This window comes from Podarcis bocagei, assembly GCF_964188305.1.
Source record: "Podarcis bocagei genome assembly, chromosome: 13".
Taxonomy (NCBI): domain Eukaryota; kingdom Metazoa; phylum Chordata; class Lepidosauria; order Squamata; family Lacertidae; genus Podarcis; species Podarcis bocagei.
Window position 1 is genome coordinate 32,054,214 of NC_138138.1, and position 144,179 is coordinate 32,198,392.

Sequence of the window (144,179 nt, forward strand, 5' to 3'; positions counted from 1 at the left end):
CGGTTTTTGTGGGGAGGGCTAATTTCCAGATGTCTGGCAGGCGGGACGTGTCGTCACGCTTGTTCATGTTGTGAGGGTGTTTCTCTATCTCGATGGCTTCCATGATTATTCTCTTGTGGTGATGTTCCATGTTAAAGAGCAATTTGGAATCTGCAAAATTAATTTCGTGTCCTGTTTCTTTCATGTGTTGGTAAAGAGAGGAAGTTTTTTCTTCTTTTTTGACGGCATTCTTGTGTTCTGCGATACGTGCATTTATTCGTCTGTTTGTTTGTCCAATGTACGTGGCTGGGCAGATAAATTACAGACACCATCCAGTAGCCAAACCATAGTGGCACCTCCGGATGCTGCACCCCCCTGCAATCCCTACACAGATCTGGCTGGCACAGGGCACAAAACCACAGCTCGCCCCTATACACGAAGCCAAGCCAGAGCACAACTAAGTGCAGTACAGCCATCTTCTCAGAAAAACTCTTCACAAGGTCAAGAGGTCAAGACACGAAAGCTTTAGCAACTAATCCACACCTAATGACCCTCCTAAGTGGTACTCAGAATATCACTCAAGTAATCACTCAAGATATCCCTCAAGTAATTAATGAACAAAAGAAGAAAAGGCACATTAACCTAGGAACTTCCTATCTGCCCAGAACGTTGGAGGCTATACACCACACCCCCTCAACAGTATTTATAGGAACTCAAACACTGAGATCCTGCTCTGTTCTAGTAACAAGAAGCCGAAAGCACCAGCCTGAAGATGACGAGTGAGACCTCGTCGAAACGTCGCCTAGACACCCCAACTCTTACACGGGAAGACACCCGAAGACACCAAAACCTACATTCCTGTACCCGTGAAAATCTACGAAAGCAAATATCTCACCTCTACGGGGAGGAAACCTTCCAGCTGACAAGAACCTACGAGAAACTAGAAATCCGAAGAGCCACCATCTTATGTGATCTCTTGTTCCTACGCAACTGCCGAGACAACAACTTAATTCCCACATGCTTCCAACTTAAATTCCACTCTAAAACCCCAGCTACCGAAAGGATCCTGAAACGAACTGAACTATCCCTAATCAGAAACGAACTACATAAGAAAAGATACCTACTAAACCAAACCAACAAAGATCTGCTCACTCTTCACCTCAAACTCTGTAACAAAATCCACCCTGCACTCTGGGACAAATGCAAACAACTAGCCGTTTGGAGAGCTGAAACAGAGTCCTCACATAAGACAGACATACACACCAACAAACTCCACAAACTAGAGAAACGCCAGAAGCCCAGCCACCCTCCACAACAACCCATGAAACAAACAGTACATAACATATCAGACAGGATCCTCACCTCAACTGAAACCAAAGTACTCTCCAAAGGTTTCAACTTTGCAGTCGCCCCGAGACGCATCCCCACGGAAAACATCATATGCGGAGTCGAAGCTAGCCTAACCAAAATCAACCCAGATGAAGCCAATAAAATCAGACTTGAAGTCACCAACATCCTCTGCTCCAGCAAACCACCCAGAAGCAATTTACACAAAGAAGAACAGAAAGCACTCACCAACCTGAGGAAAGACAACAACATAATCATTCTCCCAGCAGACAAAGGTAATGCCACTGTTGTGATGAACACATCGGACTACCAAGCAAAACTATCAAATCTACTCCAAGACCCTACCTACCAACCTATAAAAACAGATCCCACCACCTATCTGGAAAAAACCACCAAATCCAAAATAAAAGCCTCTCCTATCAGTGAAGAAATCCAGCTAAGAATCATCCCCAGAGAAAAATCATCCAGATGCCCCAAACTCTACGGTCTCCCCAAGATACACAAAGAAGGAACACCACTTAGACCAATAGTCAGCTCCATAGGCTCACCTCTACAAAATCTCGCTAAATTTCTCGCTAAGCAACTTCAGCCCTATGCAGAATCTATCGCTTCACACGTTACAAACTCCTTCCAGTTCATAGAAACAATAAAGAAGCAAAACCTACATCCCGATGACCTACTTGTGAGCTTCGATGTTGTATCTCTCTTCACACAAGTGCCCATTAATGAAGCCTTGACAGCCATTCAAAACAAATACAATCCCCCCGAATACATCCTGGACCTGACCAACCACTGCCTAACCAACACGTACTTCATCCACAATGGACAAAGATACAAACAGATAGAAGGAGCACCTATGGGATCACCCCTCTCACCGGTCATCGCAAATCTGTACATGGAACACTTTGAAACCAATGCTTTAGACAAGTCAGAACACAAACCCAAACTTTGGCTCAGATATGTTGACGACACCTTTGTAATTTGGCCACACGGGAAGGAAAAACTAGATAGCTTCCTCACACATCTCAACAGCCTACACCCCAAAATACAATTCACTATGGAAATAGAAGCCAACAACCAACTTCCCTTCCTTGACGTCCTAATCTACAAAAAACCTGATGGCTCCCTAGGACACACTATCTACCGGAAAAAAACACACACCAACCGCTACTTACATGCACAATCACACCACCACCCTGCACAAATAAACTCCGTAGCCAAGACTCTCATCTCCAGAACCAAACGCCTGGCTGACAAAGACCACTTGACAACTGAGTTACAGAATCTCTCAAATGTGTTAATCGCCAACGGATACCAGCAAAACAGGGTTACGAAGCTAATCCAAAAAGAAACACCCCCCAAAAACCAAGACACAGAAGAAAACAATGGCATGGCCCTCCTTCCTTATATCAAGGGCACTACAGATAAAATTAGCAAAATCCTCCATAAACACAATATCAAAACAGCCTTTTGCACCAACCAAAAAAATAGCCAATATCCTCAGAAACCCAAAAGATAAAATCCAGTTAGAAAACCAAGGGGTCTATGAAATACCCTGCAAAGTCTGCCCAGCCACGTACATTGGACAAACAAACAGACGAATAAATGCACGTATCGCAGAACACAAGAATGCCGTCAAAAAAGAAGAAAAAACTTCCTCTCTTTACCAACACATGAAAGAAACAGGACACGAAATTAATTTTGCAGATTCCAAATTGCTCTTTAACATGGAACATCACCACAAGAGAATAATCATGGAAGCCATCGAGATAGAGAAACACCCTCACAACATGAACAAGCGTGACGACACGTCCCGCCTGCCAGACATCTGGAAATTAGCCCTCCCCACAAAAACCGACACCAGAACCAGAGGCACACAGAACGCCATCTCCAATCAACCACACCAGACCCAAACCCAGACCCTCTCCACAGATAAATTACAGACACCATCCAGTAGCCAAACCATAGTGGCACCTCCGGATGCTGCACCCCCCTGCAATCCCTACACAGATCTGGCTGGCACAGGGCACAAAACCACAGCTCGCCCCTATACACGAAGCCAAGCCAGAGCACAACTAAGTGCAGTACAGCCATCTTCTCAGAAAAACTCTTCACAAGGTCAAGAGGTCAAGACACGAAAGCTTTAGCAACTAATCCACACCTAATGACCCTCCTAAGTGGTACTCAGAATATCACTCAAGTAATCACTCAAGATATCCCTCAAGTAATTAATGAACAAAAGAAGAAAAGGCACATTAACCTAGGAACTTCCTATCTGCCCAGAACGTTGGAGGCTATACACCACACCCCCTCAACAGTATTTATAGGAACTCAAACACTGAGATCCTGCTCTGTTCTAGTAACAAGAAGCCGAAAGCACCAGCCTGAAGATGACGAGTGAGACCTCGTCGAAACGTCGCCTAGACACCCCAACTCTTACACGGGAAGACACCCGAAGACACCAAAACCTACATATATATATATATATATATATATATATATAACCTCATAATCTTGTCAAGGTGAGATACTGTTAGTTGCTGGTTGCTCTGCAGCGCCTTCTGGTGTCACATTTTAATAATGCATCACGAGCATTAAAAGGGAAACGTCATGTGGCCATATGATTATCAAACCATTCCTTAACCCTTCCTTAACGTTAACAGCCATGAGTGTAGATCTGTCCTAGATCTGCTTGGTTGAGTGAGTTATGATACAGCGGATTTTTGGCTCAGATAGATGTTTCTCCACTCAGCCAGGCCACACCAGAGTAAGTCCAGCATAATTTACACTGGTTTATTTCCCCAACACAAGTGACTGTAAGTGATGGAAGATAATGCAACTACTGTGTGGGTTTTTGCATAGTCATTGTGACCTTGACTTAATCTTGCATCAGTCACTTGGAGCGGGTAGTAAGATGAACCACATCAATACAGTGGCGGAGGAACCCTCTCCGGCACCCGGGGCAATACACTGAGGGGCGGGGCAAACCACCCGATGGCGTACACGCAACATCCGTACGGATCCCCATATGGACGGCATGCGAGAGCGGCAGCCCGTACGGTCGCCATGCAAAAGGCAGCCTGTATGAATGCCCATATGGATGGTGCACGCGAGTGGCACCCATACTGACTGCACATGCCCTTGGCTGCTCTACAGCTGAGGGGAGGCAGGGGCCATCTTGTCACACACACACCAGAGTGGTACCCGGGGTGGACCGCCCTCTCCACCTCCAACTTCATACATCAATAGAATATTTCTTTCTCAGGAACATTAAACCCAGAATCCTAAGTGAAATGCAATTTTAAAATGAGCGGTAGAAATGGGAATTTGGGAGAAAGTTTAAGAAAGAGCTCACAACATTAGTCTCATTTTGTTTTTTATTTGCTATAGATTTTATAAATTGTTACTGATAGTTTTAAATGTTATGGTTCAATTTTAAGGGGATACAATGTGGTTTCAATTGGATTAATATTAGTCATATTTTTATCTCCATTGCTGTATTTTCTTAAATGTTCTACACAGCCATAAATGAACAATCACATCCTTAAAGGGTGGTCTAAAAATCAGTCAATCATTAAAAGTATTCTTGGGCTTATGCTACTTGGTCAAGTGGGTGGCACTAAATAAACACTTCAATAATATGAATTGTTCACCTTGTGTGAAAAAGGTCCACAGCGCAGGCCAGCCCATTGCAGTATTCCAACTTATACTGCCACTCTGTAGAATAATTGAGGTTGTAGTCCACGACATTTTCTCTGCATAGACAGGATGACATACCACCCACATTTACACAAGAAAACTAAAGAATGAGTTCTTAGAGTGTCTCAAACCCAATAGTTTTAACAGGGAAAGTTTTATCTCCTTGTTTCTCATGCTGTAGATTACTGGATTCATCAGTGGCGGAAACATGGAATACATAATGGTAAGTGCCAAGTCCAGATGTGAGGGGGTATTAGAGGTTGGCTTGAGATAAGCAAAGCAGCCAGTGAACACAAATATGGAGAAAACAATGAGGTGTGGAAGGCATGTTGAGAAGGCCTTTTGCCTCCCTTCAATAGAAGGGATTTTCAACACTGCAGAGAAGATGTGCACATAGGTGATGATGATGAAGATAAAACAACCTAACCCAATGACAGCACTTACCACAACAATTCCAATTTCAAGTAGGTACAAATCAGAGCAGGTGAGTTTAAGTAACTGTGGGATTTCACAGAAAAACTGATTGACAATATTGGAGCAAAAGGTGGGTGCAAAGGTGCCTCCCGTGTGTAACACTCCATAGAAAAAACTGCTGATCCATACACTAGTAACCATTTGGATGCAGGCCTGCTTATTCATCAACACTTCATATTGCAATGGGTTGCAGATGGCAATGTACCTATCATATGCCATGACTGTGAGAAGGGAGAAATCAGATGCTAAGAAAAAGAGAAAGAAGAGGACCTGAGCAACACACCCAGAATAGGAAATGTGCCTGGTGTTCATGAGGGAATTGGACATGAATTTAGGGATGATGACTGAAACTTGTCCCAGGTCTTGCATAGCCAAGTTCATGAGGAAGAAGTACATGGGGGTGTGCAGATGGTGGTCAAAGGCTACTGCAGAGATGATGAGAAGATTTCCTGTGACAGTTGCCAAGTATAATACTAGGAACAGAAGGAAGTGTAGAATCTGTAGTTCCCGAACCTCAGAGAATTCCAAAAGGAGAAATTCTGAGATAGATGTTTGATTAATTCTGCTTTGCTCTTTAAGATGCATGTTGACTGTTGAAGGAAGCACAAGGAGAGTTGTTAAAATGAGAGCCTAATGTAACCATCGAAGCTACAGTACTTGGACTTAATTTCAAATTACTACTACTACCACTGCTTCATCATCATCATCATTATTTCAGAATATAGCACTTTCCAAAGAACAACTATGCTAGTTCTAGTGTATGATCTAAAATATACACAGGGAAGCAAGAGAAAAATGTGACTTTTGAATCATGGGTAGGCAGGGGAAGAATACAACATTGTTTCAATTAATTATATTTGTATTAGGTAATTCAATACATTATTATTATTATTATTATTATTATTATTATTATTATTATTAATCACCTTTATCTTCCAAGGAGGTCAAGTGTGGTGTAGTGGTTAAGAGTGGTAGTCACGTAATCTGGGGAACCGGGTTCGTGTCTCCGCTCCTCCACATGCAGCTGCTGGGTGACCTTGGGCCAGTCACACTTCTTTGAAGTCTCTCAGCCCCACTCACCTCACAGAGTGTTTGTTGTGGGGGAGGAAGGGAAAGGAGAATGTTAGCCGCTTTGAGACTCCTGAAGGGGAGTGAAAGGCGGGATATCAAATCCAAACTCTTCTTCTTCTTCAAGGTGGGGGTACATAGTCCTCCTCTCCATTTGATCCTCACAACAAACATGTGAGGTAGGGTAGGCTGAGAGATGGTGACTGGCCTATAGTCACCCAGTGAGCTTCATGGCTGTGTGGGGGATTCATCCTTACTCTCCCAGGTAATGGTCCAGCTCTCTAACCATTATGCCACACTGGCTCTCAATTATTGAGCATTCATCCTGATATGTTTCCTCAATTTTGCAGGGAGGCTTTATAATATCCCTTGTTTATTTAATATTCATTCTGATTTTCTTGTTCAGAGGTTACTCAACACCATGACAGGCAATTGTTATTTCAAACTTTCCAATGCATTTCCTCATTACGTTCTTTACTACAGAAGTATTGTGCATGTTTGAACTTAGAAGTGGCTTTTGTTTTGCCACAGCCCAAAATCTAATTTAATTGTGCCACCTGAATTTCTGGCATGTGCCAAAAACCAAAAGAACAGCCCAGCTGGATAAAGTCAAAGCAAATCTAGTCTAGCACCATATTCTCACAGTGGCCAACCAGAAACCTATGGGAATCCTATACTAGGACCTGAATGGAGCTGCACTCTTCTCACTTGTGATTCCCAGCAAATGGTATTTTTGAGGCATACTGACTCCGACAGTCAGAGGGTATATGTCTATGTATGGTGCAAAGAAAATGAATAGCCCTGGAAAGGAAATAACATCCCAACAAAAAGGGAATGGTTAAGTAAACTATGTGAGTATCTGGAGTTAGCAAAATTGACGGATATAATAAGGCATAAATCTAAAACTATGGTACAGAAACAATGGGAATGCTTAAATTAATATTTACACAAACAGGGATCAAACACGAAAGTTTGGTTGTGCTTAGACTAACCTTGTGAAGAATACAGAGAATACAGGAAGTGACTGAAGAACAGATGTAAAAGTTAACTAGATAACCAAGAGACGTGTGGTGAATGCGGTGGGAGTCTTTTATATTATTTTAACTAGGATTTAAATATTGTAATGTTTGAAGTATGAATTTGGAATAATTGATTATGAAAAATATTTTTTCTTTTCATTTTTTTTCTTGTTTCTTTCTTTTATCTTTTGTCTTTCTTCTTTTCTAGTTTGCATTCTGGAAAATTGTGTAGATAAAATGTTTCTATGTATAGTTATGTATTGTTTCTATTTCTTCTTTTCTATTCATTTTTTTGTAACATTTAATAAAATTTAAAAATTTTAAATTAAAAAAGAAAGAAAGAAAGAAAATGAATAGCTCTAGAAAAAACCTAGCCCTATGCCCTATGAATTTAGAAGTCATCCAAGGTGGCCATAACATTGTATGGGAGTGGAAGACATTTCAAAGGAGAGTGAGAGATGAAAGGAGAGAGGGTTAAACATTCTAAGGCTCAAAGACTCAGTTATTCAACAATATCAAAACACCAAGTAACATTTAACATACACTTTCTTCACTAAGTTAGTCTATAATTTCAGAGAACGATATTCTTTGTGTGATTGACACTCACTGTTATGCATCCACTAGAAATTTGAGAAATCTTACCAAAGTAGGCTTCCTTTAAAATCATGTCCCTTAAAATTCCTCAAGTGTCTTTGTTAAGGTGATTTTTACAGATTATGACCAAATTTAATTTTAATACAGCTCTTGTTGTTTGTGGATCTATATTACAGTTTAGGGAGGGGGGATGTTCATACCTAATAGACACTACCTGAACCGATATAGAAAATGAAATGTGACCATACATTTCTATGAATTTTGCAACACTGTTCACTAGCCAGCCAAAAACAAGCCATAAAAATTATGTATAGTATGGTAAAGGGCAACCAAAAATACATCAGTGATTAATGGAAATGTACAAAAATACATTATATTTGGGAAAATTTCTTGTAAAAGGCATGTAAGGCATAATTGTGTTAAAATGCATATTTTAGGAGGAAGGTGCCTGGAAATATGTATGGATTTTCATCTAGGCTGTTTATTGGGGGAGGGAAACTGATGTGAAACTCCCGCAAACTGAATTTAAGATTTCAGGGAGGGGGGATTAAAACTGAGAGCTCCACCATCTTTACTAGAGATTACACAACAGATTGTGTTGCTCTGTGATGGGATTATGTCTTTATGTGAAAACAATTCACAGTACTCTGATTTGTGTGAGATTCATTGGCATAGAGAGTGTTGAGAAAAAGAGTAATTGTAAGTGGAAGGAGAGAGAGGGGGGGAGAGAAAGAGAGAGAGAGAGAGAGAGAGAGAGAGAGAGAGAGAGAGAGAGAGAGAGAGAGAGAGAGAGAGAGATGCACGTGGAAGAAACAAATGAATGTACAGTGGTACCTTGGGTTACAGACACTTCAGGTAACAGACGCTTCAGGTTACAGACCCCGCTAACCCAGAAATAGTACCTCAGATTAAGAACTTTGCTTCAGGATGAGAACAGAAATTGTGTGGTGGCAGCGCAGAGGCAGTAGGAGGCCCCATTAGCTAAAGTGGTACCTCAGGTTAAGAACAGTTTCAGGTTAAGAACAGACCTCCAGAACGAATTAAGTTCTTAACCCGAGGTACCACTGTAAGACGAAGGGCAAGGGTATATATTCAAAGTGAGTGAGTGTTCATAGTGAGAGCAACTAAGCAACTCTAAGATGAAAAGGGGAAAAAATTAAGGATATAGCAGCTTACTATTTTTTCTTTCCAGATTTCTCTCAGCTTCAAATTGTTGTTCTCCTCCAACTAAGTCAGATGACAGTGTACTTCTCCAGCCATACAGTACATGCCATTTTATAAAAGTCATTCTATGCACAGCTCTATGGTGATAATAAGAAGCTGTCAATTATGATGTATTAATTTATCTTTTGTGTTGCAGGAGATTTACTGTCATGGGAATCCACCACTTCTCAGTAGTTGGAGTTTACAGAAACAAAAATAGCTTGTTCTTTTTGATAATATACTTTTTACAGACTGTGGAAAATTGGGTTCCTGAGAGTTTTATTTATTTATTTATTGATAAAACTTCTGTACTGCCCTTTATCCAAGATTCACAGGGTGGTTTACAATATAAAGAAACAAAAATGCACATAATTGACCACATGGCATGGCACACACACACACCATTTGAATGGCAATGCCCATTAACTTGGGGTTGGTGGGTCCCTCAAATATTTTTTTTTGGGGGGGGCGGCAAAGACCCCTTGGTCCCTATACATTGGCTCCTATGGTAGAATCAGTCCCTATTTTCATCTGAGGAATGTTGGAGGGTACACCACACAGTTTACAATTGGTTTCAGAGTAAGTATTATAACATGGGATCAGGGAAGGAAGGAAGGAAGGAAGGAAGGAAGGAAGGAAGGAAGGAAGGAAGGAAGGAAGGTTCAGCATGCTGGCACTTCTTTCAAACTTTTAGAAGTCAGGATCTGGACTTTGTTCCCATGGAACTTGCACAATGGCAATATGCATGACCTGCTTTGTGCCACACAATGTTTGGGGGCTTTGGAGGAGAACCTTTACCACAAAACCTTGATATTTTTTTCTCATAAAGAAGCCACAGATAGCATGGTATTTGATATTTGATATTTTTTTCTCATAAAGAAGCCACAGATAGCAAATCTTTCCTGCCCTGCACCCCTCATCTTTAGAGGTTTTCCCTATCATAACCACAATCTAGACCATTAGGGCTTTGTATGAGATCAAAACTAGCACTTTAAATTCAGTCTGGGAGTTGCTGGTTTTTTTTTAGCAAATAAAGCCTCTTCAGGATATGTGAAGTAGTGATGAATGGATTGCTGCTCTTCAGAAGGTAGGGCACCACATTCTGTACTTGAAGTTTCTCAAAGCACCATATAAAATGTACTGCCATTCTCCTCTCTTTGGATCTGTCCCAGAAGGCCATTAGGATAACTCCTATCTCACCTCCCTCTTTCTTTCTTTCTTTCTTTCTTTCTTTCTTTCTTTCTTTCTTTCTTTCTTTCTTTCTTTCTTTCTTTCTTTCTTTCTTTTTTAATATAATTTTTATTAAAAAATTTCATTATATCAATTCCAACATCAAACAAATTTTCACAAATTTCAGGTTTTTTTGGACTTCCATCAGCTACTCTGTCAATCATCCATATTTTCCCATTTTTACACATTTTCTAAGTTTAGTATTGCATTTTAATATTACTTTATCAATCCTCTTTCTGTTTAACAAATATTCCTCTACCTTTCACAAAGCCTCTTTAAATCCCACTAGCGTTGTTTGTTCATCACATGTACTTTTCAGATATTCAGTAATTTTCCCCCAGTCCTCGATGAACTTGTGTTCCCGTTGATATCTAATCTTCCCAGTTAATTTGTCCAGTTAAGCATAGTCCATAAGTTCACCTCCCCATTTCTATTTTATTCCAAAGAAGTAGGAAGTGACAAGACTGTCCAATGCAACAGGCTGTTGTGGAGAATGGGTTTGTATCATCGCACATACTAGTGACATCTTCCTTCACCATTTTAATACTGATGATGAGGAAGAGTTATTTGAAATGGGGTTGTACTCCCTTGGAGGAGTGCACCTGGATCCATTTTGGTCATTGAAAGACCAATGACTTCCATGGCTAGGAGTGCCCTTATACCAACTTTAGGTGTTAAGTCAGCTGTGGTAACTTCTGGACTGGGATAGCTTGACCACTGGTGTCCATGCCTTCATATTGGATTACTGCAATGTGCTCTATGTGAGGTTGCCCATGAGGTTGACTCAGAAGCTTCAGCATAATTTCTGAACTTGACGGCTCACTGAAGCAGAAATGTACAGCTGCTAAAAGAATTGTGCTTACTGCAAATTATCTACCAGGCTAAGGTTCTGCTACAGATAAGGAGAGACAAAGCCTATTCAGCTGTGGGACACAATGTCTTATTTCCTGATGGGTCACTGTGCTCTTTAGAAGAGGGTATCCTGAAGATACCAGCTCATTAGGATATCCATTTCCTATACAATATAGGAAATGGGTCTCTACTGTGAAGACACCTACCTTTTGGAAGTTATTTCTTTTATATATTAGGTGCCACTTCTATTGTTCTTCAGGACCTGTTCATCCTTCAACAAGCCTTTGGAATTATTATTATTATTTATGAAATTTGTATACCGGTCTTCATTCAAAGCTCTCAGGGTGGTTCACAGGATAAAAATACAAGATAGAAACACAAAATACGTAATAAAAACAAGAAGGAAAACAAAACACACCAATACCCTCCCACAAACACATATAAAAGTATATAGGATGTTAATCAGCCAAAGACTTGGTTGAAGAGGAACGTGTTCCTGCATTGCATTTCAAATTGTTTTTATATATGGAATCATTTTGTCAATGGAGTGGCTGGTTATGCTAAGCCTGTCCGTTCCCAGATAGGGAGCTTCTTGAATGAAAACGCAACTAAGGAATATTCAAAGCAAGCCAAGCCAAAATTGGCTCTGTTCTTTATTTCTGCTGCACATCAGGTGACAACCTAAAGGTACTGCCCCAAACAAGGAAAGTAGAAAGTATTTTATACATTTCTGTAATTAGCATATAATTAACAAATTATGCCAAAGCCTGGTACATCCTAACACATGGATACATAGTATTTGTTATAACTGTTTAGCCATTGCCAACTTTACACAAACACAAGGTTCATATTTGCGTACAAGGCAAGTTGACAGGGCAAGTCAGCAACCATCAGCCAATACAGTAAACAGAGCTGGCAAACTTTGGTACATTTAAAATCAATCAATCAATCAATCAATCAACAGCAAAACTTCCCATCATTCTATTGCAGGCTTGGGTCCCAAAATTTTGCAGTGCAAAGGCATTTCCTTCACAAGTCTGTGATGCACTTTATTCCTGCATTTTATATATGTGTTTTGTTGTATGGTGAAGTAGATTTGAAATCCTTTTAGGAAACATTTTTTAAAATAATAAATAAATAAATGCATACAGACTTACATACAAATGTGATGCTTTTTTGCTTTGCAATCAGTTTATTTTAAACTTCAATTTTCATACATGTCTATGTAAAGATTGATTGGCGCAGCTGAGCTAGTGTAACAGAATGAGCCTGTTTTCATGTAACAAAGGGAATTTTGATTCTGCATTGGTGTGCATCAAGGAATCAGGGCAAGGAGTGACTTGAAAGGTTATCTTGCTCAATATCTTGCTGTAGCAGGAAACCAGTTACTACACATCCCTGATGGATGAACATTTAGTCTATACATAAAAACGTCTAAGACTCTTGTTCATCACCTTCTGAAAAACATCTGTGTGACTTTTGAACAGTTGATACTATTAGGAACATTCATAATGCTTAATAATAAAAAGTGCTCTTCTAATTTGAATATGTTAGTTCAGTTTTGTCTTGTAAAGCAGCCCTGAGCTGAATATATGTAACTCACACAAACTTTCCTCATCAGACTTACAGTTTCCAATCATTAGAGTTATATACAGAATTTACATTTACATAATTGGCTGGGAAAGGTATTCGTAGAGGAGTGCCTTAAACCCAACAGCTTTGACAGAGCATTTTTAATTTCTTTATTTCTCATGCTGTAGATTACTGGATTCATCAGAGGTGGAACCATGGAATATATCACTGTAAATGCCAAATCCAGGTGTGGTGGGCTATTAAATATGGGCTTAAGGTAAGCAAAGTATCCAGTGAATACAAATAGGGAGCAAACAATGAGATGCGGAAGGCAAGTTGAAAAGGCCTTTTGCCTCCCTGCATCAGAGGGGATTTTCAACACTGAGCTGAATATGTACACATAAGTTACAACGATGAAGATGAAGCAGCCTAACGCAATGACTAAACTGAATGCAAGAACTCCAATTTCAAGTAGGTACAAATCAGAGCAAGTCAGTTTAAGTAACTCTGGGACTTCACAGAAAAACTGATTGACCAGATTGGAACAAAAAGGGGGTGCAAACGTGCCCCCAGTATGTAACACTCCGTAGAAAAAGCTGATGATCCATACACTAACGATCATTTGGGTACAGGCCTGCCTATTCATCAACATCTCATACTGTAACGGTTTGCAAATGGCAATGTACCGATCATATGCCATGACTGTAAGGAGAAAGAAATCTGATGCTATGAAGAAGAGAAAAAAGAGTACTTGAGCAACACATCCCAGATTTGAAATGTACCTTGTATTTAAGATGGTATTGGCCATGGATTTCGGCATAATGACTGAAACTGAGCCAAGGTCTTGTAAGGCCAAGTTCATCAGAAAGAAGTACATGGGGGTGTGCAGGTGATGGTCAAAGGCTACTGCAGAGATGATGAGAAGATTTCCTGTAAGTGCTGCCAGGTAAAAAGCAAGGAACACAACAAAGTATAAAATCTGTAGCTCTCGAAGCTCTGAGAATTCTAGAAGAAGAAATCCTGACAGAGAGGACTGATTAACTATGCTTTGCTCCATCACAATCATGTTGCTGTGGAAGAAAGCGGAACAAAGTGATTAAAGGGAATTTGAAAAAAGAAAAGTATGTCAAGAAAGAGTCCTGCACTGTCTGCAAAAGAAGATGGTATTGTTCCTGACTTGATTTGCAGTGTCCCTTCTAACTAGTCAACCTATTGCAGCGATAATTTGTGACAACATAGATCAGAACAGATTGTATCATATGATTTTCCTAAAGACTAAAATAATTTTAAAAATCCAAGAATTTCTCTTATGCACTGCATGAGCAGTGAATACCTGTGCTGTCTGTAAGTTTTTCAGCAATAGATAAATGATAGATAGATAGATAGATAGATAGATAGATAGATAGATAGATGATAGATAGATAGATAGATAGATAGATAGATAGATGATAGATAGATAGATAGATAGATAGATAGATAGATAGATAGATAGATGATATAGATAGATAGATGGTGCACCAACCCTGCAAGAAGCGGGTTTAAAACACTGGAAGAACAATGGAGCAATTCACATTAGAGGAATCCCAACCATGCCAACAATATTAACAAGCAACAAAAATTAGGCTTTGGTCAGAGTTATTGGAATTTTGTGGTACACTGCTATCAAATGATTTTATTTTTTTTGAAATTTGTAGAGTATCTAGAATAAAAATACAAAATGAGAACATAAAATTATATGAACATAGGGAAGTTTGGACTTGTGACCAGCACAAAGAAAAAAAGTAGCTTGGGACTGGCATGAATGAAAAGTACAGAAACACAAAAACAGACAAAACACATGTTGATGTACTTTGTGTTGTACTAGTCATGAAAAGAGAAAGAGGGTTGCACAAAGAGAGAGTTACAAAGTGACTATATGTGGAAGAGAGAATATGGCAGAGAAATAGAGAGGAGGAGAGCAGGCAGAGAATTGAAGGGATTTATTATTTTCATTGCAAGCGCAATTGAGAAAATGAGTATAAGCAGCTTACTATTATTCTTCATAGATTTCTCTCCACTTCAGATTCTGTTTCATTCCATTGAAATGAAATGACTGCATATCTATGCAGCCATACATGCAATTTTATAAGAATCTTCCTACGCTTGGATCTACTGTGAAAATAAACATTTGTCAACATGGGGAGGAGATTTCTTAATAACTCTTCTGTCTTTCTGGAGATTTGCTCCCACAGGAATTAAACACATATTAGAAATAAAGCTTGTTTGCAAAATGCATGTATTAGGCATAATTGTGAGAAAATAATTTTTTTTAGGAAAAATATTCATATATCAATCATGTACCAGCTCCATCTGCTACGCAGGCTTAGACTCTAGCTGCCTATAGACTGTTTCACCAGAGTGGTGCATGCTATAGTTATCTCCCGCTTGAGCTACTGCAATGTGCTCTACATGGGGTTACCTTTGAAGGTGACCTGGAAAAATACAATTAATGTAGAATGCAGCAGCTAGACTGGTGATTGGGAATGGCCACTGAAACCATATAAAACCGGTCCTGAAAGACCTACATTAGCTCCCAGTACAAAATGCAAAGTGTTGGTGCTGACCTTTAAAGCCCCAAATGGCCTCGGCCCTTTATACCTGAAGGAACGTCTTCACTCCCATCATTCAGCCTGGACACTGAGGTCCAGCACCGAGGGCCTTCTGGCAGTTCCCTCACTGCGAGAACTGGGGTTGCAGGGAACCAGGCAGAGGGCCTTCTTGGTAGTGGCGCCTGCCCTGTGGAATGCCCTCCCATCAGATGTCAAGGAAATAAAAAATTATCTGACCTTTAGAAGACATCTGAAGGCAGCCCTGTTTAGGGAAGTTTTTAATGTTTGATGTTTTTTCGTGTTTTTAATATTCTGTTGGGAGCTACCCAGAATGGTTCGGGCAACCCAGTCAGATGGCCAGGGTATAAATAATTAATTATTGTTATTTCTGTTTGTCTGGAAGTTCCTGATGCAATGCACCTAGATGGATTTTCTTCACATTTTATAATCTTTTTTGTAAAAAGAACTTTCTGTGCCTATAATAGGTTAAAGTGAGAATGAAACTATCAAAGCAAGTCTCACCTGCATGTCAACTCCACACGAGTAGTTCTGCAAGGAATTTTGAGTATAGACATAAATGTGCCTTGTTTTTAGGTGTATATTGTAAGCCCTTGTATAAAATAAAGAACTCACACCTAGAAAGATTTGTTTATTCAAGGATGAGATGCATAACTTTAGACAGTACATTGCAAAGTCAGCAGGTGCAGGCTGCAACCAATCACTGATACACCCATTCTCTCTCTTTTAGAGATGAAAGTGATTCTAACCCACTAGAATGGTATTATTATTATTATTATTATTATTATTATTATTATTATTATTATTATTATTTAGATTGGAACCATTTCTAGTCTATATAAAAAGTTATTTTCCCATATGTGAAGATCACAGCAGGGTTTGAAGTGTAAGAAAACAGCAGAATATATGTACAAACATGTTAGAGAGAATTAAATTAGATAAGACAGAACCTTAAAATGCAATCGTATGTAATCTGAATCATAAACATTGATGTTGAGTAAGCAGGAAGTCACTAGTTTTGTTGAATTAGAATATAATTGCTGAGCAACAAATGTAACTTTGGATATGGAAAAAAGAACAAAATACTGTTACAAAAAAGAGGAAGACTGTTGCTTTCCATTCCAATGGAAAAGAAAGATGTTATATCAAGAGCTATACATAGTTCACCAGGGGCTGATTCTTGTATCAAAGGTGCAAGCAGGACAAACACACTGAACCATTAACATGAGCCAGGCAAAAGTCAAGGAAAACACATACACCCCAACATTCCTCTGATGAAAATAGGGACTTTTTTATCTGAGGACTTTTGGAGGGTATGCAACGACAGTCAGGTACAGTGGTGTAAGTGTGGGTTAAAATGTTTCCCATTGCTTTACCTTTCTATGGAAAATTCATTGATTCAACTTACGTATTATAGTCAATGTACCATAACTGAAATACAATAAAATTCAGATTAAGCAGAACAACAACCATAACAATTCTATACCACCCTTCATCCGCGGATCACAGGGCAGTTTGCAATATAAAAACACAAAAATACATAATACAATAACAGACAAAAACAATAACCCCATTCACTTTAAAAGGCCATAAATTGTTTAATTAGCAAAGCCCAAAGTCACTATGATGGTAGCCAGAGACAAAAGCATGTGGAGAGCTGCCGAGCAAATAAGGAAATTTTAACCACTACACTAATTCTCACAATTTGCAATATAAGCAATATAACCCTTCTAGAACAAAGTTTCCTCATAGAATTTCCAGTTTCCTATCATTAGTATTATACCACATACAGAATTTTCCTTCACAAAATAAGACTGGAAATGTTTTTCATAGAGGAGTGACGCAAACGCAATAGCTTTGATAGTGCATTTTTAATCTCCCTATTTCTCATGCTATAGATTACTGGATTCATCAAGGGTGGAACCATGGAATACATCACTGTAAATGCCAAATCCAGATGTAATGAGGCAGGCTTGAAGAAAGCAAAGTATGAAGTAAATACAAATAGGCAGTATACAATGAGATGGGGAAGGCAAGTTGAGAAAGCCTTTTGCCTTCCTTCAGTTGAGGGGATTTTCAGCACCGCAGTGAAAATGTACACATAGGTTATAATGTTGAAGATAAAGCAGCCAATCCCAAAGACAGCACTTATAGCAATAGCTCCTATTTCCACTAGATACAAATCCGTGCAGGCCAGCTTAAGTACTTGTGGGATTTCACAAAAAAATTGATTGACTACATTGGAACAAAAGGGGGATGCAAAGGTTCCTCCCGTGTGTAACACTCCATAGAAAAAGCTGCCGATCCATACACTGCTAATCATTTGAATATAGGCTTGCCTATTCATCAGCATCCCATACTGTAATGGTTTGCAAATGGCAACATACCGATCATATGCCATCACTGTGAGAAGAAAGAAGTCAGATCCCACAAAGAAGACAAAGAAGAATAGTTGTGCAACACACCCAGAGTAGGAAATGTATCTGGTGTTCATGAGGGAATTGAGCATGGACTTGGGAACAATGACTGAAGTTTGTCCCAGGTCCTGCATGGCCAAGTTCATCAGGAAGAAGTACATGGGGGTGTGCAGGTGGTGGTCAAAGGCTACTGCAGAGATGATGAGAAGATTCCCTGTGACAGTTGCCAAGTACAATACCAGGAATATAATGAAATGTAGAATTTGTAGTTCCCGAACATCTGAGAATTCTAGGAGGAGAAATTCTGAGAAAGATGATTGATTATCCATGCTCTGCTTCTTCACATTCATGTTGCTATGGAAGGAAGCAGAAACCAGCTGTTAAAAGGGGAGCCCATTTTATTTAGGATTGTTATAATTGTTATTATTTTTCATCCACTTTACTGTTGCCAACTGTAGACCACTGTGTTAAAAAATTATAGCAAATTCATGTAATCCAAGTTACATTTTGCTTCCTAGTGTGAAAGTATCTGAAAATATCCAGAAAATAGATGCAACACATGCTGAGGTACTTTGTGTTATGCAAGATTTGTGAACAAAGGTAGATAGTTGCTGGAGAGAGTGACTATCTGTGTAGGAGAGAATATGACAGTTAGGGAGAAAGAAGAAAGGAAGGATGACCAATACATTACTTTCATTGTAAGTGCAAGTGAAAAATATAGAATGGTATCTTACTTTTTTCTTCTTCATAGGGTTCTCTCCAGTATGCTTCTCCAGTGAAATTAAATGGCTGCATATTTCTCCACCCATACCTGAAATTTTATAGCAATCCTCCAGCAGTTGGATTTATGATGACAATAAACATGAATCAACATGGGGAAGACACTTATTAATAATTCTCCTGTCTTTCTAGAGATTTACTCTCACAGGAATTCAACACACCTCAGCATTAGGGCTGTATAGAAACAATACTGCATTTTGTTTAGTTTTGCTAATTTGTTTGTTTTGCTTATCATAATAATAACAAAACTATGAAGGGAACTAATCATTCCACAACAGCTATATCAGATATACCCATCTGTATGAAATTCTTCTGACATGGATAGCTCTAACTATCAATGTTAATAATAAGTGTAATGAGTCCAGGCAGCTGGCTTGATAACACAGTACACCAGAGTAATTAACTTGAAGATTTATTGCAAACAAAGCAATTATCCTCAGGGCCCTCTCGCCGAGCGTCCATTAGTACACCCAAGTTGACCCTTCTGAGGAATGCTTCCAGTGTCTGCAGAATATACTGAACCTATGAACCTTGTGTTTCTTGGTTTGTTTTCTGTCTAAAACCCTTCCCATTCATCAGCTTCTTGGGCTCACTGTGTCAGCCAACTCCTCTTCTAGTGAAGAAAAGCTCTCTGTTTTGCTTTTTTTGCCCACCTGTGGGATAAGTAGTAACTGTATGTCTGAATGTTCCTGATGCTTTTGCACTGCACCCAGATGGAGTTTCTTCACATTTTATAAACCTTTTTGTAAAGCCTCTTCTTCTTACAGAGGGGAGGAGTTGTGAGTGGGAGCCATTTCCCACATTGGCAGGGGGCGTTCTGGCCCCTGCCTAGCTGTCCTGGCTGCCACGCCATGCCCCCTGGCAGCCAACCAATCAGGTGGATGCTTGGGGGCGGGGTTTAGCTGCTCAAATGCCGCCACAGCAGCATTTCCCCTTCATTGCGTTGCTGGTTTTCGTCGGATCACCCACCCATCCTCCCTTCAGTTCATTCCTTGTTTCTTGACATTGCTATGGACCTTTGGTTGGTCGCCTTGGTTGTCCAAGGGGCCTGGTAGGAATTTTCATCCAACTGTCAAAATGGCACCGGCCACTTGGTTTTTCGTCTACCTTGTAGCAAATCGTCACAACTTTTTAGGTATTGGAGGTTAGGCACTGGAATATGTTTGTGTATTTGGAGGGCAGGGTATGGCCACCGCCTACCCCTCCACTTTATGGGTATTCCAGTAAAGGAATCTGGTAGTCGTGGATCCTGTCTGATACCCCTGCTGGTGGCTAGGTCCATGGCATGACCCCCGGTGACATCAGGGGGTGCTTTCAGTTGTATTTGCATCAACAGGCTCCTCTACTGGTGGTTAACCCTTGTTAGACTCACACCTCCCTGAGGGGGAGGGGAGTCACGCTCTGTTGTTTGATGCAATGCCTAAGCCAATACATCTCACATGCTGTAATCAATAAAGTTGTGGTCTTTTTTAGCCCATTAACCTAATATACTGTGTCCCTGTGTCTTTCTTATCCTCAAGTGGGTGGCGGGTCCTTGAATCACAAAAGGAGCTACCTGAGCCTATAATAGGTTAAAGTGAGAATGAAACTATCAAAGCAAGTCCCACCTGCATGTCAACTCCAAATGAGTAGTTCTGCAAGGAACTTTGAGTAGAGACATAAATGTGCCTTATTTTGTTGATTGTAAACCCTTGTATCCACTAAAGAACTCACACCTAGAAATAACCAAAGAGTTGTTTATTCAAGAAAGATATGTTTAACTTTAGACAGTCTGTTGCAAAGTCAGCAAGTGCAGGCCACAACCAATCACTGATACATCCATCCTCTCTAATATAGAGATGAAAGTGATCCTAGCTCCTTGGAATGTTAAGGGATGAACATAACCAGTAGATGGTAGAGGAAAGGTTATGCCTTATTCTGCAGACAGGCAAGATTCAGAGGATGAAGATTGTATACAGATTGTGTGTATATCACTGCCCTTCTGTTTCTCCTTCGAGCTGTCAGCCAATAAACAAATCTAAGGAGAAAAGTGTTTTTTGAAATATGCAATTTATTCTGCTGCTTCTATGGGATAAAGCTGGGATGAAGATGAGAACTTCTGAAATGCTGGGCACAGGGAGTCTTATCTTCCTGGTTTCTAAGTCATAAATTTAAGCAAAATGCAATCCTCAGTGTTCATGTGCAGCAGAGTACCTCTACAGGTTAATGGTGACTCTAATTTTTCCTGTCGGTTTGCAATGTGTTCATCTGATCCTCCCTGCACATTTGGAGTTAGGAAGTCTGTTGCCTTTTCAAAGGCTTTTGGGGACATAATGAAATTAAGGGGGGGGCAGGAATCCTTTCTGTTGGGGATATTAGACAATGAAATCCCAAGGAATCCCTCAATGATATTTATATATGTGACTATAGCAGCAGAAATGAAATGAAGGAAGAATGGTTGATGAAAATCTTGGAATATGCAGAGATGGCAGAATTGATCACCCTGAAGTGTAAGATAACAGCAGAATATATGTACAAACATGTTAGAGGGAATTAAATTAGATAAGACAAAACCTTAAAATGCAATTGTATGTAATCTGAGTTATAAACATCGATGTTGGGTGAGCGGGAAGTCACTAGTTTTGCTGGATTGGAATATAATTGTTGAGTAACAAATGTAACTTTGGATATGGAAAAAAGAACAAAATACTATTACAAAAAAGAGAAAGACTGTTGCCTTCCATTGCAACGAACAAGAAAGATGTTATAAGAGCTATACATAGTTCACCAGGAGCTGATTCTTGTATCAAAGGTGCAAGCAGGACAAACACTCTGAACCATTAACATGAGCCAGGCAAAAGTCAGGGAAAACACATACCCTCCAACATTCCTCTGATGAAAATAGGGACATTTTGGAGGGTAAAGGTAAAGGTAGCCCTGACCGTTATGTCCAGTTGTGGATAGGCAACCACAATTAGGTGTAGTGGTGTAAGTGTGGGTTAAAATGTTTCCTATTGCTTTACTCTAAAGACCGACTGGGAGGAAGGTCAGTTGGAGCCCTTCTTACCTGGCTCTTGCTCCACCCCCTAGCCTGCAGCTGATTGGCTAGCCAGGGAGGGAGTAGAACGATGGCCTGCATGCAGAGGGGCATCACCCTGGCACAGGAAGCCTGAGCTGGGTTGCAAACCCCGCCCACTGCTAAAGGTGTGAGCGGTAATTCCCATTGCTTTACTTTTCCATAGAAAATTCATTCATTCAACTTATTACAGTTATTACACCTTAAGTGAAATACAATAAAATTCAGATTAAGCAAAACAACAACCACAGCAATTCTATGCCACCTTTCATCTGCGGATCACAGGGCAGTTTACAATATAAAAACACAAAAATACACAATAGAGTAACAGACAAAAACAACAACCCCACCCACTTTTAAAGGCCATAGATTATTGAATTAGCCCAAGGCCTGGGCAGCATAGCCCAAAGTCACTTATGATGGGAGCTAGAGAAAAAGCATGCAGAGGGCCTTAAACTTTACTATGAGGCTGCCTGTATAACATGGTTGGGTGATTGGATAAAATTGGATAACACCGATTTACTAGTTTTAGAAGGGTTTGGAAATAGACACTCGCGGGACTGAAATAAACCGCATGTTTATTAAAAATCATTCATTTTGGATTTAAGAACATTGAACAAATATATTACAACAATTGAAGGATGTATATTTAATTAAATTTTGAATAGTATTATTCCATAGTACACAGAATGTAAACATGACAAATGCGTAAATATACAGAAAATATAGAGAAACCAGAAGAAGGAAGGAGGGAAGTACAAACTTGTTTAGAGTTAAAGTATTAAGGTTAAAAGGAATAAGGTATTTATTATGTATTATGATGGTGAAATTTGTAAAATCTCTAAAACCAATAAAGATCATAAAAAGCATGCAGAGGGCTGCAGGGCAAAGACGGATATTTTAACCACTACACCAATTTTCACAATTTGCTATATAAGCAATGTACCCCTTCTAGATCAATTGAGAAAACAAAGCTAAATCTATTTAGCTGCTTCAAAGTTTCCTCATAGTGTTATACTCTATACAGATATTATCCTTCACAAAATAAGACTGGAAAAGTTTTTCATAGAGGAGTGAGGCAAACGCAGTAGCTTTGATAGAGCGTTTTTAATCTCCTTATTTCTCATGCTATAGATTACTGGATTCATCAAGGGTGGAACCATGGAATACATCACTGTAAATGCCAAATCTAGATATGGTGAGGTATTAGAGGTAGGCTTGAAGTACGCAAAGTATCCAGTAAATACAAATAGGGCATAAACTATGAGATGGGGAAGGCAGGTTGAGAAAGCCTTTCGCCTTCCTTCAGTTGAGGGGATTTTCAGCACGGCATTGAAGATGTACACATAGGTTATGATGATGAAGATAAAACAGCCAACTCCAATGACACCGCTTAACACAAGAACTCCTATTTCCATTAGATACAAATCAGTGCAGGCCAGCTTAAGTAACTGCGGGATTTCACAAAAAAATTGATTGACTTCATTGGAACAAAAGGGGGGTGCAAAGGTACCTCCAGTGTGTAACACTCCATAGAAAAAGCTGCTGATCCATACACTGCTAATCATTTGAATATAGGCTTGCCTATTCATCAGCATCCCATACTGTAATGGTTTGCAAATGGCAACATACCGATCATATGCCATGACTGTGAGAAGAAAGAAATCAGATGCCATAAATGACATGAACAATAGTACTTGTGCAACACACCCAGAGTAGGAAATGTACCTGGTATTCATGAGGGAATTGAGCATGGATTTGGGATTAATGACTGAAACTTGTCCCAGGTCCTGCATGGCCAAGTTCATCAGGAAGAAGTACATGGGGGTGTGCAGGTGGTGGTCAAAGGCTACTGCAGAGATGATGAGAAGATTCCCTGTGACAGTTGCCAAGTACAATACCAGGAATATAATGGAATGCAGAATTTGCAGTTCCCGAACTTCTGAGAATTCTAGGAGGAGAAATTCTGAAAAAGATGATTGATTATCCATGCTCTGCTTCTTCACATTCATGTTGCTGTGGAAGGAAGCAGAAATACCGCTGTTGAGACGGTTACCCCTCTCATTTAAGTTTTTGTTGCTGATGATGATGTTTAGTTATTGTAGCAGGCAGCAACGTTCTGAAGGAGGCAGTAATTTTTTTTTGGGGGGGGGGAATGAGCCTGAAAATGATAATGATGGCTGTGAATACTAGTGCTATTATTATTAGCAACGCAATTATGTTTGCAAGGTCATTATTGTTTGTTCATACCACTGATTCCCTATTTCCCTTAAGAGCTTGACTATTTAAAGCAGTTAGGTGCCAAATATCCCACTTTCTGCTGACGGAATCTTTTGAATGTGGATCAGATACATGCACAATAACGTTGTCAAATTCCAGTCAATACTAGCCTGATATTCTGGCCCCCCTAATATAATGCCATAGCTCAATTTTAGAAGGCAAAAGGCCATTTCATAATTTATTATAAACCATGATGACAGGGTGAATCTGACATGAGCTCACTCATCACAGTCAATAGTCATCATCTTTAACATCTGGCTAATTACTAAGGAGGGCTTTTACTATTCCTTTGTTTCTCTTGATTTCTCATCAGGGACAGATGCTTGGTAAAACTACAGTAAACTTCTAATTTAATGGGAAAGGTCCCAGCTTAGGGAAAGAGCACACGTTTCCACAGGTCAGCATCTGGGATCCCCAAGGAGGACTAAGAAAGACCACTGCCTGACATCCTGTGGAGCTGCTGCCAATCACGGTAGCCCACCTTTCCCCAGCCTGGTGCCCTTCAGATATTTTGGACTAGAACTTTGTAAGCACTGGCTGTGCTGCCTGGGTCAAAGGAATTGTAGTCCAAAACCTAAGGAGGGCAGCAGGTTCAGGGAGGCTGGTGTACATAACAACATAGGTAGCCAGTATATACTGGGTCAAAACCAGTGGTCCATGTAGCTCGGTTTTGACTACAATGAAAGACATTCAGACATTATTTCCCACCTGCCCTAGCTGAAGATGCTTGGGATCTTCAGTATACAACATGGATGCTCCACCACTGGCAATGCTGAGGTAGAGGTATCAATGGTCTGACTCAGCACGAGGCACTTTCCTATGTGACAATGGTTGCCTCCTTTCCACTGGATGGAAGATTTTGAAAGAATAGGAAAGAAATTGGCGTCCAAGAAATGGCTGCAGATGAACAGTGGTAGAAATATGACGGGTGATATGAGCAGAGGGAAGTTTGGACTTGTAACCAGTCCAAAGAAAAAAATAACGTGTCAGTTACAATTCAAAAGTAAGAGAGAGAAAATATAGTAAAATACACATCATATAAACATCAGCTAGGACGAAATGAAAATAAAGTCCTAAAGAAAAAAAGGAATTTAGGCTTCACAGAGTATAATGTGAAGCTGCGCCACAATTGCCACAAAATCATCCAGACAGTCACAGTATTATTTCAGTTAATATTTGCCCAGGATATACAAAACCTTTGCCCTAAGCATTTGACCGGGCTCAACATCACCAGGGTTTTAAGAAATAAAAAAAGTAAAAATCCTGTTTTTAAAACTCCTCAGATATTTTCCCAGATGAGAAAAATGGATATTCAATTTAAATGTGAATTTACATTCAATATCAGTGACTAGTCCCATTGCCGACTGTAGACCTCTGCATTAGAAATCTACAGCAAATTAATTCAATTAAAGTTGCAATTCACTTCCTAGTATGAAAACATCTGAAAATATCCAGAAAATAGATGCAGCACATGTTGATGTACCTTGTATTATGCCAGATTCGTGAACAGAGGTAGAGAGTTCCAGGAGAGAGTGACTATTGGTGCAGGAGAGAATATGACAGATAGAGATGATGAAGGGAGGGTGACCAGTTCATTTCTTTCATTCAGAAAATTCAAAGAAAGTATCTTACTATTTTTCTTCATATTCTTTTACTTCTCCAGTGCAATTAAATGACTAAATGCCACTCCAGCCAAACGTGCTATTTTATAAGAATGCACTTACATCGGTATCTAATAGGACAATAAACATTTATCAACATGGGGAAGAAATTTATTAATATATCTTCTGTCTTCCTAGAGATTAGTTCTCATGGGAATTCAACACATCTCAGCATTAGGGTTGTACAGAAACAATAATATATTTTGGTCAGTTTTGCTAACTGAAAGCCTGTTTGTTTAGGGTAGCATGAGAATAACGAAACTAAGAGGGGAACTAATCATTCCACTACAGTTTTAGCAAATGTACTCATTTGTATGCAATTCTTCTGGCATGGAAACCTCTAATTGCCAGTGTTAATGATGAGCAGCACCACATAAAGCCTTGGGTCGCAAGGCAAGCTGGTCAATAAATCACACAGTTCAAGCTGGCGTTAACTCTTTATTAGTGAGACAGATCTGAGTTTCATGCCTAATGACCACAGCAGCTCATGACTGACTCCATGAAATCAGTAGTACTGACTACATGAAATCTGTTGCCCACACTGAAAGTTCCTGCCTCCCCACAGCTGTCTGTGTCTTCTTCTCTCCAGGGCTTTTTGAAAACAATTGGAGGCTGCACCTGCATGTGGCCTGCCTTTGCTCCCCCTCTCCTGGTTCTGGGAGTATGTGGGGAGGGGAGCCTGCTGCCCAGCTGATGTCAGTCATGCATATCACAACTTCTCTTAATTTCTAATCAAGCACAGATACTTGGTAAAATCCCAGCAAGCCTCTATTAATCAGGAAGGGCCCCTCCCCCATTACACATCAGAGAACTACCATCTCTATAATGTTTCTGGTGCCTGTTGAAAACTTTAATATTTCAAGAATCCTTCTGAGTGCAGATTTTTATCCCAGTAGGTATCTATATTGGATTTGGAATTATTTTTATATCTGGGTAGTAATTAACATTGTGATATTGTGAATGTCCCATCAGTAAAGAAGCTTACTGATGAAACAATTTCCCCTTCTCTCCCACATACTATTTGGAGGGTTCTTCTAACCCAACCGAGAGTCAAATTTGGAGGGCTTGGGAGGGGCAGGTGGAAGGAGAAAGAGCCCAAGTGTGTGTGCTAGCAGGAATCACACAGGATATATATAGTGTATGAGTTATATATATGGTATCTATATGGCATGTGTATGGTGTGTGTGTGTGTGTGTGTGTGTGTGTGTGTGTGTGTGTGTGTGATGATACTCATAGACTACCTTTTTCAATCTCCAGTTTCCCATACATTTTTCTTTAGATCCTCCCTTGAATATTATCTGCATAGCTTTACAAGATCTGGTAAAAGTTGAGAATTCTCATACACTATTTGATATATCACCATCTAAAGGAAAGTTGCTTGCAGCACATCATCTCCACCCCCAAATTGTCAACTGGTATTTACCTGGGGGAGCGATGCTTCATAAGCACCTTGAAAACCACTTGTAGATCATCACCCACATCTCAGGATCAACCCCTTTGCTCATCACCTGTTGAGCTGAATGGCAATCCTGCAGCATGTGGGTGATGCTATGCAAATGGCTTTTATCCACACCCACACCCCTGCTCAGCTGTTGGGTTAATCCAAAAGGGGGGCTACTTGGTCAATCCTCAGCCTGCCTTACCAATCTTATTTCTATTGCTGCACAGACATAAAGATTTTACCTCACCTTGATCGGGATAGCTAATATTTGTTGTGATTTTTTTCTGTAAGACCGCCAGGTCTAGGGCAGTATAAAAATTCAATGAAGGAGGAGGAGGAGGAGGAGGAGGGGGCCCCCTCCAGCCTTCCAAGGATACATTTTACAGCCAACTTAAGTTTTAGCAAAGGAGACAAATAAAATTAATTTAACCTGTTCATTACTACACTGAATGAACACCAATGCTTTAAACAATGACTTAAGCATTAACTGAGCATTTGCTCTGTTTTATACAGAAGTATGTGAAATATACACTTAGTTGTGGCTAGGGAGAAGTCCCTGTATGACAATTGCATGCTAAGATTAGGTTGCTAGTGGTAAACAAAGCTTGCTGCATCTATTCAAAATGTCTTTGTTATATGCCATGGCAGATGAGAAACACACTTGCTACACTATCCATTGAAAACAACATTGTCCTAAACCTTGGTCTCTCAGCCATTGTGCTACAGTTTGCACAATCCAAAGTTCAAGAAGTCCCATTCTGAGCAGTGACAGTGCACTACGTAACACAATGGAACTATTATTTTGTTTTATTTTGTTGGGATTCCTATCTTTTGGTTAGCGTTCTTTATTTTAGAATATTCATTATATTTATCTTTGAAAAGATAAATAAACATTTATAAATAAAAAAGTACCCAGCTGAATTATTAAAGCTTACAACTTTAATTTGTTATTATTTATATAATATTTATGGTATTTACCTTTTTTGAAATTCTAAGTGCTTGGTAACATGGCCTCAAAGTAAAACTGCATTGTATTGATTCTTTTACCTAGCACTGAAACAGAAGCTTACTTTAAAGCTAACTGAAGGAAGTCTATTTTTTTTAAGTTAGTGCCCATACAATTTACAGAATCTTGGAAAAAAAGGTTATAAATACTTGCTTTTTGCCACCCTAGCTTACTACAGACAGTACTTAATATAAAAAACCCAGCCAGTGAGCTCAGCTTGGTGCCCCCCCTAACCTTGGTGACCTAGATGACTGCCCATCTTGTGCACCCCTAAGTCTGGCCCTGGTTGGCTACTTCAAAGGTTATCTTGTACATGTACAATCTCTTGCCAATGCAGGAAATCCACTATTACCACATCACTGACAAACAGCCACCCAGGCTTCTCAAGAAACCCACTTTTGATAAAGTCTGCTCTACTGCCAAACAACTTGTTCTATCAGGAACTAATTCCAAATCAAAATCTACTTACAAAATATACAAAATCTTATTATTTTAACCTATTTGTGTGGCTCTTGTCCTTCTTGAGCAACAGAGAACACTGCACTAAGCATATCCAATTCCTTTAACCGATCCTTATAAGACATCCAGTTTTCTATCATAAGAGTTATACATAGAAATCACCTTTGCAGCAGCATAAGACTGTAGAAGGTATTCAAAGGAAATAACCTCAAATTCAATAGATCTGACACAGCATTTTTTATCTCCCTGTTTCTCATGCTGTAGATAATTGGATTCATCAAGGGTGGGACTATGGAGTAGACCATGGCAAATGCCAAATCCACATGTGATGGGGTGTCAGAGGCAGGCTTGAGGTAAGCAAAGTATCCGGTGAATATAAATAGGGAGAAAACTAATAGGTGTGGAAGGCAAGTTGCAAAAGCCTTTTGCCTTCCTTCAGTAGAAGGTATTTTCAGAACTGCAGTAAAAATTTGCACATAGGATACAATGATGAAGATAAAGCTTCCTGTCCCAATGACAACACTTAACCCAACAACTCCAATTTCAATGAGGTACAAATCAGAGCAGGCCATCTTAAGTAAATGTGGGATTTCACAGAAAAATTGATTGACCACATTGGAGCAAAATTTAGGTGCAAAGGTACCTCCGGTGTGTAACACTCCATAGAGAAAGCTGATGATCCATACACTAACAATCATTTGGATGCAAGCTTCCTTATTCACCAGGATCTCATAATGTAATGGTTTGCAAATGGCAATGTACCTATCATAAGCCATGACTGTGAGAAGAGAGAAATCTGATGCTACAAAGAAGACATACAAGAGGACTTGAGCAACACAGCCAGAGTAAGAAATGTGTCCGGTACTCATGAGGGAATTTGCCATGGATTTGGGGATAATGACTGAAACTGAGCCAATGTCCTGTATAGCCAAGTTCATCAGAAAGAAATACATAGGAGTGTGCAGGTGGTGGTCAAATGCTACTGCAGAGATGATGAGAAGATTTCCTGTAACTGTAGCAAGATAAAAAGCAAGGAATCCAAAGAAGTGTAGAATCTGCAGTTCCCGAATCTGTGAGAATTCCAGCAGATAAAACTCTGACGGAGCAGATTGATTCATTATTCTTTCCTCCTTGACAACATCCATGCTGCCTCTGGAAAGTAACAGAAGAACAGTTGTTAAAAATGAGATTATTATTATTATTATTATTATTATTATTATTATTATTATTATTATTATATCTAAATTATTTTAGAATAAGGCAATGTTCTGAGGAAGAAAAGCTGATGTTGATAACTGTAATATGTGTAATGTATTATTAGAATTGATGTTTGCAAACTCATTATACTAGTTTGATGTAACTAAAGCACAATGTCATTTAACAGTTTGAAGTTTCCATAAATCAACTGCCAAATATCCCACCTTCCAGTCATCGAGTCCCTGAGTGTGTAAACTCAAGTCACGTTTCATACACCCAAGAATGTTGTCCACATTCACCGCCTAATTAGACGATCTTAATGTTGCCTCTCTAACAGTGTGAAAATAATGTGGTAGCTCAATTATAAAAGGAAAAAGAACTAACTCATACCATCCCAAACTGGTCATCTTTAACATTTAGCAAATTAAGTAGGGGGATTTTACTGATCCATTGTGTTTCTTGATTTCTCATCAGGCACAGTTGCTTAGTAAAATCAGAGTATGCCTCCAACTTACTGATACTTTCCCCCACTCACAGATATGTCCTTCCATTCATGCTTACACAAGTCACTCCCTGGCATCTCCAAGATGGACTGAAAAATGTCACTGTCTGACATCCTGGAGAGCTGCTACCAGACACTGTAGTGTCCTACAGAGGTTTTCTACACTGATTTGCAGTGGCTTTCCAGGATTTCAGACAGGTTTTCTTTCACCCCACCCCCTGAGCTTTACATGAAGATAGGAATGAACCCTTTGACGCCTTGCAAAAAGCTGCAGGAGAGGGACTGTGAGTAATATCATAGAATCATAGAGCAGTAAAGTTGGAAGAGGGAAATCTAGTCCAACCCCCTACAATGCTGGGATTTTTTCCTCCAACATGGGGCTCAAATCCATGACTGAGATTAAGAGTCTCATGCTCTACCGACTGAGCTCTCCCAGCTCATCATGGGAAGGGTGTTTCCAGCTATCCCACCCCTTCCCTTGTTTTTTTTTTTTTTTTATAAAAATTTTTTATTGCGTTTCTTTCCATAGGTGAACAAATTTGTTTGGACAACAATATACAAGAAACATTTTCCATATATATAAAGAAAAACATAGAAAAAAGAAAAGATCATTATGAAATTTTTTCAACATCTTTTTGGACCTCCTCGCATCCTCTCAGCATTGCGTTCATCATTCTAACCAATTCAGCAATTTATTATCTTATTTCCCAACTTATTATACCTTTGTATTTATTATGTTACCAATTTCAAAAATTTGTAATTTAATTTTAACACTCTTAATAAACATAATATTTTGTTTCTAATTTGTCTCATTTTTTTTCCATCAATACTTACTTTATCATTTACTTAAAATAAATTGCAGAAGCATAACGTTTCTTAATCGTGCACAATCTTAACACTCAAACAACTTATAATGTTTTTGCAAGTAGTCCTTAAATTTTTTCCAGTCCTCCTCCATTGTTTCTTCGCTCAGATCTCGAATTCTGCCGGTCATTTCTGCCAACTCCATGTAGTCCATCAACTGCGTCTGCCAGTCCTCCAGTGTGGGTAAATCTGGTGTCTTCCAGAACTTTGCGATAAGAATCCTAGCTGCTGTGGTTGCATACATAAACAAGGTTCTGTCCTTCTTTGGCACCTTCCGGTCCACCATGCCCAGAAGAAAGGCCTCTGGTTTCTTAGAAAAGGTATATCTGAATACCTTTTTCAACTCATTATGTATCATTTCCCAGAAGGCCTTTACTTTCGGGCAGGTCCACCAGAGGTGAAAGAATGTCCCTTCTGCCTCCTTACATTTCCAACACTTATTATCAGAAAGATGGTATATTTTAGCCAACTTGACTGGGGTCATGTACCACCGGTATACCATTTTCATAATGTTCTCTTTCAAGGCACTACATGCCGTGAATTTCATGCCGGTGTTCCATAACCTTTCCCAGTCCTCAGACATAATGTTGTGTCCTACATCCTGTGCCCATTTTATCATAGCAGATTTAACTGTCTCATCCTGTGTGTTCCATTTAAGCAGCAAGTCATACATCCTCGAAAGTACCTTAGTCTTTGGTTCTAGTAACTCCGTCTCCAGTTTCGATTTCTCCAACTGGAAACCCACTTTTTTGTCCATTTTAAATACCTCTTGAATTTGAGCATAATGTAACCAATCTCGCACCTTGCCTTTTAATTTGTCCTGGCTTTGGAGCTTCCAATTGTCTCCAACTCTTTCAATCAGTTCCCAATATTTTGGCCAATGGGCCTCCATATTGGGCTTTTTTTTAGAAATCTTGGCTTCCACAGGTGATAACCACCTCGGGGTCTTGTTTTCTAATAAATCCTTATACTTCACCCAAACGGCAAAAATTGATTTTCTGACAATATGGTTTTTGAACAATTTATGAACCTTCGCCTTGTCATACCACAAGTATGCATGCCAACCATACACATTATCAAACCCCTCCAGATCTAGGACATCGGTGTTTTCCAACAGGAACCAATCCTTCAACCAGCAGAAGGCTGCAGCTTCATAGTACAACCTTAAGTCCGGCAGGGCAAACCCCCCTCTTTCTTTTGAGTCGGTTAGTATTTTAAATTTTATTCGGGGCTTTTTGCCCTGCCAGACAAACTTAGAAATATCCTTCTGCCATTTTCCAAAGCATTCCATTCTGTCCACGACCTGAAGGGTTTGAAATAAGAATAGCATTTTTGGCAAAACACACATCTTTATAGCTGCGATTCGGCCTGACAAGGTAAGTTTCAATCTTGACCAGATATCCAAGTCTTTTTTAATTTCCAACCAACATTTTTCATAGTTATCTTTGAAAAGGTTTAAATTTTTGGTGGACAAGTATACCCCCAGGTATTTCACTTTTTTAACCACACTTAGCTCTGTCTCTTTCTGATACCCCTCTATCTCTGTAGGTGTCAAATTTTTGACCAAAACCTTAGTTTTTTGTTTGTTTAACTTGAATCCCGCCACCCGACCAAACTCCAAAATAAGTTCCAAAACTCTTTTTGTGCTAGATACTGGCTCCTGTACTGTCAAGACTAGGTCATCTGCAAAGGCTTTCAGTTTGTATTGTTTCGCTCCGACCTCTATACCTTGCACCAACTGGTCCTCCCTAATCATATTCAGCAATACCTCCAGAACAGAAATAAATAGCAGGGGGGATAAAGGGCACCCCTGTCGTGTCCCTTTTTCAATTAGAAGTTCATCCGACACCACATTGTTCACTATCAACTTGGCTTTTTGCTCTGAATAAATTGCTTCTAGTCCATTTTCAAACCCCCGTCCCACTCCCATCCCCTTCAGGTTTTTCTTCATAAACATCCAAGAAATGTTGTCAAATGCTTTCTCCGCATCAATAAAGATTAAAGCAGCCCTTGTGTTTCTGATTCGCAACAACTCCAATATATCAATAATATTCCTGGTGTTATCAGACATGTGTCTACCAGGGAGAAAGCCTGCTTGGTCCTTGTGAATTACTTCGTTTAAAACGTTTTTAAGTCTACTTGCTAAAATGTCTGCAAATATTTTGTAATCCACATTCAGGAGTGAGATGGGACGGTAGTTCTTAAGCTGAGTCTTTTCCTTCTCTGACTTGGGAATCAATGTGATGAATGCTTCTTTCCACGTTTCCGGTGCCCTTCTCCCCTCCATAATCTGGTTGCAAACCTCCAACAACGGTTGTATCAAACAATCCTTCAGAGTCTTATAATATTTGGAGGTGAGACCATCTGGGCCTGGAGATTTGCCAAGTTGCATATTTTGGATGGCACCTTCAATTTCCTGTTGAGTTATTTTACTGTTGAGAATTGATCTTTTATCTTGACTTATTTTAGATAGTCCATTTGTCCTCAAGAATTGGTCTATTTCCGATTCTTTCTGAGGCCCCTGTGCATAAAGTTCCTTGAAGTATCTGTGGAAGCACTTTCTTATTTCTTCTGGTTTCTGAACTATTTTTCCTTGAATCTCCAGGTTTGTGACTGTGTTTAGCTTTTGTCTTTTTTTCAATTGCCAAGCTAACAACTTTCCACATTTATTTGCTGATTCAAACGATCTCTGCTTCATTTGTTTAATTTTCCACTCAATCTCTTGATTAATCAATTTCGAATATTGTGCTTGATGGAATTTGATCTCTCTTAGCACCTCTTTTGACTTCGGATTAGTTCTCAGCTTTTTCTCTCCTTCACTTATTTTCTCTAGAATTTTTTCCTTTTTTCCATTCCAAAATTTTTTCTTTATTGTATTCTGTTGTATCAGAAACCCTCTCATTACAGCTTTGCTTGCGTCCCAGATTATTCTTTTCTCCACCGTAGTGTTCAAATTTATTTCAAAGTAGTCCCTTAGCGTTTTTTGGGCCTTCTTAACGATCTCTTGATCTCTTAGCAAGGTGTCATTCATTCTCCATCTGAAGGATCCAGTTGGGAAAAGTCTCAATTCCATTTTTAAGGCATTATGGTCGGAGCAGGTTTTTGGGCAGATTTCCACTTTTCTCGTTTTCGGGGCCAGTCCTCTAGATATCCAAATTTGGTCGATTCGTGTCCATGACAAGTGGGCCTCAGAAAAGAAGGTTCCTTCTTTACCCAAGGGGTTCCTTGTCCTCCAAATGTCAATCAAGTCCATATTGTCTGTCATTTCAAAAAAGGTTTTAGGAAGTCTACCGTCTGTTGTTAAGTTTTGATTTTGGGATTTGTCCATATTTGTAGACACCACCCCATTCATATCTCCCATCACGATAATATTAGAATAATCCAAATAGTCCATCATTGTCTCATGCAGCTTCTTGTAGAATTCTGATTTTCCATCATTTGGCGCATAGATTCCTAATATCAAAATCTTTTCCCCTTGTGTTTGGATTTCAATTGCGAGGATTCTTCCATGATCATCTTTAAATAAAAATTTTGGCGACAGGTTCTCCTTTGCATAAATTACAACACCTCTTTTTTTAACTTTGTCTGATGAGATAAATTCTTGGCCAAGTCTTTTATTGATTAATACTTTCCTGTGGAGCCTAGTCACATGTGTTTCTTGCAAACATATTACATCCAATTGTTCTTTTTTTAGGATATAAAATATCCTTCTCCTTTTTTCCGGAGAATTCCCGCCATTTATGTTCCAACTAAGTAGCTGCAGAGACATCCTGTTCTATTTCAAATGTTCTTAAGATGGGGTGTCTTCCTTTTGTTCAGATCCCGAAGGTATAGGCGTTGGCCCACTTCCGGGCGGTGCTGGTGCTGGTAAAACTGGAAGCCAATCCGCTCCTTTTTGGAGATCTTCTCCGTGGTCGTGAAGGAACCTTTGGTTATCTTCAGGTGTTCTTATTTTAACCTTCCTTTCTTTGTAGGTGAAGGATAATCCCTGTGGAAACTCCCACCTATAGGGGATTGCGTTGTGTCTCAGCAATTTTGCTAATTCTGTATAGGTGGCTCTAAGGTCCAGCAGCTGCCTCGGGATATCTCTGTAAATTTCCACTCTTTTGTCTTGTATTTCAATTGCTTTTTTGAAGTGAAGGCCTAGGATCTTGTCTCTCTCTTCCTTTGTTCTTAAAATTATCAAGCAGTCTCTGGATCTGTCTTTCCTTACCAGTCTTCCCAATCTATATGCCGAGACAATCCTAAAATCCGTGTCTTCCTTTAAACCCCAGAACTTCGAGAATTCCTGTGTTAAGTATCCAATCAAGTCTCCTTGCTCGAGTTCTGGAATACCTCTCAATTTGATGTTGCTCTCACGATTTTTCAGTTCCACCATTGACAGATAGACTTGTTGTTCACCCACCTGTTTGTGCAGGGGCCTAACTTCTCCTTTTATTTCTTCAACCTCTTTTTGTAGGACTCCCACTTTCTGAATTGCTTCTCCAGCTAATTCTCGATTTTCCGCTGTTGCTCCTTGCAATTTCTCTATGGCTTGCGTGTGCTGGGAAACTTGGTCAGTCAGTTTTTGGATCGAGGAAGTTGCTTTATCTATCTTCACAGACTGATCGTCCACCTTCTGATTTAAACTTGATAGTTGCTCCAATATTTGTTTTAATAGTGTGTCTGACCCACCTGCTGCCATATCTTCCTCAGTGGACTTCTCAGTTATTTCCCCTTGTTCTCTATGAGACACCAGTACCGCTGGAACCGACGAACGGCGTCCTTGGGTCAATGTTGTTTGTACAAATTGTGCTGGTCTTCTTTCCTTTTCCTTTTCTTTTTCCTTAGCCTCTTTAGTTTCCTTTGCTTTAGACGCTCTTGTTCTCCCTGCACCACTCATTACACATCTGTCAATGTTCAAGGTCAAATTGTCTATTGTTCCATGGGAAAGACAAATTCAGAAGTAAACAGCCAGTGAGATGGAATTCAAAACAAAAGTCAGTTCCCAGGATTTTGTAATCCGAAAGCCCTGTAGGGGGAGTGCCACCCGATTTCAAAGACAAGGAAGGAAGTAATCCGCCATTAAAGTTCCAAATTGTTTCAAAACAGTAAATTCGTTAATCCAAAAGTCCCTTCATAAATTCAAGATCTCCCAAAGCACCTTTTATAAATCGACAAAGTTTCACGAAAGGTGCTTGTAACAGTATCCCAATCAGTCTTTTCTGCTCAAATGTAACAATTACTTTCTAGCACAGTTTGCAACTGTTTCCGCAGTTTGACACAGTCTCTCTCTCTGGCAGCCCGACAATCTGGCTCTTTAAAAATACAGCCCAAAGAAGAAAAAAGATAGGAGGAAAGTCACCATCTGCTGCTTCTTTTAGTCAATGTCCGTTTCCACCTTCAGCTCAATAAAATAAGCAAATTTTATGGCACGAAAAAGTTTAAGCTTCCCCAAAGTCCCGTTTCAAATGCTTCCGTTTCTAAAAGCTTTGCTTTGATCTTGTCAGCAATGTCGGAAGACGGACTTCCCTTTTCTCGTCTCCCGCTTTCAGCCAAATTAACCGAATTTCTTTGCCAAATTTTAAACCCCTTTACTCACGGGTATGTTGCTTGCAGTTTAGCGTTGATTTTAGGAAGAAGGATCAGCGCTCATCTGTAACAGCCGCGCGGCTTCGCATCCGCGGAAAGAGCGATGAACTCACAGCACCGCTACCCCTCCTTCACTCCGGGTCTCCTTACGGGGTCCCTTCTGTGCTTTCGGAGCAGCTTCTGGTGCCCGCCGAGTCCCACGGCCACGGGCTCACTCTACCCGTGGTTTATCTTGATGGGTCGTCGCTATGCCGCAGCGAACGACCCTTTTCCGCGGAGCCCCTCTTCAGAGCCCGAAGAGGACCGCCATTACAGTTTCGCGCCGCCCCCGGAAGTCCTATCCCACCCCTTCCCTTGGAAGCCCTTTGGTTGCCTCTTTTTGACCAAAGAGAAAAGGGTTTCAAAGAAAGGAAGCATATAGATGGTTGAGGAATGTTTGTAGAACAGCCAAAGGGAAATGAAGAATGAGAATGTGGGCAAGGAGAGGAATTTGGACTTGTTGAACCTGATAGCTGTATGGCAGGCACAAATAAAAAGTAGCCGTCTCAGAAACACAACATTTCTGACATCACAAAATTATATGTGATATAATTATTAGCTGGGTTGAAATGGATTAATGGATTATTATTTTTTAATCCAGGCTTCACATGGTATAATGTGAAGTTATTCAGCAATCTGACACAAAAGAATAATAGAATCATAGTGTTGGAAGGAATGCTAAGGATCATCTAGTCCAAGCCCCTGCAATACAGGGCTATGCAGCCATCCCCTACGGGGATCAACCCTGCAACCATGCTCTAACCAACAGATGTATCCAGGCTTCATTCACAGTATATATCTAATACTTCAGAAAACGTCAACCTGAGATGTACACATCCTTCCTCAGGAACACTGGACTACGTTTAGCAAACTTCCAAGGCTTTTCTTTAATGTAGAAAAGTCCTCTCCTTAAGATACTTCAGGTGAGGAAGAAGAAGAAGAGTTTGAATTGATATCATGCTTTATCACTCCCCTTCAGGAGTCTCAAAGCAGCTAACAATCTCCTTTCCCTTCCTCCCCCACAACAAACACTCTGTGAGGTGAGTGGGGCTGAGAGACTTCAGAGAAGTGTGACTGGCCCAAGGTCACCCAGCAGCTGCATGTGGAGGAGCGGGGATACAGACCCGGTACACCAGATTATGAGTCCACCGCTCTTAACCACAACACCACACTGTCGTAGTGTCCAATTCAATTTTTAGTTGACATTAAATGCTAATATTCAGTCTTGCTATTGATAACCTGTAGCCCTCCAAGATGGAGATTACACAGCAGATTTATTTAATCCACATTGCAATTCACTTGATTGTGTGAAAATATCTGAATATTTCAATAAAATAGACAAACTGCATACACTGAAGTACTTTGTGCAATTCCAGACTCAAGAATACAGCGAAACTTTCAGGACACGGCACCTATACAGTATGTGGAGGAAAGACTGTGATAGAGAGACAGGGACAGGGGGAAGGGAGATTCATTATTTTCATATAGAGTGCAATTGCAAAAAAACAAGAAAAAACACACACACTAAACAGCTTACTATTTTTCTTTGTAGAATTCTTTCCACTTTTTCTCCTCCAGTGAAATTAAATGATTGCATATCATACCAGCTACACATGCAATTATATAAAAATACTCCTACACTTGGAACTATAAGGGCAATAAAATTTGTCAGCATGGGGAGGAGATTTATTAATAACTCATTTCTGTTCCTAGAGATTTGGTTTCAGAGGAATTGAAAGCCTCTCAGTAGTAGAGCTGTACAGAAACAAAATTATTTCAGATATGACAATTCAAAGAAACAACAGCTTAGGATGGACATATGCCCATTTTTAGAAGCACCCACAACAGGAACTGCAGCAAGGTGAATGGCTACAGCCGCATGTTTAATTAGTATCAGGGACATAGATTTATGGAATGAGGTGTTTGGGGGAAAGTCAAGTTAGCTCTACTCCCTTTCTCAAATGAGGAAGGTATCTTTTTTTGATCCATCTATCCCTCTCCTCCATTCATAGGAAGTGAATGGTGATAGCATTTTATTCTGTGAACTGCCCTGAGACCTCCGGGTACAGGGCAGTATATTATTATGAATATACTATATAATATACTATATTAATAATATAGTATATTACTATTATAATAATTCCAAAGAGGTAGCTTTATCTCATCCCACCACAAAACAGCTCCAACTGACCTATATCATTTGCTCCCTCATTTTATCCTCATAGGAACTGTAAGGAAAACACTAGCTAAGGCCAAAGGTCAAACAGTGAACTTTTTGTGTGAGTGGGAATTTGAACCCATTTCAATATGATCAAACAGACTTCCCCGTACTAGTGCCCTTCAGATGTTTTGGACCAACTCCTATCAGCCCCAGCCGGAATAAGCTAATGGTCACTCCAAAACAACACACAGGCACACCAAAATAATACACAGGGATGGGGGGGGGGGAGAGAAGGTTGCTGTAAACAGAGGGTCTCCTGCAGATACCATTTCATCAGCAGATCTGTTCCATTTGGGCCTTTAGTGTGGTGGCATTTACCCTGTGGAAATCCTTCTACTTATATATTAGGTGATGTCTATATTGCCTTTTTGGCATCTGTTGAAGATTTTCATCTTCCAACATGCCTTCTAAGTGGATAGTCTTATCCTAGTTGGTATCTGAATTGGATTTCACAATATTTGTGCTAAACCAGGACTTCTTTTACCCTTGGTTAACCCTCCAGGGGTGAAATGTGGGTGATGGGTGCAGTCACCCCACAATCTAACAGAGAGGCACACATTTCAAAGAACACCTACTTCTCAGTTGATTCATGGAGATGAGCTGAAGAGTAGGGCTATTTCTCCACTTTACTCATCAAACGATCACCATGATGACTAGGGACTGGGTGCTGGTCTCATCCAAACATGGAATCAACATTCTCTTTTGTACTTTTTGTCAAATTCAGAAAAGTCTTGGCTAGGTCTGAAAAAATCGGGGGGGGGGGGCTCCAAATAGTGTGCTGTTAGCCTCCCTACTTCTAAATAACAGAGATTTGTTTTTCAGAGTACAATAAACAAGAGTGATATCAATCCAGTATGGATTACACAGACCATGAGCTTACATTTATAAGAATTAGAATGTCAACAGAGCAAACAGTAAACTAACATATAAAGAGAAAAATAGTATAGATGCCTCTTTACTTATGAACACTTCAGAATAATGTTGAGTTACAGAGTATTTCAAACCTTAACATGTCTAATTTACAGTACTCTCAACTTCTGAAATATATTTCAGGTGCAAAATGTATTATAAATTAAACAGGAAATGTGAGTAATTAGGCAGCATTTAATAATTAAAAAAAAAACTAATACTCTAAACTTTACAGCTTAAATATGTGCACATAGTGTAAACATCACATCAGTTCCCCATTGGGATTTACAAATACTGCACATTTATAGGAAAAGCTTGTGAGATTATAAACACATTAGACACAGAAAAAATATTCTTGTGCCTTGAGCCAGAGCCCTGAACCCAAATTAAATGAATGTCAGGGGTACAATCTTTAGCCATTTAATTACTGAAGTAAACTTAATTGAATTCAGTGGTGACTATGTACAATCTGACATGGACAAAATTGCACTGTAATTTTGTTTAACTGAGGAAGGGCAACTAAAGATAAATCCAGTCAAGACAGAAGCAATGGTGAACACCAGCCAATCTGAGCAGACAACAAGGTGTAAATGGTGCAACTGACCTGGAGGAATGGATGGAGGATGACTTTGTGAACACATAGAGAATTTTGTGTCTACACACCCAAATGTACCCATAAAATAAATGGTGAGTTTCACAGAAATCAGAGTTGAAAGTGACTTAAAATGGCATTTTGCTGATGCAGGAAAACCCCTATCATAGCATCCCTAGCAGATGGCCATCCAGCATTTGCCTTTAAAAAATGACTCATTTTCATCACCCTTGGACATCACTCTATTTTACTGTCAAAGTAATCTTTCATCAAAATATCCTTTGTAGCAAATTCAGCCTATTGGTGCAGGTCTTGGCATCTGGAGCAAAGGGAACACCAAGCTAAACATAGCCAGCCCCTTCACCTTTGACGAAAAAAAATAGAGAAGGCATTCATAGAAGAGAGCCTTGAACCCAGTAGTTTTGACAAAGCATTTTTTACCTCCTTGTTTCTCATGCTGTAGATTATGGGATTCATCAGTGGTGGAACCATGGAATATATCATGGTAAATGCCAAATCCAAGTGTGATGGACTGTTAGAGGTGGGCTTGAGGTAAGCAAAGCAGCCAGTGAACACAAATATAGAGACAACAATGAGGTGGGGAAGGCATGTTGAGAAGGCCCTTTGCCTTCCCTCAACAGAGGGGATTTTCAGCACTTCGGTGAAGATGTGCACATACGTTGCAATGATGAAGATGAAGCAGCCTAACACAGTGACAGATCCTAACACAATAGCTCCAATTTCAAAAAGGTACAAATCAGAGCAGGCCATCTTAAGCAAATGTGGGACTTCACAGAAAAACTGATTGACCACATTGGAGCAAAAGGGGGAAGAAAAGGTGCATCCAGTGTGTAACACTCCACAAAGAAAGCTGCTGATCCATACTCTAATAATCATTTGGATGCAGGCTTGCATATTCATCAACATCTCATACTGTAGCGGTTTGCAAATGGCAACATATCGATCATATGCCATAACCGTGAGGAGAAAGAAATCAGATATTAAAAAGAAGAGAAAGAAGAAGACTTGAGCAACACATCCTGGGTAAGAAATGTATCTAATATTTAAGAGGGTATTGGCCATGGATTTGGGCATAATCACTGAAACTGAACCAAGGTCCTGTATAGCTAAGTTCATGAGAAAGAAGTACATCGGTGTTTGCAGGTGGGAGTCAAAGGCTACTGCAGAGATGATGAGAAGATTTCCTGTAAGTGCTGCCAGATAAAAAGCAAGGAACATAAAGAAGTGTAGAATCTGTAGTTCCCTTACTTCTGAAAATTCCATTAGAAGAAATCCTGACAGAGAGGATTGATTAACTATGCTTTGCTCCTTAGTATCCATGCTGTCTGTGGAAGGAAACAGGACAGGTGTTAAGAGGAAATTGAAACATTGTAAGTAGTGGACCTACTGTACTTGCACTTTTGATTTTAAAATAGCAATAATAGTTACAGCTATACATCATGTATTTTGGAAAAAGAAGTTATGCTAGGTCTGTACACCAAGGTAGTGGTATAATCTAAAATATGCAGATGGAAGCAACTTTAGAATTGGTAATGAGACAGGGTCAGGCAGGGGAAGAATAGGTGATTGCTGTAATTGAGTATACATTGACTTAGATCATTTCTACTTCTTTTTTAAGAATTCATCCCGATTTGTTTGTTCAAATTTTACAAAAAGGTGATATAATAGCCATTGTTTATTGAACATCCATTCTGATTTGGTTGTTGAGAGGTGCACTTTCTCAATACTTTCCTTAGTGCAAAAAAATTGTAGTAGAGCCCCAAATCCACAAAAATATCCATTCACCTGGGGCTGCGGTGGGGGTGGGGTTGCCACACAGCACGGCCATGTCCAGACAGGGGAAATCACCACCTACCTGCATGGCTGGGGGAGGGGACGGTGGCCTAATAGCACCCTCCACCTTGCTGTGCCAGACCTTCAAAATGGGCAGGCCTTACCCACAAACCAATTGGGGAAAGGGCATGGGGGGCTGCTCACCCCTGATATATTTAGGAAGGCAACCTGGAGCAGGCTGCATTCTTGGTTGATTTGCCAGTAAGTAACTAAACACATATGAAGACCTCACCTGGATCAGGCAAAAGACCTCTAGAATCCTGTTCTCACAGTGACCAACCAGATCCCTATGAGAAGCCTGAGTTGAAGAGCAATCACTAGTTTTTACTGATATTTGGAGGCAGACTGCTGTCTTTGACACTAGAGGTGGAACAGAGCCATCATGGCCAGTAGATGTCATTAGCACTTTGTTTCATAAATTAGTCTGATTCTCTTTTAAAGCCACCCAAGTTGGTGACCATCACTACAATTTGTGGAAGTGAATTCCATAGCTAAAGGATACACTATGTGAAGAAGTACAGGTACTTTCTTTTTTCTATCGTAAATTTAACAACCTTAAGGTTCTAGGAAATCTAGGAAATACTTGGAAGTCTCCACTTTTCTGTATTTTGCAGTGCAGTTCTGCAATCTCTCCCCCCCCCCAAAAAAATACATTAAAATGTTTGTATAGTGTATATTAAGGGAAACTGCAATAAAAATGCACACAACAGTGAATGTTAGTGGGGGGGATGTACAAAGATATATTGTGTTTGGGGAAAGTTCTTGCAAAATGTATGTACTGGATATAATTGTGTGAAAATGAATATTTTAAGAAAAAAATGTGCATGGCAATTTGTATGAATATTCATTCAGATTATTCAGCAAGAAACACACACAAACTGATGTGGAAATAGTGCAAAGAGAACTTAAGATTGTAAAAATGAGAAATGGAGAAAAATCTAAATTGAGAGATTCATCCATCCTTATCAAAGACTGCACAACAGACTCTTTACCCATTCTAAGCATCTAAAATGAACTGTAATATTCTGTTCTGTTTGAGTTTCATTGACAATAGAGAGTGCTAGGGGAGGAGCAAATGTATGGGAAAGAAAAGAATGAGAGAGGGGAAAGGAAGGAGAGTGCATTGTTTTATACTGAGAGCAGTTGACTACTAAGATCATAAGAAAAATGTAAGCACCTAATAGCATACCTTTTTTTCTTCACAAATTTCTCTCGGCTTCATATTCTCCCCCCCCCCCCTTCAGTGGAAGTATTGAACATGTATCAGTTGAGCCATACATGACACTTTATAAAACCCTGCGTGTGGATCTATGATGACAATAACAATTTGTTAATGTGGGAAGGGACAATCATGTCCCTTTTGCGTTCTTAGAGATCTGCTCTCTTGGGAATCCAAGACTTCTCATTAGTAAGGCATACTAAGCAACTTTAATTCTGTTTTTTGCTAATATGGTTAGTAAAGACTGACAAAAGTTCATGAGAATTACAGATTACAGGAAGATAGAAAGCTGTCTTGTACTGAATCAGACCATTGGTGTATGTAGCTCAGCATTTTTTACACTGAATGGCATTGGCTCTCCAGAATGCCTGAATGTTCCTGATGCTTTTGCCCTACACCTAGATGCTATCTCACACACTAACTGTCTTGTTAAAAAAGTATCATAGAATCATATAATTGTAAGAGTTGTAAGGGACACCAAGGGTCATCTAGTCCAACCCTTTGCAATGCAGGAATCAAAGACCTCTTTGCCCATACAGAAGCCAAACCCATGACCTTGGTGTTGTTAGCACCAAGTCCTTAAAAAGGACTTCATCACCCTTTGACAAAACCTATTTTACTGCCAATGCAATTGTCAGGGAACTGACATCGGAGCTAGAAGCGGAGGGAAGGCTCTCAAATGATGCTGGAGAAGGGCCCAGCAGGGAGAGAGGCAGCTCTGCAGATGGGGAAGCAAATCAGCGCAACACCAGGGATATAGAGGGGCTGATGGGGGAATCGGCGAGAGTGCTCCAGGACTCTTCACCAGACACCAGCGGGGAGAGCACGGGTCCTCCGCTACCCACGCCCACCCTGCGCAGAAGACTTCCGCGCAGAGAGAGTAGGAAGAGACTGGGTGTCAAACAACTTTTATGTTGGAAAAGATTTAAGAAACGCCCACTGACGGATTCTGCTAGCGACTGAAGCAGCCACGAAGTGAAGGGCTGTCCAGACTGGAAGGTTTAGCAAGGCAACAAAGCCTGGAGAGGTGGCAACTTACGCACGAGCAACCCATACACATTACAGCAATGTTCCATAAAAATGTCCTTTATTGCAAATCCAACCTCTTGATGCAGGTCTTTCCATCTGGAGCAACAGAGAAAACTAAGCAAAACATATCCAGGCCCTTCACATTTGAAGAAAAAAGGTAGAGAGGGCATTCATAGAAGAGTGCCTCAAACCCAGTACTTTTGACAAAGCACCTTTTACTTCCTTGCTTCTCAAGCTGTAAGTTACTGGATTCATCAGTGGTGGAACCATGGTATATATTAGGGTAAGTGACAAACTCAATTGGGAAGCATGTTGGGAATGTTACTGGTCTTCACCAGCAAATCCCTTTCACATTTCTTGGCATATGCTTTGCAAGGAAACCCTCCAGCCCACCCCACCCCCATCATCACTGTCAAACCCATTCTACAAAAGACCACAGGTTGGATACATATGGGCCTTCAATGGCCTCCACAAGATGATCCAGGAAAAAGATTCTCAGCACTGGCCTTTTAGTTAGAACAGAGATTGATGAAGAATTGGGAGGGGAAGGTTTGGGGACACACACACCAAGATTGCCACCACTGTCTTGTTTTCATGAGGAGACAAGTGGGGAAAAAATAGGCAGGACAAAAGATGTGGGTTTAAACTAGGGCAACTTTATTAATAACAACTTGTGAACTGTGCAGGAGACATGGGTCCTAGCCCGAGGGGGGGGGCTGAACTCTTTGTGGCCCTCAAATAATTTTTGAGCTAGGGCTGAGGGCGGGCCCCCCCATGAGGGGGGGTGCCTCTCCGGTGCCTTCCTGGTGACGCGCAGCTTGGGACTTCCATAAATCTCCAGTCCTTTTTTTTTTTATAAAAAATTTTATTTGGTTTTCTGCTTTTATAAAAACAAAACACACACAAAGAAAAAACACAAAACAAAAACATGTATAAAATCAGCAAATCCCCATTTCATAACCTTGTTCCCTGACTTCCCCCCACCCCCCCTCGTGCATCCCAGTTCCCAAGATTATATCAGCAAGTTGGTGTTTCTCCTCTTAACCATCTTATTCATCTTATTACCTCTTTTATAATAAAAATTGATTTTCCTAAGTTGGACTTAAGTTCTCTTCCATCGATTTTCATTTTGTCTTAATTAAGAGTCATATTAACCAAACCTAAAAGTCTTAAGAGTTTTTAAGAGTCTCCTCTTCCCTCCCTCCCATCCCCGGTTTTTGTCCCTTCCCAATAGAAATCCAAATTCGAGATTCTCAGCCTGGGTTCCTCACGTCCGAGGCTTTCAAGTCTATTTCAGTCCCTCTCCGCCTGTCTTGTTGGTAGTCCTTTATGTCAGTCGTCGAGTCTGGAAAAAGTTCTTTCACCATCAAAGTGTATTCTCTTCCCACAAGGAGATTTGAAAGTAACTGCTGAAAAATTTCCACAAAGCCTGTATCTTCAGAATCAAAGTCCAAACTGAGGCCCCAGTCATATTTCTTTATTTTAAGTTCCTGTATTCCATATTGTCCCGGGGCCTCCTCCTTCTTCTTCTGTGTCTTTCGCAGACTTGTGGTAGATAAGTTCCCAGCGTCTCCTTGCTTGTGTTCCACAGATGTCAGCTTTTGGTTGTTACTTCCCAAGGTTACTTCTTCTTTTTCTTGTTGTTTAGTCTCTTCCACCTCTGTAGATATTGTTTCCCATTCAGCTGTGGATTCTTTCTCATTCAGGTCTTCAATACAGAGAGCAGAGTTGCCTGTTCCCAAGGTCATAGTCACAAGTTGTTTATTCATGGCCAAGCTCTGCTCTTGTAAGGTTCCCACCAATTGAAACATCCTTTCGATTTCCACTAGTAACTTTCCTTCCACAGCCATTGTATCCATTGTAGTTTCACAGAATTCCCCCTAGAGGGAATCTGGTTACTTATTAGTCTTTTCTCCAACAGTCCTTTAACAAATTATTATTACTTTGTTTCCAACAATTTTGGCTCAATTATAACTCGTCTTAGTCCAGAGGGATCTTAGATAGCGATTTTTCCACTTTAAACCGCCCGTTTGACAGCTTTGACAGCTGTCAAACTCCGCAGCTCTTACACAGGCACAAAGGCAGGACTTTCCCGAGCCCGGGAGGGGGGGTTGTTTGAAACAAAAAGAAGGTTTCCAAAACTCCACTCTCCAGCCCAAAATTTCCTTTAGCCAAATCTTGAAAGTTAATGTCCTTTTTAACTCACCCCACCAAGGGTAGGCTCTCCAGCTTAGCTCTTATGTCGTTGCGTAGATCGTCTGCAAGGGGGGGGTGCGGACTTCCTTTTAGCACACCCCCCGGTCGTCTCCAATTCAGGGTAAATTTTTTAAAGTCCCAATCCGTCTTACTCACGGGTGATTCTTTCAGTCCAAATTTTCAAGGAAGGAAGTCAGCGCTCTCTGGTCATGGCTCGCGGCTTCGCTCCACCGAGGTAGCGATCAACTCTCAGTGCCACGCCACCCCCGTATCCTCTCCGCAGCCTTTAAAAAGGCTCTTCGTGGATCAGGGGGGGCGCTTAAGGCACCCGCCGAGTCTTCAGTCCGCAGGCATCCGCGCCTGCGGTTTTTAAGGGTCCCCGCGTCGCCGGCGCGGCAAAGACCCGTCCTCGGTAGAGCCGATTCCCTCCGCAGCTCGGAGGGAATCCGCCATTTCCAGATCGCGTCAACCCGGAAGTCCCATAAATCTCCAGTCCTGGCACGCTCCCAGCGATACATATCAGATGATTACGTGCACACTCAATGACTCAACTCAGCAGAGTATAGCAGAAATGAAGTGGAGCTTGGTATGTGCTTTCTAAGTATTTATTAAACAATATATACAGGACAAAGGAATCATGGCGTTTCCTCTCTTCTTTTTCCAAAAGAGAGAGAGAAAGTACAGCAGTACAAAAGAGTGGAAGAGATAAGACTAGCTTCCGTTCTCACAGTTTCCAAGCCTGGAAACTAAACATAGACATGTAATTACACATCCAGCAATGGAGCAGTGAAATGCTAACAGTTCAGGGGGCAGAGGAGACTGAGCGTGGAGCCACGGGTTCTGTGGCTGGCTTCTCCTCAATGCAGTTTCATTCCTGAAGCTCTAGTGATGAAGTAGACCACACACAAGCATTATTTATGCTTATATTTTTAAATACTTTTTATTAATTTTTCATTAATAACAATCCAATGGTAACCACATGAATACATTTCCAAATCATGCCCAATCTCAATACAAGCCAATTAAACAGTCTGAATTAAACATTTTGGCTGACTTCCTGTGTTCCGGCTGTCAGGAGTTGATATTGTTCCCTTGATCTTGCGCCAATTCTTTTAATTAATCCAAGTTCCACTATTCCGATCTAATCCTTTGTTCTTGCAGCCACTGATGTAATGACTTTCAAAGATGTTTCTATAAATCCATATCAGTTACCTTGCAGAGAGAATTTATTCCATGTAGCTGTGTGGAATACAGTGGTACCTCAGGTTACATATGCTTCAGGTTACATACGCTTCAGGTTACAGACTCTGCTAACCCAGAAATAGTACCTCGGGTTAAGAACTTTGCTTCAGCATGAGAACAGAAATCGTGCTCCGGTGGCGTGGCAGCAGCAGGAGGCCCCATTAGCTAAAGTGGTGCTTCAAGTTAATAACAGTTTCATGTTAAGAACAGACCTCCAAATTAAGTACTTAACCCAAGGTACCACTGTATTTGTTTTCCTTCTTCTTTTGTTCATGTTGGAATCAGTTCTCTTTCCTCCGCCAAGAGCTCTTTTGCAAGTATGCCACAACTCTCCATCTTGCTTTGAAATCGAAAGCAGTCCAGGTCCGGCTGTGACTTCTGAACCACTTCCAATATTCATCTCCTTGCTTTTAACAAGCTGGTGTCTCATCAAAACCATAATAAATCAAAGTTGAGCTCTCTTTAATTGGCAATGTGCAAATCCTCATAAAATTCCACACAGTCCATTCTTTCAGGCATTCCATAGATAAATGTCCTTGATATGTGTTTTTTGGAGGAGGCTGTCACTACTATATTAAACATCCTGGATAAGCCTCTCCACCACACCTCCAGGTTGTCAGAAGGAAGGAAGGAAGGAAGGAAGGAAGGAAGGAAGGAAGGAAGGAAGGAAGGAAAAGACTTATTGCACTTCCACCTTTTTGTGCTATTAAAAAAAGAGAGCCACACTTATACCCATTTCCTTTTTGTTCCTTCCTTGTTCTCCATAGCTTCTCAACCCCTTTGTTTTGTTTTCATGCACTTTGAATAGAACTGTACAGTTCTCCACAGAATGTCAATGGAAACAGTGATTGAGGATGACCTTCTAGAGCATATCAAGGCCCCTGAAAAGGAAAGGGGCAAAAAGGCAGTAAACCAGGGAGACCAAAACTATAAGTGGAGCTTTAAAGAAATGAAAATGTTTCATTATTTTGTGTTCTGTTAAGTGGTTATTAGACAGTTGCTTTATCTTCCAAGGTTCTTGTGGTGAGAGCCCTGTAGACATCCACAACACCCTTGTGGGTAAGTCCATGCTACTCAATTTCTGTTTTAATTTCTCCCTTTGGGTCTCTGCTGCTACATATGCAGATTTCTGAAGAACAGATTCTTGAAATCTGAACACGAACAGAGATAGATCAATCGTCTCCAAATAAACACAGTGATTGCATTATTATATCAAAAGGGCATTCTTAAGAGAAATTAACTGGTAAGTTAAGGTTTGGAAATGATTTTCTGGTTTTTGTTTCTCTAGCTAATTCACTGAAATCTAAGTAAATTTGAATAAATTGTGAATTTGAACAATTATAGTAGGAGGCAATTCAATGAGGAACTAAAAAACAAACGTGCAGCTTACTGGTGCCCAAATTTCATCAACTGTTATTGAAAACATGTAGATTGCTTATAAGGATGTATTTACTAGTCATTAGTCACAGTAGTGTGACAGTAATGCTACAGCCTCCCCATTAAATTTTAAACCATTCTAGATTGTGAATGCAGAAGACCTGCAAACTGATAAGAAACTGTGATTCAAAAATTTAAATAAAAAGGAAGGATGTACATTGTAGGAAAGAAATGTGGCAAATGAGATTTGAAAAGCAAAATAATACATTCTTTTAAGACTGACAATATAACCAGCTAATTCAATGAACAAGTTGCAATGTAGAAAAGAAAGACAGTTTTCCTTGTTTCATGATCTCTTCTTTCTTTTCTTCCAATTATATGTATATTCTACTAGTATATAGATGGGAAATTTGTGGCCCTCCAGATTCCGGATTCTGCAACTCCCATCAACCCAGCCACAATGGTAAATGGACAGGGTTTATGGGAGCTGTAATCCACAAACCTCTTAATGGTGCCTGGTTTGCCATCTGTGAACTCCTGGTTTGCTACTTAAAGTATAAGCATAAAATATCTAGGAACTGTTGGAAGAACAACAGCAGGGATCATTCAGCTGGTAACTCAAGGGTTAATTCTGCTGACAGTGGTGGTGGAGGAGGAGATGTTGTGTACCTACCCATCAGAATGGCATGATCCTTGCTGATATAACATGAGTTATTATTGTCTTGTTAGCTTTGAGGGAATTTTCCTCTGTATGTTTGTTGAACATCTGCCTTTTCTGTACAAGGCCTGACATAAAAAAAGACAAAATCCCTCTGTTTCCCCCTCTGCTCAAATTATGCACTGTTTTTGTTTCATTTTATCTCTGGACTCTATTTTAATTATTCAAGTTGTTCTGTTAACAGGGAAGACCCTCCATCTCCCAAGCACAGACAAACTGTGAATTAGGAATCCAGAGTACAGTGGTACCTCTGGTTATGTACTTAATTTGTTCCGGAGGTCCGTTCTTAACCTGAAACCATTCTTAACCTGAAGCACCACTTTGGCTAATGGGGCCTCCCACCACCGCCGCGCAATTTCTGTTCTCATCCTGAAGCAAAGTTCTTAACCCGAGGTACTATTTCTGGGTTAGTGGAGTCTGTAACCTGAAGCATATGTAGCTTGAAGCGAATGTAACCCGAGGTACCACTGTATGTCAAAGCCATTCAGTTAGATAATGTTCTTCTCCCAACCACCTTATATAGCCACGCTTACACATCTTTGCTTTACACTTTGTGTTTTACCAAAAAATAAAAGCTCATAGTGGGTTTGCTAAACACACAATGGTGACAAAGAAACTTGAAAAATCTTTGTTTTCTTGCCAACATTTCCTCCTGTTCTCTCCACAGAATATTTTCCAACCAAAGGAATGGTAAACCAAACATCTGTGACAGAATTCATCCTTCTAGGGTTTTCTGATATTCGAGAGCTCCAGATCTTACATTTTGTGTTGTTTCTCTCTCTTTATTTAGCAGCCTTAATGGGGAACTTCCTCATCATCGTAACCATAACCCGAATCCAACATCTTCATACTCCCATGTATTTTTTCCTGGCTTTTCTATCCTCCATTGATGCCTGCTACATTTCTACCACTGTGCCCAAATCCATGGTCAATTCCTTGATTAATGTCAATGTGATTTCATTCTCTGGCTGTGTCACCCAGGTTTTCTTGGTTGTCACATTTGCAGGGGCTGAGCTGTCCTTTCTCACTGTTATGGCTTATGACCGTTATGTAGCAATCTGCCACCCTCTACAATACATGCTGATTATGAACTGGAATGCCTGTCTTCAAATGGCAGCTGCTTCGTTGCTCAGCAGTGTCCTCAATGGTGTGATTCACACTGTAAACACATTTAGGCTACATTTCTGCCAGTCTAATGTGATTGAACAATATTTCTGTGATATCCCTCAGTTATATAGGATATCTTGTACAAACACGGAAGCCAGTGAGCGCTTCACGCTTGCCAGTGTCTTTTGTGTGGGGTTGTTCTGCTTTTCGCTCGTCTTGGTGTCCTACAGTTATATCTTCTCTGCAGTGTTCAAGATTCAGTCAGCACAGGGAAGGTATAAAGCCTTTTCCACCTGTATCCCACATTTGACCTTATTTTCTTTGTTTGTTTCTACTGTTATGCTATCCTACATGAGACCAAAGGCTTTGTCCTCTCCATCTCTGGATTTGTTGGCTGCTGTTTTGTATGCCATTTTGCCACCTCTGATGAATCCCATAATTTACAGCCTGAGAAACAAAGAGATCCAAGGTGCTTTGCGGAAAATGTCTCAGAAAAAATAGAAATGAATTTTGCCTGGTGACCTCAGATGGAAGACTACTAGGGTTGTGTCCAATATCTTTCACATTTAGAGCAGAGTCATTGACATGAATTGACATAACAAACTTCCAACTATTAATTTCAGTGGGGCTACTTAGAGTAGAACTTTGTTGGAGACAACCTTTTGCTAATAATTATTTCCCTATTTAAAATATTTGTATGCTGCCTTTCTACCTAACCATAGGGGCTCCAAGGTTGCTCATCATTTTATGATAAATGCCAGTTCGCCTAAGCATACGGACATTGTATCCATGAATGGAGGCAAAGATTGTACATGGACACCCCATCTCAACATCCTTGTGCACGAAATCCCACCCACTGCAGTGGGCATCCACATCCATTTATCATAATGTGAATAGAACACCTCACACTATCAAGTATTCTGCTTTATCAGGGGTCTCCATTGTGTGGAGCATTCTATTTGTATATATAAAAAAGCATTAACCTGAGCCCTGAGCTCATGTTTAAAGTGGCTGTGGCTTAGCAGGCTCTCAGCAGCCTCCAATTTCCCCCTTCTCAGTCTTTGTGTGCTTCTTGGACCAATACAAGAAGGAGCCATAGTTTGGCTCCCAACTTGGCAAATACTGCATGTGAAATGAAGAATCTCTCTAAGAAAGGATTTTATAAGCTTTGCAAACTCAAAGACTACATGATCCTTTTTGTAAAGAAACCAAGTACTTTTCTTTTTAAGACGTTTGGAACCTTTCTTCTTCTTTGTTTTACTCCCAATTTGTTTCATGCCACTGCTGGAAACTCTGAGTAAGCCACAGTGGGTGTTACTGGGTTGTTGTTGTTTTTTGTGGTTTTATTTTTTGATTTTATTCTGTAAACCACCCTGAGACCTGTAGGTATATCGTGGTATATAAACAACAACAACTACTACTACAACTACAACTGCAACAATTCACTTATTTGCAAAGCTAAGTGTCTGTGATTCATTCTAGCCTGAGTATTTTCATATGGAATGTTTGTTTAAAGATGGATGGGGGCAGGTATAAATCTAACTATGTACTTGGTAGCAATCACAATTGTACAGTGGTACCTCTAGTTACGAACTTAATTTGTTCCGGAGGTCCATTCTTAACCTGAAACTGTTCTATGATGGCCTTTGTATTTCTATTAACCAGTGAGTTGAGGAAGGCGGTTCAACCCATTTGCCATATGCCACAGAACAACTCCCTTTGTTACCTTAATGGCCCATACCTAAAGGGCCATTATCTCACCAGGAAGATAGCTTTGATATTCCAGGAACTGGATGCGTATTGCATACAGGAATTGTAAAGGGGCTCAAGCATACAGCATACCCCCCTGCCACACCCACAAAAATTCAGTAATAATATATTCATGAGGGCTGCGAAAGTGTTGTTATATCTATGGAAGTTTTTGATGTTTTATAACAGTAGGGATGCACAGCTATTATTTTCACTTCTATTCAAAGCACCACCCCACAATGCCTCTGAAACCAAACTGTAAACTGTGACATGATGAATCCAACCGATTACACAGAACCAACATCACTAGAAGCATTGATCTACAAATACAGTTCAATGAATACATTGCATGAAAGCTAGATAGAAAATGGAGAAGGACTGAAAGTACACAACACACACACACACACACACAATTAAGGTTATAATAAGGATAAATAATTAATTCCCTTTTCCTGTTAGTTGCTTCCTGGTGTTTAGATCAGGTCTTAGAACAATGATATAACATTTGGGGAAGAAAATGCAAGCCAAGAGGCCAGTGCTGGAAGCCAAGATGGCAAACACCTCCACTGCCACAATGTATTTCCCTTTCGTGCTCAGATAACCTGGAATAAAGGAGACCCAGACACTGCAAAACACCAACATGCTGAACGTGATGAACTTGGCTTCATTGAAAGAGTCAGGCAGCTTTCTGGCAAGGAAAGCCACAGTGAAGCTGATGATAGCCAAAAAGCCCAGGTAGCCAAGGACACAGTAGAACATGGTGATTGAACCTTCATTGCATTCAACAATGATGTGCCCAGCCAGAGAGTGCGTGTCAAGATCTGGGAATGGAGGAAAGCTTGACAGCCAAGAGGTACAAATGCCTACTTGGATGAGGGAGCAGGAGAGAACAACAGCATTTGCCACCTTCTGCCCTAGCCATTTCCTCATTGTGTTGCCTGGCTTTGTGGCCAGAAAGGCCAGGATCACAATGATGGTCTTTGCCAGCACAGAAGAAACTGCAACCGAGAATACAATGCCAAAGGCTGTTTGCCGTAGAAGGCAAGTCACCATCCCAGGTTTGCCAATGAAGAGCAAGCAAGAAAGGAAGCAAAGCAGGATGGAGGTGAGAAGAGTGATGGTAATGTTCTGGTTGTTGGCTTTGACAATGGGGGTATTCCAGTTCTTCACAAATGTGTATATCACCATACCGGTCACTACAGCAAAGGAAACAGCAAGAGAAACTAAAACAATCCCCAAGGGCTCCTCATAGGATAGGAAAATTCTAACTTTGTTTATGCATTCATTTTTGTCCGCATTTGAATATTGGTCTTCTGGGCACTTGGCACAATTAATTGCATCTAAAAGGGGCAAACATAACATCATTAAGTCTACCCCATTCATATGTCATTGTTTAGTGTATGAAGATAATGAAGTAATGATAAACATTGTATTTCTCATTATTTTTAATTTTTAAGAATGACATGCTTCCGAGTCTACCTGCGCTATCTCCTCTTGGTACCCAAGCTGCTTGGTATATTTAAAATGATATTGTGTTCTTCATTTAATGACTGTCAATTTTCTCCTTTTTGCCAGGGTGGATGAAATGTGCATGCCTGGATTTCCTTCATTGACTTTTCTTTGTAGGTGTGTGGAATAACAGTTATCCTATGTGGGTGGGTAGGGGAGCCTAGGAGTTAGGGCCATGTGAAGGGATTTATTTTTGCAGAGATTGAAAAATGGAGACTGCTCGTGTCCATGTCTCAGGGTCTGGGCCAGGCCCACTTGCCACTACAGTTCGTGCAATGTGATATCATAATGTCACGGCGCACACATGTGACATCATGACGTCATAGCACCACCCTGGGCACCCATAATCTGGGATCCAAGTTGGCGCCACTTTTGCTAGCTTAATTTACACCAGTTTGCAAGGTCATGTGACCCAGCTGAATGGGCTTTGGATCCTATTCCCCACTGGCCCTGCTAGTTCCTTAGAATTTCCCCTTTGCAGGTGTGATTATCTTTTGCTTTGACTGGTAATCAGATTAGAATCTGTGCAATGTATCTCATTTCATTTTCATTTGTCTTTATCTAACTGTTCTATATGTTGTTACTTTATTCGAAAAAATGAATCTCTCTCTCTCTCTCTCTCTCTCTCTCTCTCTCTCCTCCTCCTCCTCCTCCTCACTCCCCGACACATCCCAATGAAAATTGATGTCTCATACTTGTTTCTTTAGATATCATGTCTTCTGGACATGGGACACAGTCATGACAGCAAACTTGTTTCCCTTCCTGCGCCATCTTTCTATATCCAAGGAGGCAGCTGTCAACACACATTGCTTGAGGTGGTGTCTGTTCAAACAAAAAGTTTTTAAAAATGAAGGTGGCACCAGTCTTTTCAGACCAACTACTACATTTATAATTTCTCTTTTTTTGGGCATGAAATAATGACTTCCAATTCCTGATGGGGCACCTTTTTGTAATGCAAAGCAGTTAAAAATGGCAACATACTGAATTTTAAACAGCATCAAAAATTGATGATACTGTTATGTGTTTGTGGGCATCAGACTCCTGTGAGTTTGCTGTCTGTTCTTGTTAGCATATGTCTGACTCAAGACAATAGAGTGTTCCTCTGGGGATGTAGTCTGAACAACTGCATCGTTTTTGCTGTGTTAGTGGTACTGAAGTGACTTCTCCGGGACGCAAGGCTGGGCAGTGTATATGGAAGTCCTGGGCTTCCCAGATGACAATACATTCCTCTTGCTCTCACTGATGTCGCCCAAAGGGAATCAGAGCCATAAAACTGGGACCAGACACCTGTCATTTCTGGATGCAGTATGTGTTAAGAGTTAATTTTATTTGAGGTGTTAGCCTGGTGTAATGGGTCATTAAGACAACACATGATCAAAGGGCTAAGTGTGAAAAGGCATTTTAATGAGGCCTTTCCTGCTCTGCATATATAAGCCTGGCATTTAGAATAGAGAGTTGGAAATAATGTGTGCAGAAGCATAGTGCAGGAGGTGTTAGGAGGGTAAGTTAGGCATTATGTGACCTAAGAAGGCAAGCTACAGGGCAGAGATCCTGCTGTGCCTATGTATTTATGTGTAAATAAATGATATATAATATAGACACCATCTCATCGTCCAGAAGGAAACACAGCATGCTTGGAACTAAGTGGAATCTCTAACCACTCAGAGGTTATGGGGGACAATGTCAGCTTTAAAATCAGCTTACTCTGTATGTCTCCTAACAGTGTAGATCTAAAGAATCTGGCATTTTTACAAAGCGTGTTCTCCCTAACAGAGAGCACGTGTTGCGGTTGGGAACAGGCCACCCTCCAGTGACTAGGCAAATTTAGTTGAATCCCGACCATTTAAATGGTTAAACTGGGTTGCTGGGGTGTTTTGATTGTTGCCAATTCGGAGGAGGGGTCAGAGTCTATATATACAGGGGCCAGACGTTGGCACGGCCTCTTGGCCGTTTTGCATCGGATCACCCGCCCTCCCTCCCTTGTTTAAGGGGGGTATTGAAGGATTGCTTGACCTTGCTATGCCTGTCATGGGGTCGTTCGCCTTGGAGCGGGGGCCTGGTAGGAATTTTGCCATCTGGCTGATTGGCTGGTGCCATTTGGTTTTTGCCTACTGCGTAGCAAATCGTCACAACTTGTAAGGTTGGCGGTTAGGCATTGGTTAAATTGGTGCTTGGAGGGGTAAGTGCCTACCCCTCCAAATGATGCGAATGGGAATTCCGTTAAAGGAAATCCAGGGGCTTGCCATTCTTTCGTCCTTGTCCCCGGAGTCGGACTTGGGCCGTGCAAGCCCCACAGGAACACGAGGGTGAGAAGTAATGGTCTGGTGCCCAGCTTTATTTCTCACCCAATACTTGTTTCCTACGCTGGCTTCCGCTGGTGTCCGGAAGGCCAGCTCTGTCCCTGAGGGCAAGGACAGATAGTCATAACCAATGCCTAAGCAACCACTCACATTTTTGTATTTGAATAAAGTTGTGGCCAAAATTATGCCAAAAACCTTAAACAAAAATTGATGTGTGAAGTGTGAATTATTGGGGGGCTACTGTGACTCAACACGCAAGTGTCACAAAATGTCCTTCTGCATGAGAGAGGAATTTGTAGTGTTTATGTTTTGAATATCACCTGGGGCATGTTTAATGGCTGTTTCCTGAATATTGTGAAATATATAAATTCCTACCTGTTTGAATTTGTTATTCCACACAATCATATTCCCTCTGATAGTGAAACTATGATTTGCTGAAATTTTTCCAACCTGGAGTTTGAGACCAGTTCGATTGCGGTAAACAACCCAGTTGATGATATCATAGCCAGCTGAAACTTCTCCATTTTCTATCAGGACTTCATGCCCAGCACCATTGTTAAAATGAATATTTTTCAGTGAAGAATGGACCTAAACTGAGAAAGAACATTATTGTGTGTCTGTAAATTTGAGCTTATTATTCTGAATCTGTTTAAGCTACCATTCAGTCAGAGGCAAACATTTTATATTATAAGAAGAGCCTGCTGGATCAGGCCAAAATGTAGAATTTAGGACATTTCCTCCAGCCTTATGAGAGCTTTCTCCCATTCAGCAAAGCTTGCTCTGAGCAAGCTGGGGAGGGTGGGATATAAATAAAATTTCCAGGGGAAGGCATGTCAGTGATTGGGGTGCTCTGGGAAAATATTTCACCATGATTAAAACTTAAATATGTCCATCCAAATGGAAGACACTCCACTTCTCCTATCCCTCTCCACTTGCGCTCAGGACATCTACCTAGTCAGCTTGATTTTCCTCCCTCCCTCCCTCCCTCCCTCCTTCCTTCCTTCCTTCCTTCCTTCCTTCCTTCCTTCCTTCCTTCCTTTAACATATTGGGCAATTTCAGAATCTGTGGCTCAGAGCAATCAGGGAATTGTTGATTGAACTCAAGGAGCTGGTTAATGACAAAATACAATCTGGGAATGTGAAAACCTCACCCTTTCACAGAGCCAAGGTACATCCATTGGATTTAATTCTCCACTAAAAGATCTCTAGAGAATATCATGGCTATAAGAGTGTGCTAAAAATTTAACCATCAGAGTTTATTTCACCTGCAAAATGAAATTCATCAGAATGATAGACTTTACCTGCCATGGCTGAATATTCAAGGGTTTGAATTTGCCTTTATTAGCCAGCATTAGTTTTTGGCTTGGAACATCAATGGCATGTAAAGCATGAGCTATTGCATGGAGAGCATTGTAGATAACATAACTCTCAACAGTCATATCCATCTCAAACCTAGATGCAGTCAATGTTTCCAGTTTCTCCTTTCCTGTACATCTTTCACACATTTGACAACGTGTAAACCCTTCACTAGGAATCGAACAGTCAAAAGCATATTGCCAGAACAAACATAGAAAGTGCATGAGTGATTCATCCGAATTTAAGTTCTTGATAAAATTATGGAATCTGGGAACAGGATGTTTCTGTACTGAGAAATACAGGGTGCCACTGAAAGCCCTTTCAAAACCAGAGGATAAATCTATCTCCTGAGTGAAATCCCACCGAGCTGTTATAATCCAAACCTTCCTAATATCAATTATTTTGAAAAGGTCACAAACGTGTACTCTGAGTTTTAAGTCCCACAGAGAATAATAATTTCCACTGACAATAAACACATTGACTTCAGACTGAAGTGCTGCATCAATCTTTGGCATTTGTGTATTGAAGGCCTCATCACGGTCTTGTGATGCTCTTTCTATCTTCAGCAATAAGGCAACACAAATGCTATTCTGGGCAAGCAGAGGTGTTAAAATCTGCACAAAGTCTTCTCCATCATCATCATCTGAAACAATGATGCCAATCCATGTCCATTCAAAATGAAGGAGTATCTGGACAATCCCAACAGGCTGAATAGTTTCACTTGGTGCCATTCGGTATAAAGAAGGGAAATGTGTTTTGCTGCTCAGTTTTGTGTCATAGGCTCCATAAGTGAGCTACTATAATACAGGAGACAAGGCTTATTAGAGCTTGGAGAAATAACAAGAAATTGCCCATTAGGTATCTAGTAGTACTAAATTTTCTGAATATTCTTTAGAAATAAGATTTTCTATATTACTTCCACACTCACATCCCAGCATGTGATTTCCAACAGAATATTTTAGGCTCTTGCTCTAATTGAATAATTCAGAGACTAAGCTCAACTTAATGAAGTAGATGCTACTTCTGACTAGATGTATATAAAGGTTTGCATTGTTAATTGCATGAGCTACATTGTATGTGTGAATGAGCTAACCATCAGTTTGCACAGAACTTAAGCATAGTCACAAATTCCATTCATGTAAAGGAGCAGATAAGAAGACTGGAGACAAACACACCTGTGGTATCTTGTACTGATTCAAGATGGTGGCCATCTGATAGGCATCTTCTACAGTGAGACCTCCAATGATAGACAACACATCCTTATTCATATCATAATTATTAATTGCATTCATTTGCTTTGAGAACAGTAGGTCCAGGGTGGTCTCATATATAGTTCTTGCATCAAAAAGGTTGTCATAGATGTGGAAACCCAAAGTGACATTGGGCAACAGCCTGGGATTCTTATTGATCTCATGAATGGCAAAAATAAATGTGAGGACATGCTGATAATTTTTATACATTGGACTGCAATAAGATAGATAAGTTGTCATAGCGCCATCTATTACAAAGACTATTATAACCCTCAGTTTCATGTAGAAAGTTTGCTGTTCACCTGATCCACATGAGGATATGAAAGGGATGTTAAGAACAAAAAGAATATGGGAATGTAGCTGTAGGTGTGGAAACGTGAGCAAAAGGGATAATACAGAGTGGCCCAAAAGTAGGTATACTGCTTTAGAGTTCACTTTCTTTGTTGTTGACTCAAGTTCACTGTCATCATTCACAATATCAGTAAGGAAAAATAATCCTTTTTTCTGACTCCACTATTCTTTCCAACTGCCGCACTATTCTTTCCAACTGCCAGCCTGAAATTTAACTGCCACTTTGTTGTGTGTTAGTTATCTGTACCCATATAATTTGTTGTGATGAATTTCTTTTGAGCCACCCTGTATTTGGTGAGGCATGACCCAGTCAAAATTAACCCCCTTTGAGAAAATTTGACATTTTTCTTTACTATCAAGTGGTATATAAATTGTATGAAATATATCTAAAATAAACTTAAGCCTGCCCTTGCCTGTTCCGCATTGAGATTAGTAGCTGAATCGTGCTCTTGTTTTTTTGTTTCTTTATTTGTTTTTCATTGTTTGGAAGGATATCCAGAAAGTACTATTAATAAAACCCAGTATGAAACTTCTACTAAAATTTATGGATGTCTGATCTGTGTGGCAGTATTTCTGTTTGAAATGACTCACTCATTTACAGGAGCAAAAGCTTGCCTTTGTGCATCCCAAAATTTTCACTTTATTGCAAGTTTCATGGAAGCGAATACACCTTACAACCTTGTTTCAAAAGCTTAACAACTGTATCTACACATTTCTCAAACTACTTTTATTAATTATTTGTTGTAGTGTTATTTCCCAGCAATGTGTACAATAATGCAATTGTAAACCTCATGTGACACACACATCCTTTCCTCTCCAAAATAATATTTTCTGCAATTTTGCTGATATCTAGAATTGTTACCAATGAGTTGGGCATTGATGTAATCTGTTATGATAGTCATTGCACTTCTGAGTATCCTAAATCCAAGTTTGTAATACATGAACTGTTGTCATGCTGAAATCCCACCCTTCACTCAGTGAATGGCAACCATAATCATCACTGGGCTAACGGAATTGTACTTCTAATCAATGCAGAAGAACTTACATAAATGCTTTGTGATGTTTTTCTGGAAGATTTGTAAAATTGAGCAAAACAAATTCAGGAAATATGAGAGAGAAGATCCCACCAACTGCAGCATCACCTGGTTGATATAAATTGTCCCGAATGCTTCTATAATAACTGCATCCATCTTTCATATCTTGAGATACAAGAGAAGGTAGAAGCATCAGCAACAGCAGCAGTATTAATAACCACCAAAGCACAACAACATGCCTCCTCAGCCCACAGCAGCATTCTGACATTCTCAATTCCCCTCCAAGCTGCAATAGTTCCCTGCAGTAGGCACACTGGGAGAATTTCTCACAAGAACTACAAATGCAACAACTGTTGAGACAGCAACTAAAGAACAGGAGGGAGATTTTGTCTTATTTCCCTAGGGAGCATATTCCAGAGTAGAGGTGCACACTGTGACTTCTGCACAGTTCAGAACTGAATGACCCATCTTTTCTACTCTGCCTTTAAAAAAACAAACCCTTTGATGTTAATGTTGACTCTACAAGATTGGAAATTAATAACAGTGATTTCAAAAATTTCAGGGTAGTGAAACAGTTCCCTGGTTTCAATAATGGCCTCCCTGTGCTTCTGGAAAAACATGTTTACAAAATTTCTTTGATGGCAAAGGTTTAGGTTCATGATAAGGAAATATGGGGATAGTTTACTTCCACTGCATTGCTTTGAACACATTTCTCCTGTTGTTTGCACTTGGGCCTAACTTCCTAACTTGGGCCTAAAATGCTAGGTTTTTCAATACAAATGGTAGCTTGCATCTGAGAACGGAGGTTCTGTTTTGGCTTAGAGGGGCAAGCCCTGAACTGAACAGAGAAAAACCTCCCTGATTATTCCACCTTCTATGTGAAAACCTCTCTACTTCTAATGAGCTTTTCCTTTTAAATGGTTCATCAAAATCAATGTACTGAATTTATTTACAATCCAGAAACATGTGGAATATTTGGGTAAATATTTTTTCCCCTATTCTACATCAGTATCACAGTCATGGGATGGTGCATATTAAGATTCTTATTTAAGTTTTTCATGATGCAGAAAACCCCTCCCCCTAGAAGCCCACCTAGCTGCAGTGCCAACCGTCGACCATCATAACTTCGTCACCCCACACGCCTCAAACTCCAGCACCCCACAGGTTGATAAAACAAGGGTACAACCACTATGAGCTTTATTTGGAAGAAAGTTGGGGTGGTAAATCTCGCAAATACATGGAAGGACAGACACTGGACAGGAAGAGTTTGAAGAAGAGTTTGGATTTGATATCCCACTTTATCACTACCCGAAGGAGTCTCAAAGTGGCTAACATTCTCCTTTCCCTTCTTCCCCCACAACAAACACTCTGTGAAGTGAGTGAGGCTGAGAGACTTCAAAGAAGTGTGACTAGCCCAAGGTCACCCAGCAGCTGCATGTGGAGGAGCGGAGGCGTGAACCCGGTTCACCAGATTACGAGTCTACTGCTCTTAACCACTACACCACACTGGGAGGTCCTCTTTTGATACCCTTCCCTTCCTCTCTAGGAATGACAGCCCTGTTAATACTGGTAACCCTTTTGTTTCCATGAAATTGGCTTTCTCCATGCACACCAGCTCATCCTCCAGCATTGGAACATTCCCAGATTAAATCAGAAAATGGGGTGGCTTTTTGAATTCCATGAGTGCCATGGGAGAATTGTGACTGCTGGAGCATATGATAATGTCGCAGTGGCATCAGGCGATGCTGTGCTTTGAAACCCTACTTGTTGGCACTTCAAAATTGAGTGCAGCGCTTGTGAAAGCCCTTTGCTGCAAAGGGTGTTCAGACACCTACATTGCTCCTTTAAATCTCAGTTTATGCCTTCCTCAAGGAGGAGAAAGTTGTTTCCATTCCATGAGTATTGCTTATCTGTTCCAGCGGTGCTCTTAGAAGCAGCTTCATACTTCTCTGAAACCAGACGTTTAGAGGAGGAGAATGGCAAAACTGTTTGCAAAAAGCTTCAGACAGCTGCAGGAGCAGTGTAGGGTTGTTTGAAAGCCCTTTGCAAGCAGCTGCACAAAGAAGCAGTGGGAAACGGCTAAGAAAGGGCATTCAAACAACTTCAAACTGCTCCTTTTCACTTCTGATTTTAAAAAATTATATTCAGATGGGCTGGACACCTGTTAAACTATCATATGTTATAACTCTGCCACTATGCTGGAGGGAATGTGATGAAAAAGGTTTGGTCCTTCACATGTGGTGGGATTGCCCTATAGCTCAAAATTTTTGGAAGGTTATTTTTGACCTAGGCAAAATTGCCAGCCAACCAAATCCTCAAACTAGATCTGACTTTGACACTCTTCTGCATTGGAAGTGGTTTTAGTCATTGAGACCATTTCTATTCAAATCAACTGTGGAGTGATTAATCCAACTCAGAACCAACCTCACTGGCCAACATTAATTTACAAATATAGATCAGTGATTACAGTATATTAAAACTGGATAGGTTTAAATTTAAACTACACAATATATATATATAGATTTAGAATAATAATTAACCATTAATTTATTTTTCCTGTTAGTTGCTTCTTGGTGTTTAGATCACGTGTTAGAACAATGAGAGAGAGAGAGAGAGATTACCTGAAATACAGGACAAAACTATATCAACACAGGATGTGGCATTTTCCATTGAAATAAGGGACAATCCTGTTGCATGAACAATCCAACTCACTTCCCAGAAATAAAATCACTAGTTAGTATTACAAATCCATTTCAATGATTACAATGCATAAAAACAGGATTGGAAGAAGGAGAAACAGACCGAATGTACACAACATAGACAACTAAAGGTTTAGAATAAGGATAAATAAAAATTACTTTAAAAAAGATTTAAAATATATAAAAAGGAATTCATATATTCATAGGGCTGCAAGAGTAATCTTATAATTATTGACGTTTGTTAACTGTTCATAAGAGCGCCATCCCATAATGGTTCTAGCTGAAACCAAATGTCAACTGTGATTAAGCCCACCCATTCCCAAAACCAACCTCACTAGCCAGCATTAATTTACAAATATAGCTCAGTGATTAAAGTGCCTTAAAATTGGATTGGACAATGGAGAAATGGACCAAAGGTAAACAGTACGAAAATGCATTTAAAGGTTAGAATAAGAATTGATCATCAATTCCCTTTTCCTGTTAATTGCTTCCTGGTGTTTAGATCAGGTCTTAGAACAATGATATAGCATTTGGGGAAGAAAATGCAAGCCAAGAGGCCAGTGCTGGAAGCCAAGATGGCAAACACCTCCACTGCCACAATGTATTTCCCTTTCGTGCTCAGATAACCTGGAATAAAGGAGACCCAGACACTGCAAAACACCAACATGCTGAACGTGATGAACTTGGCTTCATTGAAAGAATCAGGCAGCTTTCTGGCGAGGAAAGCGACAGTGAAGCTGATGATGGCCAAAAAGCCCAGGTAGCCAAGGACACAGTAGAACATGGTGATTGAACCTTCATTGCATTCAACGATGACGTGTCCAGACAGAGAGTGTGTGTCATGATTTGGGAATGGAGGAGAGACTGACAGCCAAGCAGTACAAATCCCTACTTGGATGAGGGAGCAGGAGAGAACAACAGCATTTGCCACCTTCTGCCCTAGCCATTTCCTCATTGTGTTGCCTGGCTTTGTGGCCAGAAAGGCCAAGATCACAATGATGGTCTTTGCCAGCACAGAAGAAACTGCAACCGAGAATACAATGCCAAAGGCTGTTTGCCGTAGAAGGCAAGTCACCATCCCAGGTTTGCCAATGAAGAGCAAGCAAGAAAGGAAGCAAAGCAGGATGGAGATGAGAAGAGTGATGGTAATGTTCTGGTTGTTGGCTTTGACAATGGAGGTATTCCAGTTCTTCACAAATGTGTATATCACCATACTGGTCACTACAGCAAAGGAAAGAGCTATGAAAATTAAAACAATCCCCAATGGCTCCTCATAGGTTAGGAAGGTGATAGACTTGTAAATACATTCATTTTTGTTCATATTGGAATATTGATCTTCTTGGCACTGGACACACTTATCTGCATCTAAAAGAACCAAAACAGTTTGATATATTCTATTCATCCATACAGCAATGTTTGCCTTTTGTAGAGATGCAACATTATTCATAGTCAAACTTCATTCACTTTTATGGGGTTGCCACTTTAGAAACATATACCAGTAAGCTGCCTTCTTGGTAAATGCATGCAATTTATCTAATTAGAATGATTTTTATGAAGCAATCAGTATCGGTATCAAACTTTAATTTGGTTCCAGACCAGCATAAGATAAAACATACAGATAAACTGAACACATGGGACCCAAAAGGGGTAAGGGATAAAAACTAGGAATTAAAAGGTGATTATATCATATATACTTTAAAATATAGAAACGGACAAACAGTTAAAAGCGACTATACGAAAGGGAGTGTGAAGGAGCACAGGTCTTGCAGTTTATGAAGCAATCTTATATACTGAATGGGTTATATTAGAACATTGATTAATTTATTAATATATTTGACAATTTAGGTACATGTGCATGGTATGGTTATTATTACTATTACTCTTATTACTATTAACATGTTATTTCTTTATTATATGAATACAAATAAAAATAAAATAAAAAACTGAGTTAAAATTAAATAGACAGATCTATGAAGACATCTTGGATATTTATATTCAGAATGCTATATTCAGAATATATTCAGACTACTGAAAAATCGTATTAATGTAAACACACATACTAATCCTGTTGCATTGAATGCAATGTACCCACTTCATCATAAAGATGCATTGACTCTGGGAACTAACGGGGTGGCGCCATCAGCAATGGTGGACTCCCTCTGAACCGGAGGGACCAGCTCCGCGTGAAACGGGTCCTTTCTGCTGCGGCGAAGCGGGGACCCTTTCAGAAATCACAGGCGGATGAAGCCTGTGACCGTGGGACTCGGCGGGCACCCTTAGCGCCCCCCAACCCGCAAAGGAACCCACTAACGGGCTCCGAAGCGAAGAGGGGGAAGTGGCGCAGTGCTGTGAGTCAATTGCTTTTTCCGTGGAGCGAAGCCGCATAGCCGTTGCAGGAGAGTGCTGCCTTTTTCCTGGGACAATTTGGCATCTAAAATAATCACCTGTGAGTACTTAAACATTGAACAATTGGACTTCAAATAAGAACTGGCGATTAGAAAGGAATTGGACTTAAAATTCACCTTAATTTGGTACTGAAACGGGAAGAAGAAGAAGAAGAAGAGTTTAGATTTGATATCCCGCCTTTCACTCCCTTTAAGGAGTCTCAAAGCGGCTAACATTCTCCTTTCCCTTCCTCCCCCACAACAAACACTTTGTGAGGTGAGTGGGGCTGAGAGACTTAGGGAAGGTCTAAACAGGAAGTCAGCCTTCCGTTTCCTTATAGTTAGAAGAAAGCAAAGATAACGTACACTAGAGCTTAGAAAATCACTTTCAAAGGATTGGTTTTCACCATTTAAAATCGTTGAACCCCCCTTTGGTAGCAGGAGAAGAAGGGGGATTTTTCTTGGACTGTTTAAACCTGCAGAAGTGAGTTTAAAGTAAAGTAACTTTCCACTGTCCTGACCCTGGAGTGGGGTGTCAGAATTGACGTTTTGAAGCTCATTGAACAGAGACAAAGGTTTTTGACAGATAGTTAAAAGAAGAGTAACATTGTGATTCCATTTTTTCCTTTCGCATCTTAAAGGAACAAATATTGACAAAATATCTTTAAAAAAGAAACTTTGTTGCTATTGTCCTTAAAAGAAAGAACAACCAGAAGTTTTCCCCCTAGAGGGGGACCGTGAAACTGTAACCAATTCTGGGGAGCTTGCAGCTGCTACAGATTACAACCGTGGGAAAGGACTTGTGACCTTGCAGGACAATGTTTTCAGAAGCACTGTTGGGTGCTTTCTGTAAAATAAATGCCCTATTGGATTAGTTAAGTCAGAAGACGGATTTGATGACTAATGCGGCCAGAACATTTGAACAGGTAGTGGGAAAATATATGGAGCCCACCCAGGAACTTAAACAGGAGTGTGTCCTGACAGAGCAGATGAGAGAAGAGGATGTTGCAGAATCTGGGGCACCAGAGATGGAGGGACTTTTGGCCCAGCAGGAAAATGAGCCTTTGGATTTGACAAATGAACTTGTAAAAAACCAGATTTGGAAAGACAAAGTTTGGACTGATTTGGAAATGGGGGGTTGGATTAACCCCCCTATACAGGGATGTTTGGACTTTCCGAGTCTGGCAATGGGCCGTCAGAGGTTTGGAGCTATTGGGACTTCCAAATTTGGAGGGAATTTGAAACATGTCTTAAAATACCACATGGAGTCTAGTCTGGACTATGGGAAAGGGGCTGATTTGTTGAAAGGGTCAAAAACACTACCAAGCTGGAGTTCCCACGAGTGAAAGGAAAATATGAAGAAGAGCTGCGGAAGGGACATGGAAGAGATTTGAAGGCCTCGGATATAAGATCACCAGGTTAATGTGCCAGACTAATGGGATAAAAAAGACTGACAATCCCGGGACCGGGGGGAGGGGACGCTGAAAGAAGATTGGATTGTTTTTATTTTCATTTTTTATCATTAGAAATGTTTTATAAAATTGATGAATGTTGGGAAAATGTTGAAATGAAAGTACTTGGCTCTTGTAAAAATGTTTTAAGAATTAGGTAAAAAGGTAATGGTTATGAGAAGTTGGTAAAAATTAAGATTTAAGTCTTAGGTTTTAAGGTATTTTATAAGATAAGATGAAAATAGAGTAAGGTAATGTAATGACAGAATATTATGAATTATGGAAAGGATTTGCTGCAACAATTATTAATCAAGATACAAGAGATGGGAGGAGGAGGAGGTCGTGGAAAGAAGGTAATGAAAGTGGAGAATTTGAAAATGATGGTTTTATTTTTTTCTTTTTCTTTTTCTTTTTCTTTTTCTGTTTTTGTCTTTTTTCCTTGTAACTTTAAAAAAAAATTCTTTTTTCAATAATTATCATTTTTTAAAAAAACATAAAGATGCTTTGACTCTGTTGCCCTTTTTACTTCTAAGATAACAAGTCATTTTTGCCAGTGTGGAAAATTCTTAGTCATTACCATACTGTTGTGAGGTTGTTGGGGGATTTGTGTGTGTGGTTGCAGTGGGAGGGATAGGCTATATGACCAAGTGCCTTCTAATTCTTAGATCCAGCAAGCATTCTATTGTTGGAATTGCCAGGCCAACCTCTAGGTGAAGTAATGGCCTAAATAGGGATCATGAAGGTAACAGAGGAAGTAGCTCTATGCCAGAAGACAAATGGGTGGGTCCCTTCCCTCATCTGGCTATTGATGAGAAGGACAAAGGCCCTAGTTGTGTGTGAGTGAGAGCTAGAATCTGGAAACAAGAAGCAGGCAGAAGCCTGGGAGGGAGAACTGTGCTTGATTTCTTTTTCCACCCAAGTCTGTGGCTATGGGAGAAGCAAGACCTTATTGCTGTGAATGCTGTGAGCCACTCCATTGTAGGCTCAGGTTGTGTGTGTGTGTGTGTAATTTCTTTCATTTCTTAGACTTAATAGTTGCTTCTTACCTGAAGGGTTCCAAGTGACTTATTACAATATATATATACAGTATATCATACCTTGGGAGTGGGGAATTGGGAGGAATCATATAATTCATTAATATTTCACATAACATAACATCCATTAAGAGAAAAATCATAATCAAATACTAAACAAGGCAATATTCAGAACCATCAGTTAAGAAGTAAACAAAACCTCAGGCTCCACCTAGTCCAAAAAATCATTCACATTAGACCAACATAAAGCATAATTCTAAAGACACTACAGTCTCCACTGTCCCTCATTCTGATGAAACAAAATCCTGTGTAAACCTCTCAAACCCCTAGAATCTACACCACTTGGAGATCAGGGATGGCATGCTGCAATACCATTCTTTGATAGAAAGTGTAATTACTTACATCCACTTTTTTGAATATATTAACCCAGATGTGAGTATTATTTTACATGACCACAAATCAAATGTTCAGTGTATTATCATGTAACATTAAGTTCACCACTTGATAATATCCACTCTAATGGGTTCAAGTGATATGAGATTACAGATCAATTTAAAGATTAATTTTATAATGTTAAAAATAAGCACTCACTGTTAAATATTCCCAAGCTAAAGAAATGTGCAGTGTCACATACCTGTCTCATTGGCTATCATGTCTTCTGGACACAGAGCACAGTCATAACAGCAAGGTGGTTCCCCCTTCCGAACTATCTTGCTGTGTCCCTGATGGCAGCCCTCGACACACTTCGACTGTGGTGGTACCTTATCATTTAATGAATGAAATAAAATTCAGAGATAGGTAGCACTAAACATTTTATATTAAGTAGTATTGCTATATTTTTACTTGACAGCTTGGAAATTCTGAGGGATCCCAGATCCTGCTGGGATGCAAGACTTTTAAAATTAGAGCCAAATTATATTTCATTTGAATAGACTTCAAAGTGTCACAAAAAGGAGTTCCAAGTGCTTTTTAACTAACATTTGAAGAAATGTGGTCAGCAAGGTATCCCCCCCCCATACATAAAACATAAAGAAATAATACTTCCTGACAGGAATGGAGCAACAACAACAACAACAACAACAACAACAACAACAACAACAACAACAACAACAACAACAACAACAATTTATTATTTATATCCTGCCCATCTGGCTGGGTTTTCCTAGCTACTCTGGGTGGCTCCCAGCAGAATATTAAAAACCGAATAAAACATCAAACATTAAAAACTTCCCTAAACAGGGCTGCCTACAGCTGCCTACAACATCAGATAGTTGTTTATTTCTTTGACATCTGATGGGAGGGTGTTCCACAGGGCGGGCACCACCACTGAGAAGGCCCTCTGCCTGGTTCCTTGTAACCTCACTTCTCACAGTGAGGGAACTGACAGAAGGTCCTCGTGCTGGACCTCAGTGTCTGGGCTGAATGATGGGGGTGGAGATGCTCCTTCAGGTATACTGGGTCAAGGCCGTTTAGGGCTTTAAAGGTCAGCACCAACACTTTGAATTGTGCTAGGAAACGTCTTGGGAGCCAATGTAGGTCTTTCAAGACCGGTGCTATCTGGTCTCGGCGAACACTCCCAGTTACCAATCTAGCTGCCGCATTCCGAATTAGTTGTGGTTTCCGGGTCACCTTCAAAGGTAGCCCCACGTAGAGCACATTGCAGTAGTCCAAGCAGGATATAACTAGAGCATGCACCACTCTGGCGAGACAGCCTGTGAGCAGGTAGGGTCTCAGCTTGTGTACCAGATGGAGCTGGTAAACAGTTGCCCTGGACACAGTATCGACCTGCCCCTCCGTGGACAGCTGCTAGTCCAAAATGACTCCCAGGCTGCGCATCTGGTCCTTCAGGGCCACAGTTACCCCATAACAAATAAATTGTCAATTGGGTTGTGGGAGGGGGCATGAAAGCCTAAGGTTAAATAATTCCCTACCCTGGACTATATGGGGAGATTTCAGTATTGAAATAGTTACCCAGTTCACACATCATAAACCTCAAGTATTTTATATAGCAATAATGACATTAACAGCTTGATTCAAACGCAAGATCCACTGGGATGATAAAGCTTGGATTCAGTGGATCTTTCCCAGCTTAGCTAGGGCTGTGCTGACCTCAGCCATTAACCCAGCTCTGTTGGGCCTCAGACAACTCATTTGCATACAGATGTGTATACCTGCTGGAATCGTTTGTTCCACAAAATGGCATCCTCCATAATTTTGAGTTTTTGACTTGCTGATTTCCCCCCCACCTGAACTCTCAGAGCAGAGTGATTGGGGAAAACAAACCAGTTGAAGATATCATAGTAACCAGATGAAACCTCTCCATTTTCAATCAAGATTTCATGTCCAGCACCATTATTGAAGCAGATGCTTTTCAGGGCAGCATGGAGCTAAATTGGCAGAGGATACAATTAATCTGTTATCCTAAACTGGTTTAATCTACTACTCTGTTGTATAACATTTTGCAATTAGACATGAATATTATAAATCTGGGATGCAAGGAGTTCTCCACAGCTTCTTTTCAGCTGACTTCCTTTCAAAAGTATGAATTCTTAGTCAGCTTAAGATCATAGAATCATAGGATTGTAAAATTTGACCAGACCATGAGGGTCATCTAGTTCAAACCCTTGCAATGCCAGAACCATTTGCCCAATGTGAGGCTACGGAATACAAGGAGGAGTTGGATCTGGACAGCAGGAGTCCATTTATTCAATAGTACTTTCCTGCCTCTCCCTTGCTAAGACAGTTCCTGAGGATTGTGTAATCACTCAGAATGGTGCCGAATGTGACTTGCAGACAATAATAGAGAAACAGGGCATAGATGCTCATGTTACTATGGGTTTACCATCATACACTGTGCACCACTGTGCACTCTTTTTATTTAGTCCTCCACCCAAAGCTCTCCAGATGTTTCTTGTCTGTAATAATATATAAAGTTTTAGTGTCATATCCAACTAAATTGTAGTCAAAGTAGTTTCATGGAAATTAATGGTCCTAAGTAATGTCCCTTAATTTCAATGGATCAACTCCTGATATAACATTAGTCACCAGACTTCTTCTTCTTCCTACTACTACTATTAATTTATTTATACCCCGCCCATCTGGCTGGGTTTCCCCAGCCACTCTGGGCAGCTCCCAACAGAATATTAAAAACACGATAAAACACCAAACATTAAAAACTTTCCTAAACAGGGTAGCCTTCAGATGTCTTCTAAAAGTCAGATTTCATCTTTGACAAGAAATTCATTAGAATAATAGAGCTTACCTGCCATGGCTGAACATTTGTTGTGCCTCCTTGCAGCCTTGTTCTTTGTCTTGACCCATGAATGGAATGTAAAGCATGTGCTATAGCGTAGACAGCATTGTAGACACTATAGCTCTCCCCAGTCATATCTATCTCAAACATAATCACAGATGCTGTTTCCAGTTCCTCCTTTCCTGTACACCTTTTCCCATATTCACAATGTGCAAAGTTTTCATTGGGAAAAGTACAGGTAAATAGAAATCGCCAGAATATACAAAGGAAGTGCATCAGTGATGGATCAGGCTTTATGTTCTTGAGAAAATCATGGAATTCTGGCACTGGATCTCTGTGGGCTGAGAAATATAAGGTGCCACTGAAAGTAGCTGTAGGAAATCTGAAGAAACGTTGTTGGCTGAAATCCCACCGAGCAGTTATAATCCAAACTTTTGCAAAGTTGTCAGTCTTGAAGAACTCAGCATGCTCTATTTTGGTTATTAAATTCCAAAGAGAGCGGGAATTTCCACTGACAACAAGCACATTGACATCTCTTAAAAGTAGCAACCCTATTTTTGACACGTCTTTTTCTGAATCACGTTTTAGGTTTTCTACCCTGTGTGAGAAGGCAACACAAATGCCATTGTGGGCAAGTAGAGGTGTTAAAATCTGCAAAAATGTTTCTCCGTCATCATCATCTGAAACAAAGAGGCCAACCCATGTCCATTTGAAATGTAGGAGCAGCTGGACAATTGCATTGGGCTGAATGGTTTCACCAGGAGTCATCCGGTAGAGGGAAGGGAAATTAGTTTTACCCTTGAGTGTTGTGTCATACGCACCATAAGTGAGCTGATGGGGAAAACATGGCTGCTTAGATCTTGGAAAAATAACAAAATCTAGTATTTCCCCAAAGCATATGATTCCCAACTAAACATTTTAGCCTGTAAACTTATGCACGTGTCACTGAAGTCAGACTCATTGAACACAGAACTATTTCCACTGGTCATCTCTGCACCATCACACACCCATTGCTTACCATGATTCAGGGGTACCATCAGTAAAGTGAAACATATTTTACACAGGAAGGATCTCCCAGGATTTGGAAACTTGGATGTTCCAGTTGCTACCATCCAGTACATAAATAGCAGTGGGTTGGGCCAAACTACAGCATGGCCCTATTCTTCCTTTCAACATGATTAAAATAATTCATCTAATAGTACAACTTTTAAAATACATATTGTTTACATGAGAGTGTGGCAGATTAGCTGTAATGTTCATAACCAAACCTGATTGATTCAGTAAAAATAAATAAATTCAGAACCTCCATGGTGTATGTAGAATCATAGAATCATAGAATCATAGAATCATAGAATCATAGAATCATAGAGTTGGAATAGACCACAAGGGCCATCGAGTCCAACCCCCTGCCAAGCAGGAAACACCATCAGAGCACTCCTGACATATGGTTGTCAAGCCTCTGCTTAAAGACCTCCAAAGAAGGAGACTCCACCACACTCCTTGGCAGCAAATTCCACTGTCGAACAGCTCTTACTGTCAGGAAGTTCTTCCTAATGTTTAGGTGGAATCTTCTTTCTTGTAGTTTGGATCCATTGCTCCGTGTCCGCTTCTCTGGAGCAGCAGAAAACAACCTTTCTCCCTCCTCTATATGACATCCTTTTATATATTTGAACATGGCTATCATATCACCCCTTAAGCTCCTCTTCTCCAGGCTAAACATGCCCAGCTCCCTTAGCCGTTCCTCATAAGGCATCATTTCCATGCCTCTGACCATTTTGGTTGCCCTCCTCTGGACACGTTCCAGTTTGTCAGTGTATGGGGGGGGGGGTTAATTACAAATCACTGAAAATATATGCTTACAAATACCTGTGGGATCTTGTACAGATTCAAAATGGTGAAATCTGCTTTACATCTTCTACAATGAGAGTGCTAAGTGACAGATAAGAGATCTATTGATCCTTGCCCCCAGTTTGTATATGATCACATACATACCTGAGGAATCTTGTATTGATCCAAGATGGTGGCCAGTTGGTTGGCATCTTCTACAGTGAGACCTCCAATGACAGACAACACATCCTCATTCATATTATTATTATTAATTCCATTCATTTGTTGTGTGAACAGTAGGTCCAGCAAGCTCTCATATGTGCTGCGTGCATCAAACAGGTTGTCATAGATGTTGAAACCCAGAGAGACATTAGACAAGAGTTTGGGGTTCTTATTGATCTCACGAATGGCAAAAATCAGCGAGAACACTGGCTGATAATTTTTAAGCACTGGACTGCAATGAGATTGACAGTGAGTCATAAGGCCTTCTACCAGAGATTATTTGCACTAATCTTACACCCTGAAAGGTTGCTGAACACCTGATCCCCACTCAAATGACAAAAGAATTATATATGAGGTTGTAGGGTTGCCCATTTGAGTAGTAGAAAACTGAGTAGTATGTTTTATCTGAAGGCATCTGTACAGTTAACAGAGAAGCTGGGCAACTGGTTGAGGGGAAATAGAAGATATATCATTCCACCAATAACTGATCTATTAGCTAGTTTGTGTCACTTGTGCTTAAATAACTAACACAAGAAAGCAAGAATGCTAATGTTGATGAATGCTCGACGGGGATCCTTGAACTGTAAAAAATAATAATTCATCAGTCAAGCCTCCTGATGCCTGAAAAATCCTCTACAAATAGAAATTCAACTTCCCCATTTCTGTAGAAGCAGGCTAAGATGGGAGGGGACTACTTTTTGGAATGTTTCATACAAGAGTATGATAGAAGAACATATACTTTGCATGCACAAAGTCTTCAATGCAATCCTTGATATCTCCATGAAGGTCTGGGAAGGACTCATTCCTGAGACACAGGGCAACTACTACCATGGAGCAGAGATAGAACTGAGCTAGATAGACCAATGCTTTGACTCGGTATTAGTAGCTTCCTGTACTCTGCTCTGGTCTTATGCAGCAGATTATGTCCCTAATCATTATATGGTGAATACATTTTCTGCTACTACTTTTTAGTTAAAAAATAACTTACTTATAAGTTGTACGATGCCTTTCTGGTTTTATTTTCAAGCTGAATGATTCAGAAATAGTATATATTAGAGAGAAGATTCCACCTATTATAACTTCTCCTGGATTGTATAATTTATCTTGGATGCTTCTATCATAACTACAGTTGCCTTTCATGTCTTTGGATGCAAGAGAAGGGAGTAGGAGCAGCAATAAAAGCAGCACCAAGAGCCACTTGAGTCTCCCCAGTCCACAGCCACACACTGACATTCTCAGATCTACTCCCTGCTACAATGGTCCCTGCAGTTGGCACACAACCAAACATTCACATAAGAATCACATCAACACAGAAACTGTGGAGAAATATGTTCTACTTGAAAGTGATGAAAGAAGAGGATATAGCCATGCCTCCCAGTGGACCTAATCCCACTCTGATTGGCACACTGGGACGTCAGGAGAGAACCAGGTTCAGAATCTAATCACATGTGCTTCTAATCTGGGAAAAAATTGTATCCTGATTCTTCTAAAATTAAGATTAATAACAGTTATTTTGAAAATTATAGAGTAGTGAATCAACTTCAGGGGCCATAGTTTCTACTTCTGGGGGGAGGGGGGAAAACATGTTTACAAGATTTACGTGAATATACTTTCTGGTTCACTTTTAGTAGGTACTGGAAAACTTTACGTCTATTGAACCAGTGAACATAGCATATAACATAACATTCATTGAATGTCAATAGCATACCATCCAACATTCCTCAGAAAATAGGGACATTCTGTGTATAACCCAATTATAAAGGTCTAGACAAGACTAAAACAAAGCTCTTTTTTAGTGCAATCATAAGGAAAAGGATACCATGTTAATGTTGTGCAGGGCAGCATAATTATTAATATTCTAACTCATTCATAATGCTAAAGTAAGAAATAAAATGTCTGTACTGCTGCAAAAAATAACAAGTGTCAGAAATTACACCTTCTGGGCCCAGTGGTGTGGGTAGAGGAATACAGCTGCTTCTGCAAAGGTGCTCTGATCAAAAAGTGGGAGACAAAATTTCCATGCCTCCAGGTTTGCCCCAAGGCAACATAAATCTTCAGGCTTATGGTCCAAATGTAACATTTGGGAGTGTTAGTACTTGTCTGGAGCTCAGATCAACTCCTTTTCTATATCTTAAATACACTTTGTTCACAGCAAGTTCATGAGGGGTTTAGAGGGTATGAAGGTGGTTCTGGTTCTGCTATCTTAAACAAACAGATTTACTGCCAAGGATGAGGGAAGCTTCCATTCAGATAATATAATGACTCCTGTCCTGTACCCAGTATACTAACGGGAGCTGCAATTTTTCTAATTTCTCTATTGCAACTTATATAATCAATATTGGAGTTTCCTGTGATGAGGGATCAATTGTTAAACCACTCTGGGAGTGGTAGCTCTGGAAAGGGAATCCACACCTACTGAAGAAAATGGAATATTTCTTTCTTAGAAGTTTTGATCAATCCAAATAATTTTGACATGGCAATTTTCATATCCTTGTTTCGCATGCTGTAGATCACTGGGTTCAGCAGTGGTGGAACCACAGAATATATCACAGCAAAAGACAAATCTTGCTGTGATGTGGTACTATACATAGGACTTAGGTAAGCAAACCACCCAGTTAATAACAACATGGAGATAACAATGAGGTGAGGAAGACAAGTTGAGAAGACTTTTTGCCTTCCCTGAATAGAAGGCATTTTTAACACAGCGTTGAAAATATAGACATAAGTTACAACAATGAAGAAGAGGCAACCTGATTCAATGAAAATACTCAGCACGATAGCTCCAATTTCTTTTAGGTTCAAACCAGAGCAGGAGAGCTTTAGCAACTGTGGGATTTCACAGAAAAACTGTTTGACAACACTGGAGCAGAAGGGGGTTGCAAAGGTGCATCCAGTGTGTAACACAGCACAGAGAAGACCAGTGATCCATACACAGGCAATCATGTGGACACAGGCTTGCTTGTTCACCAGCTTCTCATATTGTAATGGGTTGCAAATGGCAACATACCGATCATATGCCATGACGGTCAGGAGAGAGAAGTTGGATGCTAAAAAGAAGACAAATAAGAGAACTTGAGCAACACACCCAGAGTAAGAAATGTGTCTGGTATTCATGAGGGAATTAGCCATGGAATTGGGAACAACGACTGAAACAGATCCAAGGTCCTGTATGGCCAAGTTCATCAGAAAGAAGTACATGGGGGTGTGCAGTCGGTGGTCGAAAGCTACTGCAGAGATGATGAGAAGGTTCCCTGTTACTGTAGCCAAGTACAAAACCAGGAATAGAAGGAAGTGAAAAATCTGCATTTCCCGAACCTCTGAAAACTCTTCGAGCAGGAACTCTGATACAAAGGACTGGTTCACCATGGTTTATGCCTCATGAAAGTGTGGGCTGCCTGTCGAAGGAAGCAGTCAACTTTTAAAATAATAGCACAGTGCTGTAAGAAGACAGGCTTCACTTGCTTGGATTGGGAAATTTCAATTTGTTATTACTGTGATTGTTTTTATGTCTGCAGAATTCATTCCAATTTATGGCTGTTATTTTGAGACATTTGTCATGCTCTGAATCTGACAGCCAGGCATTGGCAAGGAGAAGAAAACAGGGAGAAAGTAGGAGGAAAAGAAAGAAAGAAAGAAAGAAAGGAAGGAAGGAAGGAAGGAAGGAAGGAAGGAAGGAAGGAAGGAAGGAAGGAAGGAAGGAAGGAAGGAAAGCAGGAAGGCAGGCAGGCAGGCAGGCAGGCAGGAAGGAAGGAAGGAAGGAAGGAAGGATGGTGTGGCAGAAGATGATAGAATAGGAGATAGCAGGGTTTGCTCTGGGTTTGCTCTGAATAGAAATACCCATTAGCTCAACCACTACCTTATACACAATTGCTTACATCTTTAGCGAGAGTATATTTTGCATGAAACAAGGAGGCTGTAATAGCAATAGGTGTGTGGACTATGCCAAGAAATTGAGACCCTGACAGGGAAGCAGCTCTTCCTATCCTTATCAGAGTGGGCACAGTAACAACATATTCCATGTGTTAAGGGTTTATCAGGTCTGTTTGCCATAGATTTTTGATTCCAGCAGATACCATGATGGGGGAGTCATAGGTCCAGGTGTAAATCTACTATGAAACTCATGAAGCTTCAGCTTCAGGGCCCCTAATCCCAGAGAGGCTCCAGAAGAGACTTTATTCACACAAGTATATGACAGCTCTCTATTTTTCATCCCCCCGATAACTTTGTAAACTATAAGGCATAGGAAATATTTATCTACACCAGTGACTTTGACACGTGAGATTATCCAGTAGAGCAGTTTTAATCAAAATATGAGATGTAGTAGTAGGACCCCTAAAATATAGGTCTGCCACTGCATAAGTCTTTAATAAAGCTTTTTGAAGGCTCCAACTTTAGTTGTGTTTGAAAGGAATGGTTCCTAAAGAGAGAGAGTGTCTGTGTTCTCTATGATATTAGCCACTTTGCTACTCATTGCAATATATTGGCAGTGGAGCGGGAGAATTGACTCACTTAAGAGGATGGTACTGTATATCAAATTATTGGAATTTGCAACTTTAAGCAAACAGACCTGAATCTTATGGGTAGGATAGGGGAGAGAAAAAACAAATACACATTGTTCAAGAAATTTTGGAATAGTAAGTGAAGGAAGATAGGCTACAATACTTCTCCCCACCCCCTTCTGCCTTTTATGAGAAAAAGAGAGAGAGTCAGGTTGTCCTCTAGATGTTGCTGGACAACAACTCCCTCCATCCCTGACTTAAGAAATGGAGCTGACCAAAGTTGGAGTCCAGCAACAGCTGCAGGGCCACCAGTTCCTCACCACCAGTTTAATGAATGTAATGCAAGGTATGGTTATGGTCTTCCTCAATTAAGGTGGATCTGAATTCTGCATGAATTATAAAACCACTGTGTCATTCTTTTTTTAACATTTATTAAATTTGTAAGGATTTGTCTTCTCACTTGGTTATTTATTCATGAATAGTTTAAACAATTCATTATTTACTCATTTACTTAACTTTTCTTTTTCCAGACCTACGTATGCTTCCTTCCTTCTCTTTGCTTGTCTTCTTTTAAATGTTGAAATATTAATTGGTATTTTGTAATCTTTTTATATTTAAGAAAATGGAATTTAACAAAAAGAAAGGAAAGTAAATTAAAGCCAGCTTATTCCAAATTGCTGTGGTTACATTACAGATTACCTTGAATGTATGCCAAGATTCACATGTTGGTATAAGAATATTCCCATATTCAGGCATACAACTCATATAAGTACTCTGAGATATGCCTGTATGCCATGGGCATACAGAGTGATGAGGGGGAAAGATATTGTATTAATTGGAAAAAAACAACAAGGTGTTTCTTTCTGGAGGGGAGAAGTATACAGTATACCTTATTTTTATTAGGTGAGCAATTCATAAACTATTAATGGAATATATTCCTACCTTTTTAAAAAGAAACCTGCCTTATAAATAGTCGGACCACAAATACATCCACCTGAGCATTGTCTGTACTGGCTGGCTTCTGCTCTCTGGGATTTCACAGAATTGTCTTCCCCAGCATTTCCAGGAGATTGCAAGGTTCTGAGTTTGGAGCTCTGCCTGCAAAGCATGTCCTCTATCAATGAATCACAGTCCCTCCTCCTCCTTCTTCAGATATTTCTTTCAACTTCAGATGCACTTCTCCTTCAGCACTGTTAGAGCTATCTAGTCACCAATGAAACTGTACAAATGTTCACCATCACTTTGGTATATGAAGGCAATATGAATTTGACAACATGCTAAGGAGGTTTATTAATATCTATCTTGTGTTCCTAGAGATTTGCTCTCAGGAGTCCAACATAGCTCAGTAGCAGGGACATTAAGTGACTCTCTGGTCTGTATTTTTTTACTAATGTAATTAGGAAAAACTGGCTCTGTTTGTTTATCTTAGAATGTCAGGACATTGAAAGGAACAAAATCTATCCCTGCTCATAGCTCTTTAGTCCAATTTATTTGCTAAGAACCATTGGTTATCACAAAAATATAGAACTACAAATAGTATTAGGATAAGGTAAAGGTAAAGGGACGCCTGACAGTTAAGTCCAGTTGCAAACGACTCTGGGCTTGCGGTGCTCATCTCGCTTTACAGGCCGAGGGAGCCGGTGTTTGTCCGCTTCCACAGACAGTTTTTCTGGGTCATGTGGCCAGCATGACTAAGCTGCTTCTAGCGAAGCCAGAGCAGTGCATGGAAACACTGTTTACCTTCCCGCCGGAGCTGTACCTATTTATCTACTTGCACTGCATGCTTTCGAACTGCTAGGTTGGCAGGACCTGGGACCGAACAATGGGAGCTCACCCCGTCACAGGGCCTCAAATCGCCAACCTTCCGATCAGCAAGTCCAAGTGGCACAGTGGTTTAAACCACAGCGCCACCCGCGTCCAATAGTATTAGGATACATTTTAGCATATCTGGTCCACAGAACATGGGGACTTTTGTATAATACATTGGGCTGCTAAGACAGACATATAAACTTTATATGTATAGTCGTATCTCGGAATTCAAACGGAACCAGTTCCGGAAGTTTGTTCGACTTCTGAAACGTTCGGAAACCAAGGTGGAGCTTCTGATTGGTTTCCGATTGCACAGGTGCGCTGGAAACAATAGTGGAAGCCACACCAGATGTTTGGCTTCCAAAAAAAAGTTCAAAAATCAGAACACTCACTTCTCATTTTCGATTGTTCAAAAGATGGAATGTTCGGCTTCTGAGACATTCGGGATCCAAGGTATGATTGTAATGTGTTTATCCCCAACCTCGAGCAAATAACAAATTCTTTCCCTACAATTCAAGAAGGAAACTCTGTAAAGAATTCCACTCAGAAATACGTTCCTAAGAGAATTATACAGGGAGCAGTACAGTAGATAATGAAGAATGCTGCACATGTTGACATTGGATATCTCTACATCAAGAGTTTTGAACCTCTCTATTCAGCCCTCAGGAGTCTTCTTAGGCTATGTCTAATTATAAAGACACACACTCAATGGCCTTGCTCCATACAATGACCCCACTCCTGGACACATTCTTCACTCACTTTGTTCTGAGCCCTCCTTCGGTATTTTTGCCAAGCTGGAAATGTGTCACTGATCTGTGATAATGACTTTTGTCTGTCTGTATGACAAGGGTGTGTGAAGAAGCTATGGCTATAGAAGGTACAGGGAACCAGGTAGAGGACATTCTTGGTAGTGGCACCCGCCACCAGATGTCAAAGAGAAAAACAACTACCAGACTTTTAGAAGACATCTGAAGGTAGCCCTGTTTAGGGAAGCTTTTAATGTTTGACAGACTATTGTATTTTAATATTTTGTTGGAAGCAGCCCATAGTGGCTGGGGAAACCCAGCCAGATGGATGGGGTATAAAATAACAACAACAACAACAACAACAACAACAACAACAACAACAACAGCAGCAGCAGCAACAACAACAACAACAACTTCTGTGTAACTGGAGTGCAGCCATTAAAAAGTCTACATGGGGAAAGTTCTAAAGTTCTGGCATTGGTTTGTTCTGTTACAAAGAGAACATCAAAGTTCAAATCATTTCCACTTAATGCAAATCAAGAAGGTTATATGAGGGACCAAGAATGAGGGCTACTGGTGAAAGGTCAGAAATTTAAAGGTCCATAGTTCAATGGCAGGGCATCTACTCTGCAAGTCAGGGTTCAATCCACATGCCCAGGTACAGCTGCGAAAGACCCTTACCTGAAATCCTGGATAGCTGTTGCCAACAAGAATATTGTGGTTTGAGTCAGCATAAGGCAGGTCTACCCACAACCCCAAATTTATCTTTGTTATCACCTGCATTCTGAAGCATATTATTGTTGTTTAACAGCTAAATGTTTGACCTTCATGGCCAAGTTCAGATATTTACTCAGAGTGAAAATCCCATTATGATAGTAGAAGCATAGGCCACTGCACCATAATTGTAACGTAATCTGTGATGAAGGTGCAGAATATGAATTTCCATACATATGAAATTCCTATTCACATGCTTTCTCATTATTTCAAGGAGGAAGCATGACAGTACTCAGACCTCTGCACATCAAGTCATAGAACATGCCCCTACATTTCATACTAAAAATTGGAAAATGTTGTGTGTATATGCATGCCAAGAAGAACTTGAGTCTCATGAGTACTCTGTCATTTTAATACCCCTACATGGAGTCAACCTGTGCTAATTATATCTGCAGAACTACAGACCACAAAGTTATTTTTTTCCTAGTGTATGCCTCAGTGCGTTTCCACTGCTGCACTGAACTCTTGAGAATAAGTCTCTGGGAACACAAACCATGTATATAAATTAGCCACTGTCCTATGGTGACATCTACTGTTGCCACAGAAAGAATTGTTCATTGCCATGAATGGTAAGGGACACAGTACTCTAAAATGGTAGAGACGATACTGCTTCTGGAGCTGAAAGAAATCCATGAAGAAGAAAACTTGTAAGTTATTTATAGATATAACTTTCGAGAGAGTGGTTTCCTTGTGGCAGGGATACTTTGGGCAGTTAGAGTAATGTATGCAAGCTAGTAACAGAGATCAGGTCTACTGTGCAGATAATCTCAATCAGCACCATGATGAGAAAGCATGTGAATAATGAGAAAGCATGTGAATAGAAATTTCATATGTATGGAAATTCAGATTCTGCACCTTCATTACAGATTACCTCTAGCATGGAGACTTTCACTGAATTGATAATGATGTAGTATTCCCATATGTCCAGAAAAACCTGGACATGTCCTCATTTTGGGGAGCAACATGCCATCCAGGTGGATTTTTACATTTTAATGGAAATGTATGGGGTTTTTTGCTTGGGAGCAGCTTGGGCTTGGACTTGCCCTGGGAAGCTTGGGCCTGGGAGGCTTCTGCTCCTCAATTTCTCAAAGGTTCAGGATCTGCATATTCTTCATATCTGCATATTTGTACATGGCAATTCTATCAAGCATTTTTCTCTTTTTGTGGAAACCCTGTCCTGTCAGCTGCATGTTGCTGCATCTGGGAGAATGCTTTTGGCCAGCTGAGGTGAGCAGGATTTTCTGTTGTGTGTGCACATACATATCAGTTCCCATGTCATGGCCTTGGACATGCCTCTATGCAGCCTCTTTCTCCTTTTTTATTTTTTTTATTAAACACACTCATGAGTGAAACATACTCATCAGAGTGGAGGATTTCTTGTGGAGAACGGGCTAACAAAGCAGACCCTGCAATCAGCGGAATTGCACCCTCCATCACTAACCCAGCAGCCACTGCTCAATCTGTAAGCCCAACAAATCCGCCTAACTGGACCAAAGTCTAAATTTCTTGATTTTGGTCAGGATTCAGCCAAATCTAATGTATTAGTCTTCTAGGGTGACAATTATTGCTTTACTGTTCCCATGTGTGTGAAATTCTGTGAACAAGGAGATTTCAGTGAATACAAGAACATGTTTTTGGGTTTTTTAAGGACCTTGGCCATAATGATTTAGTTTTAATTTTCCTCCTTCCTTTTACAGGCCTTCTAAAAAGTGCAAAAATGTTCAATACCACCACAGTGACTGACTTTGTGCTCCTTGAATTTTCAGAGACTTGGGAACTGCAGATTCTGCACTTCATTATATTTCTAGTATTGTACTTGGCAAGCTTAATGGGGAACCTTCTCATAATTTCTGCAGTAGCTTCTGATCACCACTTGCACAGACCAATGTATTTCTTTATGATGAACTTGGCTATTCAGGACCTTGGACAAGTTTCAGTTATTGTTCCCAAATCCATGGCCAATTCCCTCTTAAATACTAGGCAAATTTCTTATTCTGGATGTGTAGCTCAGATCCTTTTGTTCAACTTCTTTATATCATCCAACTTCTTCCTTCTCACACTCATGGCTTATGATCGGTATGTTGCCATCTGCAATCCATTGTACTATGAGATGGTGATGAATAAGCAAGCCTACATGCAAGCGGTGGCCTGTGTGTGGATCAGTGGTTTTCTCCATGCAGTGCTACACACCAGCAGCACCTTTGCAGCCCCATTTTGCTCCAATGTTGTCAATCAGTTTTTCTGTGAAATTCCACAGTTACTGAAGCTTGCATGCTCAGATTTATACCTAATTGAAATTGGAGCTGTTATGCTGAGCTTTATCATCGGGCTAGGCTGTTTTACCTTCATCATAGTAACTTATGTGCAGATTTTCTATGCAGTGTTAAGAATTCCCTCTGTGCAGGGAAGGCAAAAGGCTTACTCAACTTGCATTCCCCACCTCACTGTCATCTTCACGTTATTCTTTACCGGATTCTTTGCCTACCTGCAGTCTACCTCTGTTCTGAATTTGGTATTTACTATGGTATATTCAATGGTTCCACCCATGCTGAATCCAGTGATTTACAGTATGAGAAACAAAGAGATCAAGGCTGCCATGTCAAAGTTATTAGGTTTTAGTCAAAGTACATCATCAAGCCTTTTTTAACTGTATGTGTTTAAGTCTTCATCTCAACAGTGATGCACAATGATTTCTAATAAATTTATTACATTTTTATCCTCCCCCCTTTTTTTCTTTATTCAAAATGGACTTCAGGACAATATTCCTGTTGTTATGAAACAACAAACCAACAATACAATAAAAATTAAGGGGAAGGAACAAAACCATTCAACCTATTTAAAAATACCCCAATCTAAAAATGGGTTAACATTGCTCCAAAAAAAGGATACAGTGTTCGTGCTTAGTTGGTGCTCCCCGTCTTGGAGGGGAGGAATTTGACATTTGGAGCACCACCCCAGACAAGACCCTCTCTTTTGTACGCATATGATGTTCTTTTCCTAATGATGGAGCACAAAGGCAGGCTTCCTCTTAACAGTCTTAATACATGAACAGGAGGAAGTAAAAATCTTACATCTTTAAAAGTGCTTTCTCTGAAGGGTGACTGAGCCATTTTATATTGTATACTATACAGAATGTATGTGATTTGATGCTTTTATGATCTGTTTTTATATAAAGATAATAATGGTTATGTACTTTTTTTATAACGTATGATTTTAAAATATATGTTTTTGTGGTACACCACCTTGCTCGCGATCACTGCGGATGGTGACAGCAGTCACAAAATTAAAAGGTGCCTGCTCCTTGGGAGAAAGGCGATGGCAAACCTAGACAGCGTCTTAAAAAGCAGAGACATCACCTTGCCAACAAAGGTCCGTATAGTTAAAGCCATGGTTTTCCCAGTAGTGATGTAGGGAAGTGAGAGCTGGACCATAAAGAAGGCCGATCGCCAAAGAATTGATGTTTTTGAATTAAGGTGCTGGAGGAGACTCTTGAGATTCCCATGGACTGCAAGAAGATCAAACGTATCCATTCTTAAGGAAATCAGCCCTGAGTGCTCACTGGAAGGACAGATCGTGAAGCTGAGGCTCCAATACTTTAGCCACCTCATGAGAAAAGAAGACTCCCTGGAGAAGACCCTGATGTTGGGAAAGATTGAGGGCACAAGAAGAAGGGGACGACAGAGGACAAGATGGTTGGACAGTGTTCTCAAAGCTACAAACACGAGTCTGACCAACTGCGGGAGGCAGTGGAAGACAGGAGTGCCTGGCATGCTCTGGTCCATGGGGTTACGAAGAGTCGGACACGCCTAAACGCCTAAACAACAATAACCTTGCTTGCAAGTGATTTACAATGTCCCACATTTGCTAGCTCAATATCTGTCAAGGACTGGACAGAGAAGGAATGGTGGAGACCGCCTCCTCAGCCTGAACCTTCCAGAGAAGAAGAAGACAGTTCTGAATTACAAAAGGAGTTTGAGGGATGTCACAGCTCAAAGGAAGATGAGGGGAAATAAAGGGAGAGGAGGAGGAAGAGCCAGAGCAGCTGGCTGACAAGTTATCAGTAGAATGCATTCCAGACCCACCATCTCCCAGAACCCAGAGAACATTAAAAATAGGAGGGCTTGGAGACAGATGGCCTTAAGCAGCAACTGTAAGGGTGGTGGTGCTGTTGACGAATGAGTAAGAGAGAAGGTGGGTTGAGAGTTACTTGGCGCAACACCATTATTCCAAGAGGCTGCATTTCTAAGCTTCTCTCTGTGAATATTGAATAAAAAGCAAATGGTAAGAACTTCCTTGTCTTATCCGTTCTAGGCAAACTACCGTGGGGGTTGGATCCTCCAATGCCTGACAGTATCATATCTTTGCACATTACACTGAATGACAATGCACAGTATCATATCCCCTAATGCATTTCTAATGCAACAGCTTCAAATACAACCACAGTGTGTGTATTTTGGGGCAGGGGGAGGCTGAGGGGGATTTGAACTCAGTTCTTCATTCTGATACTCTGCCTACTGCATTTACAATCCAACTTTGGAAGAACTTCAAATCTGCACACTGTGAACTTCCCTCTAGTAAACATTTCTAGTAAGGCAAGCATGAGCCAATCTGAGAAGAAATTCATATGGATTACTACTGTTGATAACCAATCTACAGCTTAAAAGATAAATCACATTACAAACATGGAACTTCTTGATGGTGATGAAGATGTAGCAAATTGGACCAGATTGCAGCACTTTCTCACTGCACCATTTTCTCAATCTAACTCACTCTCTTGGAAGTGGCATTTATGTCACCACTGAAAATAAATGGATTATTGAATATCCCCCATGTTACAAATATAGTTAGAGCTTGATATTCTGTTTTGGAATAGCCCATCACCAAATGGGAATTAAAAAAAAGCTCCTTTTGTCCTCTCCCAAGAAAAATATATCATACAACTTTCTCATTATTTTCTAATCACTGAAAACACAGAGATGCCTACTTTCTCTTATTGCCACTTCTCTGCTGAAAAATCATGGATCATAGGGAAGAGTAATTTGACTCAGAAATACCCACTTTAAGATTTCACATGTTCTGTCTTCTGCTACTATTAATGGTCACATTCATAGCACCTCCCTAGATTTTAAACTATTCATCTTATGCTTTCCTTCTCTGAGGAACAGGGTAGCTGGATAGGAAACAGAGAAGTTTGATCAAATATGAGATCCCAATATCACAAACCAGGGAGGGAAATGGGAGGAGATATTGGCTTCCCCCAAATTATCCATTTCCCCCTCATAATCCTTTCTTTGTTTAACTTAACTACATCACTGGTAGGTTGTGGGAAGCAGCAGTGGCAAGAAGAGGTGGTGGCAAGGTTCGGAAGCTCCAAGGCAGGGGCAGCCACAGATGTGTGAACCTGTGAGACCATTACCACCAACTCCAAGCTTCCCTATTCTCATTGGTACCACCTTACCCCATCCCACTAAGAGCAACATCACCTCTAGAAAGATGCTACTGCCTACTAACCTACAAACGCTCAGTGTTTCAAGGGAGAAACGCTGCAATACTCAGACTTCTATGCAGCATGTCATCGAACATGTTCCTACATTTCATATTAAAACATGTAATATTGTCATCATATATGTGGGGGGACAACCACTCACAAGTTCTGTCATTCTAATGCCCCTACATAGAGCCAATCTCTGCAAATCATATAGGCAGAACAACAGACCACAAAGTTATTTTTTCCACTACATGTCTCTAGAGCTGTTCAACTGAACTCTTGAGAATATGTCTCCAGCAATACAAAACATGTATAAATTAGTTACAGCCACCATAGAAAGAATTGTTTGTTGTCATGACTGGTTAGTGGCACAGTGCTCTAAAATCTGAGAGAAGATTCTGCATCTGGAGCTAGAAGAAATCCGCAAAGAAAAAGAATTGTAAGTTATTTATAGATCTAACTCTAGAGATAGAGGTTTTCTTGTGACAGGGAGGCTTTGAACATTTGTCACAATGCCTGCAAGCTACTTATAACATGGATCACTCCAACTATGCAGACGGTCTAAAAATGAGCACCATATTTGATGCTTCTGTGTGGGTATTACCATGTATTATTACCATGTACACAGTGAGTGTTGTTCATGCTACTAGCATTATGTATGATGTGTATTCCTCCTCCCCAAACCCCTAGTGTATTTCTTCTTCTTCTTCTTCTTCTTCTTCTTCTTCTTCTTCTTCTTCTTCTTCTTCTTCTTCTCTGCACAAGAGCCAATTTAAACACAATCCTAAGCATGCAAAGGCTTTAGAAGGTTGTTAATGTGTTCCATGTGGGCCAGCCTCACATCTAAATGGTTCTCTAATCAGTGTTGGTTTTTGTGTGTGCAGTGGACAAATGAAGCTGCCTTACTTTAAGTCATTCCATCCAGTCCAATTTTGTCTACTCTGAGTATCAGCATCTTCTTAGGGTCTTGACTTTCATCAGACACCTTAACCATCACCTGTTACTTGAATATTTAAATAGAGATCTCTGGGATTGAAGATCATGCAGAAGATTCCTGGTTAAATGTTAACATGGAGTTCTATCTGAAATCCTGCAGAGACACTGCCAATCAATGTGGATGACATTGAGCTAGATGCACCAATGGTCTGAACTGATGTCCCTTTGTTCTCCTACTAAGTGGCAGCTCCTTCCCAGTACTTTGTATATTAGCACAACTTCTTTCAAGGTGATACGTTATTGCTGCTATGTGAATGTTGTGCATATAGGGGTTGCTTCCTGGATGAAGAGCTCTTTGAACATGTTGATATGTCATGTGAAACAGTACAACCTTTCTGCACACCAATCACCTCTTTTAAATATCTTCTCTTTTTTCTTTCCCAAGTGCTTTTTTGTTTCATCCCTCTTTGTGTTACTAATGTTACTGCTGTAGACGGGAATGCATCTTAGCTTTTCAGTGTATCTCAGCTGTCTGTCTAGATGCTGGGATATTTTCAGAGGACTTAGAATAAAGAGATCTATGTTGCAGAAATGTTTCAGTTAAGGCTGCTTGCTGTTTTCTTTCCCAGTTCAACTGGAAACACCTGTCAGAAAGGGAAAATATCTTATCTATCAATGTTTCAAGTTTCGAGTTTTCCAAGTTCTTGAGTTTTACTTTACTGTAATGACACTAAGGTTAGTGATAGTGTATGATGGGTACAATGGGTGCAAATAAAACCAGCTTTATTTTATTTAAATATTTCATAATGCACACTTCAATAAGAATAAATCTATAGTTGGGTACAATATAATAAACATAATAACAAACAATATAAAACAAGTAATATATTAAAACATTATCAACAACAAAACAAATGGATCCAATCACAGGATTATCAGAAGTCTAGGCACAAAAACACATTTTTGACTGCAGTCTAAAGCCCAACATGAGAAGGGAAGGCATTCCGCAATCAATTTTATTACTATTTCTGTTGTTTTGCGCCCATCAGTGCTTTACAGTATACATATACTCTATTCATTTTGATTCAGTGGATTTCCCCCAACAAGCATATTCTGAGAATGAAGACAATGTGTATTTTTATCACTTGGATAAGTTGATTAGTTCCCTCCACTGAAGTGAATGGAATCACTTTTGGATGAAAAACCTTAGAACTTTCTTGCCCAAAGCTATTGCTAGATGAATAATTGTTGTCCAGCTATCCTTACGTAGACTGGACATATGATGATACATATTCTTATTATAAAACTAAGGATGAACAATTTGATTCAATTTTCTTTCTCTGATGCATTTACTGCTTGTGCATCAAGGTCCCGGAATAGCCCCCCCCCCCCAATAATAAGGATACATTGACACAAATATTTTAGTTTAACTGTTAATGGGCAAATTTAGGCCACAACTTTATTGAATACAGAATGTGAGTGGTATTGGCTTAGGCATTGGCAACACTATATCTGACTCCTGCCCGCCTTGCAGGGAGTCTGGAAGGGTAAACCACCAAAAGAGGGAGCTCTATTGATGGCAACCAACTGAAACTCACGCCGGGGTTCCTGTGGTCCTTGCATGGCCTTAGCCCCTCAAGCGGACTTTGGATGAGATCCAGACCCGTGAATTCTTCTAACGGAATACCCTTGTACCTGGAGGGGCAGGTGATGGCAGCACCTCCCCTGCATCTCACTAAGCCAATGCCTAACCGCCAAACCTTACAAAGTTGTGACGATTGCTAAGAGGTAGGCAAAAACAGGTGGAAGGGAGTGTCCCGAGGCCCGTGCACAACGCGAACCCTTAATTTAGGAGAATCTGATTTATGTACTGTAATAATTTATTGGTTTTTTGATCTGTTCTTCTCTTTAATGCTTCCCTTTTCCAGTGTCTAAATAAATCATATTTCTACTACATGTGTTTGAATAAATGAATAAAGTCTAGATAAAAGAAAGAAAGTCCTTTGCATATGGTGCTCCTAATAATCTATTGTTTGAAATATTAGAGGCAGTAGCTGCTGCAGCTGTAGTATGAGTGTTTATAAAATGAGACACCAGTCTTGACCTTGGTAGCTCAAAAACTTCTTCTCCTTCTTCTTCTTCTTCTTCTTCTTCTTCTTCTTCTTCTTCTTCTTCTTCTTCTTCTTCTTCTTCTTCTCTTTCTTTTTGTCTTTCTTTAATTTTATTTATACCCTGCCCTCCCCGGCCAAGACTGGGCTCAGGGCAGCTAACATCAGGTATAAAAACAATTGATTAAAATACAACTTAAAAACAAGATTAAAATACTACTTAAAATGCAGCCTCATTTCAGTGGAAGCCCAGATCAAAAACTGTTTGGGGGGAGAAAATGTCAAATCTTCATGAAGGTCAACTATCCAGACTGGTTCTATGTGGGCCAGAAAAGCCAGGGAAGTCCCCAAATAGGGGTTCTATCACAGAAGGAAAAGGAAGGAGGGGGGGGGATCAGGCTGGTTCCAAGCCAAAGGCCAGGTGGAACAACTCTTACAGGTCCTGTGGGAAGAAATCAGATCCCACAGGGCCCTGGTCTCATGAGACAGATTATTCAACCAGGCCGGAGCCAGTGTTGAAAAGGCCCTGGCCCTGGTTAAGGCTAATCTGACATCCTCCTCCCCCTCCTCCGCCTCCTCCTCCTTCTTCTTCTTCTTCTTCTTCTTCTTCTTCTTCTTCTTCTTCTTCTTCCTCTGACCTGAAGCACAAAACAAAACAGAGTGAGAAGGCTGGAAGCAAATATCATCATAATTTGAATTATTGAAACTGAAACTGACATTGTTAGCAGAGTAGATCATAAGTGTTGTAATTTCCACTGTGTTTTCTTCTGCAGAAATTATGCAACAGACTGTTGAGGGCAAACAATGGAACACCACCTCAGTGACTGAATTTCTTCTCCTGGAATTTTCTGAGATTCAGGAACTGCAGATTCTACACTTTATTGGTTTCTTGTTGTTGTACATGGCAATTATATCAGGGAATCTTCTCATCATTTGCACAATAGCTATTGACCATCACCTTCCTATGTACACTCCCATGTACTTCTTTCTGATGAACTTGGCCATGCAGGACATTGGTTCTATTTCAGTTATTATCCCCAAATCCATAGCCAATTCTATCTTAAATACTAGACACATTTCTTATTCTGGATGTGTTGCTCAAGTACTCTTCTTTTTTTTTTTTATCATCTGATTTCTCCCTTCTTACACTCATGGCTTATGATTGGTATGTTGCCATCTGCAATCCATTGCACTATGAGATGGTGATGAACAAGCAAGCCTGCATACAAATGCTGGCATGTGTACGGACTAGTGGTCTTCTCCATGCAGTACTACACATCAGCTGCACCTTTGCAACCCCATTTTGCTCCAATGTTGTCAATCAGTTCTTCTGTGAAATTCCACAATTACTGAAGCTTGCGTGCTCAGATTTATACCTAATTGAAATTGGAGCTGTTATGTTGAGCATTATCATAGGGCTAAGCTGTTTTACCTTCATCATAGTAACTTATGTGCAGATTTTCTATGCAGTGTTGAAAATTCCCTCTGTGCAGGGAAGGCAAAAGGCTTACTCAACTTGCATTCCTCACCTCATTGTTATCTCCACATTATTATTTACTGGATTCTTTGCCTACCTGAGGCCTACATCTAACACCCTTTCTGATCAGGATCTGGTATTTACTGTGGTATATTCTATGGTGCCACCCATGTTGAATCCAGTGATTTATAGTATGCAAAACAAGGAGATCAAGGGTGCCTTGTCAAAGCTATTAGGTTTTAGCCAAAACACATCATCCAGTTTTCTTCTTTAACTGTGTGTGTACCCACAGGTCTTAGCCTTTATCTAAGCAATGGTGACCATGTTTTGTGGTTTGTTTGTTTTTTTAAATGCAATTATATTTTATCCATCCCTTCCATTAAACATAAATCAGTAATTTAGGAGGGTATTGAGATAAATGTAAAATGACAAATACATTGAGAAATAACAGATCAACAATACAATGAAATGAAGAGGAATAAAGACATTCAACCTGGTTAGAAATATCATAATAAAAAATGCCTGAGAAAACAATAAAGTTCTAACCTTGTTTTTTAAAAAAAAGAATGGTATGTTGGTGCTAAGAGTACCCATTTTTGGAAGTGATTCCATACTTGGGTCACCATCACAGAAATCATACATCATACATGAATTGGAAGAATAAATATATGATACCCTTTAATCAATGGATCGACTATATAACAACATTCACAACTTGTGAACGGACTGTTTACAGACTTAGACTTTTTTTGGATAAATATGACAATATTTGGAATGAATTTATACAGAATGTAGGAGGTTATTTATATAAGAATGTATGGGAGTAAAGTACATTGCATTTTTCTATATGCAGTGGTATCTTGGTTTATGAATTTAATCTGTCCCAGAAGTCTGTTCTTAAACCAAAGTGTTCTTAAACCAAGGTGTGCTTTCCCATATCAGCGGGGGACTCGATTTACAAATGGAACACACTCAACAGGAAGCGGAACATGTTCTGCTTCCAAGGCAAAGTTCAGAAACCAAAACACCTATGTACTTCCGGGTTTGCCGCATTCTTAATCCAAGTTGTTCATAAACTAAATTGTTCTTAAACCAAGGTACCTCTGTGTATTTTTCTTATACATATCTTTGTTCTTCTCCCCATCACTTCCCCCTTTTTTCTCTGTATCACTTTATTTCTTTATAATTGAAATTCTTTCATAATAATAATAATAATAATACATGGTGTTTTCCCTCTAAAGATGAAATATGAAGAACAGCTTCCTCTGGCATTCTTAGTACACAGGCAAGTCCAAGTTCAAGTAACTCATGACAGTTCGCACTGCCCCATTGATCATCAAAACAAAAGGGTGATGTAGGTGTATTGTAAAATATTCAAGGCATGTTGTGATCACGTGGAAAAAGTGGCATTTGAACATATTACACCTCTGGGGTCTTATGTAGGACATGTATAAAACTTGAACCTGCTTAGCTAATGGACAGCCACTGCATTTTTTTGACATTTTAAGCAGCATGTTTTGAGGAATTAACTATATGTGGTAGACGTCATATAATGGAATGCGAGCTTATTTTTGGACTATAGAGATAACTGGCATGATTGTGGTGGTGTATCTTATCAGTACATGGGGTCAATCTGGGCTGATTGCCAAGATTTGTCATTGATTTATGGGTTAGCAAGATCATGGACATGCTAGGGATAAGTGCATATTAGACTGACAGTGGAGATGGCAGCTTGCTAACCTTTTGATGTAAGTCATTGGTCCTTTCCCTGGTTGACCACAAGAATGTGGCTGTCTTCCATATTCTCACACTCAGATAGTATATTAAGACCAGTAGTGCCCCTGCTTAAAGAGATACCAATGCCAGCCTTTGACCGAAGGAGTAAAATGATGTGCTGCTGCTCTGGAGGAAATTTCCCAGTAACTCAAAGCTATCTGAATATATATACTTTGCTTCGTTTTGTTCTTGTTTAGCAAATAAATGCCTTTAATTATTAAATTGGTGTTTCATTTATTGCCTACCTAAGTATTTCAAGTAATACCCCCATAGACAATTTGGGGAGAAATTCATTTGGATTTCTACCATTGACAACCTATTCTCTAAATGGGTTTAATAACGTTTTATATTTATCTACAACTGAAACTATACATTACATTATAGGCACGGAACTTTCCCTCAGTGTAGGAAGAGAGGCAAATAGGGTGATGGGTGCATCACATGGCTTAGTCACATGGCTCTAACAAGCCTCTATTGAGTTCCTATAAACTATTGAGTTTCTGTACCAATAACTTTCACCACTTTGCAACTAAGCCTGATTTTACTGCGTGTGCAACTTTTTTGACTGATGTATGGAAAAACATGTGAACCTGACCTTTGAAAAGTTTACATGGAAACCAATTTTTAACTTACAAAAATGTGGTATTTTCCTATGCTGAGAGATAATGAAACTTTGGAACTCACTTTGAAGGGTATATTTTAAAGGTCAAGCAGCCTATATTTCTATACTTTACTTTCCTGCATATTTTGTGACTTTAAATCTCTGCCGGGATTCTTTCACTGAAGTGTATACGTGCCCCAAACCTGGATCTTGGCACTCAGTAATTGTAAGTATATATCAAATAGAGAACATAAAAACACTGCCCTCTGACAACTATTCCAATAGAGGGCCATCCTTACGCTAGTTACCAATGAGCCTTTACATCTTTATTGTAGTACAGAAAGAGACATTGTGAGGAGTAGATAACTTTGAAATAGTGCACAGTGCAAGTAAGTTAACTTTTATCTGTGTGCTTATCTGGGGGAATTATTTGGGGCTCTTGGGACCAAGGCTCAAGGTTCACATAAACTGATTAACAAAACTCTGCCTCAGGGTGACAAATTTGTATCATCCATTTAAAAAGATCTTCATGAGTCTCAAAACAAAGAAGAGCTGAAGAACTTCAAAACATCCCGGATAGCTAGACAGATAGACATCACTTGGAAGCAGCAAATGAAGAAGCTGCATCTGGTGATTGCATTGTCTAGAAAGAAGATGGTGAGTTATTTATATAATGAAAATTTAGAAATTGCTAGTGTAGTTTTCTGTGGGCAGCTTCATGGTTCACGGAAATCTGCCTTTTGGAGCTGAGGTTGAGGGACTTATGCTAGTATACGTCTAGCTCAGGTGGGGTAAAGAACATATGCTAACATAGCCCCAGCTCAGATGGGAATGCCTGAGATCTACCAAATCCAAATTCCATCATTTCGGTAAAGCCTGGGTTTGGACTGTGCTGTAAAATGAAATGAAATTGAAACATTTGGATATCTTGGAAAAGCAGTAAGGAAACTCTTATAATGGTTATAATTTATTGGAGCTTAATTATGGTATGCCTTTGTGGTTCTGACTTGGTGAGTTTGTAGCCACTAAAAACTCTTGTTTGAATCCTAACATAATTTGCCTTAAGGAAGTTCAGGCAGCAGTTTGTAACCTATGGAAAGCCTCTTTGCAGAATAAGGGGTGCGAACCCATGTGAAATTGGTGGGGCTGGGGCTGTAGCGCATTCGAAATTCTGCACAACTTTCAGTACACTTCGAGTTTAACTATTAGGGCAAGATCCATTCAGTTAGGAATTACTATAGTCAGAAAAACTATTTTGGGAAGATATTTATGTTAACGCTGAACTCACTGAAATTAGAAAATTTAAAATGGTTATCCTGGGCTCAAGTGAAGCATTTTGTGCTTGTACTGCTAGTTTAATTAGAGCATTCTGTTAATAGAAATGGAATGGTCTTTTACAGAGCATAGGCAGAGCAATCCTAATAGAAAGCATTGTAACTTATGCCAGAGGAGCTACTGGGGAAAACTAGGCTTGATATTGTGTGTAACTGGGCTCACGCATGCTGCTGCAAACTTGGAGATATATACGGTAATCATATTGTAATAAAGGACGGCTGTTGAAACGCATACTGAAACATGTAAAAGCACTGCTTTTACAATATACATACCCCCATGCAAAGGGTTGTTAAAGCCAAAACCCATTTGGACACATGGTCCAATCAGACTGCTGCACTTACCAACTTAGCAGCTATTTTCTGCACTAACTGTAGCCCCTGGACCATCTTCAAGATCAGCCCCATGCAGAGTACATTTTAAATAACTTACATAGGAGGTCATTAGAGCATGGACAACTGAGGCTATGCTATCATGGCCCAATAATGGTCATAGCTAGAGAACCAGGCATAAGCACCCCTGGCTACAGAGACTTGAGACTCTAGTGCCATGGTTCCCAACATGGGGCACATGCCCAAGAGGGGAGCAATTTCATTTTTAAGGGGGGCAATCTGAGAATGAGTCAGACCAAGTCAATGGACTTTTCCTCCTCATGAATAGGAGTTCACTTTTTGGATAATAAGAATTATATGTCGGGGGGGGAGCGCGGAATCAGGATTTTAGAGATGCTTAGGTGGAGCATGGCCCAAAAAAGGTTGGGAACCACTGCTAGTGATAAATTGGAATGTAGGAGTACTCCCAGACTACGATCGGGATTCCAACTTCTATTTTAATATACAGTGGGACCTTGGTTTGCAACCATTTTGGATTACAACCATTTTGGATTACAACCACGTCAAACCCGGAAGTGTGTGTCCCTTTTTTGGATTATAACCAATTCTTTTTTGGAGGCCCCATTGGCAAAAGCGCGCCTTGGGTTACAACCTGTTTTGGTTTACAACCGGAGCTCCAGAACGGATCATGGTAGTAAACCAAGGTACCACTGTAAAGTATTTTAATATAACGTATATATTTACTTACATTCAAATATGGTATGTATTTGGATACAATATATTTAGAAATGCATACATGGATATAAAATGTATACTTATACATCTTACATTAGTATATGCATTTCTAAACATATTGTATCCAAATACACATTCCAGTAGAGGTTTTTTTTTTTGAGGGGGGGGGGGGTTGAGTTGGAACTGCATTGCAGAATTCAAAGGAATGCAGAATGTAAAGGGTAATCTTGGCATGATCTGCACAAGAGTCTAGCAGGGGTAGATCAACTGAGTTCACAGAAATTGAATTCCTCAAGTATCCTCAAGTAAGACCCATGCTACCCAGCCCATTGACAACAAATGCTGACATGAATGCAAATCAAGTACCATTGCTTCTGTACTTGGCAGATTTTAGTGAAGTGTTACATGTATCTATTTCTTTTCCCTTTTTTTGATATAGCATGCAATTTGTAATGATGGAAACTACAGCCAACATGAGTTCCATGTCCCATTTTCTACTGCTGGAGTTCTCTGAGATCCGAGAGCTGCAGCTCTTGCACTTTTTTGTATTCCTGGCATTGTACTTGGCAACTGTGACTGGAAATCTTCTCATCATATCTGCTATAGTCTCTGACAATCGCCTCCACACTCCCATGTACTTCTTCCTGATGAACCTAGCAATGCTGGACCTTGGTTCAATTTCTGTGGCTATACCTAAATCCATAGTTAATTCCTTCTTTAATACCAGATTGATTTCTCATTCTGGATGTGTTGCCCAGGTTTTCTTCCTACTCTTTTTTGTAGCATCAGATTTTGCCCTCCTCACAGTGATGGCACATGATCGCTATGTTGCCATTTGCAACCCGCTGCGGTATGAGACAATAATGAACAAAGTAGCCTGTATGAAAATGGTTGCAAGTGCGTGGATAAGCGGCCTTGTCTATGGGATAGTACACACGAGTAGCACTTTTGCAAACTCCTTCTGCTCTAATGTGGTTGATCAGTTCTTCTGTGAAATCCCACAGTTGCTCAAGCTCTCCTGCACTGATTTATACCTAGTTGAAATTGGTGTTCTTGTGCTGAGCGTTAGCATAGTGCTCGGTTGCTTCATTTTCATCATTGTAACGTATGTGCAAATCTTCACTACAGTGCTGAGAATTCCCTCGGTGCAGGGAAGGCAAAAGGCCTTCTCCACGTGCCTTCCCCACCTTATTGTGGTCTCCATGTTTGTATTCACTGGAATTTTTGCCTACCTCAGGCTTCCCACTAATTCACAATCTGATCTGGATTTGGTGTTTGCAGTTATATATTCTGTGGTTCCACCCCTGATGAATCCACTAATCTACAGCTTGAGGAACAAAGATATCAAGGTTGCCCTGTGGAAAATGCTGAATGTGAAGGGCTCTTCTAAGAATCCCTTTTCTGAATTTCATTCCTAAGCACAAACGTCTTGATGATAGCTCTTCATACAAACTTATGCTTTAGCCAACCTGATGCCTTCCATCTGTTTTAGAGTTCAACTCTCATCAGCTTCAGCCTGTGTGGACAATGGTAAAGGATGATGGGAGTTTAGGTTATAGCATTGGCATCTGCTAAATTAAATGCATATAAACATTTTGGTATATATACATGTTTCTCTCCAATTGCCCCCAAATTTCTCCATTAAAAGACCAGAGATATTTTGAAAAACATAAACTCTTCTTTCCAGGCAAGACAAGTCTACCAAGAGACTATTTGCCAGTGAACAAATAAATATTTTTTCATGAGAGGTTGAGTGCCACTCTTAGAACAAATTTCTGACATCTCTTTAATGCCTCTGGGATACTGACCTGGAATCTACTACATGTTGTTACGAGGGCAGAAGGTAATCCACTTAAGTATAGCACTATAACAAGGTTGCACATACTCAGTGGGAGATTTGAGGCAAGACGTGGCCACTATTATGGGCAGCAAATTCATGATCTCAGAGTAATTTGGGTTATGCCTGTTGTCTCCTTTCTCTAAGGCCCTGAATCTTATGATGTTCCCCATAAGTTTTAAAATGAGTTAGGAATGTCTGCAGCACTGTAATTTCTTGTTAGTTGATGTTTTTTTTTTAGCTGCAAGTTTTAGTGTCAATACATTTGAAAGAACTGCTGTAGAGATAAGCCAGAACAAATACCAAGCTTCAGAAAAGGTTTTCTACTGACTCAATCTGAAACATAGAAGTTCAGTATGACAGTGCTCTGTTTTATTTATTTTATGATACTTGTGTAAATTATATCATTCATGTTATTATTTAATTCATTCATGCCTTATTTATGTACTTCTGTTTGATGTTTGTTTTATATCACTTACATCTTATAAGTTCTTCTTTTTTTTAAAAAAAATAATATTTTTTATTAACAGGCCAATCAAATCACATTAATTCCAAATCACATTAATTCCAAATTACACAGCCAAATTTTTGTTGGGGGTACCCATGCTTCGAGCTCAGAAAGGGATCCAAACATCTCTCTTGCTGCTGCTTTAATGTACACAGTTCTGTTATTCACAGTTCTGTTCAATCTTCTCTTTGTTATTTTCATCATCTTCTTGTTGTTATCATATTCCTCTTTGTGATCTCTGGTAGTCTCCACAAGCGGGTTGAAAACAAACGTTGTTATATCCTGTGTGGATTTTACACTCCTCCAAGAGCCATATCAAAATAGACAGATGCCATTTCCGCACCTCCATGCAAAATATTCCCAAAGTCTGTCCGTTAATTTCCACAGGCCTGCCAGTCTCTCCTCAGTTTTCTCAGGGGGCCCTGCCAGGTCAAACTCACAGTCCGATATAATAACAGACCATGGTCCTCCTCCCCCTCGATCATCCTGTGGACAGGCCTGCTGTAACAAGTCTCTTTTTATAACTGCGTCACAAAGAGCTTCCATTCCTTTCCCGATGTTCCCACAAGCCATGTCTTTGATTAGTAATTTATTTCCACCCAGTTCTTAATCATCGTGCTTGTAATCAGTAATTGCAACGGTTCTTTCTTGGGTGGAGGGTTATTGGGTACTCACATAAGATTAAAAAAAGAAAAGTCCCCCCCCTTTTCAGTCCCGCTCCGACATACCAATCCTTTGATGAATCATCTTCTTGATTTATTGTTGAAGCCAGCCCGTCGCTCCACTTCACAGAGATCACTTTAATTAGCAGTCTTATCTCCCAATCTTCACTCGAAATATGTGCATTTGCTTCTCTCCAATTGTTTATTTTGAGCTCCTGCAACTAGAAGTGCGATTAGAGGCAGCTTCAGGGAGAGCCGTCTCCCACGAGGGCTGTGTGCCTAGTGCCCTCACCCCCTTCTTTCGAATCTGGGGGTGATTTATGGCAACCGCAGGCAAGGCAGTGTTCCCCATTTCCTTGGGGTAACAAGGGAGGCTGCATACTCCCATATCAGCCTCTTAATTGCCTCGTGTGAGCTGGAGAGATGGTATTGTCAGCCATCTGCCAATGCGCCCCTAGCGGCCCCCCATCTGTATAAGTTCTTCGCTAAGAATCCCTTATCAAAAGCACTGGCTATGATCTTCCCAGAAACCCTAAAATAACTCTTCTTTTTGAAATTTCATTCTGACGTCAGTAATACTGATTTACAGCAGGTTGCTACACTGCTAACAGCAAAATGGTATATTGCACAAAAAATGGAAAAACAAAGACCCCCCCACTTATTAAAAAACAAGACTCAAAGTAGTTTGCAAAAAAATAAACAAATAAAATCAAGAAAAAGGTACAACTCATTGGATAAGGAAAACCTGGCAAATTTATCTTAACGGTAAAACTTACGGTACATAATTACATAAAACAATACATAATTATCAAGAAAACAAATTTATTGAGTGATTGGTTTTATTTTTACATTTCTGGAATGTATTTTCCCTTTCAATCTATTTTTTTGTTTTGTTATGTTGCCCCTTTTCTCATTCACACATCATTTTTCTTTATCTTATTCCCCCCCCCCTTTTTACTTCATTTATTTTCTTTTTTTCCTGACAAGAAAGGTTGTTTGATGTACAACGTCTTGGCTACAAAGTGCAATGTTATGAGATCAATAAAAGTGTTGTTGTTATTTATTATTATTATTATTAGTCATACAATATATATATTTAAAATAAGTTACACAAGCACTTAACTTCTGTTTTGGTGTTCTTAGAATGAAAGTCACTAAGTCAGTGGAGTCTGGTCTTTTGTTATATATGGTACACACACACACACACACCTGAGCAAAGGATGGAAGGGCCATAACATTAACTGCTCAACACATCTTTCTCCTCCTTCAGGGTTCTAAGGAGTCCTTCCCTCCCCATGCCATAATTTAGGTTTCAGTTAATCATGTATTTGTGTGTTCCTAGCTCCACATAAGTCTACACAATGACAAATTTCTACACCTAGGATGACGTGGCATCAAGCTGCAGGGGATGAGGAGCAAACTCTTGAGACATGTAAAAAAAGGGTACTTTAAAAAGAGACTGCAGTTCCTTCTCCTACAGGAGGGGTGACTCTGTCCAGGAGTCTACTGGGAGACCAATGGGCCCATATACCTGTCACGATGGTGGCCTGTGTGGGGTCGTGGCATCCAATCCATGTTGGGGGCAACTGTCCAACACAAGTTAAACCCCACCACATTCCTATCAGGCGGAAGGCAGTCTGCCTGATTCTGGATAGATGTCCAGTGCTTTAGCCAAACCAACTCTTTCCTGTAATCAATAAAGTTTTGGCCTAATTCAACCCAATACCAGTCTTCTGTGTTCATTCTTGTGGCCCTCCCTTCACCTGCCACGGCAGTTACGTGACCGTGAGGGCAAATCTATCTTTCTCCTCCATTAGGTTCCCACAGAGCCCCAAACCCATAACTTCAGCTTCAGCACAGAGAGGAAGTCAAATCTCTTTGTCTTCAGAGCTCCACTGGAGACTAGACAAACTTGTCCAGGTCAAAAGACATGTAAAAAGGATACTAAGCAGGCTGGCTGGGGTTATTACCTTAACAAAGAGACTGGTTTGACCACTTTAGCAGTTCCTTCTCCTACAGTCTCCAGTATTAGAGATACAAAATCAGATGAGTTTGATTGTGCCAAGAATCTGAAGCCATTCCCATCTATCTTATATCTGAAGAAGAAAGTTACATCATAGCATTGCATTTTTTTACATTGCTTTGTGTGAGTACAACATGAATCTCCAATTTCAGTCTAATCTTCTGATTTAAAATGAAGCACAGAGTGGATGAACAAGTGAAATCCTCAATGACACATCGGGCAATGAATATTGGTCATAATATTGAAATGTTGGCTTGGGAGTGGTTGTGGAATATAGATCTAAGGTTTATAGCAAGTTATGGTTTGAGGAAAAACTACCTGTATATGAAAATGATGTACAGATGGTATTTGACACCCAATGGATTAGCAAAGATGTGTAACTCTAAACAAAATACCTGTTGGAAATGCAAAAGTAAAGAAGTTACCTTTTTCCATATGTGGTGGACTTGTAATAAGGTAAAAGTCTACTGGGAAATGCTATATGGTGAATTGAAAAAAATGTTTAAAATAACTTTTATTAAGAAATCAGAGGCTTTTCTTTTAGGAATTATAGGAATTTTAGAATAAGAAATCAAGATAATTTTTTAAATGTAGAATGGAAACTGTTTATTGACTATTTACAAAATTATTGTAAACAAATTAAGACATTAGCAGGACTAAAGTAAAAATGTGCAGTGACAGAAAACATATATTGACTATCTGGGATAAACAATAAATAAGGTTAACTTAGAATTGCAGTAAAAAACAGTATAAATGTAGGAAACCACAAATAGGGGGGAGGGGAGTCAAAATATGATGAGGAATAATTCAAATTCTTGTTTTGTGTTTGTCGTAAAATTAAAAGTATAAATAAAATCTTAAAAATAAAAAGCACAAAATGGAAAAGGGTGACTTCTTCTTCTTCTTCTTCTTCTTCTTTTTCTTCAAGCACTTAAAAGACTGTGTAATGTTTTATTATGTTTTTATATACTGGTATGTTGGAAGCTGCCCAGAGTGGCTGAGGCAACCCAATCAGATGGGTGGGGTACAAATAATAAAATTATTGTTATTATTATTATTACTTCAATAAACACAAGGTGCCACTCTATTGGCGGTAGTGCTTGAGTGTTGACAAGTTCCACTCGTCCATGGTATACATGTATGGCACACTTTAAAAATAATAATGGCATACATCATAATGATATGGATGGTGATGACTCACACCTATTGTGTGAATCTGCAGGCAAGGTTAACAGTGAACTGGGGGAGTATTCTGATATAGAAAAGGCATTACTATTTATTTATTTAAAATACTGATATCCTGTTATCCAACCAACCTACAATAAAATTTAATCAACAGCAGTGAAAACATGAATATATTAACAATAATAAAACAAGGAGCTCAGCGTGAAATGAATCAGAGGTGGGTCAGGGGGAAACCCCCAGCATGGATGCCTGTGAAATCTCAAATGAAATGTAATTCCAAAGCTGGGGAGCCACCATGGAGCAGGCCAGTGACATGCAGTCATTGGCCTAAGGGGACTAGGGTGGAATCTACACACATATAAAAACCATTCTGAAAATGCTGTTTTAAAAGCTTTCTTAAAAACACACTGAATTTTCCATAAGGCTCACCATCACCATCTAGTGTCACATTGTATATTGCACTTAAAACACACTTAAAATGTTTTATTTTTCAGTTGTATAGCTGAGTCCTAGGCTAGTCCCCCTGGTGTTCCTCTGGTGCCTCCTTCCTTAAGCCCAGGAAGCTTCTGCCCGGATTTAGGATTTAGGCGCGAGGCTCCGATGGGTCCAAGATCCATCCTGCCATCTTCCCAAACCTTATCCAGCTTTTGGAAGGAGGCAGGAGGATTCCAGCATCCTGTCAGACCCCTAGCACCTCCTTCACAAAGCCTGGGACGCTTATGCCCAGCTTAGGGAGGGAGGTGCAATGCTCATGTGCTCAACAACAGGACACCACAATGTCGCACTCATGACATTGTCCCCCCACATCCCTCGCAAGCTAGCGCCTCTGGCCCTAACTGTTCCGCTATGAAAAGTTTAACCACATGCCACTGGAGCAGGCCCATCCACATGTCCCCCAGTGATTGGACACTAATAAGTGTCTCCGTGTAAGATATCACCTCCCAGGCAGGGCTCTACAATATTTTAGCTTTTCAGAACAAATCTAGGAACAGTGCCATACAAGCGTTTAAGATTCAATAGCTTCTGCAATGCAGTCTGGATCTCTTCGTTTCTCAAGCTATAAATGAAGTGATTTAATGGTGAAGGAAGTATAGCATACATCACAGCAAAGAACATTTGGTTTACCCAATAACAACACGGAAAACAACACGGGGGGAATAAATGCTGTTACTTTAATACCATGCATTGCTTTTAGATGACAATAGAAAACCAATCAATTTAAGTGAGTGGGGAACCAATGGCCTTTGATATTTTGTTGGACACCATCTCCCTTCAACCCAAAACAGGATGATAAGTGGTCCTGGCTGATAGTAGTTGGATGCCAACAAGATATGGAAAGGTCCAGGGTAGGGATTGTAGCAATAGCAAAATTACCCTGTTCACAGTCTACCTGGGTGACACTACGATGAACCGTAATAATGGTTTAATTTTTCAAAACTCAACAAAATAATATCTATGGAGTACGGGGCAACAACACATGTGTATTCTAAATTGTTCTGCTGCATACTTTTCATGCCTGCAACCACAGCAGATCTCAACTCCTAGGAAGGGCTATAAAAGGAAATCACAAACATTTCAGAATAAACCTGGGAATAGTGTCAGGAAATTGCTTAAGATTTGATTGTTTCCACAGAGTCCAAGAGTCTGGATCTCTTTGTTTCTCATGCTACAGATGAATGGGGTGAGCATAGGGGGAAGAATAGTATATATCACAGCAAAGAAAAGATCTAGGCCAGATGAGCTTTTACTAGGTTGTCCGATGTAGATAAAGAGTCCAGTGAACATAAGCAGAGAGACAACCAGGAGGTGGGGCAGGCAGGTGGAGAGGGCTTTATGGCGTCCCTGTTCAGAAGGCATTTTGAGGACTGCAGTCAAGATCCACACATAAGTTACAATTATGAACACAAAACATCCAAACACCGATATACAGCTAAACGCAAGATGTCCAACTTCAACTAGGTTTAAGTCAGAGCAACACAATTTTAGTAGTTTTGGATTTCACAGAAATATTGGTAGATTGACTTGCTGTTGCCGTTTTGAAAAGTAATGGCATTAGCCCAAATGTTCCCACATGAGACGCTTGAGAAAAATACACCATTAATACCAGGCATCAATATCACACATTAATAGAAAAAGAGGAAGTTAATCCTACAATCCTCCTTTCTTAAAGACTCCAAAAAAAAACATGCATGGAATGCAGGGAGATTACACATACATGTGCTGAAAAGCTAAAATGGTGCAAGCAAACATAGTTAAACATGGGAGGCAACATATTTACATCTATGCTTAATGCAGAGATCTCAGGCTGTACATCAATAAGACTAAAGTACGCCACAGTCAGCATAATTTAAAACAAGCATACATCATCAATAATAAAGAAACCACCCCAGCATAAAAGCAAAGCTAAATAGAGCAAATATATAGAATATATTTTAAAACATCAACATAAATTAAAAGAGATAATATGTAGCGAACATGATAACTACTAGCAGACATGGAAGACCACCCCTGTGGCCCCACATTTTATCTGTCTCCAGTGATAGGAATTCTTTCGCAGATCTCAACAATTTCAACTCCTGGGCAGGACTGCTCAAGGAAATCCCAAGCATTTCTGGATACATCTAGGAACAGTGTCAGGAAATTGCTTAAGATTCAATTGTTTCCACAATGCAGTCTGGATCTCTTTGTTTCTTATGCTATAGATGAATGGGTTGAGCATAGGGGGAAGAATAGTATATATCACAGCAAAGACTAGATCCAGGCCAGATGAGCTATTACTAGGTGGTCTGATGTAGGCAAAGACTGCAGTGAAAATGAAGACAGAGACAACCATGAGGTGGGGAAGGCAGGTGGAGAGGGCCTTATGCCGTCCCTGTTCAGAAGGCATTTTGAGGACTGTACTCAAGATCCATGCGTAAGTTACAATGATGAAGACAAAGCATCCAAACACAGAAATACAGCTAAATAAAAGGAGTCCAACTTCAACTAGGTATAAGTCAGAGCAGGACAATTTTAGTAGCTTTGGGACTTCACAGAAGAATTGATCAACACGATTGGAACAGAAGGTAATGGAAAATGTGCCTGCAGTGTGTAGCACAGCATAGAGAATACTGGTGATCCATGCAATGGTAATCATCTGAATGCAGGCCCCTTTGTTCATAACTACTTCATATTGCAGTGGATTACAGATGGCAACATACCTGTCATGTGCCATTATGGTTAACAGGGAAAAATCAGAGCATCCAAAGAGGAAAAAGAAGAAAACTTGAGTGACACATGCAGCATACGAAATGTGTCTGTTGTTCATGATTGAATTAACCATGGATTTGGGTTGAATGACAGAAACTGAGCCAATATCAGAAACGGCCAAGTTCATGAGGAAGAAGTACATTGGTGTATGCAGGTGATGGTCAAGGGCTATTAAAAAGATGATCAAAAGATTCCCGATTACCGTTAACAAGTATAGTCCTAGGAACACAAAGAAGTGTAGTATCTGTAGCTCTCGGTTCTGAGAAAATTCTAGAAGTAGAAATCCAGATGTGGATGTCATATTGTCCATTTTTATGTCACACAAGATTGCCTGCTATCTGTGAGGGATAGAAAATCCCACAAAATATCAGAACTGATTCTCCATTTCATTTAATGCTTATATGCAGATATTTTAAATTCATATTTATTAATGTTATGGGCAGTGCTGCAATCCACCATGAAATGTGTGCTTCGTGTAGGGAGGACTGTGATATTCCCATTGCCCCTTCATTATTTTCCTCATAGTACAACAAAGTGGATGTCATAAATGCATCTGGAGTAGATGATAATCTTTGGGGGTACAGGAGGAAATCTGCATAATTACTCTATCCTTCAGAAAAATAGGTAGATATCTCAGAAATTTCAGCTGGTTCAAAATGCAGGGTCAGGTAATTATTGACCAGGGTTCAATTTTGAACTCACAAAACACCTGCAGTGGTTACAAATTAGTTTCTGGGCACAATTATACTACTCATATTACATATTATAATGCTAAGTGAATTGGTCTCCTATTATCTGAGATTGCCTCTTTGCCGACAGACTCTGTCTTGTGTTAAGATTGGAAAAAATTCCCTCTTAGTAGTTCCAGCACCCATAGAAATTCATCCACCAAACTTGGAGAGAGTATTTTATGAGCTTAATATGGTTGCACTTGAAAAAAGAAACTGCAAAAGGAGATTGCACCATGAAACTACTAAATTGCAATTCATCAAGAGGTATAGTGTTATCACTTCTGGATTGAATTATTACAATTTATATTTTAATAACAAAACATGTATATTTTAGTAATGTAGGTTGCAATCCTGTGAACACTTAGCTGGGATTAAGTCCCACTAAATTTCATGAGACATACTTTGTGCATTGAATTTTACTATTAAATGGTTGTAAATGGATGTACTCACTTACATTACTGAAATAAGCACCACTGGTTTCAGGTGGAAATCTCTTATCGGTTCAAATGAAGCAGTTTTCAAAAGAGAGAATCCAGTTGTTTAGGAGGAAGACTTTGAAGTATTATGTTGCATGTATGTGTACGTTGAACTTATCTTGTCTCAACAATGTCTGCAATGGGCAGACAAGGCATGTAGTTCACCCAGTTCTTTGATCTTTCTTAATTTTTCTTTGAAACCTAGCCCTCTGTGTGTATCTACCAACACTGAGGTCTATTAGCTTTGGGAAGGAATTTGTAGTTCTATTTTCTTTGACATCTTGGAGACATTCTCCAAGGAGCCCAGTGCACCTGATCGAAAAAATGTGTTGAATTTTTTTCCTTCGCCTTCTCTTTGTTTGTTTCCACACTAACCTAAATAGATGATTGGCAGCAATAAGGCAATAGGAATGTTAATGTCTACAATTAATTATATTTTGTTCCCTTGATGTTCTGGTTTTGGCTTAACGTGCAAGTACTATACTGTACCTGCAAAGAGTTGTTCTGTATTGCCTTTTACAGCTGTAACCTCCAGAGAAAATAGAACATTGTTGAGAGGCTGGCTCAACAAAGCATTTTTCAGATGCAATTGGTCGTTGTTGTTGATGTTTCTATGTTACAAAGGGTTGTGTGTCGAGGTCCCTGAATGATTTTTGCCCTGTGGCGTTGACACCCATTATAATGAAATGTTTCGAAAAACTGGTGAGGAACCGCATCTTATCTTGTCTGCCAGTGGGACTTGACCGTTACCAGTTTGCGTAGAAGGCAAAGAGATCCACAGAGGATGCTATGGCAATGGCTTTACATGCTGTCCTGACTCATTTGGAGAAGCAAGGGAACTACACGAGACTGTTATTTGTAGACTTTAGTTCTGCATTTAATACTATTCTTCCGCATAGATTGGTGCCCAAATTATTAGACCTGGGACTTCCACCATGTTTGTGCAGGTGGATATTAGATTTTCTATCAAACTGTTCCCAAAGTGTCAGGTTGGGTTCCCACGTCTCTGCGGATCTCATCACGAATACGGGGACACCACAGGGGTGCATGTTGAGCCTGCTTTTATATACGCTCTATACAGCTGACTGTGCCCCCAAATACCCCAGTAATAAGATCATTAAGTTCGCAGATGATACAACGGTGGTTGGTTTAATCATGGCTGGAGAGGGGGAGGCAGCCTATAGGAAGGAAGTTGAGCAGTTGGGGGAGTGGTGCAGGAAAAACAACTTACTCCTTAATTTAAAGAAAACAAAAGAGATCATTGTGGACTTTAGGAAATATAAATTGAATATTCAGCCACTTATTATTGAGGGGAAGTGCATGGAACAGGTCTCGGTGTTTTGATTTCTGGAAATGGAATTGAAAGACGACCTAACCTTGGGAGAAAACAGCAAAGACCTGATGAAGAGAGCACAGCAGAGGTTATATTTTCTGAGAATCCTCCGGAAGAACAATCTCTCAAAGGACCTGTTGATGGCATTTTACCATTGCATTGTGGAGAGTGTATTAACTTATGTTCTGTGTGTGTGTGGTTTGGGAGCTGGATGGCCCGGGGAAAAACAATGCTGTCCAGGGTTGTAAAGACTGCAGAGAGAATAATTGGGTGAACTCTTCCCACCTTAGATCAAATCTATGCTGTCAGGTGCCATAAGAAAGTGGCAGAGATAGCGCAGTATAGTACGCACCCCGGAAATGATCTCTTTCAGCTTCTGCCTTCTGGAAGAAGGTATAGGGTTATAAAGGCCAGGACTAGCCGCCTGAGAAACAGTTTCTACGCAAATGCAGTTCTGGTTCTAAATGCAGCATAAGGGGTCTCTATAGTATAGTGTATTCTAAAATGGCGTTTTATAGTTTTTAGGGGTTTTTTAATGTTTTATGTAGTTTTTCAATTTCAGTGTTCTGCATGGGACAATGACAATAAAGATATCGTATATCATATATCGTAATGAGTGAATACAATGTTCAGTTCCTTGGTACTTTGTATTTAGAATAAATATATCACATGAATTGTGCCATGTTTCACTAACATTTCTGGTAAATTAAATTTTTATCTCTTGAGCCACATAGTCTCAACACATGAGAATATGTTAAGTCCCGTCTTCATGTTTACAATTGGGCTCTTGTTGCCAGTTTTTTTCCTGTGGGTGTCTAACTTGTTGCATTTGTGCTTTGTGTGAAAAAGTAACATCCTCATTCCTCACAATATCTATAATTGATTCTAATTTTTTTTCTTGATGTTCAGGTTAAGGCTTAGAGTACAGGCATGACCAACTTACATGCTTTCAGGAGCACTCCTGTTCCTAGGGGATAGCCCAGCTGGGGTTCAACTGCTTTACTGGCCTGCATCATGGACTTGCAGGCCAGGTGAAAGTAGTATCAATCACTCCAGGTGGGGGCAGTTCAGTCATTAAGCCTCATCTGCCTGGACCCAATGGTGGAGAAGGGGGTGCAGGGGTGCAGTCCACACTGGGTGTCATCACTTGGGGTGTGTGACAAAATGACAAAAAAATGAGTTTCAAAAAAATGAAAATTGGACTCATGAAACTTTTATTTCAGCCAACACAGGTAACGAAACGCAGCTGCCCCTGGGCACCACACCGTGGGGGCCAGCACTTACCGGGGGGGGGGCTGCAGTATGCCTGAGCCACGTGTCTCTCCTGGGAGTGATGTGGTGGCCTGGGTGCATCCAGGCTCTGCTCTGCCTAAAATAGCAGCGTAGGACTTGCATCTGCCCTCCGCCTCTCCCTCAGCTGCCCTACAGCTGAGGGGGTGACAGCAGAGAGGCTCCATGCAGTACGCCCCACCCCCATGGGCAGCTTGTCTCACCCCCAGTTGCAGGATGTGCATGCCGCCCCCGGCACATGAACAGCTATCTACGTCACTGCCTAGAGCTGATAAAAACTGCAGGGTTTGAGCCAGACAAGAGGGAGACTTGATTAAAGCCAATGCTATTGCTGGTACTACGCAGCCCCTGATACCCCTGGGACTCCCTGTAGCTGGCTGGAGGGGTTCAGTTGCTTGTCTGCTATTGTATGTTGGCTGTTGGGTTAAATGTTTTCTTTGGGATTGTGTGTGTGTGATGGGTTTGTGTGTGTTGTTGGCTGTTTAGTTCCTCTGTTTAATCAACAGCAGTGGAAACATGAATACATTAACCATAATAAAACAAGGAGCTCAGCGTGTAAATTTTATCATTCATGTAAAATGAATGAATGAATTTACTGCTGTTTTATGTTTGCTTTGTGTCATTTTCACTGTGAAAGTACTTTGCTGGGAATCCATTCAGGGACCCTTAATAATACTGAAAATTTAGAATTCCTGGACAGAAGTACTGAATATTACTGAACCCTAAAATAATTCTCCTTTTTGATACTTAAGACATTTTAAATGTATACTTAGCAAACTGACTAGGGCCATTACCAAAGAGACTGGTTTGACCACTTCAGCAGTTCCTTGCATCCCAAGGCAGCCGAGCCACAAAGTTCCCAGGACAACAATAAATCACACTGACGCAGAATATTTTGGTTCATGGATTCACACATGCTTTATTGGTTACAGATGTAAGTGGTTTGGCTTAGGCTTTGGGTGAAGCCAGACTATATCTTGACTCCTGCAGGGTGTCTACGGAAGGGTAAACCACCATTAGGGAGTGCCCTATAACTTAAGTCAGATAGTAACACCCCCAGGGGTTCCCATAGGGAACTGTGACATGGCCCTAGCCCATGCGAAGGCTCCAGAAAAAAATCACACCCCGGATCCCTCTAACAGGATACCCTTACTGAGGAGGGGCAGGTGAGGCCACAACCTCCCCTCAACCAAACAAAAGGCTTCCCAATACAAACTCCAGTCTTAGAGATACAAAATCAGCTGTGTTGTCACTGTGGCATAATCATAAATCTGAAGCCATTCCTATCTATACTGGCTCTCAAAAAGAAAGTTAGGCATTGCATTTTCTACAGTGCTTTGTGGGAGAACAGCATGAATTTTCAGATTCAATCTAATCTTCCAATTCAAAATTTAAAAGAAACACAAAATAGAAAAGGGTGGTGAATCTTTTATTATTACTATTTTTCAAGTACTTGAAAGATTGCAATAAGCACAAGGTGACACTCTTTTGATGGTAGTTCCTTGAGTGCTGACTGTTATTCCCTTTCAGGAACATGACAAAAACAACTACAAGGTGGCTTTTTCCCTTGCAGAGAAAAATCATTGAACCACCTTAGCTTTTTGCATTTTGTTTACTAATTAAAATACTGCAATATAACATGAGAAAAAGATACAGCATTGTTGTATTAAGTGTTTTTTTGGTTTGGTCTTAAAGAAAAATAAAAGCCGGTATGTATCATGCCCCCACAACCACCACTACCCTGCCACTGCCCCTTGTCACTCACCTATTTCCCCCCCTTTCTCCCTCCCCCCCTTGAACCTTTGCAACTTCCTCCACCACTGCTTCCCATGGCTGCAGGCAGAGCCTCCTGGAGGTGATTTGGCATGACCCTTACCATCACCTTTCAGGAAGGTGCCTGCCAGTCATAAAATGGTTGGGCCAGAGCCTATTCTTGCCTATGGTTTTCCTACCACTAGGATGATGTGGCATTCAGCTGAAGAGGGGGAGCCTCCTGCCTCCTTCTGCAAGCATGAATCACTGCCTCTTTATGAGGAAAAAGACTTGGGATTCTGATATAGAAAAGACATTACTATTTATTTATTTAAAATACTGATATCCTGTTATCCAATCAACCTACAATAAAATTTAATCAACAGCAGTGAAAACATGAATATATTAACAATAATAAAACAAGGAGCTCAGCGTGAAATGAATCAGAGGTGGGTCAGGGGGAAACCCCCAGCATGGATGCCTGTGAAATCTCAAATGAAATGTAATTCCAAAGCTGGGGAGCCACCATGGAGCAGGCCAGTGGCATGCAGTCATTGGCCTAAGGGGACTAGGGTGGAATCTACACACATATAAAAACCATTCTGAAAATGCTGTTTTAAACGCTTTCTTAAAAACACACTGAATTTTCCATAAGGCTCACCATCACCATCTAGTGTCACATTGTATATTGAACTTAAAACACACTTAAAATGTTTTATTTTTCAGTTGTATAGCTGAGTCCTAGGCTAGTCCCCTAGATGTTCCCCTGGTGCCTCCTTCCTGAAGCCCAGGAAGCTTCTGCCCGGATTTAGGATTTAGGCGCGAGGCTCCGATGGGTCCAAGATCCATCCTGCCATCTTCCCAAACCTTATCCGGCTTTTGGAAGGAGGCAGGAGGATTCCAGCATCCTGTCAGACCCCTAGCACCTCCTTCGCAAAGCCTGGGACGCTTATGCCCAGCTTAGGGAGGGAGGTGCAATGCTCATGTGCTCGACATCAGGACATCACAATGTCGCACTCATGACATTGTCCCCCCACATCCCTCGCAAGCTAGCGCCTCTGGCCCTAACTGTTCCGCTATGAAAAATTTAACCACATGCCACTGGAGCAGGCCCATCCACATGTCCCCCAGTGATTGGACACTAATAAGTGTCTCCGTGTAAGATATCACCTCCCAGGCAGGGCTCTACAATATTTTAGCTTTTCGGAACAAATCTAGGAACAGTGCCATACAAGCGTTTAAGATTCAATAGCTTCTGCAATGCAGTCTGGATCTCTTCGTTTCTCAAGCTATAAATGAAGTGATTTAATGGTGAAGGAAGTATAGCATACATCACAGCAAAGAACATTTGGTTTACCCAATAACAACACGGAAAACAACACGGGGGGAATAAATGCTGTTACTTTAATACCATGCATTGCTTTTAGATGACAATAGAAAACCAATCAATTTAAGTGAGTGGGGAACCAATGGCCTTTGATATTTTGTTGGACACCATCTCCCTTCAACCCAAAACAGGATGATAAGTGGTCCTGGCTGATAGTAGTTGGATGCCAACAAGATATGGAAAGGTCCAGGGTAGGGATTGTAGCAATAGCAAAATTACCCTGTTCACAGTCTACCTGGGTGACACTACGATGAACCGTAATAATGGTTTAATTTTTCAAAACTCAACAAAATAATATCTATGGAGTACGGGGCAACAACACATGTGTATTCTAAATTGTTCTGCTGCATACTTTTCATGCCTGCAACCACAGCAGATCTCAACTCCTAGGAAGGGCTATAAAAGGAAATCACAAACATTTCAGAATCAACCTGGGAATAGTGTCAGGAAATTGCTTAAGATTTGATTGTTTCCACAGAGTCCAAGAGTCTGGATCTCTTTGTTTCTCATGCTACAGATGAATGGGGTGAGCATAGGGGGAAGAATAGTATATATCACAGCAAAGAAAAGATCTAGGCCAGATGAGCTTTTACTAGGTTGTCCGATGTAGATAAAGAGTCCAGTGAACATAAGCAGAGAGACAACCAGGAGGTGGGGCAGGCAGGTGGAGAGGGCTTTATGGCGTCCCTGTTCAGAAGGCATTTTGAGGACTGCAGTCAAGATCCACACATAAGTTACAATTATGAACACAAAACATCCAAACACCGATATACAGCTAAACACAAGATGTCCAACTTCAACTAGGTTTAAGTCAGAGCAACACAATTTTAGTAGTTTTGGATTTCACAGAAATATTGGTAGATTGACTTGCTGTTGCCGTTTTGAAAAGTAATGGCATTAGCCCAAATGTTCCCACATGAGACGCTTGAGAAAAATACACCATTAATACCAGGCATCAATATCACACATTAATAGAAAAAGAGGAAGTTAATCCTACAATCCTCCTTTCTTAAAGACTCCAAAAAAAAAACATGCATGGAATGCAGGGAGATTACACATACATGTGCTGAAAAGCTAAAATGGTGCAAGCAAACATAGTTAAACATGGGAGGCAACATATTTACATCTATGCTTAATGCAGAGATCTCAGGCTGTACATCAATAAGACTAAAGTACGCCACAGTCAGCATAATTTAAAACAAGCATACATCATCAATAATAAAGAAACCACCCCAGCATAAAAACAAAGCTAAATAGAGCAAATATATAGAATATATTTTAAAACATCAACATAAATTAAAAGAGATAATATGTAGCGAACATGATAACTACTAGCAGACATGGAAGACCACCCCTGTGGCCCCACATTTTATCTGTCTCCAGTGATAGGAATTCTTTCGCAGATCTCAACAATTTCAACTCCTGGGCAGGACTGCTCAAGGAAATCCCAAGCATTTCTGGATACATCTAGGAACAGTGTCAGGAAATTGCTTAAGATTCAATTGTTTCCACAATGCAGTCTGGATCTCTTTGTTTCTTATGCTATAGATGAATGGGTTGAGCATAGGGGGAAGAATAGTATATATCACAGCAAAGACTAGATCCAGGCCAGATGAGCTATTACTAGGTGGTCTGATGTAGGCAAAGACTGCAGTGAAAATGAAGACAGAGACAACCATGAGGTGGGGAAGGCAGGTGGAGAGGGCCTTATGCCGTCCCTGTTCAGAAGGCATTTTGAGGACTGTACTCAAGATCCATGCGTAAGTTACAATGATGAAGACAAAGCATCCAAACACAGAAATACAGCTAAATAAAAGGAGTCCAACTTCAACTAGGTATAAGTCAGAGCAGGACAATTTTAGTAGCTTTGGGACTTCACAGAAGAATTGATCAACACGATTGGAACAGAAGGTAATGGAAAATGTGCCTGCAGTGTGTAGCACAGCATAGAGAATACTGGTGATCCATGCAATGGTAATCATCTGAATGCAGGCCCCTTTGTTCATAACTACTTCATATTGCAGTGGATTACAGATGGCAACATACCTGTCATGTGCCATTATGGTTAACAGGGAAAAATCAGAGCATCCAAAGAGGAAAAAGAAGAAAACTTGAGTGACACATGCAGCATACGAAATGTGTCTGTTGTTCATGATTGAATTAACCATGGATTTGGGTTGAATGACAGAAACTGAGCCAATATCAGAAACGGCCAAGTTCATGAGGAAGAAGTACATTGGTGTATGCAGGTGATGGTCAAGGGCTATTAAAAAGATGATCAAAAGATTCCCGATTACCGTTAACAAGTATAGTCCTAGGAACACAAAGAAGTGTAGTATCTGTAGCTCTCGGTTCTGAGAAAATTCTAGAAGTAGAAATCCAGATGTGGATGTCATATTGTCCATTTTTATGTCACACAAGATTGCCTGCTATCTGTGAGGGATAGAAAATCCCACAAAATATCAGAACTGATTCTCCATTTCATTTAATGCTTATATGCAGATATTTTAAATTCATATTTATTAATGTTATGGGCAGTGCTGCAATCCACCATGAAATGTGTGCTTCGTGTAGGGAGGACTGTGATATTCCCATTGCCCCTTCATTATTTTCCTCATAGTACAACAAAGTGGATGTCATAAATGCATCTGGAGTAGATGATAATCTTTGGGGGTACAGGAGGAAATCTGCATAATTACTCTATCCTTCAGAAAAATAGGTAGATATCTCAGAAATTTCAGCTGGTTCAAAATGCAGGGTCAGGTAATTATTGACCAGGGTTCAATTTTGAACTCACAAAACACCTGCAGTGGTTACAAATTAGTTTCTGGGCACAATTATACTACTCATATTACATATTATAATGCTAAGTGAATTGGTCTCCTATTATCTGAGATTGCCTCTTTGCCGACAGACTCTGTCTTGTGTTAAGATTGGAAAAAATTCCCTCTTAGTAGTTCCAGCACCCATAGAAATTCATCCACCAAACTTGGAGAGAGTATTTTATGAGCTTAATATGGTTGCACTTGAAAAAAGAAACTGCAAAAGGAGATTGCACCATGAAACTACTAAATTGCAATTCATCAAGAGGTATAGTGTTATCACTTCTGGATTGAATTATTACAATTTATATTTTAATAACAAAACATGTATATTTTAGTAATGTAGGTTGCAATCCTGTGAACACTTAGCTGGGATTAAGTCCCACTAAATTTCATGAGACATACTTTGTGCATTGAATTTTACTATTAAATGGTTGTAAATGGATGTACTCACTTACATTACTGAAATAAGCACCACTGGTTTCAGGTGGAAATCTCTTATTGGTTCAAATGAAGCAGTTTTCAAAAGAGAGAATCCAGTTGTTTAGGAGGAAGACTTTGAAGTATTATGTTGCATGTATGTGTACGTTGAACTTATCTTGTCTCAACAATGTCTGCAATGGGCAGACAAGGCATGTAGTTCACCCAGTTCTTTGATCTTTCTTAATTTTTCTTTGAAACCTAGCCCTCTGTGTGTATCTACCAACACTGAGGTCTATTAGCTGTGGGAAGGAATTTGTAGTTCTATTTTCTTTGACATCTTGGAGACATTCTCCCAGGAGCCCAGTGCACCTGATCGAAAAAATGTGTTGAATTTTTTTCCTTCGCCTTCTCTTTGTTTGTTTCCACACTAACCTAAATAGATGATTGGCAGCAATAAGGCAATAGGAATGTTAATGTCTACAATTAATTATATTTTGTTCCCTTGATGTTCTGGTTTTGGCTTAATGTGCAAGTACTATACTGTACCTGCAAAGAGTTGTTCTGTATTGCCTTTTACAGCTGTAACCTCCAGAGAAAATAGAACATTGTTGAGAGGCTGGCTCAACAAAGCATTTTTCAGATGCAATTGGTCGTTGTTGTTGATGTTTCTATGTTACAAAGGGTTGTGTGTCGAGGTCCCTGAATGATTTTTGCCCTGTGGCGTTGACACCCATTATAATGAAATGTTTCGAAAAACTGGTGAGGAACCGCATCTTATCTTGTCTGCCAGTGGGACTTGACCGTTACCAGTTTGCGTAGAAGGCAAAGAGATCCACAGAGGATGCTATGGCAATGGCTTTACATGCTGTCCTGACTCATTTGGAGAAGCAAGGGAACTACACGAGACTGTTATTTGTAGACTTTAGTTCTGCATTTAATACTATTCTTCCGCATAGATTGGTGCCCAAATTATTAGACCTGGGACTTCCACCATGTTTGTGCAGGTGGATATTAGATTTTCTATCAAACTGTTCCCAAAGTGTCAGGTTGGGTTCCCACGTCTCTGCGGATCTCATCACGAATACGGGGACACCACAGGGGTGCATGTTGAGCCTGCTTTTATATACGCTCTATACAGCTGACTGTGCCCCCAAATACCCCAGTAATAAGATCATTAAGTTCGCAGATGATACAACGGTGGTTGGTTTAATCATGGCTGGAGAGGGGGAGGCAGCCTATAGGAAGGAAGTTGAGCAGTTGGGGGAGTGGTGCAGGAAAAACAACTTACTCCTTAATTTAAAGAAAACAAAAGAGATCATTGTGGACTTTAGGAAATATAAATTGAATATTCAGCCACTTATTATTGAGGGGAAGTGCATGGAACAGGTCTCGGTGTTTTGATTTCTGGAAATGGAATTGAAAGATGACCTAACCTGGGGAGAAAACAGCAAAGACCTGATGAAGAGAGCACAGCAGAGGTTATATTTTCTGAGAATCCTCCAGAAGAACAATCTCTCAAAGGATCTGTTGATGGCATTTTACCATTGCACTGTGGAGAGTGTATTAACTTATGCTCTGTGTGTGTGGTTTGGGAGCTGGATGGCCCGGGGAAAAACAATGCTGTCCAGGGTTGTAAAGACTGCAGAGAGAATAATTGGGTGCACTCTTCCCACCTAGATCAAATCTATGCTGTCAGGTGCCATAAGAAAGCTACAGAGATAGCGCAGGATAGTGCACACCCCGGAAACGATCTCTTTCAGCTTCTGCCTTCTGGAAGAAGGTATAGGGTTATAAAGGCCAGGACTAGCCGCCTGAGAAACAGTTTCTACGCAAATGCAGTTCTGGTTCTAAATGCAGCATAAGGGGTCTCTATAGTATAGTGTATTTTAAAATGGGGTTTTAGAGTTTTTAGGGGTTTTTTAATGTTTTATGTAGTTTTTCAATTTCAGTGTTCTGCATGGGACAATGACAATAAAGATATCGTATATCATATATCGTAATGAATGAATACAATGTTCAGTTCCTTGGTACTTTGTATTTAGAATAAATATATCACATGAATTGTGCCATGTTTCACTAACATTTCTGGTAAATTAAATCTTTATCTCTTGAGCCACATAGTCTCAACACATGAGAATATGTTAAGTCCCGTCTTCATGTTTACAATTGGGCTCTTGTTGCCAGTTTTTTTCCTGTGGGTGTCTAACTTGTTGCATTTGTGCTTTGTGTGAAAAAGTAACATCCTCATTCCTCACAATATCTATAATTGATTCTAATTTTTTTTCTTGATGTTCAGGTTAAGGCTTAGAGTACAGGCATGACCAACTTACATGCTTTCAGGAGCACTCCTGTTCCTAGGGGATAGCCCAGCTGGGGTTCAACTGCTTTACTGGCCTGCATCATGGACTTGCAGGCCAGGTGAAAGTAGTATCAATCACTCCAGGTGGGGGCAGTTCAGTCATTAAGCCTCATCTGCCTGGACCCAATGGTGGAGAAGGGGGTGCAGGGGTGCAGTCCACACTGGGTGTCATCACTTGGGGTGTGTGACAAAATGACAAAAAAATGAGTTTCAAAAAAATGAAAATTGGACTCATGAAACTTTTATTTCAGCCAACACAGGTAACGAAACGCAGCTGCCCCTGGGCACCACACCGTGGGGGCCAGCACTTACCGGGGGGGGGGCTGCAGTATGCCTGAGCCACGAGTCTCTCCTGGGAGTGATGTGGTGGCCTGGGTGCATCCAGGCTCTGCTCTGCCTAAAATAGCAGCGTAGGACTTGCATCTGCCGTCCGCCTCTCCCTCAGCTGCCCTACAGCTGAGGGGGTGACAGCAGAGAGGCTCCATGCAGTACGCCCCACCCCCATGGGCAGCTTGTCTCACCCCCAGTTGCAGGATGTGCATGCCGCCCCCGGCACATGAACAGCTATCTACGTCACTGCCTAGAGCTGATAAAAACTGCAGGGTTTGAGCCAGACAAGAGGGAGACTTGATTAAAGCCAATGCTATTGCTGGAACTACGCAGCCCCTGATACCCCTGGGACTCCCTGTAGCTGGCTGGAGGGGTTCAGTTGCTTGTCTGCTATTGTATGTTGGCTGTTGGGTTAAATGTTTTCTTTGGGATTGTGTGTGTGTGATGGGTTTGTGTGTGTTGTTGGCTGTTTAGTTCCTCTGTTTAATCAACAGCAGTGGAAACATGAATACATTAACCATAATAAAACAAGGAGCTCAGCGTGTAAATTTTATCATTCATGTAAAATGAATGAATGAATTTACTGCTGTTTTATGTTTGCTTTGTGTCATTTTCACTGTGAAAGTACTTTGCTGGGAATCCATTCAGGGACCCTTAATAATACTGAAAATTTAGAATTCCTGGACAGAAGTACTGAATATTACTGAACCCTAAAATAATTCTCCTTTTTGATACTTAAGACATTTTAAATGTATACTTAGCAAACTGACTAGGGCCATTACCAAAGAGACTGGTTTGACCACTTCAGCAGTTCCTTGCATCCCAAGGCAGCCGAGCCACAAAGTTCCCAGGACAACAATAAATCACACTGACGCAGAATATTTTGGTTCATGGATTCACACATGCTTTATTGGTTACAGATGTGAGTGGTTTGGCTTAGGCTTTGGGTGAAGCCAGACTATATCTTGACTCCTGCAGGGTGTCTACGGAAGGGTAAACCACCATTAGGGAGTGCCCTATAACTTAAGTCAGATAGTAACACCCCCAGGGGTTCCCATAGGGAACTGTGACATGGCCCTAGCCCATGCGAAGGCTCCAGAAAAAAATCACACCCCGGATCCCTCTAACAGGATACCCTTACTGAGGAGGGGCAGGTGAGGCCACAACCTCCCCTCAACCAAACAAAAGGCTTCCCAATACAAACTCCAGTCTTAGAGATACAAAATCAGCTGTGTTGTCACTGTGGCATAATCATAAATCTGAAGCCATTCCTATCTATACTGGCTCTCAAAAAGAAAGTTAGGCATTGCATTTTCTACAGTGCTTTGTGGGAGAACAGCATGAATTTTCAGATTCAATCTAATCTTCCAATTCAAAATTTAAAAGAAACACAAAATAGAAAAGGGTGGTGAATCTTTTATTATTACTATTTTTCAAGTACTTGAAAGATTGCAATAAGCACAAGGTGACACTCTTTTGATGGTAGTTCCTTGAGTGCTGACTGTTATTCCCTTTCAGGAACATGACAAAAACAACTACAAGGTGGCTTTTTCCCTTGCAGAGAAAAATCATTGAACCACCTTAGCTTTTTGCATTTTGTTTACTAATTAAAATACTGCAATATAACATGAGAAAAAGATATAGCATTGTTGTATTAAGTGTTTTTTTTGGTTTGGTCTTAAAGAAAAATAAAAGCCGGTATGTATCATGCCCCCACAACCACCACTACCCTGCCACTGCCCCTTGTCACTCACCTATTTCCCCCCTTTTCTCCCTCCCCCCCTTGAACCTTTGCAACTTCCTCCACCACTGCTTCCCATGGCTGCAGGCAGAGCCTCCTGGAGGTGATTTGGCATGACCCTTACCATCACCTTTCAGGAAGGTGCCTGCCAGTCATAAAATGGTTGGGCCAGAGCCTATTCTTGCCTATGGTTTTCCTACCACTAGGATGATGTGGCATTCAGCTGAAGAGGGGGAGCCTCCTGCCTCCTTCTGCAAGCATGAATCACTGCCTCTTTATAAGGAAAAAGACTTGGGATTCTGATATAGAAAAGACATTACTATTTATTTATTTAAAATACTGATATCCTGTTATCCAATCAACCTACAATAAAATTTAATCAACAGCAGTGAAAACATGAATATATTAACAATAATAAAACAAGGAGCTCAGCGTGAAATGAATCAGAGGTGGGTCAGGGGGAAACCCCCAGCATGGATGCCTGTGAAATCTCAAATGAAATGTAATTCCAAAGCTGGGGAGCCACCATGGAGCAGGCCAGTGGCATGCAGTCATTGGCCTAAGGGGACTAGGGTGGAATCTACACACATATAAAAACCATTTTGAAAATGCTGTTTTAAACGCTTTCTTAAAAACACACTGAATTTTCCATAAGGCTCACCATCACCATCTAGTGTCACATTGTATATTGAACTTAAAACACACTTAAAATGTTTTATTTTTCAGTTGTATAGCTGAGTCCTAGGCTAGTCCCCTAGATGTTCCCCTGGTGCCTCCTTCCTGAAGCCCAGGAAGCTTCTGCCCGGATTTAGGATTTAGGCGCGAGGCTCCGATGGGTCCAAGATCCATCCTGCCATCTTCCCAAACCTTATCCGGCTTTTGGAAGGAGGCAGGAGGATTCCAGCATCCTGTCAGACCCCTAGCACCTCCTTCACAAAGCCTGGGACGCTTATGCCCAGCTTAGGGAGGGAGGTGCAATGCTCATGTGCTCAACATCAGGACATCACAATGTCACACTCATGACATTGTCCCCCCACATCCCTCGCAAGCTAGCGCCTCTGGCCCTAACTGTTCCGCTATGAAAAATTTAACCACATGCCACTGGAGCAGGCCCACCCACATGTCCCCCAGTGATGGGACACTAATAAGTGTCTCCGTGTAAGATATCACCTCCCAGGCAGGGCTCTACAATATTTTAGCTTTTCGGAACAAATCTAGGAACAGTGCCATACAAGCGTTTAAGATTCAATAGCTTCTGCAATGCAGTCTGGATCTCTTAGTTTCTCAAGCTATAAATGAAGTGATTTAATGGTGAAGGAAGTATAGCATACATCACAGCAAAGAACATTTGGTTTACCCAATAACAACATGGAAAACAACACGGGGGGAATAAATGCCGTTACTTTAATACCATGCATTGCTTTTAGATGACAATAGAAAACCAATCAATTTAAGTGAGTGGGGAACCAATGGCCTTTGATATTTTGTTGGACACCATCTCCCTTCAACCCAAAACAGGATGATAAAGTGGTCCTAGCTGATAGTAGTTGGATGCCAACAAAATACGGAAAGGTCCAGGGTAGGGATTGCTGCAATAGCAAAATTACCCTGTTCACAGTCTATCTGGGTGACACTACGATGAACCGTAATAATGGTTTAATTTTTCAAAACTCAACAAAATAATATCTATGGAGTATGGGGCAACAACACATGTGTATTCTAAATTGTTCTGCTGCATACTTTTCATGCCTGCAACCACAGCAGATCTCAACTCCTAGGAAGGGCTATAAAAGGAAATCACAAACATTTCAGAATCAACCTGGGAATAGTGTCAGGAAATTGCTTAAGATTTGATTGTTTCCACAGAGTCCAAGAGTCTGGATCTCTTTGTTTCTCATGCTACAGATGAATGGGGTGAGCATAGGGGGAAGAATAGTATATATCACAGCAAAGAAAAGATCTAGGCCAGATGAGCTTTTACTAGGTTGTCCGATGTAGATAAAGAGTCCAGTGAACATAAGCAGAGAGACAACCAGGAGGTGGGGCAGGCAGGTGGAGAGGGCTTTATGGCGTCCCTGTTCAGAAGGCATTTTGAGGACTGCAGTCAAGATCCAAACATAAGTTACAATGGTAAAAACAAAGCATCCAAACACAGATATACAGCTAAACACAAGATGTCCAACTTCAACTAAGTCAGAGCAACACAATTTTAGTAGTTTTGGATTTCACAGAAATATTGGTAGATTGACCAATTACCCCTGAATGGGGTAACTGTGCCCCTGAAGGACCAGGTGCACAGCCTGGGAGTCATTTTGGACTCACAGCTGTCCATGGAGGCACAGGTCAAATCTGTGTCCAGGGCAGCTGTTTACCAGCTCCATCTGGTACGTAGGCTGAGACCCTATCTGCCTGCAGACTGTCTCGCCAGAGTGGTGCATGCTCTGGTTATCTCCCGCTTGGACTACTGCAATGCACTCTACGTGGGGCTACCTTTGAAGGTGACTCGGAAACTACAACTAATTCAGAATGCGGCAGCTAGACTGGTGACTGGGGGCAGCCGCCGAGACCATATAACACCGGTCTTGAAAGACCTGCATTGGCTCCCAGTACGTTTCCGAGCCCAATTCAAAGTGTTGGTGCTGACCTTTAAAGCCCTAAACGGCCTCGGTCCAGTATACCTGAAGGAGCGTCTCCACCCCCATCATTCTGCCCGGACGCTGAGGTCCAGCGCCGAGGGCCTTCTGGCGGTTCCCTCATTGAGAGAAGCAAAGCTACAGGGAACCAGGCAGAGGGCCATCTCGGTAGTGGCACCCGCCCTGTGGAACGCCCTTCCAGCAGATGTCAAAGCGATAAACAACTACCTGACATTCAGAAGACATCTTAAGGCAGCCCTGTTCAGGGAAGTTTTTAACGTGTGATATTTTACTGTATTTTTGGTTTTTATGGAAGCCGCCCAGAGTGGCTGGGGAGGCCCAGCCAGATGGGCGGGGTATAAATAATATATTATTATTATTATTATTATTATTATTATTATTATTATTATTATTATTATTATTGCTGTTGCCGTTTTGAAAAGTAATGGCATTAGCTTGAGAAAAATACACCATTAATACCAGGCATCAATATCACACATTAATAGAAAAACAGGTACTTAATCCTACAATCCTCCTTTCTTAAAGACTCCAGAAAAACATGCATGGAATGCAGAGAGATTACACATACATGTGCTGAAAAGCTAAAATGGTGCAAGCAAACATAGTTAAACATGGGAGACAACATATTTACATCTATGCTTAATGCAGAGATCTCAGGCTGCACACCAATAAGACTAAAGTACGCCACCGTCAGCATCATTTAAAATAAGCATACATCATCAATAATAAAGAAACCACCCAGCATAAAAACAAAGCTAAATAGAGCAAACAGATAGAATATATTTTAAAACATCAATATAAATTAAAAGAGATAATATGTAGCGAACATGATAACTACTAGCAAACATGGAAGACCACCCCTGTGGCCCCACATTTTATCTGTCTCCAGTGATAGGAATTCTTTCGCAGATCTCAACAATTTCAACTCCTGGGCAGGACTGTTCAAGGAAATCCCAAGCATTTCTGGATACGTCTAGGAACAGTGTCAGGAAATTGCTTAAGATTCAATTGTTTCCACAATGCAGTCTGGATCTCTTTGTTTCTTATGCTATAGATGAATGGGTTGAGCATAGGGGGAAAAATAGTATATATCACAGCAAAGACTAGATCCAGGCCAGATGAGCTATTACTAGGTGGTCTGATGTAGGCAAAGACTGCAGTGAAAATGAAGACAGAGACAACCATGAGGTGGGGAAGGCAGGTGGAGAGGGCCTTATGCCGTCCCTGTTCAGAAGGCATTTTGAGGACTGTACTCAAGATCCATGCGTAAGTTACAATGATGAAGACAAAGCATCCTAAAACAGAAATACAGCTAAATAAAAGAAGTCCAACTTCAACTAGGTATAAGTCAGAGCAGGACAATTTTAGTAGCTTTGGGACTTCACAGAAGAATTGATCAACACGATTGGAACAGAAGGTAATGGAAAATGTGCCTGCAGTGTGTAGCACAGCATAGAGAATACTGGTGATCCATGCAATGGTAATCATCTGAATGCAGGCCCCTTTGTTCATAACTACTTCATATTGCAGTGGATTACAGATGGCAACATACCTGTCATGTGCCATTATGGTTAACAGGGAAAAATCAGAGCATCCAAAGAGGAAAAAGAAGAAAACTTGAGTGACACATGCAGCATACGAAATGTGTCTGTTGTTCATGATTGAATTAACCATGGATTTGGGTTGGATGACAGAAACTGAGCCAATATCAGAAATGGCCAAGTTCATGAGGAAGAAGTACATTGGTGTATGCAGGTGATGGTCAAGGGCTATTAAAAAGATGATCAAAAGATTCCCGATTACCGTTAACAAGTATAGTCCTAGGAACACAAGGAAGTGTAGTATCTGTAGTTCTCGGTTCTGAGAAAATTCTAGAAGTAGAAATCCAGATGTGGATGTCATATTGTCCATTTTTATGTCACACAAGATTGCCTGCTATCTGTGAGGGATAGAAAATCCCACAAAATATCAGAACTGATTCTCCATTTCATTTAATGCTTATATGCAGATATTTTAAATTCATATTTATTAATGTTATGGGCAGTGCTGCAATCCACCATGAAATGCGTGCTTCGTGTAGGGAGGACTGTGATATTCCTATTGCCCCTTCAATATTTTCCTCATAGTACAACAAAGTGGATGTCATAAATGCATCTGGAGTAGATGAGAATCTTTGGGGGTACAGGAGGAAATCTGCATAATTACTCTATCCTTCAGAAAAATAGGTAGATATCTCAGAAATTTCAGCTGGTTCAAAATGCAGGGTCAGGTAATTATTGACCAGGGTTCAATTTTGAACTCACAAAGCACCTGCAGTGGTTACAAATTAGTTTCTGGGCACAATTATACTACTCATATTGCATATTAGAATGCTAAGTGAATTGGTCTCCTATTATCTGAGATTGCCTCTTTCCCGACAGACTCTGTCTTGTGTTAAGATTGGAAAAGATTCCCTCTTAGTAGTTCCAGCACCAATAGAAATTCATCCGACCGAACTTGGAGAGAGTATTTTTTGAGCTTAATATGGTTGCACTTGAAAAAAGAAACTGCAAAAGGAGATTGCACCATGAAACTACTAAATTGCAATTCATCAAGAGGTATAGTGTTATCACTTCTGGATTGAATTATTACAATTTATATTTTAATAGCAAAACATGTATATTTTAGTAATGTAGGTTGCAATCCTGTGAACACTTAGCTGGGATAAAGTCCCACTAAATTTTATGAGACATACTTTATGCATTGAATTTTACTATTAAATGGTTGTAAATGGATGTACTCACTCACATTATTGAAATAAGCACCACTGGTTTCGTTTCAGGTGTAAATCTCTTATTGGTTCAAATGAAGCAGTTTTCAAAAGAGAGAATCCAGTTGTTTAGGAGGAAGACTTTGAAGTATTATGTTGCATGTATGTGTACGTTGAACTTATCTTGTCTCAACAATGTCTGCAATGGGCAGACAAGGCATGTAGTTCATCCAGTTCTTTGATCTTTCTTAATTTTTCTTTAAACCTAGCCCTCTGTATGTATCTACCAACCCTGAGGTCTATTAGCTGTGGGAAGGAATTTGTAGTTCTATTTTCTTTGACATCTTGGAGACATTCTCCCAGGAGCCCAGTGCACCTGATCGAAAAAGTGTGTTGAATTTTTTTCCTTTGCCTTCTCTTTGTTTCTTTCCACACTAACCTAAATAGATGATTGGCACCAATAAGGCAATAGGAATGTTAATGTCTATAATTAATTATATTTTGTTCCCTTGATTTTCCGGTTTTGGCTTAACGTGCAAGCACTATAGTGTACTTGCAAAGAGTTGTTCTGTATTGCCTTTTACAGCTGTAACCTCCAGAGAAAATAGAACATTGTTGAGAGGCTGGCTCAACAAAGCATTTTTCAGATGCAATTGGTCGTTGTTGTTGATGTTTCTATGTTACAAAGGGTTGTGTGTCGAGGTCCCTGAATGATTTTTACCCTGTGGCGTTGACACCCATTATAATGAAATGTTTCAAAAAACTGGTGAAGAACCGCATCTTATCTTGTCTGCCAGTGGGACTTGACCGTTACCAGTTTGCGTAGAAGGCAAAGAGATCCACAGAGGATGCTATGGCAATGGCTTTACATGCTGTCCTGACTCATTTGGAGAAGCAAGGGAACTACACGAGACTGTTATTTGTAGACTTTAGTTCTGCATTCAATACTATTCTTCCGCATCAATTGGTGCCCAAATTATTAGACCTGGGACTTCCACCATGTTTGTGCAGGTGGATATTAGATTTTCTATCAAACCTTTCCCAAAGTGTCAGGTTGGGTTCCCACGTCTCTGCGGATCTCATCACGAATACGGGGACACCGCAGGGGTGCGTGTTGAGCCTGCTTTTATATACGCTATATACAGCTGACTGTGCCCCCAAATACCCCAGTAATAAGATCATTAAGTTCGCAGATGATACAACGGTGGTTGGTTTAATCATGGCTGGAGAGGGGGAGGCGGGCTATAGGAAGGAAGTTGAGCAGTTGGGGGAGTGGTGCAGGAAAAACAACTTACTCCTTAATTTAAAGAAAACAAAAGAGATCATTGTGGACTTTAGGAAATATAAATTGAATATTCAGCCACTTATTATTGAGGGGAAGTGCATGGAACAGGTCTCGGTGTTTTGATTTCTGGAAATGGAATTGAAAGATGACCTAACCTGGGGAGAAAACAGCAAAGACCTGATGAAGAGAGCACAGCAGAGGTTATATTTTCTGAGAATCCTCCAGAAGAACAATCTCTCAAAGGATCTGTTGATGGCATTTTACCATTGCACTGTGGAGAGTGTATTAACTTATGCTCTGTGTGTGTGGTTTGGGAGCTGGATGGCCCGGGGAAAAACAATGCTGTCCAGGGTTGTAAAGACTGCAGAGAGAATAAGTGGGTGCACTCTTCCCACCTAGATCAAATCTATGCTGTCAGGTGCCATAAGAAAGCTACAGAGATAGCGCAGGATAGTGCACACCCCGGAAACGATCTCTTTCAGCTTCTGCCTTCTGGAAGAAGGTATAGGGTTATAAAGGCCAGGACTAGCCGCCTGAGAAACAGTTTCTACGCAAATGCAGTTCTGGTTCTAAATGCAGCATAAGGGGTCTCTATAGTATAGTGTATTTTAAAATGGGGTTTTAGAGTTTTTAGGGGTTTTTGAATGTTTTATGTAGTTTTTCAATTTCATTGTTCTGCATGGGACAAGGACAATAAAGATATCGTATATCGTATATCGAATATTGTATATCATATATCGTAATGAATGAATACAATGTTCAGTTCCTTGCTACTTTGTATTTAGAATAAATATATCACATGAATTGTGCCATGTTTCACTAACATTTCTGGTAAATTAAATTTTTATCTCTTGAGCCACATAGTCTCAACACATGAGAATATGTTAAGTCCCGTCTTCATGTTTACAACTGGGCTCTTGTTGCCAGGTTTTTTCCTGTGGGTGTCTAACTTGTTGCATTTGTGCTTTGTGTGAAAAAGTAACATCCTCATTCCTCACAATATCTATAATTGATTCTAATTTTTTTTCTTGATGTTCAGGTTAAGGCTTAGAGTACAGGCATGACCGACTTACATGCTTTCAGGAGCACTCCTGTTGCTAGGGGATAGCCCAGCTGGGGTTCAACTGCTTTACTGGCCTGGATCATGGACTTGCAGGCCAGGTGAAAGTAGTATCAATCACTCCAGGTGGGGGCAGTTCAGTCATTAAGCCTCATCTGCCTGGACCCAGTGGTGGAGAAGGGGGTGCAGTCCACCCTGGGTGTCATCAGCCAGTGTGGTGTAGTGGATAAGAGCGGTAGTCACGTAATCTGGGAAACCGGGTTCGCGTCTCCACTCCTCCACATGCAGCTGCTGGGTGACCTTGGGCCAGTCACACTTCTGTGAAGTCTCTCAGCCCCACTCACCTCACAGAGTGTTTGTTGTGGGGGAGGAAGGGAAAGGAGAATGTTAGCCGCTTTGAGACTCCTGAAGGGGAGTGAAAGGCGGGATATCAAATCCAAACTCTTCTTCTTCTTCTTCTTCTTCTTCATCACTTGGGGGTGTGACAAAATGACAAAAAAATGAGTTTCAAAAAAATGAAAATTGGGCTCATGAAACTTTTATTTCAGCCAACACAGGTAACGAAACGCAGCTGCCCCTGGGCACCACACCGTGGGGGCCAGCACTTACCGGGGGGCCTGCAGTATGCCTGAGCCACGTGTCTCTCCTGGGAGTGAGGTGGTGGCCTGGGTGCATCCAGGCTCCGCTCTGCCTAAAATAGCAGTGTAGGACTTGCATCTGCCCTCTGCCTCTCCCACAGCTGCCCTACAGCTGAGGGGGTGACAGCAGAGAGGCTCCATGCAGTACGCGCCACCCCCATGGGCAGCTCGTCTCACCCCCAGTTGCAGGATGTGCATGCCGCCCCCGGCACATGAACAGCTAGCTACGTCACTGCCTAGAGCTGATAAAAACTGCATGGTTTGAGCCAGACAAGAGGGAGACTTGATGCAAGCCAATGCTATTGCTGGTACTACGCAGCCCCTGATAACCCTGGGACTCCCTGTAGCTGGCTGGAGGGGTTCAGTTGGTTGTCTGCTATTGTATGTTGGCTGTTGGGTTAAATGTTTTGTTTGGGATGGTGTGTGATGGGTTTGTGTGTGTTGTTGGCTGTTTAGTTCCTCTGTTTAGTTCCTCATTGATTGTCTGCCTCTTTATTTGATCCCAAGTGAGTTTCTGCATTTTTAAAATGTGGGTATAAAGGCCTATTCTGCTCAATAAATTAAACCTTTCGTCTACACTGTTGGTCTGTTGCTACTTCAGAAATCTATTAAGATTGAACCCATTTTGTTCTTGGCAAAACAGTAGCCCATATCCACTTGGCCCCTACAAACAAAGCCATGGTGCTTGTTGCTTCAGTGTCCGATCTGAAGTGTAGTGGCAAGGAATCCTACATTGCATTGCTGTATGTAAGTCTCTTGATATAACTTTATGATAAAGCACTGGAAATGATCACTCAGGTGTTTTGTGAATCTTCCTTTGGAATCTCTGCAACTGGGTCCTTCAAGGTATCAGTCAATCCTTCGCCCTAGTCTATATTCGGTCCCACAGAACAGAGCACATTGCTACCTGTTGCAAATGATATTGCATATATAATTGAGAACACCATTTTGCATGTTTACATTAATGATGCCTGAAGATACCCTTCCTGTATCTGCAAAATAAACAGAACTTAAAACTGCAGTAAAATAAAAATAAAATGTAGCTCCTACTTTCTAAACTTAATATAATATAGGCAGGTAGCATCTACTACATTCTTCAGGCTTAAATCAACCTAAAATCAGCAATCTCCTTCTCTCGTAAGAGATGAACATCCTGGGCTTCATGTAGTTTCCTCAGCTAACTCCAAAGGAAAACCCTGAGCACAGAGCTTGGCTAAACTGCCATGGGCCTTTGCTAGTGAAATTGACACAGTAGCCTACATCACATTAGGCTGTTGTCAGGGGTGAATCTAGAGTCACAAAGGTCAACCTTGATCACTCATTTAGGAAGAAGAGGTGAGTTTGGAATTGAGGAAGAATCACTAAAGATCAACCTTCCAGATGCTTTGAGCTATAACTCCTCTCCATATAGCAAAAGAGTTGATACCTTTCCATTTCGTTTACCCTTATCCAATAGCAACACAAAAAACAACATGGGAAAAATAAATGCTGTTACTTTAATACCATGCATTGCTTTTAGATGACAATACAAAACCAAGCCATTTAAGTAGCACTCCAGTAGTCTAGTGAGTGAGGACCAATGGCCTTTACTATTTTGTTGGACTCCATCTCCCTTCAACCCAAAACAGGATGATAAAGTGGTCCTAGCTGATAGTAGTTGGATGCCAACAAAATACGGAAAGGTCCAGGGTAGGGATTGCTGCAATAGCAAAATTACCCTGTTCACAGTGTATCTGGGTGACACTACTATGAACTGCAATAATGGTTTAATTTTTCAAAACTCAACAAAAGAATATCTATGGGGTAAAGAGCAACAACAAATATATCTACCAGATGATTCTGCTGCATACTTTTCATGCCTGCTTCTTGAATATTGGATTGCTCCCTAAGAAGGGCAACCCCAGTAGATCTCAACTCCTAGGAAAGGCTATAAAAGGAAATCCCAAACATTTCAGAATAAACCTGGAAATAGTGTCAGGAAATTGCTTAAGATTCAATTGTTTCCACAATGCAGTCTGGATCTCTTTGTTTCTCATGCTATAGATGAATGGGTTCAGCATAGGTGGAAGAATAGTATATATCACAGCAAAGACAAGATCCAAGCCAGATGAGCTGTTGCTAGGTGGTCTGATGTAGGCAAAGAGTCCAGTGGACATAAGCAGAGAGACAACGAGGAGGTGGGGGAGGCAAGTGGAGAGGGCCTTATGCCGTCCCTGTTCAGAAGGCATTTTGAGGACTGCAGTCATGATATACACATAAGTTACAATAATGAAGACAAAGCATCCAAAAACAGAAATACAGCTAAATGCAAGAAGTCCAACTTCAACTAGGTGTAAGTCAGAGCAAGACAATTTTAGTAGTTTTGGGACTTCACAGAAGAATTGATCAACATGATTGGAACAGAAGGTAATGGAAAAGGTGCCTGAAGTGTGTAAGACAGCATAGAGAATACTGGTGATCCATGCAATGGTAATCATCTGAATGCAGGCTCCTTTGTTCATAACAACTTCATATTGCAATGGATTACAGATGGCAACATACCTGTCATGTGCCATTATGGTTAACAGGGTAAAATCAGAGCACCCAAAGAGGAAAAGGGAAAAAACTTGAGAGACACATTCACCATAAGAAATTTGCCTGTTGTTCATGATTGAATTAACCATGGATTTGGGCTGAATGGCAGAAACTGAGCCAATATCAGAAACGGCCAAGTTCATGAGGAAGAAGTACATTGGTGTATGCAGGTGATGGTCAAGGGCTATTGCAAAGATGATCAAAAGATTCCCAGTTACCGTTATCAAGTATAGTCCTAGGAACACAAGGAAGTGTAGCATCTGTAGTTCTCGGTTCTGAGAAAATTCTAGAAGTAGAAATCCAGAGGTGGAAGTCACATTATGCATTTTGTATGTCACACAAGAATGCCTGCTATCTGTGAAGGAGAGAAAATCCCACAAAATATCAGAACTGATTCTCCATTTCATTTAATGCTTATATGCAGATATTTTAAATTCATATTTATTAATATTATGGGCAGTGCTGCATCCACCATGAAATGTGTGCTTCGTGTAGGGAGGACTGTGATATTCCTATTGCCCCTTCAATATTTTCCTCATAGTACAACAAAGTGGATGTCATAAATGCATCTTGAGTAGATGATAATCTTTCGCGTACAGGAGGAAATCTGCAAAATTACTCTATCCTTCAGAAAAAATAGGTAGATATCTCTGAAATTTCAGCTGGTCAAAATGCAGTAGTGTTAGTACTGAGCAGGGTTCAATTTTGAACTCACAAGTCACCTGCAGTGGTTTACAAATTAGTTTCTGGGCACAATTAAACTACTCATATTACTATTTAGAATGGTAAGTGAGTTGGTTTCCTAATATCTGATTTTGACTCCTTCCCTACAAGACTCTGCCTTCTGATAAGATTGGTAGTTTTCTTGGTAGTTCCAGCACCCTCAGAAGTTCATGGGACCGGACTCGGAGAGAGTGTTTTTTGACCGTAATATGGTTGCACTTGAAAAAAGGAACTGCAAAAGGAGATTGCACCATGAAACTACTAAATTGCAAGAGGTATTGTGTTATAACTTCTAAATTGAACTGTTCCAATGTACTTTTTAAAACCTAAACATGTATTAAATGGTTTTCCAATCCATATACTTAGTTAATTGTCTATTTTTCACTGTCTCTGTACTTTTAGTGATTCACTGTTTACACCCTCCATCCCCTACCACAAAAGCTAACCACAGCCACATGTATACTCAAGATAATGATTCATGGACCTTGGTTCCCAAAAAGGGTAAGTTTTTAGGGAACCAACAGACTATTGATACTGTTCAGGAATGTGATGACAAACCTACAATGGCATCTTTGATTTTGTCCAGTTGTTTGTGCACTAACCTTGAAGTCAAAAAATTAGGGTAAGTTTGTATAGGGTTTTTTTTTCTCTTCTTCTTTGGCCTTTGACTTCTTAAGAGATCAATATGTATTATATATGAAAATTCCCTGCACAATAAATTTATTAGTCCTCAATAAAACTTTTATTTTTGGCATAACAGATCATATATACATTTTAGTAATGTAGGCTGCAATACTGTGAACACTTAGCTGAGAGTAAGTCCCACTAAATTTAATGAGACCTACTTTGAGCATAGAGTTTTATCATTAAATGATTGAAAATGGATTTACTCACTTTCATTGTTAAAGTAACCATCACTGGTTCCATGCAGAAGTCTCCTATCAGCTCAAATGCAGCAGTTTTCAAAAGAGATATTCCAGTTGCTCAGGAAGAAGACTTTGAAGTATTATGTTGCATGTATGTGTAGATTGAACTTTATCTTGTCTCAACAATGTTTCAATGGGCAGACAAGGCACGTAGTTCACCCAGTCCTTTGAACATCCTTAATTCTTTCTTTGAAAATTAATCCTCTGTAGGTATGTATCTATTAACCCTCTGTATGTATGTATCTATTAACACTGAGGTTTTTCTGCTGTGGGAAGGAATTTATAGCTCTGTTTTCTCTGACTTCTTTGAGACATGCTCTCAGGAGCCCAGTACACCTGATCAGGAAAGTGGTGTTGAATTCCCCCCCCCCCCCCTTTACCTTCTCTTTGTTTGTTCCCACACTATCCTACATAGATGATTGGCACCAATAAGGCAATAGGAATGTTGATGTCTAATTCTATCCCCCCCCCCAATGTTCCAGTTAAGGCTTAAAGTACAAGTATGTACTATACCTGCAAAGAGTTGCTCCTTATTGCCTTTTACAGCTGTTCCCTCCAGAGAAAATAGAACATTGTTGAGAGGCTGGCTCAACAAAGCATTTTGCAGATGCAGTTGGTTGTTATAAATGATGTTTCTATGTTACATAGGGTTTTATAATTTGATTCCCAAATGTTAATCTGTTTGACAGAACTGTTGAGGAGCTGAGTCAACATAAAGACCAAGCTTCAGCAAAGGGGTTTGGTGGTGACACAACCTGAAACACAGAACTTCACAATGACAGTTCTCTTTTTTATTTATTTTATGACATGTATGTAAAATGAATGAATGAATTTACTGCGGTTTTATGTTTGCTTTGTGTCATTTTCACCGTGAAAGTACTTTGCTGGGAATCCATTCAGGGACCCTTAATAATGCTGAAAATTAAGAATTCCTGGACAGTACTGAATATTATAAAAACAAGTATGGGATATTCCAACAAACCCTAAAATAATTCTCCTTTTTGATACTTAAGACATTTTACGTGTATTCTTAGCAAGCTGACTAGGGCCATTACCAAAGAGACTGGTTTGACCACTTCAGCAGTTCCTTGCATCCCAAGGCAACAGAGCCACAAAGTTCCCAGGAGAACAATAAATCACACTGATGCAGAATATTATGGTTCATGGGTTCAAAAAGACCACAACTTTATTGGTTACAGATGTGAGTGGTTTGGCTTAGGCTTTGGGTGAAGCCAGACTATATCTTGACTCCTGCCTGTCTGCAGGGAGTGCACCATTAGGAAGTGCCCTATAACTTAAGTCACATAGTAACACCCCCAGGGGTTCCCGTAGGGAACTGTGACATGGCTCTAGCCCATGCGAAGGCTCCAGAAAAAAATCACACCCCGGATCCCTCTAACAGGATACCCTTACTGAGGAGGGGTAGGTGAGGCCACAACCTCCCCTCAACCAAACAAAAGGCTTCCCAATACAAACCCCAGTCTTGGAGATACAAAATCAGCTGTGTTGTCACTGTGGCATAATCATAAATCTGAAGCCATTCCTATCCATATTGGCTCTCAAAGAGAAAGTTAGGTATTGCATTTTCTACAGTGCTTTGTGGGAGAACAGCATGAATCTTCAGATTCCGTCTAATCTTCCAATTCAAAATTTAAAAGAAACACAAAATGGAAAAGGGTGGTGAATCTTTTATTATTATTATTATTTTTCAAGCATTTGAAAGATTGCAATAAGCACAAGGTGACACTCTTTTGATGGTAGTTCCTTGAGTGCTGACTGTTATTCCTTTTCAGGAACATGACAAAAATATCTACAAGGTGGCTTTTGTGACAGAGCACTGGTTTTCCCTTGCAGAGAAAAATCATTGAACCACCTTAGCCTTTTGCATTTTATTTACTAATTAAAATACTTCAATATAACATGAGAAAAAGATACAGCATTGTTGTATTAAGTGTTTTTTTGGTTTGGTCTTAAAGAAAAATAAGAGCCGGTATGTATCATGCCCCCACAACCACCACTACCCTGCCACTGCCCCTTGTCACTCACCTATTTCCTCCCTCCCCCCTTGTACCTTTGCAACTTCCTTCACCACTGCTTCCCATGGCTGTAGGCAGAGCCTCCTGGAGGTGATTTGGCGTGACCCTTACCATCACCTTTCAGGAAGGTGCCTGCCAGTCATAAAAAGGTTGGGCCAGAGCCTATTCTGCCCTATGGTTTTCCTACCACTAGGATAATGTGGCATTCAACTGAAGAGGGGGAGCCTCCTGCCTCCTTCTGCAAGCATGAATCACTGTCTCTTTATGGCAACTCAATGGACTGCAGTGCATTCTCCTACGGAGTCCATTCATGGAAATACAACATAATGGGCTTAAAGAGGACCCAAATATTCAAAGCAAATCTTTTAATCCTACAACAATATTAGTCTGTAACAGTATGTCCATATACACACACACACAATTTGACTTGGATTTCTGTGCAGCTTCTTACTTCTAATAACCACCCTGTGAATTTATTTAATTCTAGGTAGTATATATCACAGCAAAGACAAGATCCAGATCAGATGAGCTATTGCCAGGAGGTCCTGCATGGGTAAAGAGTCCCGTGAACACAAGTACAGAGAAAACAAGGCAGAGGAGCAGGCAAATGGAGAGGGCCTTGTGCCATTATTAATATTAATTAATATCAATATTAATACCATAATAATAGTATTTCACTGTTCAGAAAGGATTTTGAGGACAGCAGTTAAGATCCACCCTGAAGTTATAACACTGAAGATAAATCACCCTAATGATATGATGGCACTAAATAAAATAAATCCAACTTCAGATAGGAACAAGGCAGAGCAAGACAATTTTAGTAGTTTTGGATTTTGCAGAAATATTGGTACAATATAGCTGGTATGGTCGATTGACTTGCTGTTGCAGTTTTGAATTGCAATGGCATTACCTCAACTGTTCCCACATAAGACTTTTGAGAAAAATGCACCATTAATACCAGGCATCAACATCACACATTAATAGAAAAACAGGAAGTTAATCCTACAATCCTTCTTGCTTAAAGGCTCCAGAAAAAACATGCATGGAATGCGGGGAGATTACACATACATGTCCTGAAAAGATAAAATGGTGTAAGCAAACATATTTAGATCTATGCTTAACGCAGAGATCTCAGGCTGTACATCAATAAGGCTAAAAGAAACCAGCATCAGCATCATTTAAAACAAGCACACATCATCAATAATAAAGAAACCACCCCAGCATAAAAGCAAAGCTAAACAGAGCAAATAGATAGAATATATTTTAAAAACATCAATATAAATTAAAAGAGATAATATTTAGTGACCATGATAACTACTAGCAGACATGGAAGACCACCCCTGTGGCCCCACATTTTATCTGTCTCCAGTGATGGGAATTCTTTCACAGATCTCAACACTTTCAACGCCTGGGGAGGACTGTTCAAGGAAATCCCAAGGATTTCTGGATATATCTGGGAACAGTGTCACAAAAGTGTTTAAGGCTCAATAGCTTCTTCAATGCTGTTTGGATCTCTTTGTTTCTCATGCTGTAGATGAAGGGATTCATCATAGGAGGAAATATTGTATATATCACAGCAAAGACTAGATCCATCCCAGATGAGCTATTACTAGGTGGTCTGATGTAGGCAAAAAGTCCAGTGAACATAAGCAGAGAGACAACCAGGAGGTGGGGCAGGCAGGTGGAGAGGGCCTTATGCCGTCCCTGTTCAGAAGGCATTTTGAGGACTGTTCTCAAGATCCATGCGTAAGTTGCAATAATGAAGACAAAGCATCCAAACACAGAAATCCAGCTAAATACAAGAAGTCCAACTTCAACTAGGTATAAATCAGAGCAAGACAATTTTAGTAGTTTTGCCAGTTCACAGAAGAATTGATCAACACGATTGGAACAGAAGGTAATGGAAAATGTGCCTGCAGTGTGTAGTACGGCATTGAGAATACTAGTGATCCATGCAATGATAATCATCTGAATGCAGGCCCCTTTGTTCATAACTACTTCATATTGTAGTGGATTACATATGGCAACATACCTGTCATGTGCCATTATGGTTAACACAGTAATATCAGCGCATCCAAAGAGAAAAAATAAAAAAACTTGAGAGACACATTCACCATAAGAAATGTGCCTGTTATTCATGATTGAATTAACCATGGATGTGGGCTGAATGGCAGAAACTGAGCCAATATCAGAAACGGCCAAGTTCATGAGGAAGAAGTACATTGGTGTATGCAGGTGATGGTCAAGGGCTATTACAAAGATGATCAAAAGATTCCCAATTACCGTTATCAAGTATAGTCCTAGGAACACAAGGAAGTGTAATATCTGTAGTTCTCGGATCTGAGAAAATTCTAGAAGTAGAAATCCAGATGTGAAAGTGAGATTATTCATTTTGCATGTCACACAAAATTTTGAGCTACCTGTGAGTGAGAGAAAATCCCATCAAATATCAGAACTGATTCTCCATTTTATTTAATGCTTGTATGCAGATAATTTAAATTCATAATTAACAATATTTTGGGCAGTGCTGCAATCCACCATGAAATTTGTGCTTCATGTAGGGAGGACTGTGATAATCCTGTTGCCCCTGCAACATTTTCCTCATAGTACAACAAAGTGGATGTCATATATGCATTTGAATGGATGATAAGCTTTGAGGCATAGGAGAAAATTCTATATAACTACTTTAGCCTTGAGAAGAATATGTAGATATCTCGGAAATTCCAGCTGCTTCACAATGCAGCAGTCTTATTACTGACTAGGGTTCAATTTTGAACTCACAAATCCCCTCAGTGAGGCCCAGAAAAAGCTCAATATGGAGGTCAAATGGCCAAAATTTTGGGAAATTTTGGAAGAAGAAGGAGATAAATTGAAACTGCAGAGTTTTGAGAAATTAAAAAATAAAGTGAGAGATTGGCTCCATTATTACCAGATAATGGAGGCTTACAATCAGGATAAAAGAGTTGGTTTCCAGGTGGAAAAATCTAAATTGGAAACAGAACTGTTAGAACCTAAAGCTAAGATTTTGTCAAAAATGTATAACTTGCTGTTGAAATGGAATACTCAGGATGAAACGGTTAAATCTGTCATGATTAAATGGGCACAAGATGTAGGGCATAACATTATGTTTGCTGACTGGGAACAGTTGTGGACCACCGGAATGAAATTTACGGCATGTAATGCCTTGAGAGAGAATATTATGAAAATGATATATAGGTGGTACATGACCCCAGTCAAGCTTGCAAATATCTATCACTTGCCCGATAACAAATGTTGGAAATGTAAAGAAACTGAAGGTACATTCTTTCACCTTTGGTGGACGTGCCCAAGGATTAAGGCTTTCTGGGAGATGATATATAATGAACTGAAAAAGGTATTTAAATATACCTTCTTGAAGAAACCAGAGGCCTTTCTCCTGGCCATGGTCGGCCAATTGGTGCTAAAGAAGGATAGAACTTTTTTTATGTACGCTTCAACAGCAGCAAGAATACTTATCGCAAAGTATTGGAAGACACAAGATCTACCCACTTTGGAAGAATGGCAGATGAAGCTGATTGACTGTATGGGACTGGCAGAAATGACTGGCAGAATCCGTGACCAGGGAGAAGAGTCGGCCGAAGAAGACTAAAAAAAAATTAAGGACTATTTACAAAAATATTGTAAAATTAAGGAATATTGAATGATGTTGGATTGAAATTAAGTGGTTTCAAGCTGTAATTATGATAAAATGACTTTCTTTTTGTAAGTAAGAATTTAAAGTTATAACAATTTAAGATGTTGGAGAGAAAATAAGGTGTTTCTTTTTTCTTTCTTTTTTTTCTTTTTAAGCTGTAATGCTTTGAGATAAGGATTTGCTGTATAAACAATTCAAACTGGGTATACAAGAAGGGGAGGTATGAGGAGGTCGGGGAAATAAGTTATAAAAAAATAAGTTGTGAAATGTATGTGTTTTTAATATTTTTTATGTTTGTTTTTTTCTTTTTGTTTGTAAAAAATTGGAAACTAATAAATATCTTTTTAAAAAAAACCAAATCACCTTCAGTGGTTTACAAATTAGTTTCTGGGCTCAATTAAACTACTCATATTACTATTTAGAATGCTAAGTGAATTGGCCTCCTAATATCTTATATTACCTCCTTCTCTACAAGACTCTGCCTTGTGTCAAGAATGGCAGAGGGGCCCCTCTTGGTAGTTCCAGTCTCCTTAAAAGTTCATGGGACTGTTCTTGGATAGGGTATTTTTTTTGTACAAACCACTTTCAAAAAAGGTGAATTTTGCACTTTCATTATAGAGTTTACACCACATACTGAAGGCAGATATCTTCACCCTATTTCTTGACACCACAAATACAAACATATTCACACACACACATCTTGGGTTACACCTCTTTTTCCAAACTGAAATTGTTTTAATTGGCATTTTTATAGTGTTGTATACTACCCCGGGACCTTAGATGATGATGAAGATGATGATGATGCATTTTCATGCAGTAGGTTAGCATCCTCATGAGTGGCTTAGAACAACACTTTCTCAGCTTCTGCCCACCATAGTCTCTCCTCTGCTTTGATGACACCTTTGACACCTGGGTCATGTAGGCTATTCCAACAGCAATCACACCCCAGCAACAACCCGAGCCTAGACCAATCCATGGAAGACATTCACTTTTTGGAGAATATAGTGCAACCACATACTGGGGATATAAGGGAACCCCCCACTTTATATAGGAAACCTACTGACTTATACAGGTGCTATATCTTGATTTCACTTTTACTTCCCAGCTGATGGTACTCACGCATTACTTTCGCCAACATTTCTCCGATCAAAATTGGGACACCCCACTCCATAATGATAATTTTAATATTTATACCCCACATATCCTACTGGGTGGCCCTAGCACTTTGGACAGCTTCCCACATATATAAAAACATAATAAAACTTTTAACATTTAAAAAACAACAACTTCCCTATACAGGATTGCCTTCAGACGGCTCAGGGGTTGGATAACTCCAAACTTTCAAACATTTCACAAATGAAAAAGGGACATCCTACCATACCCTCCAACATTTCTGAAAAATAAGTCATGTCAGACTAACCTGATCTCGTTTTTTGACAGAATTACAAGCCTGGTAGATGAAGGGAACGCAGTGGATGTAGCCTACCTTGATTTCAGCAAGGCATTTGACAAGGTGCCCCATGATATTCTTGTAAAGAAACTGGTAAAATGCGGTCTTGACTATGCTACCACTCAGTGGATTTGTAACTGGCTGACTGACCGATCCCAAAGAGTGCTCATCAATGGTTCCTCTTCATCCTGGAGAAGAGTGACTAGTGGGGTGCCACAGGGTTCTGTCTTGGGCCCGGTCTTATTCAACATCTTTATCAACGACTTGGATGATGGACTCAAGGGCATCCTGATCAAATTTGCAGATGACACCAAACTGGGAGGGGTGGCTAACACCCCAGAGGACAGGATCACACTTCAAAATGACCTTGACAGATTAGAGAACTGGGCCAAAACAAACAAGATGAATTTTAACAGGGAGAAATGTAAAGTATTGCACTTGGGCAAAAAAAATGAGAGGCACAAATACAAGATGGGGGACACCTGGCTTGAGAGCAGTACATGTGAAAAGGATCTAGGAGTCTTGGTTGACCACAAACTTGACATGAGCCAACAGTGTGACGCGGCAGCTAAAAAAGCCAATGCAATTCTGGGCTGCATCAATAGGAGTATAGCATCTAGATCAAGGGAAGTAATAGTGCCACTGTATTCTGCTCTGGTCAGACCTCACCTGGAGTACTGTGTCCAGTTCTGGGCACCACAGTTCAAGAAGGACACTGACAAACTGGAACGTGTCCAGAGGAGGGCAACCAAAATGGTCAAAGGCCTGGAAACGATGCCTTATGATGAACGGCTAAGGGAGCTGGGCATGTTTAGCCTGGAGAAGAGGAGGTTAAGGGGTGATATGATAGCCATGTTCAAATATATAAAAGGATGTCACATAGAGGAGGGAGAAAGGTTGTTTTCTGCTGCTCCAGAGAAGCGGACACGGAGCAATGGATCCAAACTACAAGAAAGAAGATTCCACCTAAACATTCGGAAGAACTTCCTGACAGTAAGAGCTGTTCGACAGTGGAATTTGCTGCCAAGGAGTGTGGTGGAGTCTCCTACTTTGGAGGTCTTTAAGCAGAGGCTTGACAACCATATGTCAGGAGTGCTCTGATGGTGTTTCCTGCTTGGCGCAGGGGGTTGGACTCGATGGCCCTTGTGGTCTCTTCCAACTCTATGATTCTATGATTCTATGATTCTATGATTTCTCCAATGAAAATAAGAACACCATAAGGACAAGCGAGACATTCCAGGATCACATGAGAAACTGGGACGGCTTCTCTAAATCAGGGCCATCCCTGGAAAAAAGGGACACTTGGAAGGTCTGCTTTCTAAGACCAGTATCCCAACCTATAACCAGCAACAACAAGCCACAGTACAGAGATATGGACACAGGATATAGGCCCTGTGGTCAATTCAGATGACAACTCTCCCCATGGCTATTCTGGCAATGCTGTTACATGATCTAAACATCATGCTGTGCTGTATCAAAGCCTGCTTTCTCCCCCCTCTCCCCACGCTCCCAAAAAAACTCCCTGCAACATTCAATAATTTTTTCTGCCTCTTTTCCTAGGAATGTAAGACCTTCATACAAATCCTATTTATGAGTATTTTGCAGTGACTTCCTTGTTAATCTAATGAGGTGGCTGAGATTCCTTTTTTTAAAAAAGGTCAAAATGTGTTTCACATGCCCTGGGCCTACACACAGTGACATTGGGCTATTTCAGAACTGGCTTCTAGCCTAGCATTTTCCTGAAATGATGATGTGACAGGGTCATTCCAGGAAGTGCTGCTGAGACACAACCTGGTCTTCAAAGACCCGCACACTGTTACAATGGGGTCTTTTGCATAGTTAGAAAACAACATTTTAATTTACTTTAATTGCTCATTCCAGGAAAGTTTGTCACTCTAAAAACCTGTCTACAGAGTGTCTCACAAACACAGCAAGCAAGAACATTTGGTTTCAAGAAAGTTGGGCTATTTATTTATCTATTTTCTATTCTATTCTATTCTTCTATTCTATTCTATTCTATTCTATTCTATTCTATTCTATTCTATTCTATTCTATTCTATTCTCTCTCTTTCTCTCCCCATATATATCTCAGCTAACTCATTCTGTTCATTGTGTGTCTTCAGTCTGCCCTGAGCATCTGAGGGAAAAGTAAAAGATGGAGAAATTGTGCTTGGAAGATGAATGGGCAAAGAGACAAGAGAATGGGGATGAGGATGGTGAGAAGAAAGGGGGTGGGAATAAGAAACTGTTTATTTACTTTTCCTCATACATATTATCAGTGCTTTTTAAAAGAAAAATGGTACTGGTACTCACCATGAAGTTGCTACAGTAAGTACCACACTTTAAACATTGAAGGGGGGATGAGTTTCAGGACTGCATGACCTTGAGTACCCCCAGAAAAAGCACTGTGCACGTATTATCAACAGTACTGTAGGTGCAATTTGTCTTCCAGCTGGATCAGTGAAGTGTTTGCATTTGTCTCTTCATTGCACCACTTCCATTCTTCATTTGAATCAAGACTCTGTGTCCTTCAGTGTAGCTTTTCAGTTTTTCAGTTGTGGAAAGGAATTTATATGTCTGTCTTTGGTTTCTTGGAGACGTGTTCCCAGGAGCTCAGTGCAGCTAATCAGAAAAGTTTGTTGATATTTCTTCTTTTGCCTTTATTATTATTTCCCTTACCCTAGCCTAGATAATTGGCACTGATAAGCTAATGGGACTGTTCAACTCATGGGAGCTAGACCTATGTCAGTAATTCATTCTCATAGCTTCAGGTCCGGGTTCAGACTCAAGAGTACAGGGATTCTATGCTGCAAGAAGCTGCTCCATATTACGAAAGGCCTTTGAGACAGTAGCTATCTCCTCAAGAGAAAATAGATGATGACGCTGAGGCCCACTGACACATGCTTGCAAAGCACTTTGCAGACAGCATTGCTGAGATCCATTTTGATTGTATTCTAGTTTTTCAGTAGCTATTCTGGAGGAGGCTATGTTTTTGGGGGTTTTTTGTTACATATAGCTATACTACCTTTCTGCTGAGGCCAAGACCATTTACAATTTTAAAATGATAAAATGATATAAAGGTGAATTGGGGTAGTGGTAGAGGACAGTTCAACTGAAGGAGGACCTGAAATTGCTTGCCTGCATATATCACTCTGTTCTCATTTCTCACAGGGCAGGTGGTGTCCTTCAGCATTAAGAGGGGGTCATTCTGATAGGCCCTGATGTTGTCTTACCCTGCCCCCTCACTCTCTTCTTGAATACCTTCTACTGGACTTTGTTGACCTTGAAATGTGGACAGGCTCTTGGGAGAAGTGTAGCTAATTGCTTGTATTCTCATCCTGGTCATTGAAATCAGGATGTTTAGACTTCTACACTTGGGCTAGCAAAGTTATAAACACTTATCTCAGGGGAAGTACTAAATGAGGTGATAATATGGCCTCTTTTGAAAAAGGAAAACATAATTGGACTCCTCCAATTTGAAGAACTGTCATTTTGTGTCCAACACCCCCTTTTTGAACAAGTTGTGTGAACAAGTGGTTTGCTTGTTTGTTTGTTTGTTTGTTTGTTTGTTTGTTTGACATAGTTTCAAATGTTTCTATATGAAATTGATAATTGAGATCCTTTCCATTCTGGCTTCTGGCCAGGCTTCAGCATGGAAACTGCTTTGGGCCAGAAGCTGGAAGGGAAAATGTTGCCCCATTGGTTTTCCTGTATTGTCAACCATGGATCATCCTGAGGGAATGGGAGTTAGGAGGGTACTTCATTGACATGGCTCCCATTATTTCTGACAGATAGGATTCAGAAGTACATGGAGGTAAGTAAATGGTGGTCAAAGGTTCTACCCCTCTTTTTTCAAAGTCCCATCCCAGCAGCAATTTAACCTGCAAATTAG

At 40.3% G+C, this 144,179-nt stretch overlaps 11 protein-coding genes and 1 pseudogene across 13 annotated transcripts in view; 2 read left to right on the forward strand and 10 right to left on the reverse strand.

Moving 5' to 3' along the window:
• Positions 1–5,112: 5,112 nt before the first annotated feature.
• Positions 5,113–6,084, reverse strand: LOC308571750 (olfactory receptor 14A16-like; the record flags this gene model as incomplete). Its single annotated transcript, XM_081167382.1, has 1 exon — positions 5,113–6,084. The coding sequence occupies one exon, from the start codon at positions 6,082–6,084 to the stop codon at positions 5,113–5,115; it is 972 nt and encodes a 323-aa protein (XP_081023508.1).
• A 7,026-nt stretch (positions 6,085–13,110) lies between these two features.
• On the reverse strand, positions 13,111–18,389 carry LOC308571751 (olfactory receptor 14I1-like; the record flags this gene model as incomplete). The annotated part of the gene is made up of 2 exons (XM_081167383.1): positions 13,111–13,763; positions 18,071–18,389. The coding sequence occupies 2 exons, from the start codon at positions 18,387–18,389 to the stop codon at positions 13,111–13,113; spliced, it is 972 nt and encodes a 323-aa protein (XP_081023509.1).
• Positions 18,390–22,932: 4,543 nt separating this feature from the next.
• On the reverse strand, positions 22,933–23,907 carry LOC308570505 (olfactory receptor 14A16-like; the record flags this gene model as incomplete). The annotated part of the gene is made up of 1 exon (XM_081165407.1): positions 22,933–23,907. The coding sequence occupies one exon, from the start codon at positions 23,905–23,907 to the stop codon at positions 22,933–22,935; it is 975 nt and encodes a 324-aa protein (XP_081021533.1).
• Positions 23,908–28,236: 4,329 nt separating this feature from the next.
• LOC308570477 (olfactory receptor 14A16-like) lies at positions 28,237–60,486 on the reverse strand. Of its 2 annotated transcripts, XM_081165345.1 has the most exons (5): positions 59,469–60,486; positions 57,313–57,525; positions 55,333–55,459; positions 37,738–37,832; positions 28,237–29,894 (listed from the first exon to the last, which is right to left on the reverse strand). In XM_081165345.1, exon 5 carries the CDS (start codon positions 29,885–29,887, stop codon positions 28,901–28,903), a length of 987 nt encoding a protein of 328 aa, XP_081021471.1. In that variant the 5' UTR covers positions 29,888–29,894; positions 37,738–37,832; positions 55,333–55,459; positions 57,313–57,525; positions 59,469–60,486; the 3' UTR covers positions 28,237–28,900. The 2 variants fall into 2 exon arrangements, with proteins under 2 accessions (XP_081021471.1, XP_081021470.1); XM_081165344.1 differs by lacking the exons at positions 28,237–29,894; positions 37,738–37,832 and adding an exon at positions 53,499–54,468.
• Positions 40,998–41,978, reverse strand: LOC308570677 (olfactory receptor 14A16-like; the record flags this gene model as incomplete). Its single annotated transcript, XM_081165592.1, has 1 exon — positions 40,998–41,978. One exon carries the CDS (start codon positions 41,976–41,978, stop codon positions 40,998–41,000), a length of 981 nt encoding a protein of 326 aa, XP_081021718.1.
• LOC308571752 (olfactory receptor 14A16-like) lies at positions 50,960–97,829 on the forward strand (the record flags this gene model as incomplete). Its single annotated transcript, XM_081167384.1, has 3 exons — positions 50,960–51,025; positions 83,410–83,637; positions 97,170–97,829. The coding sequence occupies 3 exons, from the start codon at positions 50,960–50,962 to the stop codon at positions 97,827–97,829; spliced, it is 954 nt and encodes a 317-aa protein (XP_081023510.1).
• Positions 90,937–91,909, forward strand: LOC308570678 (olfactory receptor 14A16-like; annotated as a pseudogene). The gene has a single exon. The product of its transcript is annotated as an olfactory receptor 14A16-like (transcript).
• A 7,387-nt stretch (positions 97,830–105,216) lies between the features above and the next one.
• On the reverse strand, positions 105,217–106,185 carry LOC308571753 (olfactory receptor 14A16-like; the record flags this gene model as incomplete). The annotated part of the gene is made up of 1 exon (XM_081167385.1): positions 105,217–106,185. One exon carries the CDS (start codon positions 106,183–106,185, stop codon positions 105,217–105,219), a length of 969 nt encoding a protein of 322 aa, XP_081023511.1.
• Positions 106,186–114,280: 8,095 nt separating this feature from the next.
• On the reverse strand, positions 114,281–115,249 carry LOC308571754 (olfactory receptor 14A16-like; the record flags this gene model as incomplete). Its single annotated transcript, XM_081167386.1, has 1 exon — positions 114,281–115,249. One exon carries the CDS (start codon positions 115,247–115,249, stop codon positions 114,281–114,283), a length of 969 nt encoding a protein of 322 aa, XP_081023512.1.
• Positions 115,250–124,115: 8,866 nt separating this feature from the next.
• LOC308571755 (olfactory receptor 14A16-like) lies at positions 124,116–125,084 on the reverse strand (the record flags this gene model as incomplete). Its single annotated transcript, XM_081167387.1, has 1 exon — positions 124,116–125,084. One exon carries the CDS (start codon positions 125,082–125,084, stop codon positions 124,116–124,118), a length of 969 nt encoding a protein of 322 aa, XP_081023513.1.
• A 5,731-nt stretch (positions 125,085–130,815) lies between these two features.
• Positions 130,816–131,805, reverse strand: LOC308571756 (olfactory receptor 14A16-like; the record flags this gene model as incomplete). The annotated part of the gene is made up of 1 exon (XM_081167388.1): positions 130,816–131,805. The coding sequence occupies one exon, from the start codon at positions 131,803–131,805 to the stop codon at positions 130,816–130,818; it is 990 nt and encodes a 329-aa protein (XP_081023514.1).
• Positions 131,806–136,586: 4,781 nt separating this feature from the next.
• The window catches only part of LOC308571758 (uncharacterized protein), a gene marked incomplete at both ends in the record, with an annotated part of 10,413 nt that continues 2,820 nt past the window's right edge, over positions 136,587–144,179 (reverse strand). The window contains 2 exons of the mRNA XM_081167389.1: positions 136,587–137,584; positions 143,549–143,625. Coding sequence (XP_081023515.1) covers positions 136,587–137,584; positions 143,549–143,625 — 1,075 coding nt within the window. The remainder of the gene's footprint in view (positions 137,585–143,548; positions 143,626–144,179) is intronic.

Excerpts from the sequence above, each read along its gene's own strand:
- LOC308570477 (XM_081165344.1), bottom strand. The coding sequence starts at position 59,825 with ATGAAACTGAGGGTTATAATAGTCTTTGTAATAGATGGCGCTATGACA. Across the intron at positions 57,526-59,468 it reads ATCAGTACAAGATACCACAG|GTCCATTCTTCACTGAAAAA; the intron begins GTGTGTTTGTCT and ends TTCTCAGTTTAG. Across the intron at positions 54,469-55,332 it reads CATGATATCTAAAGAAACAA|ATGCAATTAATTGTGCCAAG; the intron begins GTATGAGACATC and ends TGCCCCTTTTAG.